We start from the raw sequence: 143,389 nt of genomic DNA on the forward strand, positions 1-143,389 counted from the left end.
ATATTTCAGAAGCGAACCAACATGGAAACTGAAGGCAGATCTTTTATCTGAAAATTAAAATTAAAGGGTGACTTATTCTATGTTATATGTGATCAATACCAATTAGAAATATAATCAGAAAGTGAGATTACTTATCAATTTTCATTTGCTTTTCCATTTTAAAAATGATAAAAATCATATGTACATTTTGTGAACTGACAAGGTAAAAGAGAAAAGAGGCCTATCCTAAATCTTTCTACAAAAGTAAGGTTGAAGTTGAACAAGCAAAGTAAGAAATAGTAGTAGTAAAATAGAAACTCAAAAGCTCACAACATATTTAGCTCAAAAGTAAGGGGGGTAAATGGGTGTGTGTAGTGGAAGTAGCAGTAATTAATTTTATTTTAAAAATCGGATGAATCAGTCAGCGTTTCAAAACTATATAAAATAAATTGACGGACTGGTTTTATATGTGAATCAGACTGGATCAAGTAGCGTTTCCTAACTAAATCGGTCTATCATATTCAATTTTTAAAACATTGCATAAAATCAATAATGGAACCCCGTTTATTTAAAGAAATAAATAAAATGGTTACAAACTCAATAATAGGAGTATATAAAATAAATTTGCACGTTTTATTACAAGGGTGATAGTTAAAGCAAGTGGGAAACCAAGCTAAGTAGGAAGAAGGAAGGAAGAAGAAAGTTTGAATAATAGAATTTTGATTGTTAATAAATGCTAGAACAATAGAATGAATGTCAAAAGTCATCTTATTCTTACATGTTATAGAAAGAAATGTAAGCTTAATACCAAGGCGGGGCCCATTAGGAATTACCCTGGCCTAATCCATGTTAAAATTTACAAGGGGAAATTCGATGAAAAATACTTATGGAGAAAAGATCAAAAGAGTACTCGATCTAAAAGACAGAACAATAAAATTTTATATATTCAGATCTGATATATGAGTACTTTATTATTTAAGAGTATTATATAAAATTTTGTGCTTCCTAACTTGTAATCACACATAATTGGGCCATCAATGGATTATATCAAAATTTGAGCTCTTTAAGCCTTTGTTCAATAATGGAACTTTATTGGGGCAAGTCCACTAAAAGATGCATAAAAACGTCTCATGTACTCCTTAATTTAGTTTTATAATAGAATATGTGTATAATGAGTCATTAAAAATGAAATCCACTAACTAAAAATGAAAAAAAAGGAAAAAAAAGAAAGAATGTAAAGTAGCCAATATTTTGTGGACGAACAGAAATGACAAATGTGAATGAAGGAGGAGTATTACCTCTTTGTAATAGCATTTACATCCTTCTTAATTACATTCTAAGAAGTTGAATGTTATGCTGGATTGATTTTGTGGTCCAATTGTGTTCAAATCTAAAATATTTGTCTTCATCCTTTTTAATTACATCCGTCTTAAATACATTCTTAGTATGTTGCAATGTGTATTGCACACGGTGTAATGTTCAATAAAAAAATAAAATTTGAAAAAGCAAAAGCATGGATAGCAACATGAACTATCAATTGATCTGAGAAGAAAATAAGAACATAACAAAAATTATGATGAGAAGGAAATGGAAATTGAATAATAGTGGTCCATGGAAGGGAACATGAACATGTTATTTCTATTGCTATCTGTACCTTTTCAGAGACCCATGTCCTTTCGATATATCAAAAAGGTTACTTCATTTTGGATATAATTGGGACTTCGCAAATTGGAACCTCCACATTCTTTGGTGCACATTTCTTCAGGCCCGGGCCCGGGCCAAGCTCATTTGGTATCCTAGACAAGATCCTTCGCATCAAAATGTATTGAACTAAAATAACACATTGTCTTTTTTTTTCAGTACTTCTTTCATTCACAAATAAGTATATTATGTATTGAACAAATTTAAGCCCTTAGTTATAACATCTGCATCCACGGACTCTTTTTACTAGTAATTCTTTCGTTCACAAAAGTTATATCTAAAAAATGTTTTAACGACATGTCCTCCTGCTTTATTAATGAGTTAAGGCCATAATTGAACCTAAACATATGATCATTTTACGATTTTGGTCATAAACTTTATCTTTTGAATTTTTTGGTCATGTACATTTCAAATCGGATCACATTTGGTCATGAACTAACAGTTCCGTTAAAAACTAACGGTCAACGGGTTTAATCCTGATTTTGACCATATTAGACTTTTAATTCTGATTTTTTACTCCCTAATTAATTCCCTAATTATTTTAGTAAATATTCATTTAAAATATTAGAAAAAAATTAATAGATTATGGCTCCCATAGCAAATCCACCAGCATTCCCTCCACAAAAATCGTCTGATTCCCCCTGAAATTCCACTGCACCTTCCTCACCTTCCTCACCGTCTTCTTATCCACGCACACCCACAAAATCGGATTCTGCTCCATCTCCCCTCCGCCGCACCGGATCGAGACATCTTGCCTGCCGCCACCCTCGCTGAATCTCGCCTTTGTCGAGTACACCGCGCTCCCGGAGAAATGCTCATGCTGCGATACCAGCGCGATTTTTTTGGCCAGAAACAAGTGTTGTTGAGAAATTAGGCTTTCCATGGCTTCAGAGTTGCGGGCATACGAGTCGGAGTTCCGATCAAGCGTATCGGGCAGTACACTGCTAGAGCAAAAGTATCGGGATGAGCAGAGGGGCAAATTCTGCCTCCGCCGCCGTGAAATTGATCGACTCGAAGCCGGTAACTGAATTCTTCTAGCTAAAGTGTCGTAGCATTTCTGATCTCTCTCTCAACACTTGTTTCTGATCTCCATAACTAGGGTTTGAGAGGAAGAGGAAGGAAGAAGATGAAAGATGAGAGGAAGGAAGAAGATGAAAGAAAAGGAGCGATGTGAGGAAGATGAAATAAGCCCTAATCTATTATTTATTTCTGATATTTTAAATGAATATTTACTAAAATAATTAGGGAATTAATTAGGGAGTAAAAAATAGAATTAAAAGTCTAATTTGGTCAAAATCGGGATTAAACCCGTTGACCGTTAGTTTTTAACGGAACTGTAAGTCCATGACCAAATGTGATCCGATTTGAAATGTATATGACCAAAAAATCAAAAAGATAAAGTATATGACCAAAATCGTAAAATGACCATATGTTCGGGACCAATTTTGGCCTTTAGAGTGTCCACTATAAGGCGGACACGCCCAATAGCCCCGCCCCAGTTTTTGTCCATAGCCTCAATTTTGTTGTCCATAGCCCCAAAATTCTATTTCCGCCACTATAGTGGACACCTCCAATAGCCCCCAAATTTTATAATCAATTTTCATTTTTAAATTTTTTTAGTTTCAATCAAGTGTAATTTAAATAATTGCAGTGTAAATAACTAGAATACGAGGTAATTAGGGCCGAGGGGTTTGATGGATTGCTGCCATATCCCGATTCCTGAGAGTCGGGTGATTCGTCGTCTCCTCGGTGCATTTTTTAGAGAGTGGTTGTGTAGATAGTGAGTGGAGGGATTTTGTGAAAATGGTGAAAAATAGGTGGTGGGGAGTGGTATTTATAGAGAAAAAAAACAAAAAAAAAAATTGAAATTGGCACCACATGCGCCGCGGCGGATGTCGTCACTATGGTCGCCGCGCCTATAGGCGCGGCTATGCCCCCCGCCGCGTCCTCGCCCCGGACCCGGCGATCGCCCGTCCGCCCCCATCGCCACGCCCGCCGCGTCCACCCCCGGGGCGGACAACCTTGCCACTATAGCCCGCCCGCCGCCTATAGCCGCGTCCACTCCATAGTGGATATCCTTACTCTATATTAATTTTCAAAAAACAAACTTTTTTTATGTGCTGCACGCCGCCCTTATTCAATTTGAACCACAACCTTCTCTGTCACGTAAGCTTTTTCATTGCAGTCACAACTCAATTTGACAATTTTACCATATTATAATAGAGAAACTACTTAATGCTATTACTTCAAAAAATTACAATAATATAAATCGAAATAATGCAATAATTCAAAACTTTAAAAAATTCCTAATTTTTTTCGACCACCTGGATTATATATTCACAAATATGGCGCTCAGAATTGGACGGGTGCCAAAACTCGCATGCATAGGAAAGTTTAGGCCAGATCAGGGGCGGAGCCAGAAATTTATAGGGACGAGGCAAATTATCTATGAAGAAAATTTAAAAACTTGAGGAAGGGCATTTACTGAAAAATTAAAATAAACAAATTATATGATAGGCAATATTTATATAAAGGAGAAAATATGAGGTGGGGCAAACGCCCCTCCTAAGGTATGAATAGATCCGCCCCTGGGCCGAATGACTCAATTTTTGGAAGGTTGATAGCCATGCAACCCCTAGCTAAATAATACTACCTCTGTCACATTAAAAATGAAACATTTTCCTTTTTGAGTTTCCCATTAAAAATGAAACGTTTCTTAAAATCGCAATAACATTATCTCTACTTTTCTCTCTTACTTTGCTCTATCTTCTTTAACTCACAAAACAAGACTACATATAAACACGTGCCGAAAAGCAAACGTTTCATAAAAACCCGTGACGAAAATTCATCCCACAAAGTTTGTCCTAATTAGAATCTTTCCAAAAATAGACATTAAATGCAGCCCTTAATCTCCTCAATGTGGAACCCTTATTCCACTATACTCCTCCATTTAATACAAAGTCAAACAATTTCTTAAAATTCGCACCGAGTCACAGTGGTACAAATTTTGTGGATGGATAGTAGTAGTATAATAAATATGGTGAAATTAGTCCAATAATGTTAGCTCACTTTCTTCAACAAATGATCAATTAATATCGGTCGAGCCTTACATTGTATGGATAATAGAAGGATCACATCGTGATTTCTCAATAGGAATACGATTCTACTAAAGAATTATTGGAGTTGAGAAAGAGCTAAGCCTTCAAGCCTTGTACTGTTCGGATTGCTGTCCATCAGTTTTATTTCAAGGGTGTGAATGTGATGTACATTAAACCTTATTTAGATACTATATTATTTCAAAAAATGATTTGAAGTTTTGCTTATTTTTTTTAAACTTCAATCATTGTACTCTGTTTCAATTTTTGCATGTGGCCTTAGATAAGAGTGTCCACAATGGGGGAGCCGCGGCCCGTGGCCTTCACGCGGCCCCCCATTGCAGAGAGCCGAGAGCCGGGGCCCTGAGGCGAGAGACGAGGCTGAGCCGCGGCCGCGGCCTTCACGCGGCTGAGCCGTGTGAGCCGCGGCCCTCCACTGCAGCGGGCCGCGAAACGCGGCTGGGCCGCCGAATTTTTTTTTTATTTTTTATTTTCGAAAATTATTTTATAAAAATACACTCCCTCTCATTTCCATTTTTCCACATCTTTGTACACTTCCATTTCCTTCATTTTCACTTTCAAACACTACAAAAAATGCAAGGTGGAGATGGTAATTCCCCGGGGTATGGAGACTCGGGATACGGCAACTTCCCCAATCAGACGTGGAGTCTGCAATCGCCCCAATTCCGGGTCCAGCCATCCCAGCAGAGGAACTTGGTTCGCCAACCATCGGGGTTCGGTGACTACCGACCGAATATGGACGCGATCAACAACCCGTCCCAGCACTTCCAATCCTCTCAATTCCAATCCTCCCAATTCCAATACTCTCAGTCTCATCTGTCTGAATCTGATAGATTCACATGGGAACAATTGATGGGTACACCGGAGACCCCGACATCCGGTAGTGTGGAGATGGAGGCCCCCACCGGGGGTCGCCGAACCGGCGGTGGTGGGGGGCGAGGCGGCGGCGGTGGGAGTGGGAGGCGAGGCGGCGGCGGTGGGAGTGGGAGGCGAGGCGGCGGCGGTGGGAGTGGGAGGCGAGGCGGCGGCGGTGGGAGTGGGAGGCGAGGCGGCGGCGGCGGTGGAAGGCGAGGCGGTGGCGGTGCGAGGCGAGGCGGCAGAGAGACGGCGACCGGCGGTGGGCGAGGCGGAGACGGAGACGGAGAGCCGGCGACCGGCGGTGGCCGAGGCGGTGGTGATCGGCGGGGCGAGAAGTACAACGACGACGAATCCCTCGCTGTTGCGCGGGCTTGGGAGGCGGTCACGACGAATCCGGTCATCGGCACGGATCAGACCGACATTTGCTTCTGGAGGCGCGTCCTGACGGTGTACAACAGCTTCAAACCAGAAGGCAGTGCCTCCCGTGATGAAGGCAAAATCCGGAAGAAGTTCGGCCGGATCAGTAGAGCTGTGAAGAGGTTCAGGAACATTTACGAGAGACAGCTCCAGAATGCCGAAAGCGGCCGCAGCGAAGCCGACGTACGGGCGTTATCGTATCAGTTGTTTAATACTGAAAACTGGCCCAAGTTCACCTACTGGAATGAATACATGCTTCTCCGAGACTCCCCTCAATTCAAGGCGATTTGCGACGATGAGACCGGTCATACTGGGAAGCGGACAAAAACCGGGGCCGACGGCACCTACAACAGTGGTACCGACTCACGTGCATTCGACCTGAATGACGATGTGAGAGATGAGCCCCCCTCGACAATGTCGAGGCGCCAGCGCCCGCAAGGCCAACAATCCGCCATCCGGGAAGCTAGATCCGCTTCCCAAGTCTCTCGGGCGAGCGCGACGACAGCGCACCCTTCAACACCGACCGCAGCGTTGACTCAAACACTGGAGGTGCAGATGATGAAGCAACTCCAGGATAACTTGTGCTTGTACGAGAAGTCGACGGACCCCATCACCAAGATGATGTACTACGACCTCATTCTTAGGTTGAGGTCGAAGTTGGGCTTCCTCGCTGGGTCGGCGACGGGCGAAGCAAGCGGCAGTGGGGCCGGTGTCGGCGGCGGTGGCGGTGAAGAAGGTGAAGAAGATGTGCCGGATTCCGATGACGCAACCGAGTAGGTAGCGGTGGCGTTTTTTTAATCTTTTTATGTTGTGTGTTTTAAAAATTTTCGTTGTAGAATTTTCCCCTATCAAAAATACGACGAAAATTTATCTATAATTCGTAACTTTATTAAATCATGTTTGATCCACAAATTATTAGTCTACAAAAAATTTAATATAGTTAAATTAAAAAATAGCATTAACCAAAAAGAAAATAAATTAAATTTTTTTTAGAGGGCCACATTTGGTGGCCCTTGTTATTTTTTACATTTGGTGGCCCTTGTTAGTTAATATTGACTTTTACCATTGTAAAGACCACAAGAGAGCCACGAATGGTGGCCGGGCCACATTTGGTGGCCTTTGAAGGCCACCATTGTGGACACTCTAAATTCAATGCCGAAATAAACCGAAATTTGATTTCAAGAATAGCACCACATGTTTTATAGTACTACTATATAATGAGTGCGTGGAAGATGTTTTAAAACATAGTATTGAATTTTTAAAAGATAAGATTTTCCCACATTGAAAAATAGAAGACAAAATATACTACTAGTAAACATCCTACTAAAAACAAATTATCAAATTAATTTTGAAATAAATTCTTATATCGATTTTAAAATAAATCATCAAATTAATTATTATTTAAAAATAATTCTTAAAATAAAAGTGTATTTGTTTATAAATAAAAATTATTTTTTTATAAAATAAAATTAATATTATTTATAAAAAAAAAATTAGCTTGGCTTTCAGCCGCCCCCGTTGCTGATTTTGCGGTCGTTTCCCCAAAATGGGCCGTGTAATGTTGGGCCTATAATAGAAGCACATGAGTCTTAATATGTATGGATTTTTAACTGTATTAATAGTAGGCCCAATTAAATCCCATTGTAATGAATAATTACTAGGATAATCAACCTAAATCAGGAAAATTTAAGTAAGCCCTCTCATGCATTGGTCAACTTTTATATTAAGTCACAAAGCTGATTTTCTAGGCAAAGTTCTTTGGACTCGTCCGTTTTAAAGGGTAGAAATTTCTTCAAATTTTTAGGGTTTGGGTTGGTGATGACTTGCGAGTGCGAGAGATCGCAGTGTGCTTCGACCTCTGAGAGTGATAGGGATTTCTATAGCTGCTTTGATTTATCTGAGTTTTGAAAATTTGGGATTTGATGAGTAGAAATAGTCAAGACAAAGGGACTAAGTGATGGATCAAGAAATGAGAGTTGGTATTTTTGCAGAGATTTTGGAGTTGGAGAAGAGGGTGTAAAGAGCGATTGCGACATTCTAAAACGCCGACGGAAAATCTCTGGCGGATAACGGGGGTTATCACCAAATCTGCCATAGCCACTAGTGAGCTCCGACATGGTCTCGTGGGATTATCCGCCGATTATGAATCGGACGAGGGACCGCCGCCGCCTCCCGCGCCGCGTCCTCGTGGGCTTCCCACTGCACCTCTTGAATCAGAGAATCTCACGTTTCATTCCATAAATCATCCATTTTTTGGAAGTGGAATACAGAAAAATTTAGAGTACTCAAAAAAAACTGAAAAAAAAATTGGCCGGCGCCGCGGCCGACGGGCCTCGCTTTAACCCGCCGCGGCTTATCCACCCCCGCCCCGTCCACGCCGACTACTCGGCGGAGGGCTGTCCGCCCCAGCGCACCTGTCCGCCACTATAGGGAGCCGCGGCGCCGCCGCGGAGTCGGCGGCAGGGGGCTCTCCTATTTTGGACACTCTAATACTACTACAGTACAGTACATTTTTTAAATCTTTTATGTACGATTAATTGTTGCTTGAATTTGTTACACAGAATAAATATGAGAATTTGAAATAGTAATTGAAGTTTAAGAAATTCATTTAAAACAATAGACCCTACAGGCGAATTTTTATTTTGTGTGTGTTCTATATTCATAATTAACTTCTAAACCCTAATGTTATAAAGATGACCATGTCCCAAGTAGTATCCAGATGAAAAACATTTAAAAATTTACTTTACTTTATAAATTGCACTATTAATTGATGTGTTACAAGAAAAAGAGGGATAAGCAGACTAATATGCATCCTTGTTAATAATACTCCATTATTTATATTTTAGCACGTAATAATCTCAAAGCCTCTTAGAAATAATTTATTCTTCAATACATAAAAAGGAATTGTTGCTCTTATTTTTCGCCATCTTGAACGTAATATTTTTAAATGTTTTTTTACTTCAATTCAAATTAACTAGTTAAAATTACTAGTCTAGTAACTGTTGTTGTTTGTCCAGACATGCACAAATCGAACCGGACCACCGGTTAACCGGCGGTTCGGAACTGCCGGTTCATGAACCGAAACCGGAACCGGCACCAGCGGTTCAAACCGGCTGGCGGTTCGGCTGTTCAAGCTGGCCGGTTCAGGTTCGGGAATATCGTGAACCGTAACCGGCGGTCCAACGGTTCCAACGGTGGGATTCCGTCTACGTGTGCAGAAAAACCGGCGGTTTTTGACGAAAATCGCCGGTTTTCGTCAGAAACCGCAGGTTTGAACCGTCGGTTTCTGACGGTTCAGGTGCTTTTTCAAGTGGCAGAGCATAGGTGGCAGTGTATAGGCCTGAAAACCGGTCAGAAACCGCCGGTTTCCGTCAGAAACAGTGGACTAAACCGCCGGTTCAGGCGGTAAACCGGCCGAATTTGAAATTTGAATTTTGTTTTTATTTCTTCCAATTTTACTCCTATAAATACCCTACTTCCCCCATCATTTTTACTCACCTCATTCTTGTGTTAACAAGGATTTCATTCTCTCAATCTCAATTTCTCTATCCTCTCCTCATTCTCTCTAATTACTCAAGTTGTTTACTAGTTACTACTTACTACTATATTTGTTGTTGTGTTCGTAATTTACCATTTATTCAATACTTCATATTCCATACTACTTTCATTTTGCACTATGTCTTCTTCTCGTGGTGGACCGGGACGTGGTTCCCAACAAGATGACGAGTACGACGTGTCTATATCATCAGACTCGGACAACAATGATGATAGATCTCATTCTCGTATTCCGTCTAGCACCGGCGGAAATGAGGACATGCCTCCTCCCCATCCAGCCACTAACACTACAAAAACTTTGAAATCTGATATTTTTGTTAAACACTATAAGAAGGTCCCGGTGGTGATTCCAAGTCCTCATGATCCGCACTCTCAAGAAGAAACATCGGCGTTTCATGCTTATTGTAACTATTGTAATAAAGTCTACAAATTTGCGAGTGGTGGGGGATATGGCACCCTCCGTCGTCATTTGGTGACGAAGCATCCGGTAGAATGTGGCACTACCTCTACCCAAACCCAACTAAACTTCCAACCCGGTGGCTCAGGTTCGTCAGGTACGCCTCTTTTTAAATATGATCAAAAACATTTTACTGACGTTATGACTAGATGAGCTGCAATGAAGCATTTTCCTTTCAATGTTTATGATGACAAAAAAATTGAGGTTACTATGCAAAGTGGTTTGAACGTAGCTATCAAAAGAGTAGGTCGAATGACCGTTCAACAATCTACGGTTAGACAATGTTTGGAGAAAAAAATTGAATTATCACGTTATTTACTAAACTTGGGACACAAAGTGAACATTTGCTCAGATGTATGGACTGATTGTTTTAACCGGCATTCATACATGGGCATTACGGTTGACTTTGTGGACAATAGTTGGACTTTGAACAAACGTTTAATTGGGTTTAGAGAATTTGAGACACCACACACTGCACCCGAAATTGCCTCTTTAATTATTCTAGTTTTGAATGAATTTCAATTATGCAATAAGATATTTTCTGCTGGTTTTGATAATGCAACTGCTAACACTGCAAGTATTAATGACTTGATTGCGGCTTGTGCTTCGGTTATTGGAGGTAAGTATTTTCATCAAAGATGCATATGTCATATTTTGAATTTATGTGTATAAGATGCACTTGAATTATGGCAAAAGCATGTTAGTCCTATTAAAACTGCAGTTAGATTAATCCATCAAAAGCCACATATTGACAAAGCTTGGAAGAAGTATTGCCATCAAAAGAATGTAAGATATACGAATTTTACCATGAATGTGTCTCATAGATGGAATTCGACATATGATTGTCTGAATTCTACTTTGACGCATAAAGATTCTTTGTGTGATTTTTTTAGAACCTATCCCGTTTTTTATTTATATTTTTCGCATAGTTGTTGGGATCATAGCGTGGCTTTATTTAAATTGTTCAAATATTTCAAAAATGCAACTGTTGAATTATCGGGTGTTTATTATTGCACTGTTGTTCGTGTTTTAGAGCATTGCATGTATATATCACTTGGTTTTAAAACTGCGATGAAAAATGTTTACTCTTCACATGAATTGATGTGTGTTTTATATTATATGATTGAGAAATGGCTTAAGTATTTCAGTGAGATTCCAACGGTGTTTTTGATAAGGTCTTGGATCCAAAATGGAAATTAGCCGGTACCTCCAAGATTTTAGATTTTTATTATAACAATTTGAGTTCTATTGATCTTGGTCCACTTAAAGTATTGCAATCGGATACCAGTGACGAATTCGGAGTATACCTCTCAGAAACATTTCAATTAAACCTCTCGAACCGGTCAATTATCCAACAAACCTTCGAGTTTAACTTGCGTGCTCTCTACACCAAATATGAAACTAAGTATAACAGTACCCACCAAGTCAGAAGACCTCCCCTTCCTCAATAACATCACTTTGGCTTCGCATTTCAAGCCGATTATGATGACCCCGGCGCGCAATCCCAATTAGCGAACCTATACAGCTACAGCACCGGCGGAAGGTCGACCTCAGGTATGGTAAGTGAGTTAGATTTATATTTCGATTCACTCTTTTCCTTTGGTGATGAAGGTCCTACTCCTCCCGCCCAAATCGACGTCCTCGATTGGTGGGGAACACACGAGAAAGATTTTTCCATACTTGCGTCAATGGCCAAGGAGATTTTTTCTGTTCCGGCTTCCACTGTCGCCGTTGAGTCCGCTTTTAGTGTTGGCTCACGTGTGTTGGATGAATCAAGAAGTAAGCTCTCCGCGAAAAATATGGAAGCCGTGATGTTACTTGATTATTGGGCCAAAGCTGACGTCAGAGAATAAGAAAATGATTGGGATGATCGTCAGGAGGGATCACAAGAAGAATTCACCGGGGATGAATCGTAGGCCAACCGTCAACCGCCGGGGGAGATAGGTTAACTGGTCAGGCCCATAATTGGAAAGATAGGTTAACTGGTCTGGACCCGTGACTGGAGGGAATGTAGGTGGACCCGTTGGTCCCCTCCAAGACAACGAAGCGCAGCTCGGTGGTAAGACGCTTCACCTCCGACCGTTAGGCCGGGGGTCCGAGTCACTTCGGGGGGTAGATGGGGAACCATCGTTGATCCTCCTTTGACAAAAAAAAACTTAAATTTTAAATTTAAGTTGAGCTCAAGTCTTTTTTCCTTTATTTCTTTTTTTCCAATTTGTTTCTAGTTTAAAAATATGCAAATACAATTAAATAATTGTATTTGTATATACTCTAGTCAATGAAGTAGATTTCTCTATAAGGCTAAATTCGGGAAACTTTTGACAATTCTACTATAATTGTTTATTGTTAGACTAAACTCAACATTTAAGGTTGAATTGCTAAAGGTGTCCTCAATTTAGTTATGTAGAAAGATCTCCTTTGCCGACTAAGAGTATATATACTTATAAATTTATTGTTCAGAACTTCAAGTCTTTTTTGTAATTTGTAATTAGCTTCGTTGTAGTTGTAGACTAGTAGTCTCGTTGTATTTAAATTTTTGTTTAAGACTTCAAGACTTCAAGTTTTTTGTGATTTGTAATTGTTGTAACTTGTAATCTCAATAAAAATTGCAACTTTCATCATATTTTTTTGAATTTTATTTACGCACATTTCATAGATAAAAAAATAAAAAATGCAAAAAAAAAATTTACGAACTGCCGGACCGGCCCAGAACCGGCGGTTCAAGCAAAAAACCGGCGGTTTTTTGAACCGAGACCCTTGGCGGGCCGGTTCCGGTTCATGGTAATGATGAACCGTGTGTGCATGCCTATGTTTGTATCTCCAACGATTGTTAGGATGTTTGCCATCTCATACCTTGTGCCATATATAAATTTTTGTTTGATAACTCAGTTATCACTACTAATAAATATACCAAGCAATATGGAGAATCACTATTTACTTCAACTTTTGGAAAAGTAGATTCACATATACATGACTTTATCCCAACAAATTGATTGCAATTTATGGAAACTTGACAACCCCATATTAATCCAACCAAAGCATCTGTTATGGAGTATTTAAATTTGTAACCTTACAGTTTTAATTGAGAGTAAAAATAGAATAGCAGTTGCCATCAAATGAATTATTGATTTTAGAGCCAAAGGAAATATCAATGATGCTGGTGAAGAAAAAAGTTGACAAATTCCACTTTATCTAATAGCATCCACAATAGCGCCTAGCGCACCGCCTAGTCGAGGGCCGGTGCTAGGCGGTGCCCTCGCGACAAAAAACCGCCTAGCGCTCGGCGGTTCCGGTGCGCTAGGCGGTGCGCTAGGCGATCCGCTAGGCGCTATTGCAGCGTCCGGATCGCCTAGCGCATCGACTAGCGCGAATTTTTAATTTTTTTTTGTTTCCGAAACACTATATATACGCGACTTGCCCGTCATTTTCATTCGCACCACTTGTATTAACGAGTACTCTCTCTATCTTAATTTCTGTACAAGATCAACACCTAGAAATGAGTAACGCTGGTGGGAGTGGTGGGGATGCACGGTAGTAGTTTTTTTTGTTAATTATGTAATTTTTTTTAATTAATGTACTTTTTAAATTTTAATAATATTATTGAATTTTCTCGTATATGTATCGTAAATTAAATTGCGTATTTTGTGTGATTGTTAATTATTTGTTTTATATAATTTTGAGTGATATGGCTATTGATGTGGCTGGGCTATTTATGATGTGGTTGGGCTATGACTGGGCTATTTATAATGTGGCAGGAGAATTTTTAGTGTTGATGATGTGGCAGGAGGAGTTTGTGGCTAGGTTATGACTGAGCTATTGCTGTGCTATTCCTATTGTGGATGGCCTAAGTTTTAATAAAATATTCAAAGTAGGCATGCAGCACCTTACCTTGGAAGATGCGGGTCTTGTCGAATTCGACTTCATCTTTAGTAGTTCAAGGATGATACATTCGAAATAGAATAGAAAATTGTGTCCTTTCATTAATTTGATCAATGGCTTGGTACAAACAATTATCATTTCCCTTGCTTTTTATTCTTTACTAGTACAGTACTCCTTAATTAATTACCCTTATAACATTAAACGAGCTTCAAGTTTATCCATATTTGATTTGGTCAACTGAAGCAATATCTCAATTCCACCCCCACTCTTTGTATCCATAAAATATGCCACATTCTTGACAGGCGACCCGCCATTTATGACCCGCTCGGGTCCGCCCCACCCGAAATCCGCTTCGTAAAAAGGAAACCTACACCAACTCGAGAAGAAGAATCTCTCCATAGCCCGCTGACTGTCTTGCGTATGAGCCGTTAACTCTTCCATTTGCACCTCCCTCTTCTTCAGCCGTCCCAAATAACCGCCGTCGATCTCCTTCAACGCATCCCGCAGCTTCCACGTCAGCTCTCCGCCGCTGTTCCCCGCCGCCACGTCCACCCTCAGTGTCACGATGACGTTACCGAACTGATATTCTGACAGAGGCGGCTCGGCCCGGCTCCTCAAGTTTGCCATTTTATACACTAACCCGACCCAACCCGGCTCGGATTTGATCTCTGTATACACGCTCCATATAAAAGCTGATAACGCCTCCACTCGGGTGGGCCGACGCCCATTCGAGCCAGCGTACCTTTCCTGGAGAGCGGCGATCTCAGTCGCCGAGAACGTCAAGATTCTGCCGGCCACCTCTTCCTCTTTAAGTCCTTCAGCTGCAGGTTGCTGGAGTTCGTTCAGGACGTCCAGCGGCGGCGCATAGGTGGCCGTGTCGAATTTGGGGAGCGCCACGCCGCCGCCACTGCCGTCTCTGGCGACGGCGGACCAGGTGTTGACGAACAAGACAAAAGATAACCCGTCGCCGATCTTGTGTGCGAAGCTGATCCCCACGGCGAGGCCGCCGCACCGGAAAAAGGTGGCCTGAATGGCCAGGCAAAGATCATCCGTTGTGAGAGGTAGAAATTTCTTCAAATATGTATGGTTTTGGTTGGTGGTGACTTGCGAGAGATCGATGTCGGCTTCGGCCTCGGAGAAGGGGATTCCGGCATCGTTGCAGTCGACGTAGAGGTTGCCGACGAGGCGGCCAGCGAGGGGGTAGTATATGGAGAGGGCCTCTGATAGGGATTTCTTTAGCTGCTTTGATTTTTCGGAATTGGAAATTTTGGGGTTTGGTGAGTAGAAGTAGACCAAGTGAATGAATGATGGAAGCATGGTTTGATCAAGATATGAAAGTTGGTGTTTTTGAAGAGATTTTGGGGTTGGATAAGAGGGTGTGATAGTCTCTATCGAGATTAGTTTAGTTTCGGTTTCCATTATTGTTCCTCTTAATCACTCTCTCCCTCTCCTCTGTGTGTGTATGAAACCCATAATTCCAACACTTATATAGGTAGATTAACAATCTGGTTATTTGAATAAAAAAAGTGAATCTTTGGTCTAAAGTTGCGCGCGTATAAATTAATTAACTATTGTATATGCGTGATTAATTTTTGACAACACTTTCAGATTTCGCAATGGATAATACTCCTTCCTTATTAATTTTATAATGGATTGCGTGACAATACTCCTTCCTTATTAATTTTATAATGGATTGCGCATGTATAGTGGATTATAAGATTCACATACCCAAAGTGAAAAAAAAAATAAATGGCTCTTTAAATAGTGGACAGAGAATAAATTGTATTCTCTCCGTCCCTTAAAATTTGGCACCATGTGACCCGGCACGGATATTAAGAAATGTAATAGAAATTGATTTGAAAAAGTTAGTGGTATGCGGGTCCTACTTTTATATATTAGTTTTAAAATAAAATGTGAGTGCAAATGAGTTAGTGGAATGTATGGTCCACTACCAAAAATGGTAAAAGTGAAAGATATCAAATTTTTAGGGACGGACGAAAAATGAAATAAGTGACAAATTTTCAGGGACGAATGGAGTAGTAAAAGATATCATGTGACAATATCTCGGATTTGGTGGAATGCGGTTCTGGGGATGTTGACGTCTCTTGTTGGCCTGGGCTCTAATCGACATTCAGGCTGCATGGGAGTGATTGGGCTGGCAGTTGTGAAGTGAGGTCCTGGTATTTCTGCATAGATTTTGGAGTTAAAGAAGATGGTGTGAGAGTCTCTATCGAGACTAACCTAGTTTCTATTTCCATTGTAGTTCCTCTCAATCTCCCACTCTCATCCATATTAAATATATGTATACAAAGACTATTATCTTGTGTGATGTTGATCTACTAATAAAATGGTTAATGCAAAGCTAATGGTTTCATATTAAATTTATGTTTATTTGCCAATAATAAAAAATTAATCATTCCAAAGGAGCTAGGTATATTGTAATCCAAAGTCAACAATATGCAACTTTGAATAAGATGATCATGTCATGTTGAAACTTGAATTAGTCGGGAGGATTAAAGTTTAATTGTTTATGCACCCATATAATTTGTATAGGACAGTATACTGAAGACTTTTTAGGCGACACGCAACAGAATGATATTTTTAAGGGTTGAGCGAAAATTTCTATTTGTGTGATATCATCAGAAGGAGAAATTTCGGAAAAAAGGATTAATTTCGCTGACCTTTCGTAATTTAGGCTTCAATTCACTGACCTTTCAGAATATGGGATCGAGGCATGCGAATTTTTCAAAATAAAGGATTTCTGATTTTTTTGTCATTTTTCTCTACTTTTTTCTTATTATTTATCTCCTACAATTTATCAAGTGACTAAACTACCCTCTCTAAATTTTCAGCGGTATATTTCCTCTCTCCGACGTCTGTGTTCTGTTCCACATTTTTATTTGTGTACCTTTCTCTCACACTTCTATTATCTATTTTAGCTCCATCTTTGTTCCACAACTTCATTTCTGCTCCACCATTTTTCAGTTCTCAAATTCACTTCTTACAACCTTATCATTTGTTCTTGTTGAATCAATATAGATCTCCTACCATCAATTAAACTTTCATCGCTTTTTAAAATTGAATTTTGCGCCCCTTCAATCCACCAATTATTCCAGCGCCATAAATGATTGAAGAAGTGTAATCAATAGTTTTGGATATCTTGATCAAGAAGAGTCTGTCATCCTACAGTCAAAAATTTATCTCAAAGTCATATCTGCAATTTGCAAAATCAGAGATAGTTCCAACTTCCAAATTAATGGTGTAAATGAACAATTAATGGTGTAAATGAACAACTAAATCCAACCTTGCAGATCGAATCCAAACTCAAAACACAGATTGGGATGATTCTTGGTTTGATTAATTATACCTAACCCATTTAGCAATTTTCTCCAAATAACCTAGAATTCAGATTGTTTCTGGTTCCTTGGGTGGGATAAGTATTTCATGAGTTTAATTTGAAATTTGGTCTCCGAATCAGTTGGAATAAAGAGACGGATAGCTTGGGAGTCCCCCCCACCTCTCACAGAAGCGGCTGATTTTTAGAATTTAGGTAAAAATTTGAAGGGGTAGTTTAGTCACTTGATAAATGGTGGAAGAGAAATAATAAGAAAAAATTAGAGAAAAATAATAAAAAATAAAAAATCTCTTATTTTGAAAAATTCGCATGCCTCGATCCCATATTCTGAATGGTCAGTGAATTGAAGCCTAAATTACGAAAGGTCAGCGTAATTAATCCATTTTTCCGAAATTTCTCCAGTAAGATGATATAGTAATTCGTCAACCTGATATATCAACATAAATTTCTTAGCCGTCAAACTGAATCACAATAGCCCATTATGCTTGACTAGTTAAGGGAATGAACAATTTCAGTGACAACACTATGGAATATGGATCATGACCTTATAAATGGCCGAGAATTTTGTTTCATTTATTTAAGTATATATGTAGGGGTGCGTTAAAATGACAATATCTCTTAAAGTGACACTCTGACACCACGTATCCTGTAATATTATAAACACTACACTGTAATAGTAAAAACGCTACACTGCAATCTATAGATTGCAGCCTAGCGTATTGGATATTGTTGACGGGCAAAAATTGCAGTCTAGCGTATTGGATATTGTAGGCCGAGAAAATTTACCCTTGAGCATTTTTTTTTATTGCCACATGGCTGCTGATTATTCGTCCATGTGTACAAATGATTGGCTAAGAATTGTGATATGGTGTCACTTTAAGAAGTGTTGTCATTTTAACACAAACCTATGTGTAAGATTAATTAGTTGCAAAAAGAATTCAGAGAAGGATGCATATATAACTAAGTACCTGAACCTTCAAGTATTTTATAATCGGAGTCCTCGGTCTTTCATTTGCTTTAATTTAGTCATTAAATTTGATTTATGTTATAGATTTGTCTTTAGAATATTGCTTGTTTGAATTTGGTTTTTAAATGAGTTAATGGTCGTATAATTGGGGTATATGTATGCGGGTGGTTGAACTGGTCGTATATTGTTGGGTTAAGCGAAGAGTGTATATTTTAAGATAGAGTTGAAATTGATGGGGGTAATGGCTAAATTATAGTTCTAGGATATTTAAACATATTGGATATCGAAATATATACTGTGTGAAATTTGAAATTAGGGTGAATATATTTGTAGGGCCCGAGAAGTTTACAGCCTAGACTAATCAAAATTTATGTTATTGATTATTATAAATGGACCACCCACCCCTTAAAATGCCTTATAAGGGGTAGTAAGGAGTAGGGTTATCCATACTTATATAGAGGAGCTAGGATCATCACCAAGTCGATTTGGGACAAGATTTTAAGACTTTTAACAAGCCCCTCACATGTGGGCCGGAATGACACATTGGATTTCCATCACGTGGGTAGGCAAGAGAAGAGATAAAGAGACATAATCCATCATCGACTTGGGTCCGTTCTGATACCATATTAGAAATGGGTCACTCACCCCTTAAAAGGCCTTATAAGGGGGAGGGTTATCCACACTTTTATAAGTGAGCTAGGATCGTTACCAAGTCGATGTAGGACAAGATATTAAGAATTTTAACACGCCCCCTCACGTGTGAGCCGGAATGACACATCGGACTTCCATCACGTGGGTAGGCAAGAGAAGAGATAAAGAGATAAACCATCGTCGACTTTGGCCCTGCTCTGATACCATATTAGAAATGGGCCATCACCCCTTAAAAGACCTTATAAGGGGGCGTGTTAAATTCTCCAAATCTTGTCCCACATCGGCTTGGATAACCCTCCCCACATCTGCTCTGAATATTCCTTTATATGAATATTCCTTTATGATCCTTTTTAATATTATGTGACTAATCAAGTCTGGTATCTACCCGGGATTTTCATTGTATACGACCCGTAGGTCCCTTATATTTATTTGACCTTTCCATGAAGGCCCCTCTTTGTTTTTTGTATTGACCTTTCCACGAAAGTCCCTCTTTGTTCTTTTGCTTTGACTCGTAGGTCTATTATCATTGTATATGACTCGTAGGTTTATCGTCATTGTATATCAGATCCAGAGCAAGATAGTCACATATCCTCTTTAATCCCATGATTCGAATAATTCCAATACCATACGTCAAACATATCCATTGCACCAAGTACATATCCATATATTCCATCAATAACTCCAACACTATAGATAAACATATTCATTGCACAAATCACATACCCACGTCATATTACAACATCAATATCAAATAACACATAACCATTTCAGGCTCACATCATATAATTCAAATATTCACTCCAATTTAACACATAGCAATCAATCACATAAAATATGTAAAATTAAAAGTGTCATTTATACACACATGAGTAAAACAGATAATCTGGTCGAGCACTTGTTACTGTTCTCAATCTATTAGCATTTGATCCAATAGAATACATAAACATTTAAATTAGTATTCTTATCGACACATATTTTCGGTTCATGACAGATCTAATTAGTTATTAGATGTCTAATGTTTAGAGTATAATTATAATAAGCTCTTAATTTATGATATCGAATACTAATTGTTTACTACAAATGCAAAATTAGGGACTTGATGATGAATTCAAGAGCAGACCCACCTATGACGCTCAACCACGTTTATATCACAGTTTAGAAACTTGAATAAGCATTTCTCCAAAATAAAAATCCATCTTTATATACTTAACGAAAGAAATTATAGTATGTCCATTATCTCATTGTGATGTATACACCCACTGACACAAAAGAGAATTCCTAATTTCACTTGATAACATGTTTTCTTAGTAAATCCTCCTATTAATATTCGAAAATCTGCTTTAGACCTAATAACAATAAAAATGATATGCTTGATAAATTTAAGCTCAAAGGTATCCCACACTTTACATAAATCTAATTAAGGTGCTGATGTACAAGATTGTAACCTAAAACATAATATTTGAATATGGAACTCCTATATTAGAAGCAAGATTCTACATATGAAGCAATTTAAAATTTGGAAATTAGAACCTTGTTTACTGGGTTTGAATATAATATGCCATAATTTATGTAAAAGACTTATTTAAGTTGAATGAGCACCTTAAGCTTACCTCTATACCCACCAAACAATTGTACAAGAGCTCTCTTCCCCATTCTCGTTCCCCATTCTCAGGGACTCTTCTTTCTCTTTATTTTCTTTTATTCTTCATTCTCATGACACACAAGTTATATACAGTATATTATTAATTTACTCTTTTTTTTAAATTTATTTATAAAATAACCGACTTAGTGTGAAAGGGATTAAACCCAAGCCTTATTTTAAAAAAATATATTCCTCTAGGTATATAAACATAGGACACGTTTCTATGACACCTCTCGCTACCATTTAAGGTCATCCACAACGCTATCTCTTATCTCTCTCTTTACCGTCTCCTTTCTTAATTATTCATGGGCCCCACTGTACTTTTCATCCCGTCTCTTAACTATTCATGACACACAAGTTATATATATAATAATTATTTATATTCTATTGTTTGCTAATGAATTATTGTGGGAGGGGGCGAGGTGAGAAGATGAAACTCTCAGACATGGTGCTGCTAAACGTCGGAACCGGAGAAGAAGAGGCAGGATTTGTACAGCAATGGCGACATGGGAGAAAGGAGATTTACAGGGGCGATTTTCCTCCATAACCAACCAGTAGGTTTTGGGCTTCGGACTGCTCTTACTAAATTGGGCCGCTTATTTTCTTTTTCCACGTACGCCACATTTATGTTGGATTAGGTTAGTGGGTCATTCTGTTTTTCCAAACTGGGCTGCTACATGTAATCAAAATACGACCATTCATTGTGGGATACAAAAACCAATTGCGGTGTACTAATTCAGTGCTACTACTTAAATTAGGTAATGAATATGATGTATTATTTTTATTTTAGAAATAATAATAGTAAACACACGTCCATTAATCTGGAATTAATATTGAATGCATGATCATATTAATTTAGTTAATATCGATCGAGGAGTAGATTCATTGATTAGATTACTGAATTGTATTACGTAGTTATCATTTTGGAAATAACAATACATACCTTTGATATTAATTTTGAATTAATCTTAAATATGCAATTGTATTCATTTAGAATTAGTACATATTGTAAGTCCACATTTAATTAGAAAATAAAATTTTATTTTATTTGTTGATCATTATTTGGTATCATAGGTAGTTGGTCAGTATGTTATTTAGAATAAGCATTATTTTATGATTATTTATTTAATTATAGTAGTTAGAGACCATTTTATTGACAGGTATGTGGCACCCAGTATGCATAGTCCGTGTTACATTATGTTTGGATAGGTGGTGCCCAGTATATGTACTCCGTGTTATACTATGTGTCGGTAGGCAGCCCCCAATATGTGTAGTCCGTGTTATACTATGTCTGGGTAGACGGCATCCATACTTGAATAAATCCAACTTAATAGTTGACGCCTATATGCATTTTTCAAAATAAAACTCAAAGTTCTCTAAATGGAAGGACTAGCATTTCGTGCAATCGACAACCTTATCTTATTCCAATAATAATCTTATTTGGTTCCTAACTTCAATAATTTAGTCCTACAATATATTTATTGTCAGCTAATATATATGGCAATTAGAAATTTTTAAATTAAAAATTGATTTTACTTATACTCCATTGAATACAGTTTAACTATTTAAATTATTGATTGATGGATATCAAGAAAAGAGGGATTCTTCTCATTGAAAAATGGATAATTAATTTAAGAATTTAAGATTATAAAAGGCAAGGATCCAACCCTTGACCATTTGATTATGGATAAACAAGTCTGATATATCACCCAACTATCCCTTCAGATTTATTATACAGGTTTGCTTTTTAATGAAGATGAATCTCAAAGCTATAACCAAGGAATCTTTGCCCTTATTTTCGCCATCCTGAACGTCCCATTTTAACTAGTATTTTTATTTAATTGAAGTTAATTAGTTAAAAATTACTCATTTTTGTTTCTCTAGCCGATTGTTGGGATGTTTGACGTCTCATACCTAGTGCTAGTATATATATATATATTTTTATAACTCAGTTGTCACAACTAAATATAATACGAGTACTAGTACCAACTAATATCGAGAATCACTTGGCTTCAACTTTGGGAAAAGTAGATTCAAATACATGACTTTATCTCTACAAATCGATTGCAAATTTAGGGAAACGTGTAGCTTACTTGACGACTCCATGATAGGAGTATACACGAGTAATATTTCTACAGAGTCCTGTTAGATTGAGATTTTTTAGCTTAATTGAGAATTGAGATGAATTTTCAGCCACTCATCCACAAAATTTTCGAAATGTCAACTGCAAGTAGATTATGTCAACTTGGGGGTATTATCGTCAATAACATGTATATCAAATGTCAATAGTATGCACATCAAATGTCAACAACTTGTAGTTGACATTATATGTGCGTAGTTAACATGAATTATATATGTAGTTGACATTATATGTGTAGTTGATATTTATTGTATACGTAGTTGACAGAAAAAATTAATTTTTTTTTAAATTTAAAAAAAATAAAAAAAATTTAAAAAATATATGCTGAATAAAATATATCATGAAATTACCATTCTGCCCTTTCATAATTAATTAATCTAAAAATATTTTCCATGTATATTTATTAGTATCTTTATTTTCTTGTTCATGAAGCTAGGGCTAGTCTTATAAATAGGAGTAATTGTATCCTTCACAATCAATCCAAAAATACAATTATCCTTATTTTATTTTCACGCTTTTATTTTAATTCTGCATTGTTCTTGGTTTGATCGACGAGCAAAGCTCCCGCGACTACCTTTTATACTTGTTGAGAAATCATCTTAACATGACTCCCATATTAATCCAACCAAATCATCTGCTATCTTGTATTTGTAACCTTACACTTAGGGCTGGCAAGTCGTGCGGATTGGGTCGTTATCGGGTCAACCTGATAATGACCCAACCCAATAAGGCCTAACCTGAACCCGACCTGTTAAGGAAACTGTAAATCCGAACACGAACCCGACCTGCTACCTTCAAATCCGAACACGACCCGCACCCGACACGAACCCGTTATCGACACGATATAATATGGGTTGACACGACACGATAACAACCCGAATCTGATATTACACGATTAAAATCTAATATTATACGATTAAACCTTAATTTTTAACCTAATTTACATAATTAAAATTCATTTTATACTATTTAAACCTAATTTATAAGAAATTAAAACATTAAAGTAATATATATTTTTTTAAATAATAATAAAAATAATAATATTATTTCTTAATGGGTTACCCGTATCCGACCCGCATCCGACCCGAACCCAACCCGAAAGTATCGGGTTCTTAATGGGTCAACCCGATAAGGACACGGATCCAATAAGACTTGACCCCAACCCAATAATTTCGTGCGGATTCGTATCGGATTATCGTGTCGTGTCGAAAATTGCCAGCCCTGCTTACACTTAGTCATTTAATTAACAGTTGAATCGAATAGCACTTTCCATCAAAGTATATTGTCAAGATAATGAATTATTGATATTAGAGACAAAGAAAATAGCAATGAGGGTGATGAAGAAAAATTAGAAGAAAAGAATTAGTCAATTGACTTATTAACGTTTGTTTTTGCATAAAAAATTCACAGCAGGCGGCACCTTGGCTTGGAAGATGCGGCTGTTGTCGAATTTCGAATAGCTCCAAGTGTGTGATAGATACATCCGAAATAGTAATACAATTGAAAAGTGGGTCCTTTTATTAATTTGACAACTGCTGAATAACGACTTTCTCTTCTACCAAGCACAATACACTGGAAATCGAGGGAGTTGGATGTTAACGCCAGAGGTGAAAGGTTTTGAATTCGAGTTCAATAAAAACACATGAATTTCGTAGTAGTTGTCATTGGTCAAAGCCATAATAAAAATCTGTCCATTTCAATACTAAACGCCTACTAATGTTAAATGTTTAATGTAGCACACGCTAGCTCTTAATTTCGACTATGAAACTCTAACAACATTCATTTTCATTTGTGGATTAGCATTTCCAGCTACTAATATATGTAGTACAAACGGAAAGTAAGAACAAAGTATTTTTCAGCTCAACCCTAAATGATAATTAAGCTCTCCAATCAATCAGGTATCGGCCAACTCCTCCCGAGCCCCGACCCCCCTAACCCGTGTCTGAAAACATATGATATCTATAGTTGCGTATAGCAATTACTCTGAGGATCATAATTAGAACCACGAAGAAAATAATTAATAGTAATTCTATGCAATTCATACTCCTTCCGTCTCTGAAAAGTATGAACATTCTATGAAAATAATTAATGTATAGATGCATCAGTGCATCTATACATACTAGTACTAGTATTAATAACTACGATATTCTTAGGCATGCTATGAATAAAAACAATGAAATCCAAAAAAAAATTCAATGCTTAATTGGTTGTAGTTTTAGGACAATATACAACTAAGAATAGATTTCGACGTGAATTGGCTTAATTGATAACCAAATCTTTTCTCAATCGTGAATTAAGGAGTAAAATGCTTAAAAAATACGTATATTGCCAAGAAAAGATGCATCTGTATTAAACTACCAAAGGCCTAACTAAGAACTTTGTTGGACTTGTTCAAACTGCGCATAACTACATACAGTATAAATAAATCAATAGTTTGAAAAAAGCGATTCCATGCATAAATGTCATAATACGTCGATCAATACTTACAACCAAAAGTCTCATCTCTCTACCTTTGAATTAATAAGATGGATAATAATTGATCCAAACACGGAAAGAATAACAAACTGCAAATTAAGGGTATAAACGAAAGCAACATCTCATCACCCGCCTATTCTACCCTTTTTCTGGATTCTTCTTCTACCCGAAACTCACATTAGTATGATATTGTTGTGTTGGCCCCCACTATTTTGTTCTCGTGGCATTGTAATGGAGTAGGAGGGTTGCACTTATACATCGTTTCCACATTTTCTAATTCGTGAATTGAGAATGGAGAAGAAGGTGGTTTCGCGTCTAACTCCATGGATCTTCTTGCTTGCAATTCCTCTGTTCTACTTGGAAATTATGTGGAGCAACAATATTCAACTTCAACAACCTAATCTTCTCAAAATTGATCGCAAATCCTTTCAATCTGCACACTCCAACAAAACTGTTCGACTGAACCTCAATTCTCTGGATTTTCTCCTCTCCAGATTAGTTCAAGGTCTCTCCCTAAATTAGCTATTCACCAGCTTTAAAAATTATAACTCACAGATTTGATTTGATTTAATTTGTTCTACTAAAACAGGGGAAGAACAGAGCAATTTCAGAGCCACCGGCTTCTCCTGCGATGCACAGATACACTCAAAGCACTGCGTCACAACCAGACCGTCCCAAATCGACACAGCAACCATGACCGTCTCAATCCCCTCCGACTGTCCCGCGCAGGAGACGTCGCTCCGTCCCTACGCGAGGCAGGAGGATGAAATTCTCCTGAGAAAAGTGACGCCGGTGAAGATCATCCACGGAGGAAACACTACGCTGCTGATTTGCGATCACAGGCACAGCGTCCCCGCCGTGGTGTTCTCCTCCAGCGGATTCGCCGGAAACGTCTTCCACGAGATCAACGAAATCATCATCCCTCTGTTTATCACCACAAATCTATTCAACTCGAGCGTGCTCTTCATCATGGAGGATTACAGACCTTCCTTCGTCGCCAAATACGGAAAAATCCTCAATCGCCTCTCGTCGCATCCGATCCTGAACCCCGCCGCCAATCGGAGCGTCCATTGCTTTCCGGCGGTGGTGGTCGGGCTTAAGTTTCACGGCCATTTATCAATTAATGCCAATGAGATTCCAAAGGGGCTAACCACGCCGATTTTCCGGCGCTTCCTCCGGGAATCGCTGGACCTCAAGTACAGCCACGTGTCGCAGATAGAGAGGCCGACAGTGATGCTTTTATCGCGGACGACGACGAGGAGGATCATCAACGAAGAGCAAGTTGTGGCTATGATGGAGGATTTAGGGTTTAGGGTAGTGGTGGTGGCGAGAGCGAAAACCGTGTCGAACATCGACGTGTTCTCGCGCATGATAAACTCGTGCAGCGTGTTTGTGGGGGCGCACGGGGCCGGCCTCACGAACGAGGTGTTCCTCCCCGATGGGGCAGTGATGGTGCAAGTGGACTTGATCGGGCTGGAATGGGCGGCGGCCAATTACTACGGTGAACCGGCTCGGGGGATGGGTGTGCATTATTTGAGATATAAGATCGAGCCGGAAGAGAGCTCGCTCTTGAAGATATTTGGGTCGCGAAGCCATAAGGCTATCACGGACCCAACGGGTGCATTTCCCCTCCATATAGGAAGGGAAGTGTACCTTAATGGACAGAATGTCAATATTAGTATTGACAAGTTTAGGCACACTATGGCTATGGCCATGAGCCTCGTTCAACATTAATTATATTTTAGGGAAGGATGAATTTTCTTTGTCAATTATACAAAGCTCACTTTATGGACCCAAAATCTGTAAGTCTTGTCAGATCTTCATAAGGGGATCGATTTTGGGTGTTTCGCATTAGTGTCATCTACATTGGGCTTAAAAAGTAGTATGAGTTAAGATAAATTATAAAAAGATTGTTTCCGTTAAAAGTAAGCGTCGGAAAAACCAACGACAACATTTTTTGTACAAGAAGGTATTTTTTTTATTAATACACAAACTTTCAATATTTTTAAATTTTTTCAAACCTAAATAATCTAGTTTCACCCCTTCTTTTTAGAAGCCTATTAAAAGTGGAGATGTTAATTGGATGAGTTCAACAAATTTCGGGTAAATCCTATTCGATTTGTAGGCTAATCTAGTTAAAAATTTACAATTCTAGCCATATAAATTTGAATTTCAAGTTGCCCCAACGGGATAAACAGACTTACCAAAATGTGTGCATCAACTTCCTTAATAAATACTCTCTCTGTCCATAATAGTTAAAGTATATTAATTGTAAAGTAAAACCGAGAATAATACAGACGAGAGTTTTATTTACATTATTCTCGTTTTTACTTTATTGTTTATCCATTTAAACTATTTATTACGCTTTTTTTAAAATGAGATTAAAAAGATGTGACTCAACTTTCTTGGAACAAGAAGAATATTAATATCAATAAATTGACATTTTTATAATACAAGTTGACATTCTTTGACAATGTATTGACATAATTTATTATTTCTTGATATTAGGTTTGAAAATCTAATGAATGGGATTTAGATTGCAGGTAAAAATGCAGTTTGCAAAAGAGGAGCAGGAGTTAATTGCAAAATTGCCATTCATGATTTCAAGATGCATAATATACCCCAAACTCCTCTGTTCAAGTTCAAAGAATGAGGATCTACTTACACCTCATCTTCTTCCCAACTGAACTTGATACTTTTGTACCACGACGCGCAGCCCACGTATATCACGAGATCAATCGCCGTCAGCCCGGCCAGCAAAAAGTAGAACCTGTCCAGATGCCCCCTGTTGAGGTTCCCCGGTATCCACCCGGGCACGTTGTCCTCCGTCGATATCTTCTGTCAACCCTACCTCCTTGCCCAAGACATACCAAATACGTGAGAAGATATTATAGGAAAACATTGTAATTGATAGAGTAAATAACCTCCTAGAAATAGAGTTATTCTCTACCTAATTTATATTGTAACAAACCCTATATTAAGGGTGAGGCATCAACTTATCAAAGAACACAATCGATTGAACTCAATTCTCTCTTCTTTACTTACAATATGGTATCAGAGCAGGTTCGGGCTCAGAAAAATTTCATCATCACCCATAACATACCTTTCCCGACCTTTTTTTCCAATCTGCAACACAGCAGCAACCATGTCAGAATCCTCCGATACAGAAACATCTCACAACACCACTGAATCCCCAAACCCATCACCCTTCCCCGCGGAACTCGCCGCGCAATTCGCGGAGTTCCTACGGCAGAGCATGAGTTCAGTCCCAAACAAAACACCATAAAAAAATCATCACCCCGAATCGTTGGGTGAAATCACGGTAAAAACAAAACTCGATGGGGACAATTACCCCCTTTGGGCCAACCTCATGGACAGGGCGATCGGGGGAAAGGGACTGACGTCTCACATCGATGGAGTTTCCGTCCCTCCACCCCGTACCGACCCCAACTACCAACAATGGCAGCAACGAGACCATTGCGTCTTTAGTTGGATCATCAACAACATGGCGTCGGACCTTGTGAACGAAGTTTCACAATATGCCACAGCCAAGGAGCTCTGGGATGGGCTGGCCGTAACATACGGCAGCGGAGCCGACCCTGTCCAAGTCTACGACCTGCACAGACAGACAAATACCATCAAGCAAGACGAGATGTCCTTAGAATCACTATGGAACAAACTCCAGAATCTCTGGATCTCCATTGACCGACGGGAAACAACGCCAATGACCAAAGAACGGCTACGCCTATACCAATTCGTCACTGCTCTAGACGATAAATATGAGGCAGTCAAGAAGGAGTTAATCAGGTCAGAACCGTTACCGTCGGCACGTGAGGCATACGCGCGAGTTCGCCGGGAGTTCGTCAACAACCAGATTCAGGGGATCGGCACAAGCGGCCCACCGAACCCATGCATCGGCTCTGGCCTCGCTCTCACCCATCACCACAGCACCGGAAGCCCTCAGACTCCGACGAATCACCCATGGCAGAAGCGGCTGGAGGACGACAAGAGTCGTCTGACTTGCACACATTGCAGTGGGAAGAAGCACACGAAGGAAGGATGTTTCCTCCTCATCGGATTTCCGGAATGGTGGGACGATATGAAGCGGAACAAAGCTGCAAAAATAGGGAATCGCGGCGGACATGTGGCCACCGCGGTGGGGGACAGCCGGACTGCTGACGCCGGCAGAACAGCGAGCAGTTCCGGGGCGGCGTACTTCACCCAGGCCGACGATCGCCCTGCCGGAGATGAAGGAGTCAGTTCCTTAGCTGCGGCAAGGGTCTTCTCCGTTGCAGGTATCAATTGGGGGAATTTAAGCCCTAATTGTAATAGTATTCAATTTAAACCCCTATTTTACACAATTGGCACCACCAAAGAAATTCCTCACACATTGGCCCCATCAGACTTAAGAAACTACACACCAGGCACCACCCAGAAAATTCCTTGCACTTCCGCCTCAGTATTTCACCAAATCTCCGAAGACCACCCCCCAGTCCTAATTTATCCCATAAAAAACTCCCCAGACTGGATAAATTGCCGAACAAGCCCCAAATATTCACAAAATCCAAAAGCTTTGGAAAAACCAACCCTCAGCCCACTACGCTTGAATTTTCGCCCAACATCACTTGCCAGAATTCCTTTGATGCCCTAGCTAATTCCTCCGTCACAACAAAATTGGACAAGGAGAACATTTGGATTTTTGACTGTGGCGCCACGAACACTATGTTTTTCGATGCGTCTAATTTTACTAACATCTCTACTTCTCGAAAGAGCTTTGTTCGCCCAGTGAATGGTCATATGATCCCAGTCGCCGGAGCAGGCACTATCAAACTATCTCCTACACTGCAATTGTCGAACTGTCTCTACGTTCCCTCTCTGGCGCTGAAACTTGTCTCTGTTAGTCATGTCACTAAAGAGCTAAATTGTAACCTACTAATGCAACCAAATTTTTGTGCATTACAGGATATCAAGACGGTGATGATGATTGGGCACTGAGCGTCAAGGGCTTTACTATGTGGACAGGATGGCTCAACACGGGACTGCGATGCTGACTCACGGACCGACTGACTCACAGGCCTAGATGTGGCATCGCCGGTTAGGACATCCCTCTATAGGATATTTACGATTATTGTTTCCTAAACTTACTAGCAAACTTCAAATTTTAAACTGTGATACTTGTTTTCTGGCCAAAATCCATAGACACTCTTTTAAATTCAGTAATACCTGAGAGAAATCTCCATTTTCCATTGTTCATTCTGATGTTTGGGGTCCTGCCCCTATTTTGGGTGGTAATGGGTTTAAGTATTTTTGTTCTTTTTATAGATGATTGCACACGTATGACTTGGGTGTATTTTTTAAAATCAAAATCTGAGGTTTGTGAAAGGTTCACTCGGTTTTATGCTCTTGTGCAAACTCAATATGGCCAAAATATTAAAATTCTTAGGTCAGATAATGGGGGTGAATTTGTTAATTCAAATATGCAAGCTTTTTTTTCTAAGAGAGGAATAGTTCACCAAACCACTTGTCCTCACACTCCGGAACAAAATGGAGTAGCAGAACGAAAAAATAGAACTCTCCTTGAAATGACTAGAGCCCTAGTAATTGAATCCCACGTACCCAACACCTTCTGGCCAGAAGCCTTAGCTACTTCCGTGTACCTCATAAACCGACTGCCGACCAAAACCCTTAACTCTGCTACCCCACTTGACGTGTTTAGTGCCCACCATCAAATACCACCACCTCTTAATCTCGAGCCCCGCATTTTTGGTTGTTCTGTTTTTGTCCATATTCCGAAACATAACCGATTCAAACTTGCTCCCCACTCTGTTAAGTGTGTTTTTGTGGGATATGGGCAAACCAAAAAGGGTATCGGTGTTATGATCCTAAAACCAAACACCTCTACACAACCATGAATTGTGATTTTGTTGAGAGTGAATACTACTACACCCAACTTCGTGGTCAGGGGGAGGGAAACAATAGTAGTGACCATCTCAGTTGCCTTCCAGTTAGCGACCCAGTTCACCAGAACCTGAATCCTTGTTTGTCAAATCCAGTCTCTGTGCCTGACGTTGGTCCAACAGACGATGCGCACAGTAGTCCCATCGAGCCGTCTACAGAGTCTCATAGTCAACCTGAAGAGCTCGGTGACAATTCTACACCATCTTCTCCGTCTATGATTCCTCTGGTAAGCAATAGTGATAATGTTGAACATAACAATCTGAGACAGGAACATGAAGAAGTCAGTGAACCCACGGAGACCAGTGGAAGAAACATGGGAGGTTTAACTTTACCTCCAAGGAGCACCAGAGGGGTACCACCCAAGAGGTACTCACCAGACTGGAAAGGAATGAAGACGCAGTATTCCATAGTCAATACTGCACAGGGACAGCTCACTGAAATGGCACGAGCGTTTGAAGCAGCCCTATATGAAGACGAGGAGATACCATGCTCATGGATTGAAGCAATAAAACACAAACACTGGAAGGAAGCAATGAAAAAGGAAATGGATGCCCTCATCAGAAACGAAACTTGGAAGGAATGTGACTTTCCAGAAGGAAAAAAACCAGTGAGGTGTCGATGGATATTCACCATCAAGAGAAGAGCTGACGGTTCGATTGAAAGGTACATGGCCCGACTAGTTGCAAAAGGATACACTCAGACGTACGGAGTTGACTAGGAAGAGACCTTCTCTCCAGTGGCCAAAATGAACACGGTCAGAACACTGCTGGCTGTAGCTACATGCAAGGATTGGCCCCTGCACCAGTTTGATGTAACCAACGCATTCCTACATGGAGAGCTAAAAGAAAATGAAGAAGTCTATATGGAGATGCCACCAGGATACACATGAGGTAAGAAAGTCTGCAGACTGAGGAAAACACTTTATGGGCTAAAACAGTCGCCTAGAGTGTGGTTTGGCAGGTTCTCACAGGCTATGTTGAAGTATGGGTGCACCCAAAGTCACTCAGACCACACCCTTTTTTTGAAGAAACGAGGTGGAAAAACGACATGTCTTCTCATCTATGTAGACGACATGATCATAACAGGAAATGATGTAGAGGAAATCAGCAACCTAAGGGCACACTTATTCCAAGAATTCGAGATGAAGGATCTAGGGCCCCTTAAGTACTTTCTGGGAATAGAAGTACTATGGTCAAAGAAAGGAATTTTTCTGCGACAGAAGAAATATATTCTCGACCTCCTAGCTGAAACAGGTTTGTTGGACTGTAAGCCTGCTGATACTCCAATGATGATGAACCATGGATTGAGGTTTGAATAAGGTGCCAAGTTGGCCGACCGTGAAGAATATCAACGGTTGGTGGGCAAGCTTATCTACTTAGCGTATACGAGACCGGACATCGCATATGCTGTTGGAATTGTGAGTCAGTTCATGCACCGTCCTCAAGTGAACCACTTGGATGCAGCCATGAGAATTGTCCGATACTTAAAGGGAACTACAGGTTATGGAGTACTATTGAGGAAGAGTGAAGATCTTGAGATAGATGGATACACTGACGCAGACTGGGCAAGTAATCCGATAGATAGGAAGTCGACTGGTGGATACTTCACATTTGTTGAAGGGAATCTAATCACTTGGAAAAGCAAGAAGCAGAAGGTTGTGGCGTTATCAAGTGCAGAAGCAGAATTCAGAGGAATAAAAAGTGGCCTAACTGAGATACTGTTAGAGATGCCCACCGGTTCCGGTTCCGAACCGGAACCGTGGCCATTTTCCCAAACCGGAACCGTCGGAATTCGGGTCGCGGTCCGGTTCAGGTTCAAAATATTTCAAACCGGAACCGTCACCGAATCGGCGGTTAACCGGCGGAACCGCCGGTTCGGGCGTGTATATCAAGGCATGGGGATGGGGCCGACGGCGGCAGCTTTTTAGCTGAAAAACCGGCAGTTTTTGGGACGTGAACCGGCGGTTAACCGCCGGTTCAGTAGTATCCGGTTGCGGCGCGAGACACGAGGAGACATTGCGCAGCTTTTGCAGACGGTTTCGTTGACCGAACCGGCAGTTTTGTCCCGGAAACCGGCGGTTTTGCCCGGAAACCGGCGGTTCCGGCGGTTTTCCGCCAAAAACCGCCGGTTTTCTGAAAATTCAAAAAAAAAAATTTCAAATTTCAAATTCGAATTCTTCCATTTTCCCCTCCATTTTTATCTATAAATACCCCCCTCTATCCTCATTTACATTCACCCCACTCTTGTGTTAATAAGAGTTTCTCTCTTCAATCTCCCAATTCTCTCTCTTTGTCTCCAATTTCTCATTTGTGCTATTGTGCTTCCATTTAATTACGCAAGTGCTACTCTTATTACGCATTGTTATACACTTATACTTGTTCCCGTAGTTCTATAAGTTGTCTTCCTTTCTCAATTGCTAAAACAAAAAAAAATATATTATTCCATATTTCTACATTTCTACATAGCAATATGTCTTCATCCCGAGAAGGTCGTGTTGATAAGGGAAAGGGAAAGGCCAAGAGGCCATCTCGGAGATCCGTTATTGATGAAATTTCTCAAATGAACATGGATGAGTGGCAGGTTAATATTTATTATCTACTAATTTAATTAATTTTAAATTACATTACATTATTGTTCATAATTTTATTTTGTATTTACAATACAAATATTATTTTGTAGGCTAGAGAAGAGCAAGATGTGGCACATGCTATTGCTCTCTCTCGCTCTCAATACCAAGGCGATGCTTATGTTGGTACCGGTAGTGGTGCTCCCGGTCGCGGTGCCTATTCACAACAAAGTCCAACCCCTGTGAATGTTGATGAAGACGATGCTGATGATGACGACGAGGAGGAGAGGGAGGAGGTAGAAGAGGTTCAAGAAATGCCACCCCCACCACCACCAAGGAGTCGGCGTGGTGACCGTGGTCGTAGTCGTGGTCGAGGACAACCTCCTCAACCTCTTAGACCAGCTGAAAGGTCTTTAACCTCAAACATCATGGTGAAACATTTCAAGAAGGTACAAGATAGTAACGATCCTAACACTTATAATGTGTATTGCAACTATTGCGAAAACGTATACACATTCCGAAGGGGTGGAGGATATGGTACATTTACCCGTCACATGGAGAAAGCGCATCCGGTCGAGTTTGGTATCGCTCCAACCCAAACGCAACTCAACTTTCAACATGGAGTCGGGACCGGGAGTGGGACGGGTTCATCCCAAACATCAGGTACGTGTAGCAATACTCTTTTGAAATATGATCACAAAAATGCTCTTAATGTGATGTCTAGATTTGCCGTTATGAAACATTTTCCATTCAATGCTTTTGATAACGATGCTTTTGAGTCGAGTATGCGGCAAGTTTATAATGCCGCTGCAAGAAAATTGAGTCGAACTTCAATGACTCGAGCCGTTGTTCGACAATGCATGGAAAAGAAGGCGCAATTAGGTACGTTTATTATTAACTTAGGGCATAAAGTTTCTATTTGTTCTGATGTGTGGACTGATTGTTTTTGTAAAAATTCGTATATGGGCATCACTGTGCATTTCGTTGATCACAGTTGGACTTTAAACAAACGTTTGATTGCATTTCGGGAATTTCCCGCACCACACACTGCACAAGCAATTGCTCAATTGATCATTCAAGTTTTGAATGAATTTCAATTGATCAATAAAATTTTTTCAATTGGTTTTGACAATGCTAGCGCTAACACTGCTAGCATAGATGAACTAATCAGTGCATGTTCTCCTGTTATTGATGGCAAATATTTTCATGTGCGATGTATTGCCCATATTTTGAATTTGTGTGTTCAAGATGCGATCGATTTGTGGCAAAAGTATGTTGATCCTATTAGAACTGTTGTGAAGTTGATTCATAACAAAGCTCCTATTGGTAGAGCTTGGAAGAGATATTGTCATAGTAAGCAATGCAGGTACACCAACTTTCGTTTGGATGTTTCAACTCGTTGGAACTCGACATATGATATGTTGGAGTCGACTTTGAACCACATTGAGTATTTATGTGATTTTTTTAGAAGTTGTCCTTATGTTCTTTCTGATTTGATTTTGATACCCGCTTGTTGGGACCACAGCATGGATTTATTTCGATTATTCCACGCTTTAAAAAATGCCACTGTTGAGTTATCCGGTGTTTATTATCCTACTTCTGTGCGCGTTTTGGAGCATTGCATGTATGTGGCAATTGGTTTTAAAACTTGTGTGAAAAATACTCAATTCATTGAGTTGAGGGCAATTTTATTTTATATGGTTGAAAAGTGGTTAAAATATTTTTCACGTATTCCAAATGTGTTTTTGATTGCAAAATGCTTGGATCCAAAGTGGAAGTTGCATGGTGTTTATAAAATTTTAGACATGTACTATGGTTGTTTGCACGATTTGGATTTTTCTCAACTCCGCGAAATGGGCTTGACAAGAGGAGAATGCTTCGAACTAAGTATTTCGGATGTTGATGAAATCAAACTAAGGTTAGATAGTGCACTTCGTGCTCTCTATGCGGAATATGAAATGCGCTACAACACCGCTCACCAGGTACGTGCTCCTCCTAGTCCTTCCACATTTGATTTTGGTGGCAGGGAGTTTAGCAATGTCATGATTGATCCAGACGTAGTATCACAATTGCAAGATCTATACGGTACTACAACCAATAGGACTAGAGCGACTAGTGAGTTAGATATATATTTGGAATCGCGCTCTATTTTTCAAGATGCAGGTCCTCCTACGCAACAAATTGACGTCCTTAATTGGTGGGGAACACATGACAAAGAGTTTCTGATACTATCCATCATGGCTAAGGAGATTTTCGCCGTTCCCGCTTCCACCGTCGCCGTTGAGCAAGCTTTTAGTGTCGGCGGTTGTGTCCTAGACGATAAAAGGAGCAATCTCTCCGCCAAGAACATGGAAGCCACTATGCTACTTGATGATTGGGCAAAGGCGGACATGAGAGCACAAGAGCCGGATTTCGACTTCCGTGTAGAGAGTGATGGTGAAGAATTTTCCTCCGATGGCGATGACGAGGTCAGAAGCGAGAGCACTCAACAATAGCAATGACGGGGGGCGGTGAACGGCGAGCACGGCCGACCAAATAGGTAAGCAAGGTAAAAGAACTACGTGGGCTTTGATTCCTCAATAAAATTGTGGATACGTAGGCACCTCAACTTAAATTTGAAAAGTTTAACTTCGAAAGTTTAAGTTGAGCTCAAGCCCTTTTCAATTATTTTTTTCCCCTCCATTTCATGTTTTTTTATTTACGTTCCGAGTCCGACGACACTTGTAAATTATATTACATTGTTGTATCACTGTATGTATTGTAATTGTAATGTATCGTTGTTGCGGCTAAGTTGTACTTGAAGATCATTAAAATATATTCCCCATTTGATAAGTATCTTATTGATGAAAAAGTGGGTATCTTTGGGGCAGATGGTACTGGAACACAAATTTATATATGAAATCTGGATGAATGGGGATCAGATTATAGTTTAAAATGGGAAGCTGGGTTAACTGGCCGCCAATGAACCCAGCTTCCCATTTTAAACTATAATCTGATCCTCATTCATCCAGATTCCATATATAAATTTGTGTTCCAGTACCATCTGCCCCAAAGATACCCACTTTTTCACCAATAAGATATTTATCAAATGGGGAATATATTTTAATGATCTTCAAGTACAACTTAGCCGCATCCTGAATGATCTATGAAAATTCTTCTCGGAATCAACCCTTTTTTCTTGCAAAATGTTGCCCATTTTCTAAGTAAACACATATCAGCACGCTATATACACATTGATGCATTTCTAATAGGGGCAATTTGATCTTCCAAAGCAATCAATGCATCTCGAACACACATAGTCAGAACATTATTCAAGCATCTAGCATGGAAAAAATCAGAACAAACTATCTATTAGTGCTAATTTTTTCCATGCTAGATGCTTGAATAATATTCTGACTATGTGTGTTCGAGATGCATTGGTTGCTTTGGAAGATCAAATTGCCCCTATTAGAAATGCAGCAATGTGTATATGGCGTGCTGATATGTGTTTGCTTAGAAAATGGGCAACATTTTGCAAGAAAAAAGGGTTGATCCCAAGGTAAGAGAACTACGTGGGCTTTGATTCGTCAATAAAATTGTGGATACGTAGGCAACTCAACTTAAATTTGAAAAGTTTAACTTTGAAAGTTTAAGTTGATCCCAAGCCCTTTTCAATTTTTCCTTTTTACCCCCCATTTCATGTTTTTTTTATTTACCTTCCGAGTCCGACGAGGCCACGACACTTGTAAATTATATTACATTGTTGTATTGTATACTTATGTATTGTAAATTGTAATGTATCGTTGTCCGTTACAACCCAAAATCAATAAAATTTATTTCATTTTCTCCTTATTCATCTTATTTGTGCTTGAATTATGCATTGTCTTGTTCCGATTTGTTGTATAAAGCCAAATTTCAAATTTAAAATAATAATAATAATAATTGAACCGCGAAACAGCCGGTTCGAAAACCGGAACCGCCAAAACCGCCGGAAAACCGGCGGTTCCGAACCGGAACCGGAACCGTGAAATAGCCTCACGGTCCGGTTCCGGTTCCGCCTCCGCCAAAACCGGAACCGGCAGTTCCAAACTGGAACCGCTGGTTTTCGAACCGTGGGCAACACTAGATACTGTGGCTGAGGAGGCTACTCACTGAAATTGGATTCCCACCTACACGAAAAAGCCAATTGTTCTGTGACAACAAAGCTGCCATCAGTATTTCCGAGAACCCAGTCCAACATGATAGGACAAAACATGTGGAAGTCGATCGCCATTTTATTAAGGAGAAAATTGAAGGGGGAATTGTGGAACTTCCATTTGTCCGATCAGAAGAACAACTGGCTGACATCCTCACCAAGGCAGTGAATCCGAAGTTCTTCAGTGAGGTTCTGGACAAGTTGAGTATCGGGGATGCCGTTGCTCAACTTGAGGGGGAGTGTCAACCCTATACCTCCTTGCCCAAGACTTACCAAATATGTGAGAAGATATTATAGGAAAACATTGTAATTGATAGAGTAAATAACCTCCTAGAAATAGAGTTATTCTCTACCTAATTTATATTGTAACAAACCCTATATTAAGGGTGAGGCATCAACTTATCAACGAACACAATCGATTGAACTCAATTATCTCTTCTTTACTTACAATATCTTCATCACTATCGACACCAGCAGGCTGCTCACGTAGTTCCCCAGCGATATCGACGTCATGCACAGCGCGCTCCCGAAGCTCTTCAGCCCCTCCGGCGCCTGCGCGTTGAAGAACTCCAGCTGCCCTACGTACATGAACACCTCAGACTCTCCGATCAGCCCGTATTGTGGCACCGACCACATTATGCACAGTGTGCTCGAACCCTGGCACTGCTTACAATCCCTCCTCGCGTATTTCAGCCTGTACCACTCCACTATCCCCGCAGACACCATTGCCATCACCGCGATCACCAGCCCGATCCCCATCCTCTGTAGCTCGGTCAGCCACTTGGAGTCATTCCTCACCCCGTGCACGGCCGGGTCCACCACCCTCCTATACAAAAATATGAAGACGGCCATGCTGAGGAGGTTGAAGCATGATATGCTGGAAGCTGGGATCCGGAAGGTGGAGATCTGCGTGTTCATGGTGTCGCCCTGCTCCACGAAGATGGAGGCCATCTGCATGAATACGACCGAGTAGATGATGGTGCAGAGCCAGATGGGGATGAGCCTTAGTATGCACTTCACCTCCTCCACTTGCGAGATGGGGCAGAGCCGCCAAAGGTTGTTCTTGTACTCGCTCTGCTTCAGCTCCTCCTCGTCCTGCGTCGTTACGAATGCTGCCATGTCCAAGAATCTGCAACGCAAATTCATGTCAGCAGCAGCATGTAAAGAGAGAACTGAAACCACTGTATAAGTCTGTATTTGACTTGAATTGAAGTGTAACGCACTTACTTGATCCCCTGCGTGTGAAGCATCTTCAGGGCTCCGTTCTTGGATCCCTCAGGTTCAAACAAGTTGGCGGAATCTTCGCCTGGTGGGAACCATACGCTGCACTTCTTGGTGGCGGCGACCAGGACTTGGGAAATGCGGGAGAGGGGGGTTGCCACTGGGCTTAAAGTGGCGGTAGCGATTGGTGCCTCCGAGGAAGAGGAGCAGGGCGAGGGTGGCAGAGGCAGAGGAGGCCCAGAACTCGGAGGGCCCACAGGCCTTCGTCTTCGAAGTATACCAATATAGTGTTGGAGAAGAGTTCGCCAATGTTCAGTGCAAGGTAGAAGTAGCTGAAAAAGGCCACTTTAGAATAGTCCTCTTTTGGATCCTCTTTGTCGAATTGATCAGCACCAAATGTGGCTGTGTTAGCCTGGTAGCCACCGTTGCCAAGAGCCACCATGTATATAGAGATGTAGAAGAGCCCCAGCTCCCAACTCGAATCTGTGTTGCATTTGGTCGTCTCGTCCCCACAGCCCCCGGGTTTGAGGAAGAACTGTTAGGGTTTGTATACTAGAAATCACCTTTCGAGTGATTGAATACTGTAAAACTCTAATAATTATTTTCCAATGAATGCAACAGATTATTTTTGTCATAATGTTGTTATGTTTTACATTTAATGGATGTTTATTGCATATTTAAATGTATAAACGAACATAACATAAGTCTAAATCTTTGTTCTAGTAGACCGGTTGTGGGCTGCGCTCAATTTAAGGTACACGGTCGGTTCTGAACAAAGAAAAATAAGAATTTCATAACCCAGATAGACCTAGACTACCTATCGTGAAAGGTTGCAATGTCAGTCCTATTATTTCTAAGCCTTATTGAAATATGATGACATTGGTGTGGTATAGCACCGAATGGATCTAACAGCAAGACGAGTCTTTATGCTATCTACTGAAAGACGAGGTCTTGATAATTAATTTCTTAATCAATGTACGTTAGCATTGAGCATACGATATTGAGTATCTACTACTTTGACTTACCAAAGGTGTGGGTTTTTCGTCACCCAACGATCCAGGTATATTGGGTAGTGGTGATCATTATCTAGTGGTGCTAGGATTGCTATTATGTTGAATCGTGCGCGAGGAGAGTCTCGTTTGATAACATCCACAAGAGGAGCTCGAAACAAGGTTTTATTATTCGGAACCTAGCTAGTTGGAGTTTAATTACTCTATGAATAATAAATAAGAGTTTCTTGCTAAGTCCACTCTTGGAGAATAAAATATGTTAATTAATTAAGTCCATAGCAGACATTAATTAATTAATGGATGTTTCTATCTTAAGCGCGGGAAATGAATTAAACAAATAAAAGGAAACCCGGAATACTTGTAATTTCGGATTTGGAAAGGCAGTGCAATATTACTTCTGTAGTGGTTGCTTGTAATATTCCAATATAAACTTATATTAAATTGTGGGTTCAATTTTATTAGTAAAAAGCTAATTGTGTGAGGCCATGTCCAAATTCTTCCTTAGATCCTTGACTGAGCCCAATATGTGACTTAATATAAATAGGAGAATAAAGGAGACAGAAAACACAATTATTATTGCTAGAATTTTCGCCCCCCTCTAGAAAGAGAGAGAATTCGAAAATTGCTCCCTCCGTGAGCTGAGTTCTGTCTTCATTATTCGAGTCCTAGTATTCTGGTGAGATTTGCCCACACAAATATCAGTATACAGTCCGGGACACCAATCAGAAGATCAGAGGTCGAGTACTGAAGATCTTCACGTGGAGACGGAGCAAGCCATCATCGATTCTTGATTGAATCAACGAGGTTAATTGGCTAATTCTGTAGTGAGCATGTTTTAGGGATTTTATATGCTAAAGCATGTTTTAATTCAAGTTATGAGCATGATACATGTGATAATTACGCGAATAGAATTTGTCTAAATAATCTGCTAAATAGATCAAATTTATGTGATCGGATCTCATGCACGCTTCCGCTGCCAACCCCTTCAAGAACACCTGTATGGATAGTGACAAGAGCACTAGACCCTGCTTGCAGAAAATGGTAGTAATACATAAGTTTATGATCATGTGATGCCTAGACATGAGAGAGGAAAATTAATAGGGAGAGTGAAACTTACAATAACAAAGATTGCTTGAAAGATGGCACAAGTTTTGTATCTTCCCCAATAAGAGTCACTAAGGAAAGCACCAAGGAGAGAGAAGATGTAGACTGTGCCGGTCCAATTGCTAACAGTGTTGGCTGCTTCGGCGATATCTTGCTGCAGCACTCTTGTTAAAAACAGCACCAGATTCACTTCCACCCCATAAAATGCTAGTGTTGCTAGACTTTGATTCACTGCATCAATTTCAATAACAAAATTTGTCACCAAAATGTCTCACAACAACTCATCAAATCAACTTACTCAAAAAGCAACATATCCATCCTTTGTTGATGACTTGGACTTAAACTCCATATTGATGTGAAAGTTGATCTGGGACTTACATAGTATGATGGTCCCAGCAGACCATTTTCCAGTTCGGTCACGAATAGCTAGCTGTCCATCAAAATCAACACTTCCGTCACATGTGTATTCTTATTTCTTCAATTTTTTAGCCGACAAAAATAAGATGAGAATAACGTATAGATGCATGCATTAGAATGTGATTCATAGTGTTCCAGTGGCATGACTAGATCAGAGGGAGAGGTACTGCCATCCTCTACCACTTTACTTTTTCTTATAAGAAATAAACAATAGAAGAAAACTGGAAGAGTTAAAGAGAGTTAACATGAGAGAGGGAGAGAGAGGTAATTAAGTGATATGTGGTGAATGAATGAAGCACCTTGTATAATTCTAAGGATCCCATTTGAAGGAGAAGATGAGAAATTGTTAAATGTAGTTATGATGTATTTGACGGAGCAGTTGTTTTCTATATAGGAATGTTGAATGAGTAGGCAAGTGATACGGACCCCGTCCAGGATCAACCGCCACCGCTGCCGGTGACGGAGCTGAACCGTGAGGAAGTGGAGTCGGCAGGCCCGGTGGGGGAGAAGCAGCCGTCGATCCCAACGGCGAGGCCGAAGAGAATCCGTCGCCCGCCAGACTTCTTGGGCGACTATGTTTCCAAGTAGTCATAGGAAGAGTCTTTTTATTATTATTTATTTCTTATTACTTATTTTTGGATATTAGTTATTTTTATTATTTACTTTCCATAAACGTTTCGGGTTTTCTTTGTTGGTTCTTTCCCGAGATGAACTAGGATAGGAGTCGAACCAACCCTAGGGTCCTTAGTCTATAAATAGGGCTATGTTCACAAACTTGAGGAATATGAATGAAAAATATTAATCTTTTGCCCAAACAACGTATTGAGAATTCTCTTAAAGATCTCGCGCTGCCCGACGGAGAGGAATTCCCGCGCACAGCCGGTTCTTTGTTACCGCCGATCCTTCGTTAGGACGCCGGAGAAATAGGATACGACGTAAGGTCGTATCATCTGGTGCTTTCATCCAGTACTCATGAAACGATACAACAATAACGGCAAGGCCGTGTGGGGCTCAAGCCGTCAGGAATCTTACCCACTGAACAGATTCGGGGGACGCGTTCAACAGCCGGGTGCCGGTCGCGACGCCACCACGTACCAGCGAACACAGTTTGACGATAGTGAATTCGAGAGTCGATTCGGGAACGATTCACGCCCCGAGGATGCGATAGGTCAGAAACTAGACCGCATGATGGAGAAGATCGATAATTTGGAAGCATGGAGAAGCGAGTCCGATCGCCGGCGCGATCACAGCGATCCTGCAATCGGCCGCGATCCGGAACCACCATTAGGGTTCGACGAGGGTGATGATTGGGGAGACGAGGTTTGTCGCCGTCGTAACCCGGGGGAGCGAGAATTTCCGCCGCGAAACCCTACCCGTTTTTCACGCGAGGGCCCATGGACGGACCGTGGTCGTCGGGATGACCGAGGGCGCGCGGGGGGCTGGAACCCGCCAGGTGGCCTAAACTACCGTGGCAGGGGAGGAGGGCTAGAGCAACAATTTGAGAGACCGACCTCGTGTTGGGACCCCCCCCCCAGCGATTCCAATCGACCGCGTCGGGGTTCGACAAAACGGACCGTGTGAAGATGCAGCCACCCCGTTTCGATGGTTCAGATGCAACGAATTGGGTGTCCAGGGTTCACTATTATTTTGACCACTTGATGTTGCCGGAGGCACAGCGTCTACATTATGCGGTGATGTTATTTGACCCCCCAGCTTCGGAGTGGGTGTTTAATTATTGTGCGAATACCGACTTCGTAACGTGGCAAGATTTTTTGGAGGACGTGCGACACCGGTTTGATAGGCAGAGTTTCAAGAATTATTACGGCCTGATCGCCAAACTCACACAAACAGGAACGGTGGAGGAGTACCATGACACCTTCGAGAAATATCTAAACAGGGTTAGGGGGGTATCCGAGTCGGACCTCTTTACCTTATTTGTGGCTGGTCTCAAACCGGATTTACAGGAGCGGCTGAGGCTCCATCGGCCGCCCTCCCTAGCCGCGGCAATGGCTCTCACGTTGGAGTTCGCGGACTCCCAAGCGGACAGGCCGCCGCGTCGGCCTTGGCAGAACCGCGACAACCGCACCATGCCGGTGTCCTCCAGCACCCACCCGCCGCCACGAGCTGCAACGGGTACGGGGCCATCGCAGGGGAATTCGGGTAGAGCACAGGAGCAGCAGCGCCCGGGGGTAATTCGGGTGTCTCAAACAGAAAAGGCAGAGCGCTCCCGCCTGGGCTTGTGTTGGCATTGCCCCGAAAAATGGGTCATGGGGCACGTGTGCAAACAGCGTCTCCTATGTTATGCGGACGAGGACGATGTGGGGGACGAGGGCGGTCCCGGGAATGATGTTGGGGAGGACTCGGAGCCGAAGGAGGTCGCTTATGTGAACGCCCTGCATGGAGGTCGGCGGTCTCGGCCGTTGCATGTCGAGGGAACGATTCAGGGACGCGAGGTGAGTGTGCTGATCGATACGGGAAGTGATCGGGACTTTCTACACCCCGATATAGCAAAGTCGTTGCATCTGCCCCTGTCCCCGATTCGACCTTTTCGGGTAATTGTGGGGAATGGCGAGGCTCTTCTATGCTCTCATGTGTCGCGCCAAACAAAGTTGGAGATGCAAGGTTCGACGTTTTTGGTGGATCTACACATTCTGCCAGTACACGGGCCGGACGTGATTCTCGGGATGGATTGGCTGGAATCCCTGGGAAAGGTGGCCGCAGACTTCGCAGGCAAGACCCTGGAATTCCAACACGGGGATGAGACGGTAGTCTTGAAGGGAATCGTGACGCCTCCCCGTCGCATCAATCGCCAATTTGTATCTATGCTATCGTCTTCGGGGGACGACGTGGACTTATTCGAGGTAGTGTTGCTACGCCTCGACGAGGAGAAAACGGAACCGGCACGTCGGGAAGAGTTTCCCGCGAACCTTTCGCCGGCTGTCTTAGCGGTTTTGGAGAAATTCAGAGGGGTCTTTGGCACACCAGTGGGAATGCCGCCAATTCGCCCCTTTGACCATCGCGTGCACCTTTTACCGGGGACCCAACCGGTGAACGTGCGCCCGTACCGATATCCTTACTTCCAGAAAAACGAGATCGAGCGACAGGTCAAGGACATGCTTGATCAAGGGATTATTCAGCGAAGCAACAGCCCGTTTTCGTCACCAGTGCTTCTTATCCGCAAGAAAGACGGCACCTTCCGTTTCTGCATAGACTATCGTGCACTGAATACCGCCACGGTCCCGGACCATTTTCCTATACCCACGGCGGACGAGATTTTTGATGAATTGGGCAAGGCACGTGTATTTACTAAGCTCGACTTGCGCTCGGGATATCACCAGATCAGGATGCATGATGGGGACGTCTTTAAGACTGCTTTTCGAACTCATGACGGTCACTTCGAATTTTTGGTGATGCCGTTTGGGTTAACAAACGCCCCGTCCACCTTTCAAGCGGCAATGAATTCTATTTTTCAGCCCATGCTGCGGAAGTTTGTAATTGTGTTTTTCGACGACATCCTGGTGTATAGCCCATCGTTGGAGGTTCATGGTGATCACTTGTCCGCTGTCCTCGATGTTTTACGGGAACACAACTTCTACGTTAAGTTGTCCAAGTGCTCTTTCTGCAGCTCCACCATTGAGTATTTGGGCCACTTGATCGGCGACGGGACCCTGAAGGCCGACCCCAACAAAATTAGTGCTATGACGGCATGGCCTAAACCGAAGAATGTGAAGCAACTACGTGGTTTTTTGGGCCTCACCGGGTACTACCGTCGCTTCATCGCCGGGTACGCCATGATAGCAGCGCCTTTAACGGAGTTATTAAAAAAAGAGGCTTTTGTGTGGACCCCGGCAGCAGATTCTAACTTCTTGGATCTGAAAGGTGCCATGACTACGGCGCCTGTTCTTCGTCTGCCCGACTTCGAGCGGCCTTTTTGCATAGAGACGGACGCCTCGGATACGGGGGTGGGTGCGGTTTTACTTCAAGAGGAGCACCCAATCGCGTTTTTCAGTAAGAAACTAGGCCCTCGACGCCGCGTCGCGTCTACATATCACAAGGAGTTATACGCTGTAGTGGAGGCAGTGCAGAAATGGCGTCAATACCTTCTAGGGAGGGAGTTCATTATTCGGAGCGACCAAAAGAGTTTGAAGGAATTGATCCAACAGATTGTGCAAACCCCGGATCAACAGCTTTATGTGCGCAAGCTCATGGGGTATAAGTTCGCTATTGAATACAAGAAAGGAAGTGCAAATCGAGCAGCTGATGCACTGTCGAGACGTGAGGCCGCCGACCAGTCCGACCCGCGGGAGGACACGGCAACGGAGGTTGGTGACGGCCTCAGTTCCGCCCAGGATGGCGTGCTTCTAGCAGCAGCGGCCCACCCCATTCCCCAATTATTGGATGTGCTTCGTCAGGAAACGGCGTCATCCCCAGAGATGCGAGAAATCACGTCCGAGATCAGGAAGGGACAGGCCCCGCCGCATTTATCTTGGGTAGACGGACTGGTATACTACAACCGCCGTATCTTTGTGAGCTCTCGGTCCTCGACCCGAATTTCTATTCTGACTGAATATCATAGCTCGCCATCGGCGGGACACCCGGGATTTGAGCGCACGCTGCGCCGCGTGGCGGCGGGCTTTTACTGGCCCAACATGAAGAAAGAAGTAAAGAAGTTCGTGGAGGCCTGTTTCGTATGTCAAACGACAAAGTATTCAACTCAGAAGCCTGCTGGATTGCTGCAACCTCTGCCAATTCCGTCCCAAGTTTGGGAGGACGTCTCTATGGATTTTATTACGGGCTTGCCTCAATCCCGGGGCTACACGGTAATCATGGTAGTCGTAGACCGTTTGTCTAAATATGCGCATTTCGCGCCATTACCGACGAGATTCGATGCTTTGAAAGTGGCTCATCTGTTTATCAACACGGTCGTCCGTCATCACGGTTTTCCGAAAACGTTGGTCTCCGACAGGGACTCGGTGTTCTTGAATAAATGTTGGGAGGAGTTGATGCGCCTTAGCGGCACAAAATTGAATTTCTCGACCGCCTACCATCCGCAGTCAGACGGTCAGACGGAGGTACGAAACAGGGGGCTGGAGCAATATTTACGCGCCTATACTGCCGATCGGCCGGCCAAATGGGCGAACTTCCTCCCGTGGGCCGAACTCGCTTTGAATTGTTTCCATCATGAGGGGTTGGGCATGTCTCCTTATAAGGCCCTTTATGGCCGGGAACCGCCCAGTTTGATCTTCGCGCCCCCCTCGGCGGCAACCCCGCCCTCGGCGGCGGAAATCATTCGTCAACGGGGGGAGCTTTTGGTGGAGCTACGCAAGAATTTGGAACGCGCCCAACAGCGTATGCGCGAAACCGCCAACAAGCACCGTCGGCACTTGGAATTTGAGGCAGGGGACTTGGTTCTTTTGAAGCTCCAGCCATATAGGCAGCACTCGGTGGCTCGCCCTCAATCGGCTAAGCTTGCACGACGTTACTATGGGCCGTTTGAAGTAGTGGAACGTATTGGGCAGGTCGCATATCGATTGCGTTTGCCGAAGGGGAGTAGAATTCACAATGTTTTCCATGTTAGCCTCCTCCGGAAGTTCGTAGCTGGGAGTGACGTGGAGAGGGCCATGGATCTGCCGTCGGAGTTCTTCGGGGACAGACCGGTAGTATATCCGGTGCGAGTGTTGGACAGGAGAATGTTATGGCATGACGGTAAGCCTGTGGAGCACGTCTTGGTGCGTTGGTCGGATGGTACGGAGTCGCCGACGTGGGAACCGCTAGGACTTGTGCAGCGTCGGTTTCCCAATGTACTCCTTGAGGACAATGAGGTCGCTATGGAGGGGGGGTTGATACGGACCCCGTCCAGGATCAACCGCCACCGCTGCCGGTGACGGAGCTGAACCGTGAGGAAGTGGAGTCGGCAGGCCCGGTGGGGGAGAAGCAGCCGTCGATCCCAACGGCGAGGCCGAAGAGAATCCGTCGCCCGCCAGACTTCTTGGGCGACTATGTTTCCAAGTAGTCATAGGAAGAGTCTTTTTATTATTATTTATTTCTTATTACTTATTTTTGGATATTAGTTATTTTTATTATTTACTTTCCATAAACGTTTCGGGTTTTCTTTGTTGGTTCTTTCCCGAGATGAACTAGGATAGGAGTCGAACCAACCCTAGAGTCCTTAGTCTATAAATAGGGCTATGTTCACAAACTTGAGGAATATGAATGAAAAATATTAATCTTTTGCCCAAACAACGTATTGAGAATTCTCTTAAAGATCTCGCGCTGCCCGACAGAGAGGAATTCCCGCGCACAGCCGGTTCTTTGTTACCGCCGATCCTTCGTTAGGACTCCGGAGAAATAGGATACGACGTAAGGTCGTATCAGCAAGCAAGAAATAGGGAGGGTACATATAGAGGTGGGAGAGAGGAATGGATGGCTGAGATTGAAGTAGGACAAAATCCAGTTGACTGATCAGCATTTTGGAACACCTCTCACATGCCAATTTACTTGTTATATCCAATGTTATTGTATTAAAGGATTCAGATATTCCACTAACTGGTTATGCTGGTAAATTTTTTGCCTAGACTATTTTCAATTGCTTGTTATGGATCCATGTATATATGTGATTCGATTTTGTTTCTTATTTATTTAACATGAAGGTGATTGTTGATTTTCTACGGTTGAATATTAGAAGTTAATATGTAGATTTATATAAAGATTCAAGAATGATAATCATTAAGATGAAAATCTAACATGTGGACCTTTGGAGGAAATTTTTTGCTTGGGAAGAGGGATGCAAACACGAGTTATGTGAGTGTGAGAAGGTTGGACAAAATATGCTCCTTTTTGATATCAAACTTTGTTTTGTAGGTTTCCCATCGACAAAATATACGTATAGCAGCATGCATGTATTTATATAAGTTGTTCACTTAATAAAAATTGTGGGCAAACTAAAGTTAAAAAATTATTGTTTGTAACTGATGGGGTACGTACTAAACAAGCCCAATAGCAGTGACGGCCCATCAGCCCAAAGCCCAAGGAAGAGTATCAGTTCGGCATTACCAAAGAGTTCGGCCCCAGCCTACAGCTCGGTAAAAGCCGACCAATCAAGCTCTACTCTCAGATCGGCAAAAGCTGCTCGGCAATAGTTCAGCAGTTCGGTCTCAGTTTTCAACCGAACTGGGAGATAGTGGACTCATGCAGAACCTCCACGACCTCCACTACACGATCTATTTAGTGGTGGACCCATGCAGGATCTCATGACCTCCACGACATCCACGATCTAATTAGTGATGATGTAAGCCACGACCTAATTAGTGATGATGTAAGCCACGACCTAGTCAGTGGTGATGCAAGCCACGATCTTAGTTCAATGTATAAATAGAACTTAGATCAGATAGACCGGGGGAGAAAAAAGAGAGAGCTCTCTAGACATCAAATATCATATAGCAAGTCTGTATTTGTAAGCTGTAAACCAGATCAAGCAATACAATCTTGCCCTCCTTTCTTCCCGTGGATGTAGATTTACCTCAGTAAATCGAACCACGTAATTCCTTGTGTCGTGATCTATATTTTCTTTTACCTGCATTTACTACCATCAAAAATTCGCCCAACCATCAGTAACTAAATCCGAATGTATGGCTGGAAGCTTATTTCGCAACACTTCCATTCTTTATAGTAATAGATACATGAGCTTCATTCACGTTCAATTTTCTAGTTGAAGTAGGAGTCTCAAGTACATATACCCCCAATCACTGAAGGGGAAATACAGCTTGAAGTTAGCATTTACTTTGGCATAGGCCAAGAGGAAGAAACTATCATTCTTAATTTCAAGTTAACTCCGAGTTTAATTTTGTGCATATTGATTCTTCAATCATAAGGTTGACAAATTGCTTTCTTATCAGTTGACGAATATATTATATATCACATAAGTTGTCGATCATATTGGGAATGGGAGGCAAAAATAGATATTGTACTAGTAATTTGTTTAGTTCACAAAGTTTGTTGTTTGAGTAAATAATAGAAAATAGGAAGAGAAAGTAATAGACACAATATCACCTGTGTTTTAAATAATTCCCAATTAAATGACAAAATTAAAAAAAATGTTTGCAAATGTATGTACCTATGTTTAAATGAGCTAATTCATACAATTCACAAATAATTTTAATTTGATCGCAATTATTCGCTAGGGGAAATCATAAAAACTAAGAGTTCATGTATTTTTAAATTCAAAAATTCAGAGTTCATATATTTTTACATTCAAAAATATTAAAAATAAATCATAAAATGTCGAATGTTTATATATTTCCAAATATATAATCTGTCATATTGTCTTGTCGTGTTTCATTATATAGATAGTAATATTGCCTATGTAATCAATGTCAGCCTTAAAAATAAAAGTTTGGAAATAACATATTTATGTATTTACATGCAAATAATTCTAAGTTTCACCCTTTTTTTTTGGACATTGAGCAGTCAAAAATAAGTACCCATGGGTCATTGAACTTTTTCCTTTTCCTAACTAATTTACTTTTACTTTAATCTTTTTTAGCTGAACTGATGAATTATTACAATAGTGGAAATGGAAATAAGCTTTGTGCGGCGCAGGAAAATTGACAATGAGTTTTGCTACAAATGGTTAGTTAGGTGTTTATGTTGTAGGAGTATAACTTATTTGATAATTACGTTATCTCCAACCATTTACATTAAACTCAAACCCATTTTTAAATATACGTTATCATAAAAAATATTTTACTTCAATTATTTACACCAAACATAAAATTATAAGAATATTTCATATTCACCTACTTTTTACCTCTTAAATTTTTGCAGTACAGTACACATCCATATTTGATATTGTTCCATAGAAAAACTCAAAAATGAATTCGGGTTTGCAATATGATTGAAGAAGTGTTCAACGCCAAAAATGAGATTTATTGCATGGTTAGAGATGGTCTCTCACTTAGTTCATGTTTAGTTTAATTTGTTTTATGTTATATATTTCGTTTTTTAATAACTTAAAAATTCTTATTAATATTATAAATTTTACTATAAATTACGTAAAATCAACGCTCGATTTGTTAAACAGAAAATGAACAAATCAAGCTTTCATTTGTAAATAATTTATAGAATTAATGTTGTCAGTGATATATTAGAATCATAATGCATATACAAAATAAACAAATTATAATAACATCAACTAAATCGAGTGATGTTCAAATGTGGGGATCACTGATCACATAAATTATCCTAATTCGAAAAATATAGTAGTATCATAAATAAAGCAACTATGGAGCTAAAGTAAGATATTCTTGCGTGCGAGCAAATGCACTTGAACTATATTCTAAAAGAAGAAAACGTAAAATAAAAAGTTGGGGCTTTCATCACTTGCTTGCTTTTGCATATAAAATTGCTACTACTATTAATACTTCTAATAATAATAGTAGTAATAATTAAATAATGTCTAGCTCTATTCCTCCAAGTATTGATTTGCCTTGATTCACACCACATAGTAGATCCGGTCTTCGACTAACGACTCAAACGCCATGTGCATTAATTCAGTACTAGGGGTGAAAACACACTGCTTGTGATAGGATAAACCTCCTATCGGGTTGATCGGCGTCCGTAGATCGGCGATCGATAAATGTTTGTCGCGGGCGAGTGCCCGTCGAGCACGACGGTTTCTCACTTTGAAGAAGAGAATGAACTATAATATTGATATTCTTGATTGATTTCTTAAATGATTACAATAACTCGTATTTATAATGCTAATAATAACTTAATGAACAAGAAAACAAAGATATGGAAAAGATATGCAAATCTTAATTTATCTAACTAATAATGCTCGTATCAGCTTCTTATAGTTTGGTTGCAACTTTTTTAGTTTCTTGAACATTTATTAAGGTTAATAATTCTCAAATTTCATATTCCACATTTCCCAGTTTTCCTAATACTCCTTTGTTCCATAAAAATATGTGCATTTGAAATGACATGAGAATTAATGCATTATTGGCAAAATAAGAGAAAGAATGAGATGGGTAGTTAAAGTAATGTTAACGGATATTGGAACTCACATTATTATTAGTGGATAGTGACATTTATTATGGGACGGAATAGTACTGGTAAAATATTTTAGGATGAGTTATTATACGCTAAAACCAACAAATAATACTAGTATTAATTAATAAGCTAAAAACTTAATCTCACCACTGTTTCATTTCAGTCTTCAGTTCATCATCTCTTACAGCTATGAAGCTGGAGAAAGATGAGAAGAAGCAGGTTTTTGGTGTCACTCCCTTCCTTTTACTACTTTCCTTGCCGTTTCTCTGTGTCGGTGCCGATTTCCTCTGGGGAAACAGAATTACCTTCCATCAATGTAACAATCTTCACCTTTTTATCATTTTCCTTTTCAATCACTCATCAAATTTCTCTCAAAATGGTAGGGATGCAGAACTTCACCGGCGTCGAAGCTGCGACGAAGAAGGTTGACGACAAGAAATTCATCAATTTCCATTTAGCAAGACTAGTTAGAGGTATGTGCATCTTCAACAATTATAAGAAGTTTTTTGCATTCTTCTTTATTTTTTAAGAAGAATTGCTCTGTTTTAAAACAGGGGAGGATCGGAGGGAGCTTGACGATACAGGCTTTGCCTGCCACAGAGCCTTCCACTCCGTCCACTGCGTATCGACTAAACCCGTAAGAATCGACACCAGAAACATGACGGTCTACGTTCCATCCGACAACGAGTGGGAAAACGAGACGGTGGTCCGTCCCTACCCGTGGCAGGGATACGCCGTGAACGAAATCTCCCATGTCCGGATAATCCAGTACAGCAACGCCACAGCTCCACCGCCGTGCGATTTCCGCCACCGCGTCCCAGCCGTGGTGTTCTCCTCCGGCTACATCGGAAACACGTACCACGAAATGAGCGAGATCATCATCCCCCTCTACATCACCACGCGCCACTTCCAGTCACGCGTGGCTTTCGTCGTTGAGGACTACAAGCCCTCCTTCTTCGCCAAATACAACGCCATCATAACTCGTCTCACGGCCCACGAGGTGATCAATCCGGCCGCAAACGCCGCCGCCGTCCACTGCTTCCCTGCCTCCGTAGTAGGGTTGAAATACCACGGCATACTAAAGGCAAGGACGGAGCCACATGGCTCTTAAGTGGGGCAAATGCCCCACTCATAAATTTCAATCTATTCTAATTTTTCTTCAAATTTGCACATTTATTTGAATTTCATCTTAAATGCCCCTTCCTAATTCTTCAAATTATTTGCTTATGACATTTTTGCCCCTCCTGAGTTTAATTCCTGGCTCCATCCCAGGTGAACTCCACAGACATCCCAGGAGGGTACGGAATGCCAGAATTCAAGCGTTTCCTCCGTGAAATCTTCAGTCTAACGTATTCCCACGTCTCGGAAATCCCTAGACCGAGGCTTCTTCTTCTCTCGCGCACGAAGTCAAGGAAATTTCTCAACGAAGACGAGATGATCGCCATGATGCAAGAGGTAGGGTTTGAGGTGGTGGTGGTGAGGGGGTCGAATCTGGCAACGATGGCGCGGCTAGTGAACTCGTGCAGCGTGATCGTGGGCGTGCACGGGGCCGGGCTAACAAATGACGTGTTCATGGCGAAGGGAGGCGTGGTCGTGCAAGTGGAGCCGCTCGGGACAGAGTGGATTTCGAAGGTGATGTTCGGAGACACGGCCCGGGCGATGGGGCTGCACCACCTGCTGTACAAGATTGAGGAGGAAGAGAGCTCGCTGGTTAAGCTATACGGCCGGAATAGCTCGGTGGTGATCGATCCGGCATCGGTGTACCGAGGCGGTGGTTACATGACTGCCAGAGCTGTTTTTATTGATCAACAAAATGTGAAGATCAATCTTGCTCGATTTAGGTCCTCCATTGTTGAAGCGCTTAGTATTGTTACGGATTAATCGAATTTGGCAGGTCAATTCACTACTTTTGATATTTATTAAATTCGATTTAGAAATATAATTCGAAACATACAATTCAATCAAAGAAAGCTAAAAAACAATAGAGAAAGCTACAAGATCTCTAATTAAACATAGTACTACTATCTTCTTAGTTTATCAATTAAAAAAAATTTCTTAGATTCTAGTAAATGTTTTGAACTCCAACGTCATAATCAAGTGCATATATTTTTAACTCTTTCTTTTAAAGAGATTAGCATTTGATTAACACAATAATTATTATATTATGAAATACTACCATACATGTAAAGGAGACTCTATTCAACTATTTTAATGCGGTGGCTAAGCTGTCACATTACGTTAATAATAATTGACGTAAGCTTTTTAAGGTTATTCTGCTAAATTGTTTTATGTGCTAATCGTTAGCTTTATGAAAGACTAATTTAATAAGGGGCCAAGAAAAGCAATCACTAATCTTTACATTACCATTAATGCACGCAAATGTGGTTGTGTAACAACATGCATTTTCCTTTTCAAGTTACTTTTCTTGAATATAATTTGTTTGATTAGTAATTCACATTTTTATCCAATGGTCATGAAGGTGGAATTTTGATACCATACAAAAATGCATATTATTCAATAATTAATTATATGTTTGCACTGAGTAATTAAAATCTAAGATGCAAACGTGTTCTAAGATGGAAGACTAGATCATGCGCTTAAAATCAATAATGATTTTCCGTTTACTTTAGCACTGACTCAAATCACTAGTCTATTGGATAAGAGGAAAATGTTTTATCAAACTAAATTGCATTTCATTTTTGAGATCATGTAAACTTTCAAGTTGCCATTAGTTACGACTTTACAGGTGTCTAACTTTTTATCCATGCGTAAGTGTAATATAGTGAGAGATAAATTCATCATGAAGAATCACATTTTTTTATTTTGAATGGTGATATATTTATTTCACTCTTTATAATATTTTATTGACTTTATATGAAATTAATGAATAAAATATGAAATGTCTAAAAGTTAACCTTATACAGTAATATTTTATTCTTTGGATTAACAATAATAATGTATTGAATTGGGGTACCAAAGTATTTTTACCATAAAAAAGGAAGATAATACTTCAAGTACTTAACCTGTATAATAAATGAAATTGATTAATTGTGTCAACAATCAAGAGTCAATTAACTCTTCTAAACAATCAAGACTAGGTGAATGTAAAAAATAAAATATCCTCATTGCCTTGTCAAATTCTTGAGAATAAAGTATTTCCATGGCTTTGTCAAATTCTTGATTCTAAAGAATTTGATAGTGCAACAACTATAATCCCTATCGTGGTGAGCTGTTTCACTAAATACACCTATCCTAGGTTTAGGACATAATCATACATAGTTTGAGTTTCTAAGACCGAAGAGCATTACTGAAGCTGCTGAGTTCTCTGCCTCTCTCACTCTTGGCTTCTCTTTCCCCTCCCTCACAAGTATACCTTTTGATATTTCAATTTCAACCGAGCATGTAAATATCTTCTGATGAGCAACGCCGCCTTCTTTAAGGATTCTGCACATGCTTGGCAGTGTCAAAGATCTATACATAACTTCTCACAATTTTTCAACATTGGAAAGTGAAAGACAGTTAAGAGAAAGATCTCTATCTTTAGGATATGATATGGGATTTGTTTTACAATGAACTGCCAAACAGCACTTCAGCAAATCGGTAAAAGCAATGGCGAGCGATGTGTCATTGAACTTTGAATGTGGTTAAAACCTAGAATTATCATGCATTTAATATATGTGGGGAACACCACAGTTTAAAAGCAAAAATTACTTCCTTTCACAGGAAAAGCAAGAAATGGGTATGATGGAGGAGGTAAAACTCATACGCAGACTCTGTAAATAGCATAGTAACAGTAACACAAAGTTCTTAATAATGGTAAAAATGCTTACTTGTAGTTTGGTTTCGGCCATTTCTTCTTGCCACACACCTCATACAGCTTCTGTTTTGCTTCTTCAATTTCACCATCCATATTGAGTTGGTTGAATATGGTATCCTTCAATGGGTTGCAAGATTTATGAGACAGCTTTTCAACAGCAGCCTTCGCAGCAAGGAGCTTTGCCATTTCTCTTTGCTCGGAAGAAGCAGAGGCAATACACTCCCCATTGACGGTAACAGTAGCAAATGTTCTCTCTCCTTTCCTCCTGTAACTTATATCAACCAGGTTTCCATCCTTTTGGCATAACTGAAAGAGCATAGTTACAGGTTGTGGTTGCTGCTCCAAATCATTTAGCATTACAATGGGTTCCAGAAGATGTCTAAAGATCTGAAACAACATGGAAGAAAACTTATAACCGAATCAAGCTAAGACATTTTTTTGGTTGAGAACATGTTGTAAACAGATTGCTTCTCATATTTAAAACGAAAAGACCTCCTACTTTGACATTAATTCTACTAATCATATTCAACAGAGTAGAAAAGGAAGAAACAAATTAACCTTCCATGTAGTATGTAAATCAAAATTGCAATCAACATACAAAGCAGCTGCCACTGACTCCACAATATCCGCAAGAATTTTCGGGGCTTTGACCAATCCCCCATATATCTCTAATTCCCCCTCCTCTTGTACTGCCTTTACAAAATCATTAACCTGAAACATAGGAATAAAACATTAAGGACTTGATAGAGTTGAAAGTGAACAAGTAGGCTCAGATTTTTTTCAAAAATTGATCAATAATGGCCAATGGTCATTGGTGACTTGAACCCCCGACCTATTGAGCACACATCTTGAGTGAACAGTAACGGAAATATTCATCAAAAGTGCATCATACACTCAGTGTTGTTAGGGGTGTGTTAAAGTGCTTATCAGATAACCGAGTTAGCTTCACCTTATCAACTCCAGCAAAGCCATGAAGCACAGTAGCACAAATTGAAATATGCATCAGTTACTTCATATTCCACTGGATATCTCTAATAATAAACCAGTGAAGTGCAGAAATTTGACAAAACCACTATATATCTCTATTTCTTCCTTCCCTTATAGTGCCACTACAAATTCTCTTACCTATAAAACATAGGCTTAAAAGAAACATGATCTTGACAAAGTTGAAAGTGTATGAGTTGGCTTAACTTCATATTCCACTGGTAAACCAGGCAACTGCAGAAATTTGACAACCCCTATATATATATATCTCTATTTCTTCCTTCCCTTGTAGTGCCACTACAATTTCTCTTACCTAAAACAGGAACATGATCTTAACAAAGTTGAAAGTGACGAGTTGGCTTGGCGTCCCAAGAAGCACTTGAGCAGGCGTCTTCAGTGGCGAATAACACCAAAATTCATCGAAAGCGCATTACACACTCAGATGAACATTTATCCATCAGTAAGCCCTGACACGGCCCAAAAGTGCTTATTAGATATCAAAAGCCAACTCCACCATCAACTCCAGTAAACCCATGTTCTGAAGTAGCAACATTTACATATCCATCAATTACTACTTTTTTCCACACCACACCTCTAGAGTCAAACTATGCCACTGTATAAATTCTCTTCAAATTTGGCAATTGGCATTAATTTCTCTTTATCAGATCAGCTACCCGTTATAAACATCAATTATTGGTAAAAAAAAATAAAGAGCAACCCGAAATTGGAATCAGAAAGAAAAAGCCTAAACGAAATCGACGCCGTAAACGGTAGAAATAAGGGCGAATTGAGCAGTTACAAAATATGAATTGAAGCAGATACCTTTTCTTCAAGGACAGCAACGTTGTAGCGTACGTATGTATAGAGGCGGTGGCGGACGGCGACGCGCGCAAGCTTCTCGGTGCTGAGGTTGGCGGCGCGCAGGAGCGAGAGCCTCCCGGGATCGAGGCCGGGATAGCGGAGGTAAACGAAATTGGAGACGGCCAAACCAAGAGCGGCGTCGCCGAGGAACTCGAGGCGCTGATAGGAGGCGGAGTCGGAACAGGAGGAGTGAGTCAAGGCCTCTTCCAGAAGCTTCTTCTGCTTGAAACAATAACCGAGGAGATTCTCCACCGCCCCTACCGATGCATCAATGTTCGATATTTCTTCAACCTCAACGTATCCGGTCGCCTCCATCTCGTATAAGCAAGAACTATGCTACACTGCCTTTAATTAGGTTTCAGAAAATCAAAATTTTCATAGGCTTTAAATAGGTATGGAAATTTCGTGAGAAGAAGCATAAAAATATTGTTTTTAGGAAAAAAGTCGAAGCAGATTACAACAGATTTCAAATTAGGAAATCCGATCTCCGATTCTCAATTGTCAGTTTGGAAAGTTACAGTGAGCAGAGAAGACTCGATTTGACTGTTTCAATTCTGTTTTGCTTTTTGCAACCTAGTTGAAGAAGGAGATGGAGACACTATTTAAATTTAAAATCTATGATTATTATTGGTTTATTTACCTTTTATGAGCATCTCCATCCGTTCTCTTGCCAACGAGGGTCCATGTTTTTCCACAAGAACAAGCTCAAGGGTCCCATCATTCTATTATTCAATTTAAATAAAAATATTTTCACAAAATTAAAATACATTAAAAATATCCGGAATACTATTACAAATTACAAAAAAATTAAAAATTAAACAATTAAAATCCTAAAAATTAAAAAGTACATAATTAAATTCATAAAATTAAAAAAAACCACTACTTGTGGACGAATTTCGCCCAAATGTGTTTGATTAGGTCTTCTTGTAGCTCAATGTGGGCTTGGGTATCGCGCATTGTGTTCCTTGTTTCGATCCTCTCGCCCACCGTCGTATGCACACCTCAGTGTGGGGGAGACCTCGCGGTTGAGCTTCCGGCTTCATCCTCGTCGTAAAAGCTAGCCGCCATTGGTCCTTCGTCAGCTATAATCATGTTGTGCAAGATAATACACGTGTACATGATGTCGGCAATATTTTTCACGTACCACAGCCGAGACGGGACCTTCACAATGTTGAATCGGGCTTGAAGGACCCCAAAAGCTCTTTCGACGTCTTTCCGAGCGGACACTTGACGGTGCGCAAAAAGAACTCGTCTCGGGTCTTGCGGGTTGCTGAGCGTCTTCACGAAAGTCGACCACCTTGGGTAGATACCATCGGCGAGATAGTAACACATGTGGTATGCATTTCCGTTGACGGTGAAGTTGATCGCCGGTGCTACACCATTCAAAACATCATTGAAGAGTGGTGAAGAATAGAGCACGTTCAAGTCGTTGTTGGATCCGGCAATACCAAAATATGCATGCCAAATCCATAGGCGGTAGTCGGCGACCGCTTCAAGGTTAAGTGTTGGGCCGCCGCCTTTGTGGCCGTTAAGTATTGCCCCCTCCAAGCAGTCGGACAATTCTTCCACCACCAATGCATGCAGAAAACCATGGACTGTTTCGTGAAGACGAAGCAACCGTTGGTAATCATCGGTGGTGGGTGCCCGAAGGAATTCCTCACCGAAAGCTGAAAGAACGCCGTCGCAAAATTTTTAAGGCAAAGGATTCCAGTTGACTCACCGACATCCAAATACTCGCCGAAGAGGTCAGCCGTTTGCTCAGTAGCAAGTTGTCGGATGGCACATGTACACTTCTGCTGTTCTGCAACGCCGAGAGACTTTGTCGACCGGTTGCGTCTGTACTTGTTTGAAAGTATTCAACACGGGAGGATAATGTGTTGACAATACGCATAAACAAGCGTTTTGACATGCGAAAACGGTGCCGAAAGTAATCTTCCGGAAACCGTGGTTGGTCAGAAAAATAGTCGGCAACGAGCCTTTCGTTGGCTCACTCCCGGTCACGATGGATGTAGCGGCGAGTTGATCTAGTTGGTCGAGGAGGAGGTGCGGGGGTATTCGCGGTGACATAGGCTTCATAGGCGGCACGATATTGTTCATAGTATTCTTGTTCTTCGCGCTCCGCTTCCGCATTGAGATTGGTGAAATCCATTTGAGAGGGTTTGAGTGAGAGAGGAAGATGTAGATAAGTTGTATGAAAAAATATGAATGAGAGATGAATGGGAGATGATTTGATGTGAAATATGAATGATAAATGTGTATTTATAGATGATTTTGGGAATAAAAAATTAAATTGAATTAAAAAAATCCAGAAAAATGGTAAAAAGACCATATTTTTGGGAATCTGAATTTTTTTAAAATTTTTGGTATTATGTTCGATTTAAAAAAAATAATTTCCAACGGAAATGTCGTTGGCCAATCAGAACGCGCTACGTCAGCTGCTCGCTGGCACGGACGTGCTCGATGCATTGAGCAGCGCCGCGCCAGCGGCGAGAGCGTAGCGGCGGACAGCGGGTGCCGTGCCGCTGGCACGGACGGACGGACGTCGTCCTTCAACTGCTGCGGATGCTCTAAGTTTTAACTGTATATGGTAAGATTTTGTTTAATTAAAAATAGATGAATCTGATTTTTTTTCCTGTAATTATGGAAATTAAGGTATGTCGATGTCGTGAATATTTGAATGATATTTATGTAATTTGATTTTGAAGTTATTTTCGAATTCAAGAGTATGATTTTATGGATTTGAGATTTATATATTTATATAAATAGAGATAAATTTATATTCAATTAATTTCTGATATAAGCAAAAATACATGTCAATTTAATTGAGTGATGACTGATGCATATCAACGTGAATATATTTAGGGCATATTTAAATACATTTATCCACGTAATGTGCATCAATTATATAGTTCAAGCTGTTAATAAAAATTGCATATAATATGCATAATACGTTAACTAAAAATAATTAGCATTTAAATAATGACTAATTATTACTTATTAGTCACCAGATTTGTCAATCTAATGGTTAAACAAAAATATTTAATTTAATTGAAAAGAGTAATAAAGTCAATCTTTTTACATGAAAGTTAAGCTATAGTTACTCAATATTTCCATAATAAATACAATATGATTTATCATTATTATTCTTTATATATATTTATAGTTTTTTTATATTAAATGGTTTACGATGATACCTCTTTAATAATTTTTTTATGGATTTCGAATGTGATATTCTTTACATAGTCATGGGCCATGGCTGGCTGAGCTAGTCTATACATATTGGGTCTTATTAATAAAATTTAAGGGAGTGAGGGAGTACATAAAATCAGATATAACTATATTATCTAGGTTGAATACATCCATTCCAACTCTACACCATTTCTAAATCAGAATAACCCAGGAATCATGAGCTTCATCCCATAACAAATTGCATTCACGGCTGGTCAAAATAATACTCCCTCCGTCCCGAATAAGAGTCACTAATTTCCATTTTGGGTCGTCCCCTATTAAGAGTCACTCTTCATTTTTACTATAAATGGTAGTAGACCTCACATTCCACTAACTCACTCTACTCGCATTTTATTATAAAACCAATATAAAAATATGAGTATCACATTTCACTAACTTTTTCAATCAATTTTTCTCTACATTTCTTAAAACTCGTGTCCGGTCAAAGAGCGACTCTTATTAGGGGACGGAGGGAGTATTAATCACCCGCGTGAGGTTGCTCTCGACTCTGTAGTTATCACACACTCATCGTGCATCCATCACATCACATCACATCGTGCATAGTTACATATTGTCCTTCGCACCCACTAAGGTCATCCACTACGCTGTCTCTATACCGTCCCTTAAACCGTCCCTTAACTACTATTTGACCACTATTTGAGGGCCCCACTGTACTTTATTCCTCCAACCCTTAACTAAGGGACGGAACCTGCAACGCTCCGTCCCTTAACCGTCCCTTATTCCGTCCCTTAATTACTATTCATTCAATTTCATTTTTTATTTTTTTTTCCAACCCAATTCAATTAAAACAAACACACTTAGACGTCTCCAAACCGAACCGGCCCGAAACCGTCGCCGGCGGTTCCGAACCGGAACCGGAACCGTCACCGGCGGTTCGAACCGGCGTGGGAACCGCCGGAACCGCCGGGCCGGTTCCGGTTCCTCATTTTATGCAAACCGTAACCGGCGGGTCGGAACCGCCGGTTCCGGCGAAACCGGCGGTTCGGCGGTTTCCTACACAATTTCAGGCCTACTCCCTAGCCTTTCACAATTTCAGGGTTAAACCGGCGGTTCCGGGTCTAAACCGGCGGTTCCGGGCCTAAACCGGCGGTTTCCCACCGCAATTTTCAAAATTTGAAAATTCAAACGGTCCGTAAACCGCCGGTTCCACCGAAAACCGGCGGTTTCGGCGGCGAACCGGCGGTTTCGGCGTTATTTTTCAAAATTTAAATTTTTTATCACAATTTTCCCCTATAAATACCCCCTCCTCTTCCATTTCTACTCACCCCATTCTTGTGTTAATAAGAATTTCTCTCTCAATCTCAATTTCTCTATTCTCCATCCTCATTCTCTCAAGTTGTGTACGTTGTTTGCGCTCATAATTTACTCACGTTGTTCTTGTTCACGTTATCATATAGTCATATTCACATAAACACTACTATCTATTCTCTACTTCCAATTTCCATAATATCATGTCTTCATCTCGTCGTGGTGGTGATCGGGGCAAGGGCATTGCTCAAGATCAAAGTGACTCTCGGCGTCGTCGTGCCCCTTCTAGAGCACAAGTTGCAGAGGGGGTGGGAAGGCGAGCCGCTCTTCGATTACAAGTAAGTTCTAAACTTCTAAATTAAATGTTTTACTATGTTAATATGTTATAATAAGTTTTAATATGTTAGTAGTTTTTTAATATGTTTTATTATGTTATATGATATAAGTTTTAATATGTTAGTAAGTTTTAATATGTTTTAATATGTTATATGATAAGTCTTTAATTTGAGAGCACCATTTGGTATACTTGCGATCAAGCCAAATAGGTAAGCAAGGTAAGAGAACTACGTGGACTTTGATTCCAAAATGCAATTGAGCATTGAGGATACGTAGGCATCTCAACTTATATTTCAACTTAAATTTTAAATTTAAGTTTAAATTTAAGTTGAGCTCAAGTCCTTTTCCTTTATTTCTTTTTTCTCCCCTTTATTTCGAATATGTAATTTTGTAAATTGTAATGAAGACTTTAAGTCTTTTGTAATTTATAATTTTGAAGTTGTAATTTCTAATTTTTATGTTGTAATTTGTAAATTTTAACTTGTAATTTGTAATTTTAAAGTTGTAATTTGTAATTTTGAAGTTGTAATTTGTATCAATAAAATTACATTTGTACATCGCTTCATTCTAATGTTATTTACGCAAGTTTTTTTACATTTTAAACTTGAATTACAATTTACAAAATGCAAAAAAAAAAAAAAATCGGATAAACCGCCGAACCGCCGAACCGGCCCGGAACCGGGTAACAACCGACGGTTAGGCCGGTTCAAGTGAACCGGCGGTTCACGGTTCATAAACCGGAACCGTGCGGTCTTCGACGGGCCGGTTCCAGTTCCAACAAATCTTGAACCGGAACCGCCGGTTCCGAACCGTGAACCGGCGGTTCACGAACCGTGGTGACGTCTAAACACACTTCATTAAAATTAAAATAACATTACAGCATAAAATAAAAATAAAATTAAAATTTAAAAAAAACATAATTAAAATCTTAAAAAAATAAAAATGACATAATTTAAAATACAATTTTATATGGACATCCTTGAATGTTTGATAAGGCTAATTTCATGCATAGGTCTAGGGGAAAAATTCGTGAATTTACAGGGTCTAACACTTGTTTTAAGCCAGGTGTGTAGAAGGAATCCGCCAGGTCCAGGAAGGGAAGGCGGTAATCACACGCCCGAGGAAACTGGCGGATAAGTGAACAATGTGCGAAAAATTGCTTGACGGAGGAAACCTCGGAGTTGAAGGGTAGAATAGAGATTTCTACGAAGATTCTAAAAGGTTATGTCCGCATCTATAAAAGGGAGAAGCATGCACGCTGGAGGGATCTTCTCGGTTGGAGGCCTCGCTAACAGCCTGTAGCTTAGTTCACTTTTCACACACTTGGGTTCTTTTCGTGGGGAGATTCAGGGTGACGCACTTTGGGTTCACATCTAGCTTTTTCACGTTTTCGATTGGGTTATAACACCGTCCTTCTGCGGGGCGAAGAAACAATTTAATTTCCGCTTTCATACTTTGCTGATTTCGCCGAGCTTCGCTGTTCGAAGCTCGGACCTCTGGTTGTTTTTACCATTTATTCCGTATTTTATGCGAGTTTTATTTTCAGTTATGTCGATGATGTTGATTTCTGGTTTTGCTGCTATGATCTTCTGAAATTTGAGTTAGTTTACTTGTTTTGGATGCGTTTCGCAATTGTTTTCTGAATTTATGCAGGTTGTGGTTGGATCTGGGTGATCGGAGTCTGTTTGTTGATGAATCGGAGAGTTGAGTTCGCTGGTGTTGTGGAGATGTTTGTGATTGTTTGAATTCGGAGTTGATCGGGACAGATCTGTGAAAACCGGAGTTATAGAGTCGATTTTGTCTGTTGTTGGGTTCGGATCGCTTGGATCCGGAGTGGATTAAGCATCTGACGTGAATCTGAGCAAGATTGATTAAATTTCATGCCTAGTTTACGTGTTTTCATTTCATTTCGCCTAGATTACGCAGATCTGATGTATTTCCGGTTCATGGTAAGTTTCCAGCATCCAAATCTTTATATTCTGTTCGAATCCAGATATATGCTCTTCTTTCTCCATTTGCGTGCTTGAATCGGTTAGGAAATTTCATGTCGTTGTTGGTTGGAGCATAAGTTTGTTATTTGCAGCTTTGGCCGTACTTACTATAGTTAGAGTCATGGTCCCCGCCGTTTTATTCTCTCTGTCTAGTCTTAATTAGTTAGACGTTTACTCAATCTAGGAAGTAAAATGTGTCTCTCAGTATTGAAGTCTGATTCTATTTTCCTTTCCGTGTCCTAGGTCTAGCATTTACATTTTGTGCCTAGGTCTAGAGGTAGTTAAAATTCTCAACCCTTTTGCGTGGCAGCAGCCGCTTGTTTCCAGAGTTTCTAAGCACTACTTCATGAATCCATCTTCGTGGGATCGACCCCGCTTCTCTATACTAATTTATAGTATTCGGGTTGAGAGATTTATTTTTGAAGGGGAGTCGAGTGTGTCCAACTACAAAAACACTGTTGTTCTCTTGAGTTCCTGGACCTGGTGATCCGGTGGATTTAAGGAGCGTGGTGTCTTGACTGAGCACTTGCTTTAGTTTTCTCTGTGCACACTTGACATACTTACTATCACTGCTTACAGAGTAACCACCTTCAATGTTTTATGTTTCACTTTCGATGTGGGACAAAATCATTCTTGGATGTCTCTATAAGAGAGAAACAACCAAGAATGATTTTGTCCCACATCGAAAGTGAAACATAAAACATTCAAGGATGTCTCTATAAAAGAAGAACAACCAAGAATGATTTTATCCCACATCGAAAGTGAAACATAAAACATTCAAGGTTGTCTCTATAAAAGAGAAACAACCAAAAATGACTTTGTCCACATCGAAAGTGGAACAGAAAACATTCAAGGTTGTCTCTATAAAAGAGAAGCAACCAAGAATGACTTTGTCCCATATCGAAAGTGAAACATAAAACATTCAAGGTTGTCTCTATAAAAGAGAAGCAACCAAGAATGACTTTGTCCCATATCGAAAGTGAAACATAAAACATTCAAGGTTGTCTCTATAAAAGAGAAGTAACCAAGAATGACTTTGTGTAACCAAGAATGACTTTGTCCCACATCGAAAGTGAAACGTAAATATTCAAGGTTGTCTCTATAAAAGAGAAGAAACCAAGAATGACATTGTCCCACATCGAAAGTGGAACATAAAACATTCAAGGTTGTCTCTATAAAAGAGAAGCAACCATGAATTATTTTGTCCCACGTCGAAAGTGGAACATAAAACATTCAGTTGTCTCTATAAAATAGAAGCAACCAATAATGACTTTGTCCCACATCGAAAGTGGAACATAAAACATTCAAGATTGTGTCTATAAAAAAGAAGCAACCAAGAATGACTTTGTCCCACATCGAAAGTGGAACATAAAACATTCAAGGTTGTCTCTATAAAAGAGAAGCAAACAAGAATGAGTTTCATAAATTCGCAAGCCCATCAAATATATGTGGGCTATTACGAATTTCTTATATTTATTTATTTGTAAAAATTGTTTTAAAATATAAAAACAATTTTTATAAATAAAAAGTATTTTTTTTTTAAATTCGATTTTTTTTAAAAAAAATTGATTTATTGCGTCAGCACGTGACGACGCCCACTCGCGGGCCGGCGAGTGGGCGTCACGCACGACGCCGGGTCGCGCCACGTCGCCTAGGCGCGTGGCGAGACGGCCCGTCGCTTGTCTCGGCGACACGGGACGCGGGACGGGGCGCGGGACGGGACGGCGAGCTGCAACGCGTCGCGCGACGGACCCGTCTCTCCGGGACGGGTCGCGGAACGCCGGCGCGACGCGTAGTGGATGCTCTTATCCTCGACCCATCTCTACGAAACTCCTGCACATATATTTGCTTTTAAATAAAAATATAGAATTATGATAGCAATATTCAATATTTTTATAATATACATATATACTCGTTATTCGTAAATTTTTTAAACAAAATCTGATAATTCGATAATCATTTTGATTTAAATACAAATCACATTTCCTATCCTATAGAGCTCCTACATACTTATAAATTAGTATTAAAAGATTTATTCAATTCGACATTCATTAATATTGAAATCGAATCTCGATTTGCTTATAAAAACTACTTAGTTGCATATATGCGCTCCCACACCCCAAATTCACGCAAATTGTCATCACATACGTCTCGTCTTCACAAGAGATTCGCAAAACTACCGAATGTCGGTCATCGTTATACCGGCCACATGTTATATATTTATAGTCCAAGAAAAAGAATTAGAATTCTATTCCACAACCTTTCACTTGCCTCATTTATGATAATATTAAAGAAACCCTTTAAGTTTAAAAAGTAAAAGTACTTTTACATTAACACTTAGTATTAGTGTTGGAAGTAATTTGTTTTTTTTAAGAAATAATTAATTATCTTTGCAATCTCTCAAAAAGGTTGCCATAATACATGCTAGCTACTTACATCACTGATTACTCTATCATAAGAAAAAATCACCTTGTAATTCGGATATCACCTTAAAAATAAATATTACTTTTTTTTTGTAATTTCCGTTTCAAATTCCCTAAATTTAAAACCTGAGTATATAATGATATAATCAACTTATGTATTGGAAAGTTAAGAGCGTGAACGTTTCTGAACCAAAATATGTGAACGTTTGGAATGATTATAACACATTTATTTAATGCACAATAACGATGGGAATCAATTTTCGTGTAATTAATACATAATTTTTTTAACTAATATACAATTATGCATCTATCTAAACCATCCCCATGATCATTCTCCCTTACACATGTCATTATTTCCACAAGAGATCTTTTTTAATTTGTTCTTAATTTCTTTGTACACATGTAACGCCCCGTTTCTCTAAACCTAATTTTTTTGTGAAGCACAAAGTACTGACATTTAATGCGATTAATTTTGCGAGGTTCCGTGAATTAATTGTTGAGTGAAATTTGTCGTTGGACTAGAAATTGTGAAATAAATTACTACGTGAAGTTAAAATAATTCCTTTTTGTGAGGAATAAATATATTGGACTCAATTCGCGAGCTGGATCGAATAGATGAGATAAATAATCCAGTCCGTGATAAATAAATTGTGGACTGCACAATTTAAAATAAAATACAATGGACTGTGAATTAAACTAATCTAATTAAATATTTTCCCTGTTGATTTGGTCCTCAATCAACATTAATTAAATTTTTAATTAAAGATTCTATAAAGATTATCCTCCTCCGTGATGAGATTATCCTACTCCGTAATCTGCAAATAAATACCAAACAAATCCAAATTAATCAAAAATATATATAAAAAAATATAAAGAATTTGAATCCTCCCCCTCAACCCAAGTTGAAAAAAAAACGTTCCCTCTCTCCCCTAAATCTCTCTCACATCAAACCACCCCTCCCTCTATATTATTTCCTTCCCAAAATCGTTCTCTCCTATCTATGCAATCAAGAAAAGAAGACAAGGCTTTTCCTCTCAACTTTAATTCAAGGTAATTCTGCAGAAATTTCCCTCGATTTTGCACGTTTCTTTTGGAAATCAACTCATTCAATATTTTTCCGGCAGAAATCGAGAACCAAATTCGAAAGAGGAAGCTATCGGTTGTTTTCTCAAAACCTATTCAAGGTATACTCTCTTTCAATCGAACATTTCTTAACATCATAATACAATCATTCATCCAGGACTATCTTATTAAATACATTCGGAGAATTTACAACGTCTACCAAAGTTCCTCTCTTTTGCATTCTGGATTCCATTCCTAGTCCTCTATTTTGTCCCTAAGATTTCATTCCAAGTTTATTCCTTCAGTGTATATCTCATACGTCAACCTCGCACACTAAACACAAGCAATATTCAACGATGAACCGAACTGAACCACTGAATGCCACGTCAATTAATCAGAAAGTGAGAATTAACAAAAAAGTTGAGTAAAGAACTTATCTTTTGGGGTTGTGCGGGGGCTGTTCGGGTTGGTTTCGGGACGAATCGGGGGGCTGCGGTGATGTTTCGGGGCTGCACGATCACCGACGGAGCAGCGGCGAACAGCAGCCCGGCTCTGTGCAGCGGCGACAGCAGCAGCTTTTCCGGCGGATTGGCGGCGGTGGATGGACGCTGAAGACGACCGTCGATTCTGTGGAGAACCGGGCGACGGTGACGGAACGGCGGAGGTGGAAGGCGACGAGATTGAGAGCTCCGATTTTTGTCGACGAGAGAGAGAGAGGAAGAGAGTGAGATAGGCGTGGGGTATGGTGGAGTTTTGGGCCTTTGTTTTCTTTAAAGGGATTTGGGCCTCAATAATTAAAATTTGGATGTTTTGGGGCTTTTTAATTAAATTGGTGATGTAAGGTGGGGAAATAATTAAGCTTTGGGGCTTTTAATTTAAATCCTTGGGTCGATGAGTAAATTTAATGGTGAGGAATATTTAATTAATTTTTGGAATAATTCAAAGAGTGAATAACTTTATCTTAAGTCAGAAATAATTAATTCGAAGAGAAATAGTTTGCGGGAATTTAATTATACGTGCTTAATTAAATCTTAGGGTTTAATTCGATATCTTCAAAAAAAATACGAGGAGCAAACGGAGGAATTTTAGGCGGCCGCCGAATAATCGAAAATCGAGAAAAAAACGAGATAAATAACTTTAATTAGGGGGCATGCATTTTTTATTTATTTATTTGAAAAGTGTGTTGACATTTAAATATTATCTAAATGTTAAAGGTGAATCATCGCAAGTGAATCGTAATACCAAGGGGAAGAGAGTACTTGATAAATAAGCAGTCGAGGTGGGCTTTCTTTTACTAAACTCTTTTACGCTTTCAAAAGTATGATTATGGTGGAATAAGGGTGGTTTAAATTGTTATGTCATGCCATGTTTGTTTTGATGATGAGATTGTCGCCTGATGCCTAGTTTGTGAGTTCGCTCCATTAGGCTATAGAGCTATGTTGAGATGGTTGCCTGATGCCTAGTTTGTGAGTTCGCTCCATTAGGCTATAGAGCTATGTTAAACGAATTCGGGTCTGAGTAGGGCCGCAAACCCTATCAGGCTAGTGTACACAGGTGGGATCGTGAGCTGTCCTTGCTAGTCGGCCGGTCTCGTGGGCGAATAGTGTGGTCACACTTTCGTCGCACTATGGAAATGTAGTGATTGATAGTTTGTTGAGAAAGTGGGGAGATTGTTTTAACTGGTCAGTCTATGATAATGTTTTTGTGAACTCGATTATTTTCTCAAGTTAAAACTCGAGTTCACTGTGGTATGGATGACATAACTTTTATCAACTGTTTTTGGCATGAGCCCACTGAGTATTTTTATAGTACTCAGCCCTGCATGTGTTTTCCCTATGTGCAGGTTAAGCGGCGACGAGGATAGGGTGGTGTTGAGCACGTAAAAAGGAGAATTTATTGTTTATCTTGGACTATGAGTGTCATTGTGTCTTCATACATGACTTCACTCTTTCTCTTGATCGTTTCCGCTGAGACATTGTTTTTGCTCATCATTCTTTTAGCTTTAAACCTAAGTATTTGGATAATGTTAACCTCTTGGCCCCTTTTTATTAAATATTAATTATTGGTCAAACTCTTTATTGAAACCCTAGTTTCATTCGGCTGGTTATTAAGTTCTTTTAATCACGATCGCCCGTACTTATTAATCCTAGAGGGCGGTCGTGACACTTTAATAGACGTAATTTAATTTGTGGATACTTATATAAGTTAAATCTTTTCATTTTTCTAGTTATCACGCAAATAAATAAAATATTTTCGTTTTTCTAATTTTATTAAAAATTATAATGGCTTCGGATATCACCTTAAAAATAAATATTTTTATTTATATTTTTTTTTGTAATTACCATTTCAAATTCCCTAAAATTAAAATTTATATAATGAAATAATCATTATTAACATCTGTTTTGGAATGTTAAGAGTGTGATCATTTGTGAACCAATATATATGAACTGGGATGATTATAAGACAATTATTTAATGCACAATAACGATGATTTTTGTGTAATTAATACTTTTTTGTGTTAGAAAAATGTTTTGGAGACATAATGTCTAAGACATAATGAGGTTAAAGTAGTAATTTTGTATTACATTGTGTTTATTATTAAATTAATGCTTTACATGTATACTATTTTACCCTTAATGGTATAAAAACGTATGTATGACTTCAATTAAGAAAGGCGGGTGTCTTAATGAGATTTGTGCCGGGCAATTAATTAAATTTCAAAGATTTTTAATTCATTTTTTATTAAGTATTCTCTCCTCTTCTCTAATTATAAGTCTATCAATAAATTCTCTCCTTTTTCTCACGTTATAATTCTCCATCAATAAATTCTCATATTCTTTTTCTCCAAGTATAGTTTTACATCAACAACTTATCTCTTTTCCAATTTGCTCATTTCTAATTTTCTATAACAATAAAAAATATTATTTATACCATTTTATCACATGTAGATTAAAATACGCATTTGATTAATTCCCTTTGCTTTGTCTCTTCACAAAATTAATACTACTAACTTTTTATTCATTAGAACAAAATTATTTATTTATGAGAATAGTAACTTTATTTCCAAAATAGTAACTTTTATTTGCAATAACAGTAACTTTTATTCCCAAAACATTAACTTTTATTTACAAGGATAATAAATGTTATTCATAAGAATAATAAATTTAATTTATTGGAACAATAATTTCATTTAACTAGAGAGAAATGACTTTCCAAAATTAGAAAGTGCATATTATTGCGGGACGGACTAAAAAGAAAATAGTGTATATTCTTGTGGGACGGAGGTAGTATTTGTTACAATAATGCTTTTATTGATTATATTAATAATATTTTATTAATTAAAATGATTATATTTTTAACAATTATAATCTCTTGTCAAATAGCAAACATAAATAACTTTTTTCTGCAATAAATAACTTTTATTTGCAACAAACTATATTAGTAAATTTATATATTAAACACTAATTTTTCATAGTAAATGTAAATTTTATTCCCAATAACAATACTCTTTATTCTATGATGAAGTATAGTAAATAACAAGCTCTCTATCTATCCAATAGACCAAAGGATTTGAGTTATCACATGCTAAATAGAAACCTATTATTGATCCTTTTAAAATAATAAATTTTATTCAAAAATAATAACTTTTCTTGAAAATATCAACACAATGACATTAAAATATCAACACAGTATATTGAAATATCAACAAAATTATTTGTTGTCATTTTAATGTCACTGTATTGACATTTTTAATTCACTACATTGATAAGTTATCAGAGTTTGCAACTTAAGAAAGCCTCTCCTGTAACAAAAGCTATAGAAAATAACACAAAAAATAAGATAACGCAAAAATTCTTCATCATAATAACTATATTATTTTATTATAAAATTCAAATTTGAAGAAGAAAAATGTTTTAATTTTTATTTTTTTCATATATTAAAATAAATGATTTCATTGTTGTATATTTAGAATATTTAAAAAAAAGAACAAGATAAAAAAGAATAGTAGTACTATATTAAGTTATCAAATTATTTTATAATTAAATATAACATTTTAGTTATATAGTGTGTTAATTAATACTACTATAATGATAAATTTATAATCTGAATTAATATTTTTTAAATAAGTATTAAATTAACATGACATAAGTATATATATACATATGATTTTGTTGAAATCCATTTATAACTTTAATGCATGATTCACGTTTATCTCTAATAAATGAGCATGCATTTAGATAAATGTATTTAATTTGATATAATTTTCCTAGATATATATCCATTTAATATGATATTAGGGTAGATTAGTTACAATATAAAATATAGTTATGGCAAAGTGACATAGGGGCATTATGTCATAGAGACATTATGTCTCTAAATCACTACTCTGTGTTATTATTATACAGTGAGTATGCATAAAATGTATGGATAAGTAGTAAGAACGTACCACATTCATTTCAACTTTATTGCATGTTTGTGTGCATTTAATTAAAATGAAACTGCCATTAACTACATTTACAGCTGATGATTATTGTTTAATGATTTGATCAGTTCAGCTGAATTATCCGATAAAAATGACACTTTGATTTCAATATAAAAATTACTCCTGTCCCATTCATAATTACTATACCATTTTCATAAATACCATGAGATTTTAGAGAGAAAATAATTGGATATTAAAATAAGGAGAGAGAATGTTGACAAATACTATATTTATCATGAAAAATCACATTTTTATATTTTATTTACTATGTTGATATAATAATATATTTATTTCACTATTTATATTATATTTGTATTTTATTGTCTTTATATGAATTTAATGAAGACTAGAATATATAATGTCTAATTTACCCTTTTAATATTTTATTCTTTAGATTAATCGTACTAATAATGTGTTGAATTGGGTTACAAAAGTATTTTTTTACCAAATAAAAAAAGGAAGATAAAACTTCAAGAATTTAAGCTGCACAATAAATGAACTTCATTAATTATTTCACTCTTTATAGTATTATATTTCTATTTTTTAACTATATGAATTTCATGAATAAAATAAGAAATGTAAAAAAGGAAGATAATACTTCAAAAACTTAACCTGTATAATAAATGTATTAATTGTTGTCTAATCAAAAGTCGATTACTTCTCAACAATCAAAACTAGGTGCACGTACAAAATAAAGTATCCTTCAAATACTTGATTCTCAAGAATTTGATAGTACAACTCTAATTCCTATTGTGGTTAGCTGTTTCACTATCTTAGGTTTAGGACATGATAATCATATAAAGTCTTGAGTTTTTAAGACCGAAGAGCATTGCTGAAGCTGCTGAGCTCTCTGCCTCTCTCACTCTTGGCTTCTCTTTCCCCTCCATCAAAAGTGAAGCCATTGATAAATCAATTTCAACAGAGCATGTAAATCTCTTCTGATTAGCTACACATGCTTCTTTAATGATTCTGCACATGCTTGGCAGGGTCAAACATCTATGCATAACTTGGTCACAATTTTTCAACATTATGAAAAATAGCTCTATCTTTAGGATATGATAAGGGATTTGTTTTACAATGAATTGCAAAACAGCACTTTGGCGAATCAGTAAAGCAACGATGAGCGAGATGTGTCGTTGAACTTTGAATGTGGTTCAGGCCTAGAGTTATATATGTACATTTTAAAAGTAGAAACTACTTCCTTTCACAGACAAAAATTGGAAAAGCAAGAAATGGGTATGATAGCATAGTTAGAGTAACACAAAGTTGTTAATAATGGGAAAAATGCTTACTTGTAGTTTGGGTTTGAATGTGGTTCATGCAGCTTCTGTTTTGCTTCTTCAATTTCACCATCCATATTGATATGATCGAATATGGTATCCTTCAATTGGTTGTAAGATCTCTGAGACAGCTTTTCAAGAGCAGCCTTTGCAGGCAATCGAGCTTATGGGAAAAGGGAAAAGACACAAATGCTATATCAAACATATGCAGCAGAATGGAAAAGGGAAAACACACAACAACACAACATAAGAAAACGCATATGCAAATTAAGTAATTAACCTTCCATGTAATATGTAAATCAAAATTGCAATCAATATACAAAGCAGCTACCACTGACTCCACAATATCCGCAAGAAATTTCGGTGCTTTCACCAAATTGAAACTTGCATCAGTTACTTCATATTCCATTGGACGACTCAAATAATAAACCAGGCAACAGCAGAAATTTGACAAAGCCCCAGTAATCTCTATTTCTTCCTTCCCTTATATTGCCACTACAAATTATCTTGCCTAAAACATATGCATAAAAGAAACATGATCTTGACAAGTTGAAACTGTACGAGTTTGCTTAGCTTCATATTCCAATGGACAACTCTAATATAAGAGCATCCACAACTGTGCTCTTGCCAGCGGCACGGTTGTGGGCCCGGGCGGTACTATTCATGCCTGCTCTCTGGCAAGAGCACAACACCCACAACTGTGCTCTTCCGCAAGGACGAGCACAATTAATTTAAAATTCAATTAAACAATAACATTTCCATAATATTAAAATTCATTTAAAACCCACAATAAATATTACAGATGACAAATAAAATTAAACATTACATAATTAAAATCCTAAAAATGAAAAATTACATAATTAAAATCCTAAAAATTAAAAATTACATAATTAAAATCCTAAAAATTAAAAAAACCACTAATCGTTGCCGAATTTTGCCCACATGTGGTTGATTAGGTCTTCTTGTAGTTGATTGTGGATTCGAGTATCGCGCATTATGTGTCTTGTCTCGATCCTCTGGCCAACCGTCGTATGCTCGCCTCGGCGTGGGGGAGACCTCGCTGTTGAGCTTCCGGCTTCGTCCTCGTCGTAGAAGCTAGCCGCCCTCGGCCCTTCGTCGGCTATAATCATGTTGTGTAATATAATACACGTGAACATGATGTCGGCGATATTATTCACGTACCACAGCCGAGTCGGGGCCTTCACAATGTTGAATCGAGCTTGAAGGACCTCGAAGGCTCTTTCGACGTCCTTCCGCGCTGACTCTTGACGCTGCGCAAAAAGAACCCGTCTCGGGTCGTGCGGGTTGTGGAGCGTCTTCACGAACGTCGACCACCTTGGGTAGATACCATCGGCGAGATAGTAACTCATGCGGTATGTATTTCCGTTGATGGTGAAGTCGATCGCCGGTGCTACACCATTCATCACATCATTGAAGAGTGGTGAAGAATAGAGCACGTTCAAGTCGTTGTTGGATCCGGCAACGCCGAAATATGCATGCCAAATCCATAGGCGATAGTCGGCGACCGCCTCAAGGATAAGTGTTGGGCCGCCGCCTTTGTGACCGCTTAAGTGTTGCCCCCTCCAAGTAGTCGGACAATTCTTCCACCTCCAATGCATGCAGTCAATGCTGCCAAGCATTCCGGGAAAGCCATGGACTGATTCGTGAAGACGAAGCAATCGTTGGCAATCATCGGTGGTGGGTGCCCGAAGGAATTCATCCCCAAAAGCAGAACGAACGCCCTCGCAAAAATTATTTAAACAAAGGATTCCAGTGGACTCACCGATATGCAAATACTCGTCGAAGATGTCGGCCGTTTGCCCAGTAGCGAGTTGTCGGATGGCACACGTACACTTCTGCAACGCCGTGATACTTTGCCGGCCGGCTGCATCTACACCTGTTTGAAAGTATTCAATACGTGCGGACAATGTGTTGACAATTCGCATGAACAAGCGCTTTGACATGCGAAAACGGCACCTGAAGTAATCTGCCGGAAACCGCAGATGGTCGGCAAAGTAGTCGGCAACGAGCCTTTCGTGGGCTCCCTCCCGGTCACGATGGATGTAGCGGCGATTTGATCTAGTGCGTTGAGGAGGATGAGCGGGGGTATTCGCCGCGACATATGCTTCGTAAGCGGCACGATGTTGTTCGTAGTATTCTTGTTCTTCGCGCTCCGCTTCCGCCATGAGATGAGTGAAATCCATTTGATGTTTTGAGTGAAGGTTGAATGTGTTGATAGTTTGTATAAGAATTATGAATGAGAGATGAATGAGAGATGAATTGATGTGATAAATGAGTGATGAATGTGTGTATTTATATATGATTTTGGGATAAAAAAATAAAAAAAATCAAAAAATTCAGAAAAACGGGAAAAAAACGGCCATATTTTTGGGATTTGGAAAATATATTTTTTTAGCATTATTTATAATTAAATACCGATTTTTAAAAAAAATAAAATAAAAAATATTTAAACACAACGGCTATGCCGTTGACGAATGGGAGCGCGCCACGTGTGCGTCCGCTGGCACGGACGTGCTCGATACATCGAGCAGCACCGTGCCAGCGGCGCGAGCGCAGCGGCAGCGGATGGCGTCCGTGCGAGCGGCGCGGACGGCGGTGGCGACGGACGCCACCTCTGCGCATGCTCTAAAACCAGGCAACTGCATAAATTTGACAACCCCTATGTATCTCTATTTCTTCCTTGCCTTGTAGTGCCACTACGAATTTTCTTACATAAAACATAGGCACAAATTGAACATGATCTTCACAGAGTTGAAAGTGAACGAGTTGTCTCAGCTTCCTAAGAAGCACTTGATCAGGCATCTTCAGTGATGAATAACAGTAAAATTCATCAAAAGTGAATTTATACACTTGATGAACAATTAGCCATCACTAAGCCCTGACCCGACCCAAAAGTGCTTACTTAGAGCATCCACAATAGCGGACTAGCCAGCGCCCTAGCCACCGGCGAGTGGCTAAGCGCTCGGTTAGTCCGCTATTGCGGTAGGCGAGCCGAACAGAGGGGAAAAAAAGCCCGGGAGGTCAGGCGTGGACTAACCTGCTAGCCGATTTTATTTTATTTTAATTTTTTATTTATACTTTATATTTACAACTCATTGCACTTCATTTTTTTAATCCTCCCTCCATCGCCAAAGAGTATGAACAATTGGTCGGGTTTTAATGCATAATCGGCAAAGCGAGAGAGAAATAGAAGGAAAATGTTTTTAAAGTATTGTTAGTGGAGAATGGATCCCACCTTATTAGAGAAGAAAAGGAGTTTCTAAAATTAGAAAGACGGACTAAAAAAGAAATAGTTCACACTTTTCAGAGACGGATGGAGTATTTGATAAACACTAACAATTAAAATTATTTAAATTGAATGCTAGGGCATTGGCTAGGCTGTAGGAAGGCTAGGGCATTGACTAGGATGTGGGAAGGGCATGATGACATGGCAAAGGGAGTCTTTCGGCTGGGCTATTGCTAGGTGGTGGCTGGGGCATTCCTATTGTGGATGCTCTTAGATAACGAAAGCCAACTTCACCATCAACTGCAGCAAAGCCATCCTTGCCCTGTTCTGAAATAGCACACATTGACATATCCATCAATTACTGCACACCTCTAGAGTCGGTCTAACTATGCCACTGAATAAATTCTCTCCAAACTTGGCAGTAATTTCTCTTTATCAGATCAGCTACCGGTTATAAACATCAATTATTGGTAAAAAAAATGTACAAACCGAAATTGGAATCAGAAAGTAAACGGGAGAAATAGGGGCGAATTGATTAGTAAGAAAAAAATGAATTGAAGCAGATACCCTTTCATCAAGGACAGCGGCGTTGTGGCGTACGTACTTATAGAGGCGGTGGCGGACGGCCACGCGCGCAAGCTTCTCAGTGCTGGTGTTGGCGGAGCGTAGGAGCGAGAGTTTCCCGGGATCGAGGCCGGGATAGTAAAGGTAAACGAAGTTGGCGACGGCCAAGCCAAGAGCGGCGACGCCGACGAACTCGAGGCGCTGGTAGGAGGCGGAGGGGGAGTCAGCACAGGAGGAGTGAGTCAAGGCCTCTTCCAGAAGCTTCTTCTGCTTGAAACAATAACCGAGGAGATTCTCCACTGCCCCTACCGATGCTTCAATGTCCGATATTTCTTCAACCTCGTCCATGTCCATCGCCTCCATCTCGTAGGAGCAAAACTTATGCTATACTGCCTTAGGTTTCAGAAAATCAAAATGTTCATAGCCTTCAGTACGTATGGAAATTTCGTGAGAAGAAGCATAAAATTTTACGCTTTTGAATTGATTACATCTCTTATAATAAGCAACCTGGACGAAATCAATCTCCGACTCTATTGTCAGGTTGGAAGTGACGGTCAACAGAGAACTGTTTCCAATTTTTGTTGAAGAAGATGAAGTGACTAATTAATTTTAAAATTTATGATATTTTTGTAGGAAAACCATACATGGAGAACAAAAAATTTCACAAATATTTCACTCTAATACAAAAATATTTCAAGTTAACATAAATCATATATAAGTGTTATTAGGATTTCAGTTTAATACATTTTGCTAACAATGTTAATTTTTTATTTATAATCAGCTAGCTTACTACATATTTTTATCATAAAATCATACTCCAATTAAGGAAAAATTAGCATACAAACAATTCACAAGGCAGGCATTTTCGGTGACTTGTGAAAAAGAAATTATGGCGGAAACCATAAGAATGGGCAGAGTAGCCACAAGGCCGCCATATTAGTGAGTGCCAGCCACCACTGCAGAAACAAGGATGCCCACAGTTTCTCCAATGGATGAAGGAAATGAGAGAAGTGATGAATAGCTTCTACGAGCTTCAGCCAGACTACACTAATCATTATACGAATATTTTAGGGAGATGAGCTTGGAACATAGGCTCTCTTTTGCTCTGCACTACCAAACATAGAATTGGAAAAATATGATTCCACAACTCCAATTCTATGATGCCAAATGGAGCTTTCTATTATATCGACGACGATTTCAAGAAAACAAGACAACATTCCCTATATATCTGGTACAATATTTGTCTTCAAGATATATATATCATTACAAACAATATCAAAAGACGACAATATCTCCAAAGATTAAACCCGAACTTCCTAGTCAAAGCGACACTTCTCCAGTATTATTATAGCAAAAATCGGTTGTACTGTAGTATGAGGCAAAGCAAGAGCTGCCTGCAAATCTTCAAAAACTGTCTGCAACTCTTTAGCTAAGCACATGAGCGATGAGTAAACTAGATCTAGCCATGATTGACGATATCAAATCCACCTCCTGCTTGAATGGCTACCCGATGCCCTAGCACATTATGAAGCAATTGTTGTAACCACCTTCTCGTAGTTACATCTTCCTGGAGAATACAACATTATGATCATTCATCAATCAATCAAAATAAAGATATTTGACCTCAAATGAGGATAGTTACACCCACAAGAAGGCAGCTGCTAAATGTTCCATCTTTGAGCATTTCAGGCATACAATTCTTGAGTGCTTCACAAGCTCTGCAGAAATTATGGTAATCATTGGTATAGGTGTGCACAAATCTGAGTGAAGAGAGTTGAGTAACCAAACCACACTGTTGACCAACCTTAGATTTTCAGACAAACGAAGAAAGCACCTGATAATGTGCTTTAACAGTCGAGCAGAAGGCTGTTCAGCAAGTGCAATAATCATGTTTGACAGAATCCCAGCTACAGCAAAGAATCGCTCTGCTGTAGCGCATATGTATTCCAATCCCACGTCATCAAGCAAAATTTTCTGCACAATAAATGTTGCTACCTGCAAATAAAACCCTCATATTCAAATAGGATCCACTGACCAATAAAAGAAATCTCCAAGAGGGCATTTATTTTTCATGATTGATAAGGCACATGGTTGATTATTTTTAACCTTGTTACTGGAATTTATCCCATTATACACTTTCAATAGGTTATGGATCAAGAAAAATTAGCTGCAATGAAAGAAATGATCAAGGTTCGGGTATCTTAAAGTTCCAATCCATCTTAGTAAACAGGGATTACCCTATACTTTTTTTTATCTATCTAGGCTAATCTCCAAAAGCAAACGGCAACCAACAGTGTTGAAACAGAAAATCTAATGATTTCATGGTCCACAAAACAAGCCATGAGAGCATGTAAAACAAAAGATGCCTACATATTGTGTTACCAAAAGCTTCGAGGAACTCAACTGTTTTTGATAGTTCACTTCCCATTTCCATTGTCCGCAAGCACAAGGGAATTATTTCAGTATAGAGAAGGAAACTGATAACGTCAGTGTTGTCAACCTGGTAAAAGATTAGCAACAGATCACTCATGTGTTAGGATGTGAAGAAGACAGTAGAGGATATTAAAAAGGCAACATGTAATGAGTAGTACCCTATTTCCTATCAACATGAAATTGTTTTTTTTTAACTAATATACTACTACAATTAATTCTATTATTGTGCAAAGCGAAAAATCAGAACACACTGAAATACAACTATAAGAGGACAAAAGTCCATAGACTATTATTTCCATTATGGAAATTGTCACTCTTTTTAGTGGCTATGCAACTAAAAAATGAATAGAAATAGAGCGATCTTATTTTATGGGCACATAGGAGTGATATTAGCATGGAGCAGAATTAAGCAACCAAGGCAAGAAAACATAATTTAGGAAATTACATCGCTGAATAAGAATTAGAAATACCTTCACCAGAGCACCAATGACTCCTAGACTAGTAAGCCTCAAGTACTCAAATGGGCGAGTTTTGCTGGTGGTATTAAGAAAAGGATACAGGTACAGAGGAATGTGAGCTGCAACAGAAAAGGCATCAAGGAAAGATCCATTTAGATGTACTGCGCAGCCATCCATATGTAAATTTAGAATAGTAAGAGTTACATATACCTTGATTATACAAGGTAAATAATAAGAATAAGTGAATAAGAAAGAATTAAAGACTAAGGACTTAAGTACATAGCAAAATATGATAGTCATTCACCAGAAGCAATCTGCTGCAGAGAACACCAAAAAGTGATGGGCATAACCATTGCCTAACAAAATAATCAGTTCACATGCAATGCTCTTTACCTCTTCCTTACTCATTCACCCTAATGTAGAACCAGAAACATTACATATTAATCCACACATAGTATAGGTTCAGATCCTAGCCCATGCGTATACCCAAACAACGAAGGGGGATTGTAAAAATAAGTGGCATCACTTATACTGAATTGGGATTTGGAAAAATTGTCGAGGAGGATTATGTTTAACAAAATGTGAAATGTGGATATTACCTTTGAGGAACACCATTCTTGTATCTGGATGTGAGGCCACACACTGCAACAAGTAAAATACACACATTAAGCACTAGACATAAAAGGAGTGACATTCTTCTTTTGTATTCACAAATTCATCAGAACTTTCCACGGACATAATTATATATTTCTGCAACCATTTGGCAGGGGCTAGAATAATGGTTAGTTGAGTATAGCCAGAAAAATATTTAGAATATAGAGAAAATATCACCTGAAGAAGGGCGAGTGCATTGCAAACCCTGTTTGACTGCCCAGGAGTTAGATTTGGTGGAGATAACACTGGGTAAATAGAAACTATTTCCTGTGGGAGGTCCCAAAAACACATTGAAAAGGACAGCCGCAATAATGAAAGATGTCGGACTAGAATGCCTAAAGCAAAGGTGATGGATATGAAAAACGAAACGAGATACATCATGAGAAAAAAAATGGGGGAAATGAACAGGTTATATTACCAAAGAAAAGAAAACAAACATTACTAAATTATAAACTCAACAACATACTGAAATTTTCAAATTTCCTTATCCAAATATGAAGCTAAGTCATAAACATTCCACCCCAGATGAAACATACATTCAGAGGAAATATCCCCATATTCAAACATAATGAAAATTGGGAACAAATTAGTATTGGGACCTAATACTGATTGGTTCTATTGCATATAGCAGGTACCACAAATGCAATGAATCAGTGATTTTCACAAAGGAGATCTTCACTTCAGATTCGTAGCATTTTTTATTGCTCGGAAACCCGAGTGTTTTACAGTTTTTTCCAGAACAAATCAGTTAAACTTGTAAAACATAATATAGTAAATACACAACATGACTGGAAAAGGCAGGCATTATAAACGTTTACAACCACTTTGAGACATAAGATGATTGACTAAATTTACTTAAATTACATACAGAAGACGCCGTAGAAAATTGGCTGGTGTTAGAGACACACCTGTAGAAGAGCAGCAAGTGTACCAAAGGAGTTCCATAGCAATGGAGCCAAATCCTGAAACAGCTCCCTCTTCTACTAGAATAGTTGCCAGAAAAATCGATTACACATAAAATAACCCACAAAAATCAAAACAATGAAAGGCTGATAACTAACTCCCGGTGAATACAACTTTGTGGATCATGAACAATAACACAAAGGATAGCCGGCTGTATTCAGAGAAATAAGTGATTAAATAGTTCGAAAAGAAAGCACCACATGTTCGAGATGGTGAGTTTACATTATTTTCGTGATTAGAGCGTCGATTTTCCTATTTCTCATAGTTTTCAATTGAACTAACTCGTGTGATTCTTAATCATTTCTCAACATCAATATCGATTTCCCTCTGTCAGAAACTTCAAAACCTAAACAATTAAACAGTAAGCAAAACAGAAATACTCGGAGGCAATAAAGTAGAGGAAGAATGAGAAGACCTTGGAGAGTTCGAGAAGAGCGTTTTCGCGGAGATCGGGGTTGCATAGGTCAAGAACAAGCTGTTCGACTGATGGAACATTCCGGTCATTGTTAGCAGCGGCGGAAGAGGTGGCTGGAACCTCAAACGGAGCGGCTTTCATGTAATTGATCGACGGATGTAAGCTCGACATATACTTTGTTCCGGCTTCCTTCTGAGAGAAAGAGAGGAGAGAGAGACGGTGATGGAAATTGGAAGGCTTAAACGGCGGTGGTTTGGCGCTTGTAGTTGTAATAGTCTGGCACGCTAGAAATGGAGGGTCAAATCCTCAATAAATAGTCTTTGTCACAAATTTAATTGGTTCGAAAATCGGGGATGGATCATCTGCTGCTGCTGTTCAAACGCACAGCAATGCTCACGAAACGCAGCCAATTAGGTATCCACTATGGAGTGGACGCGGCTATGCGGGCGGCGGGTGGGCTATAGTGGGAAGGTTGTCCGCCCCGGGGGTGGACGCGGCGGGCGTGGCGATGGGGGCGGACGGGCAATCGCCGGGTGCGGGGCGAGGACGCGGCGGGGGCATAGCCGCGCCTATAGGCGCGGCGACCATAGTGGCGGAAACCGCCGCGGCGCATGCGGCGCCAATTTCAATTTTTTTCCCTCTATAAATACCACTCCCCACCACCTATTTTTCACCATTTTCACAAAATCCCTCCACTCACTATCTACACAACCACTCTCTAAAAAATGCACCGAGGAGACGACGAATCACCCGACTCTCAGGAATCGGGATATGGCAGCAATCCATCAAACCCCTCGGGCTATCCTTCGCAGCCATCGGGTTTTGGCGGATATGCTTCTCAGCCGTCGGGCTTTGGCGGATATGTGCCTCCGTCCCAGCCTTGGACTCGGAATCAATCTCCCCCACCGTGGGCATCGAGTCCACCCCTTCCTCCATCTCAGTCGTGGAGGTCTTCTCCAACTCCGCCACGGAATCTGAGTCGTTCCGCATTTGGAGATTACAAACTCAACCTAGACACGCTTCACCAGCCGCGTCCGGGTTCCCCTTTCCAAGCCAGCCAATCTCCGTTCACCGAGGCAGATCAAGATGCGTTTGATACTATGATGGGTCTGCTCAGTTCTGGCATCCCAGATACGCCTGCAGTACAGGTGGAAACGCCCGTTCCGACCCGAGGAGGTAGCGGCAGTCAGGGCGGAGGCGGTAGGGGCGGAGGCGGCAGTCGTGGCACCGGCCACGTCGGTGAGCGCACGGGCAGTGGAGCCGGCATTCCGAGTGGCAAGGGCAGTGGCACTGGCGGTAGCGGTGGCTCTGGTTCTGGGTCCAACCGGGGCAAGCCATACACCAAAGACGAGAGCATTGCCGTGGCGAAGGCTTGGGATGCTATCACTTCAGATCCCGTGGTGGGGACAGATCAGGCCGAGGGGAGCTTTTGGAGGCGCGTCATGTTTGCATACAAGGAGTTCAAACCCGACGGCGCCAAGAGGCGCGACCCAGAACAGCTCCGGAAAAAGTGGGGTAGGATTCTCCATGCGACCAAGCGGTTCGCGTCCATATACGAGAACAACCTTCGCCATGCTGAGAGTGGCCGCAGCGCAGCAAATGTGAAGAACCTGTCTGAGGGCCAATACCACACGGAGGGCTGGCCGAAGTTCACCTTGTGGGAAGAGTATCTTGTCCTCGTGGACTGTCCGAAATTCAGGTCGATCGTGGCGAACGAGGTGGGAACAGCTCCTGGGCCAAAGCGCACAAGGCACAACCTTGCCGGCGACTACAGCAGTGGATCGCACGAGTTCGAGCAGTACGATGAGCAAGTCGAAGAGCCAGCCGATACTCACACTAGGCGACGACGGCCCATGGGACAACAGGCCTCTATCCGCAGCGCCAGAGGGGGTAGATGTGGCTCCCGCCTATCGGCGGGCACGTCCGGATCGCGCATCCACCAATCCGCCCCAATCCCACAGCCCACGGTGCAACCCCACGAGGTTTTGTTCAATACCATAAACGTGCAGTTGATGCAACAACTGCAAGACGTATGCAGCAAATACGCAGGGGAAACTGACCCGTACGTCAGGAACGTCTACAAGAGGCTCATCACTCGGATTGAGAGTCGACTGGGGTTGGTTGATAATGCGCCTGGGGATACCGCGGCCGGCAGCAGCGAGAGAGAAGGAGAAGAAGAAGAAGAAGAAGAAGAAGAAGAAGAAGAAGCCGACTCCGACACCGAGTAGACGGTGGCGGAGTTTTGTAGTTGTATTTTATTTTAATTATTCGTTGTTTTACTGGTTTGCAATACAACGAATATTCGGCCCTAATTACCTCGTATTCTAGTTATTTACACTGCGATTATTAAATTACACTTGATTGAAACTAAAAAATATTTAAAAATAAAAATTGATTATAAAATTTGGGGGCTATTGGAGGTGACCACTATAGTGGCGGAAATAGAATTTTGAGGCTATGGACAACAAAATTGGGGCTATGGACAAAAACTGGGGTGGGGCTATTGGGCGTGTCCGCCTTATAGTGGACACCCTTACAATCTCAATTCTTTTTTTAATTTGCTGTGGGCGGTGGCCCATATACATTAGTAAAATAGATATACGTGTACACTTACTTCCATGATATATACTTTCCTCTTTTTCTAGTTATAATGCAAAATATTATTTTTATTTTGCATATTTTCTTTTTAAATACTAAAATATTATGAAATCAAATATTATATATGTAAATTAAAATACTTATAAATTGTAACTATGATGGAATAAATATCAGTATATTTCATTTTTTAAATAGGAGTATGAAATATCTTACTCTCTCCTTCCACGATTAATTGAGCATGTTTGATTTGACACGGGTATATATTAAAAAGTGGATTGAAAAAGTTAATAATATATGGATCCTACTTTATATATTAGTTTTATAATAAAATATGAGTGTGATAAGTTAGTGGAATGTAAGGTCCATTACAAAAAGTAATAAAAAGTAGAAGTGTCAATTAATTGTGGACGGACGAAGAAATAAATTGATGTCGATTAATCGTGGACGGGGAGTATCAAATAGGAACATCTCCAAATAAAATTAAAAATTTTATTTGAAACATGAAAGAATAAAATATTTATAAAATGAAATATACAAATATTTAATTTCATTATATTTTTAGAAAGTATTTAATATATAAAAATGAAATATACATATATTTATTCCATCATAGTTACAATTTATTAAGCATTTTAATATGCATATATAATATTTGATTTCATAATATTTTAGTATTTAAATAAAAGAAATATGTAAAATAAAAATAATATTTTACTTTATAACTACAAAGAGAGGAAAGTATATAGCATGGAGTACGTGTACATGTATATCTATTTTACTAAAGGTTGTATATGGGCCCACCGCCCACAGCAAATTAAAAAAAGAATTGAGATTGTAAGATTGGCTGCGTTTCATGAGCATTGTTGTGCGTTTGAACCACAACAACCTGTGTTTTTTAACGCAACAGAGGATCCATCCCCTCGAAAATCCTAGCCATAATAGATTTAATAATTAAAGTTATATATTTCTAACTGTACTAGGTTAAATACTTAAATACTCATATTTCTCTATTTTATATATTTTTTTAATCATCAATTTTTACTATAACATTCGTCCTCAAAAAATAATTTGATTAATAGAGAACACAAATGTTAAAGCAAAATTAATAAAGTGGAAAAGATAGAAAGAAAGTGGTTAAAATATTATAAATGAAAAATGAGACTCACATTATAAATACATAGAAACTAATTTTAGTAATCGGACCAAAATGAAAAAAACATAATTATCTTTTGTAGATAATTGAAATCCAATTTTAAATACTTAATTATGCGGAGTACATTTGTATGCGAAGAGTGAAAGATGAGTAGGATCATTGAAAATATTAGCCCACTATCCCATACATTTATTTTGAAAGTTTTCTAGTAATTTCTATTAGGTCACGTTAAATTCACAGCTATCTCACTATGGCACTGTATTCATCGAATGAAACAAAGGTAGTGGCAAGCCACTTCTCCAATGTTTTAATAGTTAGAGCATCAATAACCCAGGCACGGTTTTGTTGATTTCTGGGGATTACAAGAGATACAACCGGGCGTAATACAACCCAAAAGAAAGAATACAAAAGGAGAAACTGAACTTAAAATTACAACGGAAAAACGAAACAACTAAACCGTGAATTAGCCGAGTCGAGGGGGCCTCTTCCCGCAAGACGAGATACGCCCCGGTAGTGCTCTCGGTTTGGCGTGTCGTCCCCAAAGGTAAAACGACTACGTCTCTGGTGAAGCAACCCCGCTATCAGCAGAGCTCCGGCGAACTGGATGGAGGAGAGGGCAGAGCTTCGACAGAAAGACAATGCAGAGAGAGGAAGAGAGCTTATGAATGCAGAGAATGCTTGTTTTTGTGTGTAGCTAATGCAGTGGTATGGCTAGCCTATTTATAGGCCAAGCCACCATGCAGGGTCAACCAAGCCATTGAAGGCTCATCATGGCAAATTCGTAACCGTCGTCGGTTACAGGCGTGTGGCAGGAGTGTGCCTTTTGCGTGTGGAGCATATGGATTTCTTATGTGGCAGCCGTGACTGTGCCTCGCTTGACGATGTGTCAAGCCACTTAGATTGCTGACTCGGTGGTGGTCTAAAAAGATTAGTTTGGGCCAAGCACCAAGCCCCGAGTCCGAGTCCGAGTCCGAGATCGGGATCGGGATCGGGATCGGGCCGCGGCCCGCGACCGCGACCGCGAGCACAGGCACGGGCTCGGGCTCGGGCGGGCGGGCGGCGGCGGCGCGCGCGTGTGAGTTCTTTCACCCATCTTGGTCCACTATAATTATTAAGTAACATAAAGTCACTTAATTTAAACACATTAAAATATGTGTTAATCCTCTAATGTGGGATAATTAACACTAGTTAATTATTCCCTGAGCTCCAACTTCAAGCTTTAATTAAAAGCTAATTATGTCCAACTTTAATCCACTATTTCTCACTCACCGGAAATCGGATTTGAGAAAGTGAATATACTACATTTATCTACGTAAAATGTAGATCGACGCTATGTCATTTAATTTCACAAAATTAAATGTCTCGTCACATTTATTATTTGGTCAAAATCCATTGACCGGGCATATTTAATCCATGATTTTTTACAGGTTTCAGGTCCCAAGTCCCCTCCACGTCATCATTCCTCTACAGTTGCGGCCCAGGCCCCAACTGTTCTAACCCTGCAGGCCACAACCCGGGCCGCAACTAATAAATGACACTATTCACAATTTCAACCTATTTTAAATGTAAAATAAAAAACGCCGAAAATTTATAACACGGAAAATTTCATTTATAACACGAGAATTTCATTTTTAATACAAAAATAATAAATTATAACCTTAAAAATATAAAAAATTTAGAATTTAAAAAAAATTGGCTTGTCTGCAGCCACGTCGCCCCTCTCCATCTCTTCCTCCTTCTTCTTCCTCTCCCCCTCCCTATTCTTCCACTTCCAAAATGTAAAAATTCAGAACTTGCGGCCCAAACCCCCTCGCCCCGGAAGCTCCAACGCCGGCCAGGCTGGACCGCGGGAGCGTCACCGGGCAGCAACTGCGGCCCCGGGACCGGCCTGGGCCGGAACCTCCACCCCTCCAAGGCGTAGGACGGGCCGGGACTCGCGATTTGCGGCCCGACCCTCCGCGTTAACGATGCCCTTATACTAAATTATTGGAAGTGTTGTGTGTTATGGTATGACGGATTATGTAATTCACGGAAAAAAAAACATCAACTATGATTGTGATATTAAAAGAGAAATGCATGTGGTTTTGTGTGTCAAGAATATTTTAATAATTTATTAACGACAAACATAACACTAAATGTATTTTAAATCATTTCGTACTGCCCAAAATTAATGTAAAAATCATGGATTAAATATGCCCGGTCAATGGATTTTGACCAAATAATAAAAGTGACGAGACATTTAATTTTGTGAAATTAAATGATATATCGTCGATCTACATTTTACATAGATAAATGTAGTATATTCACATTCTCAAATCCGATTTCCGGTGAGTGAGAAATTGTGGATTAAAGTTGGGCATAATTAGCTTTTAATTAAAGCTTGGAGTTGGAGCTTAGGGAATAATTAACTAGTGTTAATTATCCCACATAGGAGAAGTAACACATATTTTAATGTGTTTAAATTAAGTGACTTTATGTTACTTAATAATTATAGTGGACCAAGATGGGTGAAAGAGCCCACACGCGGGCACACACGCGCGCCGCCGCCGCCGCCGCCCGCTCGTGCACGTGCTCGTGGTCGCGGGCCGCAGGCCCGGTCCCGAGTCTGATCTTGGACTTGGACTTGGACTTGGACTTGGATCTTGGTATTTGGGATTGGTGCTTAGGCTTGTCCCTAGCCCAAACTTAATCTTTTTATAACACCGCAGAGTCAGCAATCCAAGTGGCTTGACACGTCGTCAAGCGTGGCACAGTCAGAGCTGCCACGTGAGAAAAGCACACGCTCCGCACGCGAAAGGCACACTCCTGCCACACGCTCGTAACCGTCGGCGGTTACGAATCTGCCATGATGAGCCTTCATGGTTTGGTTGACCCTGCATGGTGGATTGGTGCTTGGACTTGTCCCTAGCCCAAACTTAATCTTTTTATAACACAGCAGAGTCAGCAATCCAAGTGGCTTGACACGTCGTCAAGCGTGGCACAGTCAGAGCTGCCACGTGAGAAAAGCACACGCTCCGTACGCGAAAGGCACACTCCTGCCACACGCTCGTAACCGTCGGCGGTTACGAATCTGCATGGTGGCTTGGCCTATAAATATGCTAGCCATTCCACTGCATTAGACACACATTACACAAGCATAAGCTCTCTCCCTCTCTCTGCATTATCTTTCTGTCGAAGCTCTGCCCTCTCCTCCATCCAGTTCGCCGGAGCTCTGTTGATTGCGGTGCTGCATCGCCAGAGACGTAGTCGTTTTACCTTTGGGGACGACATGCCAAACCGAGAGCACTACCAGGGCGTATCTCGTCTTGCGGGAATAGGCCTCCTCGACTCGGCTAAACTTATTCACGGTTACTGTTTCAATTTCAGTTGTAATTTTTAGTTCAGTTTCTCCTTTTGTATTCCTTCTTTGGGTTTGTATTACGCCCAGCTTTTATCTCTTGTAATCCCAGAAACCAACAATTAAAACAAGGGATCAGTGCATATAGATTTCATTGATGAGGCGCACATAGATTTGGTTGCTTTTTAAAAACGGATGGTAGACGTCACCACGGTTCGGGAACCGGCGGTTCACGGTTCGGAACCGCCGGTTCCGGTTCGAAAAAAAATGGAACCGGAACCGAACCGGCCAAGGATCGGTGGTTCCGGTTCCGGAACCGTGAACCGCCGGTTCACGTGAACCGCGGAACCGCCTAGGTTTGCCCGGTTCCGGGCCGATTCATCCGGTTCGGCGTTTTTTTTTTTTTGCATTTTAAATTTGTAATTCAAGTAAAATATGTAGATATATTTGCATAAATAAAATTAGAATAAAGCGATGTTCAAATGCAATTTTATTGATACAAATTACAACTTTAAAATGATAAATTACAACTTTAAAATTACAAATTACAACTTAAAATTTACAAATTACAACTTTAAAATTACAAATTACAACTTTAAAATTGCAAACTACAAACAACTTTAAAATTACAAATTACAACTTAAAATTTACAAATTACAACTTAAAATTACAAATTACAACTTATTACTTAACATTACAAATTACAACTTTAAAATTACAAATTACAACAATTACAAATCGAAAAATTTAAATACAAGTTACTTACAACAATTACAAGATACAACAATTACAAATCGAAAAATTTAAATACAAGTTACAACAATTACAAGTTACAACAATTACAAATCGAAAAATTTAAACACATGTTACAACAATTACAAGTTACAACAATTACAAATTTACAACTTACAAGTGTTGACAAAAAAGACTTAGAAGATCATTAAAATATATTCCTCATTTGATAAGTATCTTATTGGTGAAAAAGTGGGTATCTTTGGGGCAGATGGTACTGAAACACAAATTTATATATGGAATCTGGATGAATGAGGATCAGATTATAGTTTAAAATGGGAAGCTGGGTTCACTGGCGGGAGTTCGTTTCATCGTCGGACTCAGATGAATATACCACCCTGATGGCCTGATGAAACGAACTCCCGCCAGTGAACCCAGCTTCCCATTTTAAACTATAATCTGATCCCCATTCATCCAGATTCCATATATAAATTTGTGTTCCAGTACCATCTGCCCCAAAGATACCCACTTTTTTCACCAATAAGATACTTATCAAATGGAGAATAGAGAAATTGAGATTGAGAGAGAAATTTTTATTAACACAGTTACACAAGAATGGGGTGAGTAGAAATGAAGAGGATTGGGGGGTATTTATAGGGGAAAATTGTGATTTTTTTAAAAAAATTAAAATTTGAAAAACACGGCGGAAACCGACGGTTTACCGCCGGAACCGCCGGTTTTCGGCGGAAACCGGCGGTTTAGGCGTCCGTTTGAATTTTCAAAATTTGGAAAAAAACGGCGGGAACCGCCCGTTTGCCGCCGGAACCGGCGGTTTTGTCGGTGGAAACCGGCGGTTTCCGCCCATGGTTTCGGTCAAATCCGGCGGCCGCGGGCCCGGTTTCTGAAAAGGCTAGGAGTAGGCCTGAAATTGTACCGGGAACCGCCGGTTTCGAACCGCCGGTTACGGTTAGCGAAAAATTGGAACCGGAACCGGCCCGGCCGAACCGGCGGTTCCGGTGCCGGTTCGAACCGCCGCCGACGGTTCCGGTTCCAGTTCGGAACCGCCGGTGACGGTTCCGGGCCGGTTCGTCCGGTTCGGTTCGGATTGGGGACCTCTAACGGATGGCTATCAGTGGAATACAAACGAACCCATTTGCATTGATGGACCCAGGTCATGCTGATAAGATCAAATACCTACATTTTTTGTGAGCAACCTAAAATGACAAATCAAAAAATGGCATGACACCGAGAACGTATGATGTGACACCAAAATAGGTGACTTAATAAACGACATCCAAATATGGGCATGGCGTGGTTGGTACCTAAAATGAACGGTGTAACATCAAAATAAATGACCTGATGAGTTAAGAATCAAAATGAAATCATTTAAATCATCATTAATCAAAATTTTAAATTTCAATTAGTAAATTGAGATCGTAAAATTTTTTAGACCACACTATAATTAGCATTCATATATATTTAGACATCAATTTTGAAGATTATGAAAAAAAAAATCCGAAATTCACTTGTAACTGATGAGTTTACAACTCATAAACAAGAAATAAGTCCATAAGGGCATCAATAAAGTGATATGAGAGGGACACCATTGGAATTGTGGGGAGCGGTTGGGGGCGACGCCAGGCGGGGTAACGGGAAGGGGGATGGGGGTATAGCACGGAGAGGGACTCATGTTGTGGCACCTCATTCCACGTTGCAAGGATTATTTAAATTTAAATTCAAAATTTTGTTATAAATAATTTATTTAAATCTCATTTTAATTAAAAAAATTAGAAATATAAGTTGTGTAGTTTTATTGTATACTCAATGTAATTTTTAGAAATTTTAATTTTTTTTATCTGTAATTTTTAAAATCTATAAATACCATCACTATAAATAATTTTATTATTTATGATTTTATTTAGTTTGTAAAGTGGATGATAGTATAAAAATGAGAAATTAATTAAAATTATTGGAGTAAATGTATGAGGAGAGGTATGATTGGGTTGTAGGAGTTGTGATCGGCGCAAAACTTGAGAGGGATAATGATGTGGTAGAGGCTAGAGGTATGACGAGAGGTAGATATTGTGGATATCCTAAGAATATGCAAAAGAAATGGTACTTTATGAAAAATTACATGTTTTTCAAACCTAAAATAAAATTTATATATTTGTAGTGTTAAGATTCATAAGTAAACGATGACATAAATAATATTCTCCATTTATTACAAATTCTATTCTTCATACAAAATTTGATGGAGCCGTTTAATTTTGACCGTGAGCCGTGTCGACCATGAAGAGCAGCGAAACCTTAGGTTAGGAATGTCTCACATGTCCAACCATGACTGAGAATTTTGGTGGTGTAACCTGAATTCATGCATGCAATGATGTTTCTCCTCAGAATTAATGAAATATTATAATCTAAAAAATCAATAAAATTATAAACATTTTTTAAAATAATATTTAAGTATTTAGTTGAAGTGTAATGAATTTTGAAAAGAAATGTCATCATATGCGCGAATTCACGCACCAGATTCACGACCAACTTGTGATTTAATGGTCGTACGAATTTTGAAGATTAGGCAATGGGCTTTAAAAACCCCAAGGTTTTGCCAGCCTTCGCCGGCAACATCAGTCGAAATTTGTGTTGGAGTCATCACATTGTCATAAAACCCTAACAATGTTAAACTTAAACGGCTCAGTCAATTTTTGGCAATGAAGTAGATCAAAGTATTTAGGGCTTAAAGCTAGCAATAATAACTTTTTAAAAACTCATAAATGGTCATATATTTAGGACAAAAATATTTTGACCAAGGTTTAATTAAAAGAGCTTAAGTTACCGATTCAACTAAAATCACCGTTAAATTTAAATGACTCCATCAAATTTTAGTAAAAATGAACAAATTCATAATGTTTAGAAGTTAGAAACAATCAAGACTAAAGTCTCATTTTGGTCCTTAACATATCGCGATTTTTTTATTTTGGTCCAAAACATTATCTTTTGAATTATTCGGTCCCTCACATTTGAAATCGGATCAGATTTAGTCTGAAATGGGCAGAACAATTAAAATGTAACGGTCAACAAATTTTAAATTGATTTTGACCGGATTAAGAGTTATAATTATATTTTATTAATGTCTAATATCTAATTAACCTAAAACTAAAAAATTTAAAATATAAAATAATTTAACAAGGGATTTTCCACTGGTTGGTGGGGATTTTTGATTAAAACTTACACGCAAATTAAAGATAGCAAGAAACAACTACATAAACAGATGAAGATGCTCAAAAAGAAGGAAAAAAAGAGGTTACTCCATGAAGATAAAAGAAACATTCATTCAAAACAAAAATATACAAACCACAAACCAAAATCTGCCAAACACCATCCATATCTTTGAATCCCAACAAATATCTACAAAACCTAATTCACAAACTACCCCTAATCCATTCACAGAGCAGCAGCCCTCCTCGCCCTCTTAGCAGCAGGGGATTTTATGCTCTTAGGCTGCTTCGCCTTCACCGGACTCGCCGCCTTCTTCACATGCTTCTTCGCCGCCACCTTCCTCACCACCTCCGCCTTCCTCTTAGTTCCCACAGCAGCAGCCGCCTTCGATTTTTAGTGGCAGGTGCACCAGCTTTCTTCGCAGCAGGCTTCGTCGCCGCCGCCTTCTTTCCGGCATCGGATAACTTGTACGAGGCCTTGATTTTGTTTAATTTCCCCTTCGCAGCAGAATTTTTGAGTTGGAGCCCTAGAATCTTCCTGAAATTGGCCGACAGAACAGATTTGTGTGTGTTCTCCATGTACTTCGCAATCGCGTAAGGGCTCGAACTACATTGGAATCGCCGACGAGAACTTGGGTTGAATCGCCGGCGAAATCTAGGGTTCCAAGCGTTCAAAGTGAGAGATTGGGGAGATGGACGTGATTGAAGAAAGAAGCCGATTTGTTTTAATTTTGTGAAGAAAGAGGCGTCGATTGGAATTTAAGTGAAGAAATAACCCTAATCGATTGGAATTTTGTGAAGAAAGAGGTTCGAAGTGTTATGGACGATTGGAATTCAAGGCTAAAGGAATTATAGTTTGGATTTTTTTTATTTTAATTTTATGTTTTAATTTATGTTTTAATTTCATGTTTTATTTTGATTTTATGTTTTAATTTTGATTGGAATGATGTTTTATTTTGATTTTATGTTTTAATTTTGATTTTTGTTAGATTATTTTATATTTTAAATTTTTTTAGTTTTAGGTTAATTAGATATTAGACATTAATAAAACATAATTATAACTCTTAATCCGGTCAAAATCTATTTAAAATTCGTTGACCGTTACATTTTAACAGTTCCGTCCATTTCAGACTAAATGTGATCCGATTTCAAATGTGAGGGACCGAATAATTCAAAAGATAATGTTTTGGACCAAAATAAAAAATCACAATATGTTAAGGATCAAAATGAGACTTTAGTCAACAATCAAATACTATAATATTCTAACTAAAATAATAAAGTGACCATGTGTTTAGACAAAAATGGGGAAAATATAGAATTATGGGGTCAATGTTCCATAAAAGCAACAAATACACAGAGCCATCTATCTGAAAAAGAATGGTTTCTTCGTCTAATTCTTTAAGCAAAACCTTTATCGATTGAAATGGAGCCAAGAATCAAATATTCTCTTCTACAAATGAATACACCAGTGATATATATATGGCATTATCTACAATAAGTTGTTCATCCATAAATAGATATGATTAGGAACATGAGTATCTGGGTGGGAAGACATCAATATCAATACGAGTGAATCAAGTAAGAGAGCAACTTTTTGCTTGCATTGTACCAAGAAACAAGGGGATTACTTCTTTGAGTAATCCCTTGGCCCAAATATGGTTGTTCCTATTCTCACGCTAGTACTACCCATTTCAATCTGCAAGCAGACAAAGATAGTTAATAGACCAATGCAGCAGTAATCCACATAACATTTGTCTTATAATAACCTGCTCTATCTAGAAGACTAGAACTATGTTTAGTTTCAACATGCAGCATGATTAGCAGTGTCTCCAAGAAGAATTGTAAAACTAGACTATTTAGTTTAGCATGGATGTCAATCGAGTGAATCACGTCAGCTTGTTGATCTATATAGTTTGGCCAATTCGAGCTCGATTTTCTTTGAGCCAGAAATTATTGATCCTAAGCCCTAACCCTGTTGCAAGCTGGATTGCCAAATCAGCAAGTCTACGATATACTTTAACGTGTGAATTGCCTATCGGTAGCCCCTTAAATGACCCACCTCTAATATACAGAAAGGCGATAAAAACGAACATATATACAATAATGGAGCTCTCCTCTTAACTCTTGATGCTTCAGTTTTACCGTGTTATTGATTTCATATTATTCCTGGTCTATTAGGAAAAATGATAGTATTATAGTTTACTATGATAAAATAATTAAAATGTGTCAATGAGGGGTGAATAGCAAGTATCAACACATTGCCCTGTTTAAGATGTAGAAGCTGGCATGCAAGTTTATCCTAAACTACATAACAAATTTATCTTATATGATATCAATATAGCCACTTGATCTCTAAACAAAATGTAGTTCCACAAACATTATGAAAAATAGTCATTATAAAACTAATAAGTATGCAACTCATCAAAAGTGGAATGCAGAACTTACCGCTTGCTCAAAGTCACCAGACATGCCCATTGATAACTCACACTGGGATTCCGAGATTTCAAGGGCTTTGCATACCTCAGCTCTACAGTTCAATAAAGTGTGATGCATTGCGAAGGTACTCATCCATTAGAATTCTAGATGAGTACTCACAAAAAGAGAAAAAAAATGTTAAAGTGCTTATCAAGACGTATGTATATTTGTGAAAAAAAATGTATATTCTCAATAACAATAATTGAACTTATGCATAGCTATTTGCCATACTGAGCAGCGCTTTCGCTTTGTTGCTCTGCAAATGGCCGACGAAATGCCACTCAATGTCTTCAGGCAGCTATCATACTAAAACACGCCTTAATTATCATCAAACGTCAATCTATATGTTTGTTCATTGTGTTGGAATAAAGAAATTAATTAATTGGAGAACAATAAGGCAAGTGATGAAGATATGGCAAGAATAAAGAAGGAAATCAATGAAGATTATGGAAAATCAAATAAAAAGGATATTAGTATAATTAGAATATATTTTCCATATTTAGCTAGAATTAGAGTCTATATATAGTTGTGTAACCATGGAGAGAATAGAATTCAAGTCATTCACAATGTAGTCTTTGAAGTTCTCCCCGTCTTTTACTTTCTGCAATAGTCTTTTATTTTCCGCATTGTATTTTCTAACAAGGTATCAGAGCAGCTAACGATCCTTCGTTAGTTCGTTCAAACCAAAAAAAAAAAATCATCTCAAGAACAAATAAAAGCACAACAAAAAAAAGAAGCTTGAAAAAACCGCCTTCTCCTCACGGAAACACTGTAAGCTATTTAAGCAAGAACCTTCCCCCTTACTTGCCGACCTCTACTCCGTTCCACCTCTCTCAAGCTTCTTAAGCATGGGCTCACATGGGGAGGATATGATGGAAGAGGAAGATGATTACGTTGAGTATGTTCCTGTGGCGAAGAGGCGCGCGCTTGAGGCTTAGAAGATTTTGCAGCGCAGGGGAACGTCTTCGCAGTCGACGAAGAGATGGAGAAACAGAATCTCGTTGAGGCCTTTTAAGGGGTGAGTGGCCCATTTCTAATATGGTAACAGAGTGGGCCAAGTTGATGATGGATTATATCTCTTTATCTCTTCTCTTGCCTACCCACGTGATGGAAGTCCGATGTGTCATTCCGGCCCACACGTGAGATGGCGTGTTAAAATTCATAATTCTTGTCCCACATCGACTTGGTAACGATCCTAGCTCACCTATATAAGTGTGGATAACCTTCCCCCTTATATGATTGGGATTGCTTTCACGGGCCTCCCGGTTATTTTGTCTGGGAGAGATATGATTGGGATTGCTTTCACGGGGTCTGGAAAGACCCTTGTTTTTGTGTTGCCACTCATTATGATTGCATTCCAGAGAAGAGATGATGGCTCCAAAGATGGAGATAATGAATCATCCAACCGAGGGGAGAGAAAGCAAACAGTTGAACAATTCTTCTTCGAACAAAGAAAAGAACCGATGTTGTCAAAAAGGTCGCAGAGTAGCAGCCCAACCAAGCCATCTTTCACAATCTTACAAACATAAAAAATAGAAGAAGAGAATTCGATGAATCGTCCGGCGAGGGGGAGATGACAAATACTGCCAAACGATTCATCGCGCCTAGAAGAATGCCGAGAAGAGAGCATGACAGTATGTACCACCGAAAGAAGAGTCGAGGCTATCGAGAAGGTAGCAGCCCAACCAAGAGATCAAGAGTCTCCGAGATGGAGATGCCAAAAGGGAAAGAGTTTGTCGGTCGTCACCGATAGAGCGCCACAGCCCAGCCGATGTCAAGAGAAGAAAACAGCGGATGAGTCCTCCGGCCGAGGGGGAGAATAAGTATCCGACCGACCAATCTCTCTCCAAATCTATGTAGGCTGAGAAAACGCAGCACAAAAGAGAGTCCGTCCGTCAATGAAGAAGGAACAAGGAAGAAGAAAGGTCGAGAGTCGCATTGTGGCAGAATTGAATGGGGAGCTATTGAACCTACATCCATAGCCAATTAAGTAAGCAGCAAAGAATCTTGAGGTGTAATCAAGAAAGAATATTAGCCGGAGAAAAAGGACCTATGGAGCAGAGAGGCTCCACAGAGTTCGACGATTACTCGTCGGAATTGGCGTCGTTGAACAGGTTGTCGCCAAGAAGACAAAATTCAGGAAAGGAGGCCAAGCAGTCGAATAATTATCCGGTAGAGGGGGTGAGAAAGTAATCTACCGGAAGATTCATCTCCAATTGAATGGCGCGAGAGAAGCTCGCAAGGCAAAGAAGTTGACGAATTTCCCGGCCAAGGAGAGTGTGTCTGACCGAACAATTCCTCACCAAATTGAGTTGAGAATCTCTGAGATAGGAAAAGAAGCAAATCGAAAAAGGAAACTCAAATCTCTTTTGAGAGACCAAACTACTTGCATGTGTCGGCTTCAAGTAGAATCCGTCACAGGAGGAGAGACTGTCACCGGAAAGTTGGGGACCGACCATGGTGGATATAGTACATTATAACCGAGAAGGAGTCGAGAATAGGGATTGGGCCCAATGGTTATTAGGCTCAAGAAGAAAAAAAATTGAAAATATGGGCTCATAGTTTGAGCTGGAATGGGCTGGGAATGGTCCTCCAAAATTAAGTTTTGGGCTGCAAATTAAATTTAGTCCAAAGGTGAATGAGCTCCTCGGCACGAGTAAAAACTGTTAGTCAGAAAGGTGAATGAGCTCCTCGACATGAGTAAAAACTGCCAGTCAGAAAAAAAAATGAAGTGGCTCCTAGATACGAGCAAAAACTGTCTAGATTAGCTCCTTGACAAGAGTCAAAACTATCTGAATTAGCTCCCCGACAAGAGTCAAAACTGTCTAAGATGGCTCCTAGATACGAGCTAAAACTATCTAAGTTGACTCCTTGATATGAGTTAAAACTATCTAAGATGACTCCTAGATACGAGCAAAAACTATCTAAGATAGCTCCTAAATATGAGTAAAAACTGTTTAGACAAGCTCCTTGACACGAGTTAAAACTGCCAACAGAAAATTGAAGAGCTCATTGACACGAGTTAAAACCGTCAACAGAAAATTGAAGAACTCATTGAAACGAGTCTAAACTTTCAATGATGAATGAAGAGCTCATTGAAACGAGTCTAAACTTTCAATAACTCTTTGATACGAGCCTAAACAATCAATGATGAATTGAAGAAGCTCTATGATACGAGCATAAACTATCAATGGAAATTGAAGAACTCTTAAATACGAGTATAAACTATTTATCAAATTAAAGATCGTGCAAGTTAAGTGTCGAAAAACTCGATACTTAACTTGAGGGGGAGTGTTGGAATAAGGAAATTAATTAATTGGAGAACAATAAGGCAAGTGATGAAGATATGACAATAATAAAGAAGGAAATCAATGAAGATTATGGAAAATCAAATAAAAAGGATATTAGTATAATTAGAATATATTTTCCATGTTTAGCTAGAATTAGAGTCTATATATAGTTGTGTAACCATGGAGAGAATAGAATTCAAGTCATTCACAACGTAGTCTTTGAAGTTCTCCCCGTCTTTTACTTTCTGCAATAGTCTTTTATTTTCCGCATTGTATTTTCTAACACATTGGGGCTTTTTCGATAATTTCCTGGACATAGTTATCGCCGAAACATCTATGGCCGACGGCGTAAAGTTGGTCAATGAGGGCCAGAGGTTTGGTCTTGCTCACTGCAACCACCCTTACATCATCGGCGCGGCGGCCGGACCAACTACGCCTTCCACGGCCGGAGTCGCCATCGTATGGGGATGATAAAGCAAAGGCTGAAAATTAAAATGGCAACATATTTCTGGCAGTGGAGATTTCTCAATTTATCCGTAATTAAGCAATTTTTAGTGATTTGTAGCTCAAGGGGAAAAAAGATCTTTCCTAATTCGCTGCCAGGATTTACCGATCACTGCAAACGTAATAAGCATGGTAAATTTCATAATCAGACAGAAATTGAACGTGTAAACTGTAAAGAGACTTCGAGTAAATTTTAAATTAATTCGTAATATCTATTTAATTTATTAATTATCAATTTAACCAGGTATTGTCTAATAAATTGAAAATCCAAAAGTTTAATTTTTTAATTAATGGAGCACATATCAGGTTACAAATATTTAAACAAATATTATTCATGTAAAATATTTCTATTACATATTTTATTTGTTCACGGAAAATAATTTTGTTTTCCTGTATTGGTACATTCACTAAAAGTAGTTCTATTACTTACTTATGGAAATTTTTTACCATGCTTTATCCATTTTTGTCTTATACTACCAATTACCGATTAAAACTTTTGTCATTTAGTCGATAAATGTGTATTTAAATATAATAGTAGTAATATTTTTATAAATTTATACAGATTAAATATTTTCATACGTTTTGATTTTTCGATTTAAAAAAAAACAAATGAAACCGAAATTTTGGCATTTGAACAAAAAAAAATCCAAATCGAAATTTTTTAAAATCTAAACTAAATTTGAAATATTTCGATTCAGTTCGTCAATTACTATATCTTACGGACCTTGATTATACCACTTTGGATTGAGAAGAGAATAAATTACATGGATGATTTAAAAAGTTAAGAGACGTGGCTTAGTTCATGATTTTAGGTAAACTATGTCGTAATAATCTGTTAATCATAATGACTGTGCGAATGTGACAGAAATGCATAAATAGTGAAATAGAAAAGGTCACGATTCCACGTTTTGGTATGTTATACGTTTTCATCAAAATTTTAATGATATTGGAGTATTGGTTATTGGACAATCGCAAACTACTCCCTCCGTCCCCCAATTTGGGTCACTCTTTTCCATTTTGGGCCGTCCCCCAATAAGAGTCACTCTTCCCACTTACCATTTTTGGACATCAAAATTACCCTTCATTACACCAAAAGTCAAAGGGGCCCCACATTTCACTACCTAACTCCATTTATTACACCACACATTCAAACTTTTCCTTAAAACTCGTGCCGAGTCAAAGAGTGACTCAAATTGGGGGACGGAGGGAGTAAATTATAATCTACTTCACTACAGTTATACTCCGGCTGAAGCCGAATTAACCAAAATGAGTCTTATGATTGTCCCATCCAACACACAGATTCTCAACTGAAGCCGAATTCCCACTTGCACTAACAGCAACACCGGCTGAACATCGAGTCACTGCAAATCCCTTTTCTGCGTGCGCTTGATTTTACATTGACATGGACGACCCGTTCCTCTCCGGTAGAGCTCTCCCTCCGCCGGAAAACAATGAAATCTGCAGTTCTCCGCCGCCCATCACCTCATCATCCATACCTTTACAGACCCATGACCCAGAAAGCCCACAGTCATGGCTGATTGACCCCAATTACACACCCTCAACGACCAACCTTCACCGCTCCAAAACAGCACCAGCTATGTCCACAATCAATGAAATTCACCATTGCTCGCATCCGAAGCCTCCGCCGCAGTTTGCCACACCCTCCATCATAAAGCAGGGAGTGATTTTCTTGATCATTTACTTGAGCTTTGGTGTGGTTATATGCGCTTTGAATATGGACTCCTTCACGACCCACCCCGTTGTAGATGCTTTGTATTTCTGCATTTTGACTATGTGTACAATTGGTTATAGTGATATTACTCCTGATAGCGCTGTGACCAAGCTGTTTTCCTTCGCTTTTGTGCTTGTGGGATTCGGTTTCATCAATATTTTGCTAAGTGGGATGGTTAGTTACATGCTTGATAAGACTATCAGGAGTGGGGGTGTTCATGATCCTACCTCTTACATCATCGATGTGAGGATACAGATGAAAGTGGCGTTGGCATTAGGCGTTGTGGCTCTTTGCATTGGAGTAGGGGTTGTTGTGATGCATTTTGTAGAAAGGCTTGATTTGTTGGATTCATTCTATCTGTCTGCTACCACCGTTGGAGTCGGAGATGAGGCGTTTAAGTCTTTGCCCGGGAGGCTTTTTGCTTCAGTTTGGTTGCTCGTGTCGACTCTTGCTGTTGCTAGAGTCTTCCTCTACTTGACTGAGCTGAGGGTTGAGAGGCAGCACATGAGGAGGATGGCTCAGTGGGTGCTCAGGCAGGATATGACTTTCGCGCAGTTTATTGATGCAGATATTGATAACAAAGGCTATGTGTCGTGAGTGCTTCTCTTGCTTGTGCTAATGAAGCTATATTATACTAGCTAAATGTTTATCTTTGGCGTTTGAATTACTTATGATTGATGCCTTGATGATTGTAGCTTTATAGTATTTATAGTTTTGTGGATAATGCTTTAGCCTTCCTCTAATTGACTGATATAGGTTTTTCTTTAGAATATCAATTTCCTAGAGAAGATATATAGGTAATAGGTTTCTTCTTTTGAAATATTTGTTTAGTGTGTAAGCAAGTGTGTGAGAAAATATTCAGATACTTTAAGCAATAGTTATGTTTTTTTTTATCACACATTCTGTCAAAATCACAGTACAATGTTTTTTAAAGTATCAAGTTGAAGCTAGTTCTCAAGTCTCAACTGCGTAAGTTTGATTGTTGAAGCGACTTCATTGCGTAAGTTTGATTGTTGAAGCGACTTCATGTTATTGTTTATTCGCGAAAACTTCATGCTTGTAGCCATTGAAAGTTCAGTCAAGCATTTGTAGATGGCTATAAACCAATGGTGCATGACTGTATTCACCTTCCTAGAACTGAATGAGTTTGCTTACCCTTAATACGCACGTGCACGTACACTCGTTAATTATAACACGACGTATTCTTGTAGTCACGTACAATCTGCTTGATCAAGCTTGCATTTCACCTTCCTAGAACTGAATAAATTTGGAAGGTAACTAACTAAGTTGTCTTCCTTGCTTCATTTCACATGTTTTCTTGCAGTAAATCCAAATTTGTAGTTTACAAGCTCAAGGAGATGGGAGAGGTATAAGAGACAGACATTTTGCAGATATGCAAACAGTTTGAACGCCTAGATGCAAGAAACTGCGGAAAGATAACCCCTGCAGATCTTATGGAAATCCATCATTGATTCATAATTACACAAGATGAACTTCTCTCCTTCATTCATCTTTGATACAACTTTCTTCCAACTCTAGACAATTCAGTCGCGGGGCAATGATTATGCAGCTTCCCGCGCAGATGAGACGAGCAACGGTTAGATGCTCGGATCCTACAACTTGCTCATCGTTGTGATAAAAATCATGGATTAAATATGCCCGGTCAATGGATTTTGACCAAATAATAAAAGTGACGAGACATTTAATTTTGTGAAATTAAATGATATATCGTCGATCTACATTTTACATAGATAAATGTAGTATATTCACATTCTCAAATCCGATTTCCGGTGAGTGAGAAATTGTGGATTAAAGTTGGGCATAATTAGCTTTTAATTAAAGCTTGGAGTTGGAGCTTAGGGAATAATTAACTAGTGTTAATTATCCCACATAGGAGAAGTAACACATATTTTAATGTGTTTAAATTAAGTGACTTTATGTTACTTAATAATTATAGTGGACCAAGATGGGTGAAAGAGCCCACACGCGGGCACACACGCGCGCCGCCGCCGCCGCCGCCCGCTCGTGCACGTGCTCGTGGTCGCGGGCCGCAGGCCCGGTCCCGAGTCTGATCTTGGACTTGGACTTGGACTTGGACTTGGATCTTGGTATTTGGGATTGGTGCTTAGGCTTGTCCCTAGCCCAAACTTAATCTTTTTATAACACCGCAGAGTCAGCAATCCAAGTGGCTTGACACGTCGTCAAGCGTGGCACAGTCAGAGCTGCCACGTGAGAAAAGCACACGCTCCGCACGCGAAAGGCACACTCCTGCCACACGCTCGTAACCGTCGGCGGTTACGAATCTGCCATGATGAGCCTTCATGGTTTGGTTGACCCTGCATGGTGGATTGGTGCTTGGACTTGTCCCTAGCCCAAACTTAATCTTTTTATAACACAGCAGAGTCAGCAATCCAAGTGGCTTGACACGTCGTCAAGCGTGGCACAGTCAGAGCTGCCACGTGAGAAAAGCACACGCTCCGTACGCGAAAGGCACACTCCTGCCACACGCTCGTAACCGTCGGCGGTTACGAATCTGCATGGTGGCTTGGCCTATAAATATGCTAGCCATTCCACTGCATTAGACACACATTACACAAGCATAAGCTCTCTCCCTCTCTCTGCATTATCTTTCTGTCGAAGCTCTGCCCTCTCCTCCATCCAGTTCGCCGGAGCTCTGTTGATTGCGGTGCTGCATCGCCAGAGACGTAGTCGTTTTACCTTTGGGGACGACACGCCAAACCGAGAGCACTACCAGGGCGTATCTCGTCTTGCGGGAATAGGCCTCCTCGACTCGGCTAAACTTATTCACGGTTACTGTTTCAATTTCAGTTGTAATTTTTAGTTCAGTTTCTCCTTTTGTATTCCTTCTTTGGGTTTGTATTACGCCCAGCTTTTATCTCTTGTAATCCCAGAAACCAACAATTAAAACAAGGGATCAGTGCATATAGATTTCATTGATGAGGCGCACATAGATTTGGTTGCTTTTTAAAAACGGATGGTAGACGTCACCACGGTTCGGGAACCGGCGGTTCACGGTTCGGAACCGCCGGTTCCGGTTTGAAAAAAAATGGAACCGGAACCGAACCGGCCAAGGATCGGTGGTTCCGGTTCTGGAACCGTGAACCGCCGGTTCACGTGAACCGCGGAACCGCCTAGGTTTGCCCGGTTCCGGGCCGATTCATCCGGTTCGGCGTTTTTTTTTTTTGCATTTTAAATTTGTAATTCAAGTAAAATATGTAGATATATTTGCATAAATAAAATTAGAATAAAGCGATGTTCAAATGCAATTTTATTGATACAAATTACAACTTTAAAATGATAAATTACAACTTTAAAATTACAAATTACAACTTAAAATTTACAAATTACAACTTTAAAATTACAAATTACAACTTTAAAATTGCAAACTACAAACAACTTTAAAATTACAAATTACAACTTAAAATTTACAAATTACAACTTAAAATTACAAATTACAACTTATTACTTAACATTACAAATTACAACTTTAAAATTACAAATTACAACAATTACAATCGAAAAATTTAAATACAAGTTACTTACAACAATTACAAGATACAACAATTACAAATCGAAAAATTTAAATACAAGTTACAACAATTACAAGTTACAACAATTACAAATCGAAAAATTTAAACACATGTTACAACAATTACAAGTTACAACAATTACAAATTTACAACTTACAAGTGTTGACAAAAAAGACTTAGAAGATCATTAAAATATATTCCTCATTTGATAAGTATCTTATTGGTGAAAAAGTGGGTATCTTTGGGGCAGATGGTACTGAAACACAAATTTATATATGGAATCTGGATGAATGAGGATCAGATTATAGTTTAAAATGGGAAGCTGGGTTCACTGGCGGGAGTTCGTTTCATCGTCGGACTCAGATGAATATACCACCCTGATGGCCTGATGAAACGAACTCCCGCCAGTGAACCCAGCTTCCCATTTTAAACTATAATCTGATCCCCATTCATCCAGATTCCATATATAAATTTGTGTTCCAGTACCATCTGCCCCAAAGATACCCACTTTTTTCACCAATAAGATACTTATCAAATGGAGAATAGAGAAATTGAGATTGAGAGAGAAATTTTTATTAACACAGTTACACAAGAATGGGGTGAGTAGAAATGAAGAGGATTGGGGGGTATTTATAGGGGAAAATTGTGATTTTTTTAAAAAAATTAAAATTTGAAAAACACGGCGGAAACCGACGGTTTACCGCCGGAACCGCCGGTTTTCGGCGGAAACCGGCGGTTTAGGCGTCCGTTTGAATTTTCAAAATTTGGAAAAAACGGCGGGAACCGCCCGTTTGCCGCCGGAACCGGCGGTTTTGCCGGTGGAAACCGGCGGTTTCCGCCCATGGTTTCGGTCAAATCCGGCGGCCGCGGGCCCGGTTTCTGAAAAGGCTAGGAGTAGGCCTGAAATTGTACCGGGAACCGCCGGTTTCGAACCGCCGGTTACGGTTAGCGAAAAATTGGAACCGGAACCGGCCCGGCCGAACCGGCGGTTCCGGTGCCGGTTCGAACCGCCGCCGACGGTTCCGGTTCCAGTTCGGAACCGCCGGGTGACGGTTCCGGGCCGGTTCGTCCGGTTCGGTTCGGATTGGGGACCTCTAACGGATGGCTATCAGTGGAATACAAACGAACCCATTTGCATTGATGGACCCAGGTCATGCTGATAAGATCAAATACCTACATTTTTTGTGAGCAACCTAAAATGACAAATCAAAAAATGGCATGACACCGAGAACGTATGATGTGACACCAAAATAGGTGACTTAATAAACGACATCCAAATATGGGCATGGCGTGGTTGGTACCTAAAATGAACGGTGTAACATCAAAATAAATGACCTGATGAGTTAAGAATCAAAATGAAATCATTTAAATCATCATTAATCAAAATTTTAAATTTCAATTAGTAAATTGAGATCGTAAAATTTTTTAGACCACACTATAATTAGCATTCATATATATTTAGACATCAATTTTGAAGATTATGAAAAAAAAAATCCGAAATTCACTTGTAACTGATGAGTTTACAACTCATAAACAAGAAATAAGTCCATAAGGGCATCAATAAAGTGATATGAGAGGGACACCATTGGAATTGTGGGGAGCGGTTGGGGGCGACGCCAGGCGGGGGTAACGGGAAGGGGGATGGGGGTATAGCACGGAGAGGGACTCATGTTTGTGGCACCTCATTCCACGTTGCAAGGATTATTTAAATTTAAATTCAAAATTTTGTTATAAATAATTTATTTAAATCTCATTTTAATTAAAAAAATTAGAAATATAAGTTGTGTAGTTTTATTGTATACTCAATGTAATTTTTAGAAATTTTAATTTTTTTTATCTGTAATTTTTAAAATCTATAATACCATCACTATAAATAATTTTATTATTTATGATTTTATTTAGTTTGTAAAGTGGATGATAGTATAAAAATGAGAAATTAATTAAAATTATTGGAGTAAATGTATGAGGAGAGGTATGATTGGGTTGTAGGAGTTGTGATCGGCGCAAAACTTGAGAGGGATAATGATGTGGTAGAGGCTAGAGGTATGACGAGAGGTAGATATTGTGGATATCCTAAGAATATGCAAAAGAAATGGTACTTTATGAAAAATTACATGTTTTTCAAACCTAAAATAAAATTTATATATTTGTAGTGTTAAGATTCATAAGTAAACGATGACATAAATAATATTCTCCATTTATTACAAATTCTATTCTTCATACAAAATTTGATGGAGCCGTTTAATTTTGACCGTGAGCCGTGTCGACCATGAAGAGCAGCGAAACCTTAGGTTAGGAATGTCTCACATGTCCAACCATGACTGAGAATTTTGGTGGTGTAACCTGAATTCATGCATGCAATGATGTTTCTCCTCAGAATTAATGAAATATTATAATCTAAAAAATCAATAAAATTATAAACATTTTTTAAAATAATATTTAAGTATTTAGTTGAAGTGTAATGAATTTTGAAAAGAAATGTCATCATATGCGCGAATTCACGCACCAGATTCACGACCAACTTGTGATTTAATGGTCGTACGAATTTTGAAGATTAGGCAATGGGCTTTAAAAACCCCAAGGTTTTGCCAGCCTTCGCCGGCAACATCAGTCGAAATTTGTGTTGGAGTCATCACATTGTCATAAAACCCTAACAATGTTAAACTTAAACGGCTCAGTCAATTTTTGGCAATGAAGTAGATCAAAGTATTTAGGGCTTAAAGCTAGCAATAATAACTTTTTAAAAACTCATAAATGGTCATATATTTAGGACAAAAATATTTTGACCAAGGTTTAATTAAAAGAGCTTAAGTTACCGATTCAACTAAAATCACCGTTAAATTTAAATGACTCCATCAAATTTTAGTAAAAATGAACAAATTCATAATGTTTAGAAGTTAGAAACAATCAAGACTAAAGTCTCATTTTGGTCCTTAACATATCGCGATTTTTTTATTTTGGTCCAAAACATTATCTTTTGAATTATTCGGTCCCTCACATTTGAAATCGGATCAGATTTAGTCTGAAATGGGCAGAACAATTAAAATGTAACGGTCAACAAATTTTAAATTGATTTTGACCGGATTAAGAGTTATAATTATATTTTATTAATGTCTAATATCTAATTAACCTAAAACTAAAAAATTTAAAATATAAAATAATTTAACAAGGGATTTTCCACTGGTTGGTGGGGATTTTTGATTAAAACTTACACGCAAATTAAAGATAGCAAGAAACAACTACATAAACAGATGAAGATGCTCAAAAAGAAGGAAAAAAAGAGGTTACTCCATGAAGATAAAAGAAACATTCATTCAAAACAAAAATATACAAACCACAAACCAAAATCTGCCAAACACCATCCATATCTTTGAATCCCAACAAATATCTACAAAACCTAATTCACAAACTACCCCTAATCCATTCACAGAGCAGCAGCCCTCCTCGCCCTCTTAGCAGCAGGGGATTTTATGCTCTTAGGCTGCTTCGCCTTCACCGGACTCGCCGCCTTCTTCACATGCTTCTTCGCCGCCACCTTCCTCACCACCTCCGCCTTCCTCTTAGTTCCCACAGCAGCAGCCGCCTTCGATTTTTAGTGGCAGGTGCACCAGCTTTCTTCGCAGCAGGCTTCGTCGCCGCCGCCTTCTTTCCGGCATCGGATAACTTGTACGAGGCCTTGATTTTGTTTAATTTCCCCTTCGCAGCAGAATTTTTGAGTTGGAGCCCTAGAATCTTCCTGAAATTGGCCGGCAGAACAGATTTGTGTGTGTTCTCCATGTACTTCGCAATCGCGTAAGGGCTCGAACTACATTGGAATCGCCGACGAGAACTTGGGTTGAATCGCCGGCGAAATCTAGGGTTCCAAGCGTTCAAAGTGAGAGATTGGGGAGATGGACGTGATTGAAGAAAGAAGCCGATTTGTTTTAATTTTGTGAAGAAAGAGGCGTCGATTGGAATTTAAGTGAAGAAATAACCCTAATCGATTGGAATTTTGTGAAGAAAGAGGTTCGAAGTGTTATGGACGATTGGAATTCAAGGCTAAAGGAATTATAGTTTGGATTTTTTTTATTTTAATTTTATGTTTTAATTTTATGTTTTAATTTCATGTTTTATTTTGATTTTATGTTTTAATTTTGATTGGAATGATGTTTTATTTTGATTTTATGTTTTAATTTTGATTTTTGTTAGATTATTTTATATTTTAATTTTTTTTTAGTTTTAGGTTAATTAGATATTAGACATTAATAAAACATAATTATAACTCTTAATCCGGTCAAAATCTATTTAAAATTCGTTGACCGTTACATTTTAACAGTTCCGTCCATTTCAGACTAAATGTGATCCGATTTCAAATGTGAGGGACCGAATAATTCAAAAGATAATGTTTTGGACCAAAATAAAAATCACAATATGTTAAGGATCAAAATGAGACTTTAGTCAACAATCAAATACTATAATATTCTAACTAAAATAATAAAGTGACCATGTGTTTAGACAAAAATGGGGAAAATATAGAATTATGGGGTCAATGTTCCATAAAGCAACAAATACACAGAGCCATCTATCTGAAAAAGAATGGTTTCTTCGTCTAATTCTTTAAGCAAAACCTTTATCGATTGAAATGGAGCCAAGAATCAAATATTCTCTTCTACAAATGAATACACCAGTGATATATATATGGCATTATCTACAATAAGTTGTTCATCCATAAATAGATATGATTAGGAACATGAGTATCTGGGTGGGAAGACATCAATATCAATACGAGTGAATCAAGTAAGAGAGCAACTTTTTGCTTGCATTGTACCAAGAAACAAGGGGATTACTTCTTTGAGTAATCCCTTGGCCCAAATATGGTTGTTCCTATTCTCACGCTAGTACTACCCATTTCAATCTGCAAGCAGACAAAGATAGTTAATAGACCAATGCAGCAGTAATCCACATAACATTTGTCTTATAATAACCTGCTCTATCTAGAAGACTAGAACTATGTTTAGTTTCAACATGCAGCATGATTAGCAGTGTCTCCAAGAAGAATTGTAAAACTAGACTATTTAGTTTAGCATGGATGTCAATCGAGTGAATCACGTCAGCTTGTTGATCTATATAGTTTGGCCAATTCGAGCTCGATTTTCTTTGAGCCAGAAATTATTGATCCTAAGCCCTAACCCTGTTGCAAGCTGGATTGCCAAATCAGCAAGTCTACGATATACTTTAACGTGTGAATTGCCTATCGGTAGCCCCTTAAATGACCCACCTCTAATATACAGAAAGGCGATAAAAACGAACATATATACAATAATGGAGCTCTCCTCTTAACTCTTGATGCTTCAGTTTTACCGTGTTATTGATTTCATATTATTCCTGGTCTATTAGGAAAAATGATAGTATTATAGTTTACTATGATAAAATAATTAAAATGTGTCAATGAGGGGTGAATAGCAAGTATCAACACATTGCCCTGTTTAAGATGTAGAAGCTGGCATGCAAGTTTATCCTAAACTACATAACAAATTTATCTTATATGATATCAATATAGCCACTTGATCTCTAAACAAAATGTAGTTCCACAAACATTATGAAAAATAGTCATTATAAAACTAATAAGTATGCAACTCATCAAAAGTGGAATGCAGAACTTACCGCTTGCTCAAAGTCACCAGACATGCCCATTGATAACTCACACTGGGATTCCGAGATTTCAAGGGCTTTGCATACCTCAGCTCTACAGTTCAATAAAGTGTGATGCATTGCGAAGGTACTCATCCATTAGAATTCTAGATGAGTACTCACAAAAAGAGAAAAAAAATGTTAAAGTGCTTATCAAGACGTATGTATATTTGTGAAAAAAAATGTATATTCTCAATAACAATAATTGAACTTATGCATAGCTATTTGCCATACTGAGCAGCGCTTTCGCTTTGTTGCTCTGCAAATGGCCGACGAAATGCCACTCAATGTCTTCAGGCAGCTATCATACTAAAACACGCCTTAATTATCATCAAACGTCAATCTATATGTTTGTTCATTGTGTTGGAATAAAGAAATTAATTAATTGGAGAACAATAAGGCAAGTGATGAAGATATGGCAAGAATAAAGAAGGAAATCAATGAAGATTATGGAAAATCAAATAAAAAAGATATTAGTATAATTAGAATATATTTTCCATATTTAGCTAGAATTAGAGTCTATATATAGTTGTGTAACCATGGAGAGAATAGAATTCAAGTCATTCACAATGTAGTCTTTGAAGTTCTCCCCGTCTTTTACTTTCTGCAATAGTCTTTTATTTTTCGCATTGTATTTTCTAACATGGTATCAGAGCAGCTAACGATCCTTCGTTAGTTTGTTCAAACCAAAAAAAAAATCATCTCAAGAACAAATAAAAGCACAACAAAAAAAAGAAGCTTGAAAAAACCGCCTTCTCCTCACGGAAACACTGTAAGCTAGTTAAGCAAGAACCTTCCCCCTTACTTGCCGACCTCTACTCCGTTCCACCTCTCTCAAGCTTCTTAAGCATGGGCTCACATGGGGAGGATATGATGGAAGAGGAAGATGATTACGTTGAGTATGTTCCTGTGGCAAAGAGGCGCGCGCTTGAGGCGTAGAAGATTTTGCAGCGCAGGGGACCATCTTCGCAGTCGACGAAGAGATGGAGAAACAGAATCTCGTTGAGGCCTTTTAAGGGGTGAGTGGCCCATTTCTAATATGGTAACAGAGTGGGCCAAGTTGATGATGGATTATATCTCTTTATCTCTTCTCTTGCCTACCCACGTGATGGAAGTCCGATGTGTCATTCCGGCCCACACGTGAGATGGCGTGTTAAAATTCATAATTCTTGTCCCACATCGACTTGGTAACGATCCTAGCTCACCTATATAAGTGTGGATAACCTTCCCCCTTATATGATTGGGATTGCTTTCACGGGCCTCCCGGTTATTTTGTTTGGGAGAGATATGATTGGGATTGCTTTCACGGGGTCTGGAAAGACCCTTGTTTTTGTGTTGCCACTCATTATGATTGCATTCCAGAGAAGAGATGATGGCTCCAAAGATAGAGATAATGAATCATCCAGCCGAGGGGAGAGAAAGCAAACAGCTGAACAATTCTTCTTCGAACAAAGAAAAGAACCGATGTTGTCAAAAAGGTCGCAGAGTAGCAGCCCAACCAAGCCATCTTTCACAATCTTACAAACATAAAAAATAGAAGAAGAGAATTCGATGAATCGTCCGGCGAGGGGGAGATGACAAATACTGCCAAACGATTCATCGCGCCTAGAAGAATGCCGAGAAGAGAGCATGACAGTATGTACCACCGAAAGAAGAGTCGAGGCTATCGAGAAGGTAGCAGCCCAACCAAGAGATCAAGAGTCTCCGAGATGGAGATGCCAAAAGGGAAAGAGTTTGTCGGTCGTCGCCGATAGAGCGCCGCAGCCCAGCCGATGTCAAGAGAAGAAAACAGCGGATGAGTCCTCCGGCCGAGGGGGAGAATAAGTATCCGACCGACCAATCTCTCTCCAAATCTATGTAGGCTGAGAAAAAAAAGCACAAAAGAGAGTCCGTCCGTCAATGACGAAGGAACAAGGAAGAAGAAAGGTCGAGAGTCGCATTGTGGCTGATGTAGAATTGAATGGGGAGCTATTGAACCTACATCCATAGCCAATTAAGTAAGCAGCAAAGAATCTTGAGGTGTAATCAAGAAAGAATATTAGCCGGAGAAAAAGGACCTATGGAGCAGAGAGGCTCCACAGAGTTCGACGATTACTCGTCGGAATTGGCGTCGCTGAACAGGTTGTCGCCAAGAAGACAAAATTCAGGAAAGGAGGCCAAGCAGTCGAATAATTATCCGGTAGAGGGGGTGAGGAAGTAACCTACCGGAAGATTCATCTCCAATTGAATGGCGCGAGAGAAGCTCGCAAGGCAAAGAAGTTGACGAATTTCCCGGCCAAGGAGAGTGTGTCTGACCGAACAATTCCTCACCAAATTGAGTTGAGAATCTCTGAGATAGGAAAAGAAGCAAATCGAAAAAGGAAACTCAAATCTCTTTTGAGAGACCAAACTACTTGCATGTGTCGGCTTCAAGTAGAATCCGTCACAGGAGGAGAGACTGTCACCGGAAAGTTGGGGACCGACCAGGGTGGATATAGTACATTATAACCGAGAAGGAGTCGAGAATAGGGATTGGGCCCAATGGTTATTAGGCTCAAGAAGAAAAAAAATTGAAAATATGGGCTCATAGTTTGAGCTGGAATGAGCAGGGAATGGTCCTCCAAAATTAAGTTTTGGGCTGCAAATTAAATTTAGTCCAAAGGTGAATGAGCTCCTCGACACGAGTAAAAACTGTTAGTTAGAAAAGTGAATGAGCTCCTCGACACGAGTAAAAACTGCCAGTCAGAAAAAAAAATGAAGTGGCTCCTAGATACGAGCAAAAACTGTCTAGATTAGCTCCTTGACAAGAGTCAAAACTATCTGAATTAGCTCCCCGACAAGAGTCAAAACTGTCTAAGATGGCTCCTAGATACGAGCTAAAACTATCTAAGTTGACTCCTTGATATGAGTTAAAACTATCTAAGATGACTCCTAGATACGAGCAAAAACTATCTAAGATAGCTCTTAAATATGAGTAAAAACTGTTTAGACAAGCTCCTTGACACGAGTTAAAACTGCCAACAGAAAATTGAAGAGCTCATTGACACGAGTTAAAACCGTCAACAGAAAATTGAAGAACTCATTGAAACGAGTCTAAACTTTCAATGATGAATGAAGAGCTCCTTGAAACGAGTCTAAACTTTCAATAACTCTTTGATACGAGCCTAAACAATCAATGATGAATTGAAGAAGCTCTATGATACGAGCATAAACTATCAATGGAAATTGAAGAACTCTTAAATACGAGTATAAACTATTTATCAAATTAAAGATCGTGCAAGTTAAGTGTCAAAAAACTCGATACTTAACTTGAGGGGGAGTGTTGGAATAAGGAAATTAATTAATTGGAGAACAATAAGGCAAGTGATGAAGATATGGCAATAATAAAGAAGGAAATCAATGAAGATTATGGAAAATCAAATAAAAAGGATATTAGTATAATTAGAATATATTTTCCATGTTTAGCTAGAATTAGAGTCTATATATAGTTGTGTAACCATGGAGAGAATAGAATTCAAGTCATTCACAATGTAGTCTTTGAAGTTCTCCTCGTCTTTTACTTTCTGCAATAGTCTTTTATTTTCCGCATTGTATTTTCTAACACATTGGGGCTTTTTCGATAATTTCCTGGACATAGTTTTCGCCGAAACATCTATGGCCGACGGCGTGAAGTTGGTCAATGAGGGCCAGAGGTTTGGTCTTGCTCACTGCAACCACCCTTACATCATCGGCGCGGCGGCCGGACCAACTACGCCTTCCACGGCCGGAGTCGCCATCGTATGGGGATGATAAAGCAAAGGCTGAAAATTAAAATGGCAACATATTTCTGGCAGTGGAGATTTCTCAATTTATCCGTAATTAAGCAATTTTTAGTGATTTGTAGCTCAAGGGGAAAAAAGATCTTTCCTAATTCGCTGCCAGGATTTACCGATCACTGCAAACGTAATAAGCATGGTAAATTTCATAATCAGACAGAAATTGAACGTGTAAACTGTAAAGAGACTTCGAGTAAATTTTTAAATTAATTCGTAATATCTATTTAATTTATTAATTATCAATTTAACCAGGTATTGTCTAATAAATTGAAAATCCAAAAGTTTAATTTTTAATTAATGGAGCACATATCAGGTTACAAATATTTAAACAAAATATTATTCATGTAAAATATTTCTATTACATATTTTATTTGTTCACGGAAAATAATTTTGTTTTTCTGAATTGGTACATTCACTAAAATTAGTTCTATTACTTATGGAAATTTTTTACCATGATTTATCCATTTTTGTCTTATACTACCAATTACCGATTAAAACTTTCGTCATTTAGTCGATAAATGTGTATTTAAATATAATAGTAGTAATATTTTTATAAATTTATAAAGATTAAATATTTTCATACGTTTTGATTTTTCGATTTAAAAAAAACAAATGAAACCAAATTTGGCATTTGAACAAAAAGAAATCCAAATCGAAAATTTTTAAAATCTAAACTAAATTTGAAATATTTCGATTCAGTTCGTCAATTACTATATCTTACGGACCTTGATTATACCACTGAGAAGAGAATAAATTACATGGATGATTAAAAAAGTTAAGAGACGTGGCTTAGTTCATGATTTTAGGTAAACTATGTCGTAATAATCTGTTAATCATAATGACTGTGCGAATGTGACAGAAATGCATAAATAGTGAAATAGAAAAGGTCACGATTCCACGTTTTGGTATGTTATACGTTTTCATCAAAATTTTAATGATATTGGAGTATTGGTTATTGGACAATCGCAAACTACTCCCTCCGTCCCCCAATTTGGGTCACTCTTTTCCATTTTGGGCCGTCCTCCAATAAGAGTCACTCTTCCCACTTACCATTTTTGGACATCAAAATTACCCTTCATTACACCAAAAGTCAAAGGGGCCCCACATTTCACTACCTAACTCCATTTATTACACCACACATTCAAACTTTTCCTTAAAACTCGTGCCGAGTCAAAGAGTGACTCAAATTGGGGGACGGAGGGAGTAAATTATAATCTACTTCACTACAGTTATACTCCGGCTGAAGCCGAATTAACCAAAATGAGTCTTATGATTGTCCCATCCAACACACAGATTCTCAACTGAAGCCGAATTCCCACTTGCACTAACAGCAACACCGGCTGAACATCGAGTCACTGCAAATCCCTTTTCTGCGTGCGCTTGATTTTACATTGACATGGACGACCCGTTCCTCTCCGGTAGAGCTCTCCCTCCGCCGGAAAACAATGAAATCTGCAGTTCTCCGCCGCCCATCACCTCATCATCCATACCTTCACCCACCCATGACCCAGAAAGCCCACAGTCATGGCTGACTGACCCCAATTACACACCCTCAACGACCAACCTTCACCGCTCCAAAACAGCACCGCAGTTTGCCACACCCTCCATCATAGAGCAGGGAGTGATTTTCTTGGTCATTTACTTGAGCTTTGGTGTGGTTATATGCGCTTTGAATATGGACTCCTTCACGACCCACCCCGTTGTAGATGCTTTGTATTTCTGCATTTTGACTATGTGTACAATTGGTTATAGTGATATTACTCCTGATAGCGCTGTGACCAAGCTGTTTTCCGTCGCTTTTGTGCTTGTGGGATTCGGTTTCATCAATATTTTGCTAAGTGGGATGGTTAGTTACATGCTTGATAAGACTATCAGGAGTGGGGGTGTTCATGATCCTACCTCTTACATCATCGATGTGAGGATACAGATGAAAGTGGCGTTGGCATTAGGCGTTGTGGCTCTTTGCATTGGAGTAGGGGTTGTTGTGATGCATTTTGTAGAAAGGCTTGATTTGTTGGATTCATTCTATCAGTCTGTTACCACCGTTGGAGTCGGAGATGAGGCGTTTAAGTCTTTGCCCGGGAGGCTTTTTGCTTCAGTTTGGTTGCTCGTGTCGACTCTTGCTGTTGCTAGAGTCTTCCTTTGCTTGACTGAGCTGAGGGTTGAGAGGCAGCACATGAGGAGGATGGCTCAGTGGGTGCTAGGGACGGGCAGGATATGACTCTCGCGCAGTTTCTTGATGCAGATATTGATAACAAAGGCTGTGTGTCGTGAGTGCTTCTCTTGCTTGTGCTAATGAAGCTATATTATACTAGCTAAATGTTTATCTTTGGCGTTTGAATTACTTATGATTGATGCCTTGATGATTGTAGCTTTATAGTATTTATAGTTTTGTGGATAATGCTTTAGCCTTCCTCTAATTGACTGATATTGGTTTTTCTTTAGAATATCAATTTCCTAGAGAAGATATATAGTAGGTAATAGGTTTCTTCTTTTGAAATATTTGTTTAGTGTGTAAGCAAGTGTGTGTGAAAATATTCAGATACTTTAAGCTATAGTTATGTTTTTTTTTATCACACATTCTGTCAAAATCACAGTACAATGTTTTTTAAAGTATCAAGTTGAAGCTAGTTCTCAAGTCTCAACTGCGTAAGTTTGATTGTTGAAGCGACTTGATTGTTTGAGTTCGGCACGAGTTTTAAGAAATGTAAAGGAAAGTTGGTGAAAAGATAGTGAAATGTGGGTCCTACTTTTATATATTAGTTTTATAATAAAATGTGAGTGGAATGTGGGGCCTATTACCAATTATGGAATATTCCAACCGGGACTCCTAAAGTGGGACACCCAAAAATGGTAAACCGGGACTCCTAAAGTGGGATAGAGGGAGTACTATGTACCCATATGCATGTGTCCCAAGCATTTTTCTTAATTTTTTTAGCTAATCTGGTTTTTTGTAGATTTCTGACATTTTGAGATACTCGATTCCTTCATTGGCTTCGTTTTCATGTGGGTTTATTAGTGCCCGAATTCATAAAATCTCCCTTAAACGGACCCATTTTTGCAGGGCAAGCTCCTAAATGTAATACTGGATGGAATATTGGAGCGTGTGAGGGATGGGAGGATTGGTGAAAACGATTTGGTTATACTGCAATCAGTTTTCTTGAAAATTCTTACTCATTTTGGTGACATAGAGAAAATATTGGCATTGGTATACTTCAAACTATTTTTTCTTCTATGTGAAATTACTTCACTACTGTCACTTAGCTTGCTTTCTGTTCTTCAATCTCCATATTATTGACATAGTTTAATCCCAAATTTCATTAGAGCACAGGGTCATGTATACATTGGCTTCTAATTAACTACTTTGACTGAATGCGATTACATCCGATGCTTTGCAGAACCATTTTATTGACATCTTAGATATGATGCATGGGAGCGTGAGAAACTCTATCAATATGCACATTCTTAATATGGCAACTAGGTACTATCTAGTCCCTTTACTTGAAATTTGGCTTTTTTTTTCATGTCAATTTAGGGGGGCATTTGTTTTTCAAGATTGCTAATTTACACGATTGAGTATTTTTTTTTCTCATTACTATGTTTTCTCCAATCCTACCCTTTTAATGGGATATGTATTAAGAAAATTAGCTCACCTGATTGAAATTATCAGGTCTTTTAGATATCCTAAGTTCCAATCCATTTTTGTAAACAATGGATTAGCGTATACTATATATATCTAGGCTAATTCTATAAAGTAAATGCCCCCTTGGTGTTACTGACTGAAACCCATAGTGCTTGATGCCAAGCTCTTTGGTTTGAAGGTAGCATTGACTGGTTTTTCTTTCAATGAAGTTTATTGTCAATCATTTCAGATTGAATTTTTGCATGTCATGTGCTGCATACAGCATTGAATTGGTCTGGTAACTAAAAGAAATATTGTTTGTCTAAGTCCAAAAAAGAAATGGGTGATTATGATTCAGTGAAAAATGATAGCTTAGTAAAATCTTAGATGTAAAATTAAGGCCCTCAGCATGCACAATATTGTTATTGTGGTCAAATTATTCTGTTACATTTTATTGAAATTCTATATTCTTGTTGACCTTCTTCCATTAGTTTTCTTTATCCTAAGTTTTTTTTTTCGTTCATGTTTTAAATCAGTCTTGGTGTGCTGATGATTGTGGAGAACCATTTATGATAAATATTTTATCATAAACATTTTGTGGTGCACTTATTATACATTTTGTGGTACACTTAATATGCAATTTATGATAAATTTGCCTCCATGTAACCCGGGGATGAAGAAATTGCTTGTTAATTTTATCAAGATGATTGGATGTAAGATTTTAGCGAGAAACATCTGTTGTAGGGCATCGTGGTCCATGTACTGAGGGGCAGACTACTGGATCCTAGAATTGTTTATTAGTTATTTTTGCTAAAAGACAATATTTGAATAGATATTAATCTTGACAACTTTACATTCCTCCCTCTACTATTGTTTATTTTGCTTATTTTTCTTGTATATCCGTCGGAGGTTAATAAGCTCCTCCCCAGGAATGGTCAAATTCAAGACCCGATCATCATTGAGGTGCTACTTGAAGTTGCTCAGGCATTATACAATGGCTTAGACTTCTCAAATATGAGAAAGGATGAGTATCAACATCCATCTCGTCTGATTTCCCGTTTTGTTTATATGGTAACCTGATATTCGTAAAGTGGTTTTATTTGTTAGTATCGTTATCAAGAATTTACTACCAGATGTCTGCGCCTCTTAACTGTTAGGTTGACCATGGGATAGAAGTGGAGAGCCATTTGAGGTTTCTTGCCCAATGTCGTGGAGCATTTTCTAGCATTAATGAACTCCAGGTTTCTAACCCCCTTTAATTTGATTTATTTGATTTGATTTGTTTTGTTTTGTTTTGTTTTGTTTTGTTGTATCTCTTTGTGTAGTGTGTCACACCATTGAATATTTTTTCACTGATTTGGTTGTCTGGCTGAAGGGCTATTTACTTTTGTAAGTTTGTTTTGCCATGGCAATGTGCTATCAAAAGAACATCAATGTTTTCTGGAATCTTATCATTTTCACCTGTGGCTGAACTCATTCTTTGACTAAATGATGATACTTCAGTACTTCCCACAGTACTTCACACACTACATCGTCTATTCCTCTTCCTGCATGAACTCAGCTGAAACTTATAAAGGATTAACAAAAGGGTTTTTCTACTGAACCATTCATGAACCAATTGACCCCATTCCTCCTATTTATTCTATACCTCCTGATCAGGAGATATCTTGAAGAGTCTTGTATATTTTTTGCATCATAGAGTTAGATATTAATTGTATGATTCAACGCTAATTGTTCCAATATTAGTTTTCTCTTACTGTTGCATGTTGCTGATTGGTTTCATTTGCTACCTTCTTTCTTTCTTGTTTTGTTTTCCACTTGAGGGTGGGGATCATCATTGATAACTAGATATCAATTTGAGTTTATTCCTGTGTGAATTTTCTAACATTCTTTCTGACATTGTTTTGTTGCATATGTAACATGCTGATAAACATGAAAATCTCAGTGTGATGAATTAATGTTAAATTTGCAGGAGAATCTTGTTCATTCCTGCAACAACTTAGCCATTAGAGCAATGAGAAATGGAAACAGTAGCATAAGTTTTGTCAAATCATGCCTGGCATTCAATGAAGTAACAATACCTGCTATTCCAGCTAACTTAAGGCAGTTGAACTTATGTATTGAAACAGCAGAGGTACAATTTCTGCTTTGTATATTCAGCAGTCTTGTTATTGCAACCAAATGCTTGCACTTCCTAGTCTTCCTGCTTATCAGGTAGCGTTGCTGGGTGGATTTGTTTCTCATCTGGATGGGCTTCTAAATGCAGCAGTCAATTGCTTGGAAATGATTGATCCAGTCAATGGTTAGACATAAAAAAATCATTCAGAGTAACATTAATCAGAAAATAGTACTAGTAGACTAGAAAATTAGAAAATTTTAAATTCTAGTAGGTCATATTTCAGTGGTAGCAAAAACAAACCTCGATGGTATTTCATGTAGTGAAGGTGAAAGTCAATGCAAGTACTCCCTCCGTCCGCCATTAGGAGTCTCATTTCTTGGCGGCACGGGTTTTAAGAAATGTTAAGAAAAGTGGGTGGAAAAAAGTTAGTGGAATAAGGGTCCCACTTGTATAGATTAGTTTTAAATAAAATGTGAGTAGAATGAGTTAGTGGAATGTGAGACCCTATTACCATTTATGATAAAAGTGAACCGGGACTCCTATTCGCGGAAGGACTAAAATGGGGAAACGGGACTCCTATACGCGGACGGAGGAAGTATTGGAATATGTATGATCTGATAATCTAAACCCCAAATCGAAATATGTAAATTTATCTTACCTGGTCATTTATGCTCTAGCCTCTTTTCACCTTTTCATCATTAGTAACCATCATAGCTTATGTTATGGCAGCTATTCTAAGTATTTACTTGTTTTATGGATTTTTGCTACAAACTTAGATACTGAATCAGTCTGTTGCATGTAGTTATGCAGATGGCAGAAGATGGCGATGAAGCCATTTCATTAATATGTAAGTTATGCGGCATGTTGGTGATGGTCCCAGGTAATTTTGCACCATTTTTCAGATTTTCTGGATTGATGACTGCTTATGGATTAGTGATGTACAGTAAGTTTTACTTGAATGAGCTCGACGTAGCTCTAAAATTTTTACCTTGAAATTCCGCTGATGTGCTACTTTGTCACTGAAGGTGGTGTAGAACCAGAAGTAGCCTACATTCCCAAGCGTTTTCTGTCTTTCCTTAACTCCCAAGCATGGTGATTCTTCTGCTCACCTAGTTGTTGAACTTTCTTACTCCATAATTTTCCCTTGGTAGTAACATGGTCACTAACTTTAGGATATTGCCGAGAATGAAGGCCAAGATATTCTCTGCAATTGTTTTCTTGTCTGCAGCACAATCCCAGAATCAACTGCCGTACCATGCTGTGAGTGGAAAGGTAAGTCTGTTAGGTTATTACTCCAATTACAGCTCCGGCTCTCTATGCACATGATTTACCTTGAAAGTGCAGACACCGCAGATTACACCAATATAACATTTGTTGTTCCTGGGTCTCAGCTACATGATTTAGTTTTAGGCTTTCCCAAAAGAGCTCTTTTATATTATTGAAAGTTGTGGGGCTTTGGTTGTATACATGGAAGTCCTCTCAAACAAAGTCCCACTTTGTGTTAAGGGAATCATATCATGATTAAGTTTGCGGCATGGCTATGATATCAATGTTGGGGTCCCGGCCTAAAGTGCGGGCACCTCTCATCTCAACACAAGTAAGATATTTTCCGCATAAGCTCTTAACGGGCATGGTTCACCATGAGGTGGTATTGATTATAATCCACCATGTATTAATAGGAATCAGCTGTGCTAAGTTATTCTCTGTTTTTCTTAAGAATAATTCTGTAAATTGTTGTTTATTTAAGTGTTTTTGGGGTGCATTTTTTGGTCTGTCAGGTGTGTCCTGGACTGTCTTTAAGCCCGAGAGAATTTGTAATTAATTAGTTCCCTTGACTTCATTAATATAATATCTTGGACGTGGTTCTCGCATGCATACTGTATCTTCATTTTGTCTCTCCAGGTTGTTTGTAACTACCAACTATTTGTTGGATTCCCGTCTGATCATCAAGAACTACTGTCTTTGTCACGTATTGCTCTTCAGGGCATTGTAAATTGTGTGATGCAAGAGTCTTCTAAGGTAACAGAGTCTCTATGGATACCTTTTTTCATCTATTTCATTCTGATTCATGTCAGTTCCTCCTTTAGTTGCTGCATTTCTGTTCTGTTTTTTGAGCACGTTCATTTGGTACTGTATCATGAACTTGAATACCGACTTGCAGGAGCGAGGAAAATTGGCTCTCGAAAGTTGCAACTGTGTAGCTTCATCCTTTAGGGTTAGTAAAAGGATACAATCTGATTGTATTTTATTCAACCATATAAGAAATTACGTCTTACGTTCTTGGTTTTCCAAAAAATTGGAAACAAATTATGTTCGTGTCCCATGTGTTTCTGTCTAGTGTGGATTTCCACCATAATCCGGCTGCTCCATTTTCTTTTCAAGTCGTAGATTAATAGTATATTGCTTATATTATTTTGTCTGATGCATGTTTAGGTGCCTGACGAAACGTTAGAAGCATGCTCCAAGTTGGTGGAAATAGCCAAGTCCTGCTACAGTGCAGACGACAAGTTTCTACAATCTACATTCAAGTTTTTAAATTCTTCCCAGTTTCACTTGTAGTGTAGTTCTGGTTTAAGAGTTCAGTGTATGATTTTCATCGCTCGAAGTCTTTGTATATTTGTTGTATGATTTACTATCATTCAAAATCCAGAGAAAAAAATAATGTGTTTGTTGCTGGTAAATATTTTTGTTTTTCTGTTCAAGTCCTTGCCCGGCTTCCTTGCGTCTTTTGTGTTTATGCATTTTATTATGTTTTTATGCAGATTTTGTAAATTGCCAAACTCGTATTAGACCATGATTGGATTGGATTGGATTATAAGGATGCATGTGAATTTGTCTTTAGAAGGAAAAACATTTGTTCTCTAGTTCTAAAAACTAAAAGTCTAAAAAGCTACATATTTCAAGCAAATCTCAACATGTTGGCAAAAATTGTTTCACCTTTCAGTCTCTCTTGTACGTGGTAATGATAAGCAACACTATCTGTAGTCCATAGTAATGAATTACGCTGTCTAAAAGAAAACATGTACAAAACTAATTTACATGCAAGCATAGCTTGACAGAGCCAATTAATACTACATTTTATTTCCTTGTTTATCACTATGATTAACACAAAAGGGTGTCGTCCTACGTCAGTCCTGTGTTCCCAAATAGAATATACATGACGATATGCAGAAGAGTTTTCACAATCCAGTCCTCAACAGAATCTGACACCAATTTCTTTATCATCTTTATAATCAGCATCATCACAAACATTACCAAACTCCTGTAACCACAAAACTCCAATCTGATTAGAACTTCGACTTATAATGATTGAACGGGCAGCGAGCCATCTATCCAGAATGTTAGGAACCAACAAATTTGACAGAGACAATAGAGGTGCAATTTTGTATATTATAGACAAGGAAAAAAAGTGCTTGTCGGTGGATGATGATGAACAGTACTGTTTCAGAACTAAGAAAATAGGCTTGACATTCGGGGAGATTACTTAGACTCGTAGACTAAACAACAACCAAGCAAATATCCTCAGTGAAAGGCCACGCTCCATATTAATATGGGGCGAGTGAGTTACTGATTTGGGCTAATAAAAGAGCAACTGAATGCCACAATGTTCTTAATCATGATATCAACTCACATTGCAGGTAAATCTTTCAACTAACAGAGGGCCTAATCAAAAGTGTGATTTAACGAATAAAAACAACAGTCCTAGTTATAGATGCATATTAAACATAGAACAGAGTTATTTACCAGATCCATGATATTGTTTGTTTCATGAGGTATAAGGAGACTACAATCAGCAAGCTACTGATAATGTCCCTTAGAATTGATTCACCGGTACAATTGCTGATAAAGCTCCTTAGAATTGATTCACCACTACGAGTGATATCCTTTTCCTGTGAGAAACAATTAACATAGTGTTGCAGAAGGATCAGATGACTCTTAGTAAGAATAATTATGTCAATTTTAATAGGCAATGTGATTTAATATTCATCTCAAGTTAAAACAGATGATGAATCATTGCATCTTTTTCTTAAACCTCATAACACTTCAAAAGCAATGGAACAACAACAGGACATAACAAGCCAGGAAGTAATCCCCACACTTATTATTCTAGTCAATTTAAGAGAAGGTGTGACTATATTATGAGAAAGGTCGAAAACGAAACATTCGAAATGAACCAATGAAAGGGGTACAAGAAGATATATTTTTACCTGCGAGTCGTTGCCACGAGGTTCGTTAACACTGTTGGTGACCTGCATTATGCATAAATCCAAAAGAAAGATGTGGTTATTATCCTTGCTTTGAGAAATGATGTCTGTAGGTGGAGAAAACAAATCTACAAGAGTAAAACAGGTTTTCACCAGTAAATCATTGTCATTAGAATCAGTGACAGAGCTAGCAACCTGCAATAACCGACCAAAAACAGTCACTATCCCAGATTGCCATACCACGCCCATGGAGTGGAAAACAAATTGGCACGAGAGAAACAGATTATTTACCTGTAAACTGTTCTCATGAGGTTCTGCAAAAGTATCATTGACCTGGAGTAACCAAAAAATGCAGTCATTATGCTTTGAAGATCATGTGATTCTCTAAATCTTAAGAAGCCAACCTCAGGAGAAGGTACATCTGTATTTTCAATGACAGATGTTCCAGGCGAAGATTCTGCCGGCCTACTGTAATTGGCTCGTAGTATGAACTCTTGAAGGGGATTTCCAGACTCCTTATCAAACTACATAAGCCATATGAACTAACAAAGTTACTAAAATAATGAACCAGAACATTCACTAACATACGAACTCCTTACTTTTTCTGAAGCAATATAGCCCAAATTGTTAAGATGCTGATGTTAATCAGGAAATCAATTATACGAAGTGGTTTTTTTTTCAAAACATGAAATAGGTGTTTCATTTAGTTACAATATTATACCAAATAGTTTCAAAGCATCAAAGTAGGAGTACAAATTTATGGAACTACTGGTCCATATACATGAAAACGATAATGTTCCATAAACCAAGATATTTGGAAGCTATCATTAAAATCAGGCCAACCATGTATCATTAAACTACAAGCAACAGAAAGGCGAACATCAAATTAACCATAATGGAAATAATTCAGTAGCGGTTTACCAGTTTTCGAGCATCTTCCAGAGTTGTATCAGGAGATGCAGCTACACTTTCAATCATGAACTTGTCCTTGCACCTTATATTGTGGTGAGATTCCCTCTGGGCTCGCATTTTCACTACAAAATGCGCCAAGCTGAGTTCTTTAAAAACCAAAAAAAAGAACAAAAAAAGACTGCCTTACACCCCCTCCAGACTATAATGTATGAAAAAAAGAAACAATCTCAAACTAATGGCTCCTTGATGTTATTATCCATTATTCTCTATCTTGGGAAGAGAGTGTAAAAAAATGAAATAAGAACCTTTGATTTCACAAGATGATCGAGGCAGCAGAACTCCAATTCTTGGTTGAACCACATAATTTCTGGGATTAGTGGACTTGAGCTGAAAACATAGAGGTTACAGTTTTTATCAAATCGAATTATCACATAGCCTGAGCAGTAGTCGGAAAAACAAATAAACTCACCTTGAAAGCAACACAATCGTCGGTTTTATTTAACAATCGGACAGAAGACGAGAGCTGCTTGTTGTGATCAACTGAGCAAATACAACCATTCGATAAAACCAACAAAGAGGCAAAGAAGAAAAGGGAAAAAAAGTCAAACTGTGACGAAGATGAAACGCTTACATTGGAAATTCAGCTCCGGAGGCTCGTAATTGAGCAACGGCTCTGAGCTCATTTCTCTCCACAAACGAATTCGCGAGAATTATGAATGGAATTGGGGTTGGGGTTTTACATACAGAAACGTTGCTTTCATATTGGGGAATAAGAATTGGAATTTGGAGGCAGAAGCAGTGGCGCTTGTTGCAATCGTGTTGACGATCACCGGAAAATGACGGCTCATTTTTTTAAATTAATTCATACGTTGTAAATGTCATTGCATATTCTTGTCGTATATATACACTAGAATATGTGAAAGTCATATAGTAATTTAATAAGTCATTATTTGAATTAGTGAAAGTCTTATTTATGAATAAGAAGTATTGTTTAATTGTACGACCTTTTTTTATTTTTAATAAAAAAATTTGAGTTGAATCCAAGCAAAGTTTCATTTACGAAAAAATAAAAGTTTTTGAGGAAAAAAATTGTTATTTTCTCTAGAAATAATCTTATTTGATGTTATAAAAAATGATTTGAATCCAAGTAAAATTTCATTTACAAATTAATCTTATTGAGAAATGAGAATCGAGCCTAAGATCACAAGCTTCTACTACTACCAAACTCAAATTATCCAATTAACTATAAACCATGCATTGACTTTTAAAACATAATTTGGTTTGGTTTGGTTTATGAATAGAGATTGTATGCGGTTGACAGCACTAAGGTTTTTGCGTTTTTTAATATGAAATCTTTAATTGACTAAATCATTAGTAGTATATCATTTTACTGTAGTGAATGAATTTAATTTTGACCAAGTCGCATTGTGCAGTGCATGGTAGATAACAACTTCCAATCGCGAAAATCGGTTACAGACACACGTGTGTTTGATCAAATTGTGTGTGTGATTTTAATCATACGATTTTGAGCCTTGTGCTTTTTATTAATCATATATTATAAGGCAATTGATTATAACTACTTACACTGATCCCACTGAATTACATTCACAAACATAAGGAGTAGTGGTGCAACAAGTCTAATATGTAAAGTACGTTTTTGGTATGAATACTTGTATCTATTTATAGTCAATACTAACAATCTTGGTATTGAAAGACATATTTTATTTGATTTTTCATAGTTCAATTGTCCCACCATAAGCAAGCCGTTTGCACTTAGTTTTGAAAATGATATTTAATGAGTAATAATTAAAGTTGAGAGATTAAATATTTTCAATATTACTCTTCTTATTGTCTTAGAGCATTCCCAACGGTGTTCTTGGGCAAGAGCACCGTCCTTGCCGTCGGTACGGACGTGCTCTTGCCGCCGAGCAGGGCGACGTGGCAGCGTTCCATTGGGCGGTGATGCCCACTCGCCCCATGCGCGATTGAGCGAGTTTTTATTCCGTTAAATTTAATTTTTTTAATTCATAAAAAATCAAAAATAATTCAAAAAATAAAAAAAATATTTTTGAATTTCCAAAATTATAGCCGTTTTTCGACCGTTTTTTTTTTAAATTTCGGATTTTTTTACATCAAATAGTAGTGATATCACTCGATCTTTCTCATCAAATGTCAACTTTTACTTAAGATAGATAGGTTTATATTTATGGTTGCAATTCCCAATTTTGTAGCCTATATATATAAGCATGTTCTTGTGTCTTCAATTTAAAAGCAACAAGATTCATCAATTATGTAATTTTTAATTTTTTAGTAATTTGTAATATTATTTTGGGTATTTTGAATGCAATTTGATATTGTGGAAATGTTTTTAGTAATTGAAGTATTTAAATTGAATAATAGAATGGTGGGACCCTTGAATAGTGTAAGAGTATGCTCTTATGGAAGAGCATGCATGTGGGTGTTGTGCTCTTGCGGAAGAGTATGGAATTAAAAATGAATAAATGTGGGTTAGGGGCCCATGATCCATGCTCTTTGGCAAGACCATGGATGGAGATCTCTTACTTTTTCGCTTCCTTATTGAATATCATTTGTTTTAAAACAGGTGCTTAAAAGAAGCGTCTCATTTAGGCCTGTCAAATCGGGTATCCGCGGATACCCGATCCGAAATTTTCAAATACCCGATCCCGAAATTCCAAAATCAAATACTCGATCTCGAACCGAATTTGATTTCGGATACCTTGACTCGGGTATCCAGTCCCGATTGTGATTTTGATTTTTTTTTTGGAAAATTAACTATAAACTTTTAGAATTTATTTAATATTATAAAGTTCGAATTTAATACAAAGTTGAAGTAGTATTCAAGAGAAAATAACTACAAACTTTTAGAAATACAAAATTCTTGTAGTAGTTCGAATTTAAGGGAAAGTAACTACAAACTTTGAAAAATACTACCTCCATCCCACATTAAGTGTTACATTTAGTGTGAGCACGGATTTTAAGAAATGTAAAAAAAAATGAGTTGAATAAGTTAGTGGATTATTAGTCTCACTTATACATATTAGTTTTAGGGAAAAGCTATGCAGCCATATTATGGACAACCATAAACTGGTTAGGTAGGAAAAAAACCGGTTAAGTTATTGTAATAATGGAGTGCTCATTTCAGTTGGAAGAAGAAGAGAAGAAGAAGGAAGCTCGGCTTTGAGCTCGGCTTTGAGTTCGGCTTTGAGCCGAGAAGACAGTTGGTCTTGAGCCGAGAAGCAAAGGAGTTCGGTTTGTGTACCGAGAAAGGAGTTCGGTTTGTGAACCGAGAAGGGAGCTCGGTTGTGAGCCGAAGAGAGTGCTCGGTTGTGAGCCGAAAAGAAAGTTCGGTCTTGAGTCAAGAATAGAGTTCGTCTTGAGCCGAAAAAGAAGAAGCAACAGTTCGGTCTTGAACCGAGAAGGAAGTTCGGCCTAGAGAAACTAGCCGTTGGTGCAGCAGTTAGTTAGCCGAGATGTAGCAGTTATTCTTCTTGCTTTCTTGATTCTTCTTGTAGTTAGTTAGTAGCAAGTTGCTACTTGATTGTAGAGCTTTAAATAGCTCAAAACCATGTACGTAGTTAGTAGTGAAAAATCAATAAAGAGTTTTCAAGTTTTCTCTCCAAGATTACCATCTTCGATACTCTAAGTGTGAGTGTGTGTTCTTCTGCATTGTGAGTTATCATACAACTGTGAGTGTGTGTGTGATTCACCTGAGTGTGTGAAAGTCTTGTGCGTATTGAATCCCAACAAGTGGCGCCGTCTGTGGGAAGGGGATATTGAAGCTGATTTGCAGAGGATCAAACGGTTTCAGAGATGGCAGCAAGGCTTGATGCAGAAAAGTTCACAGGCAAGAATGATTATAGCCTGTGGAAGATGAAGATGAAGGCGGTCTTGATTCAACAAGGCTTGGCCGCAGTTCTTGCAAATACAGAAGAGAAAGGAAAGGCTCCAATGCTTGATGATAAAGCTCAGGCAAGGATGGAGGAGATGCAGCTCAAGGCACATTCTGCAGTGATTCTGTGCCTTGGAGATAAGGTCTTGAGGGAAGTTCAAGAAGCCAAGACTGCGGTGGAGATCTTGAACAGGTTAGATGAAGTTTACCTGGCAAAATCTTTGGCTAACCGGCTGTATCTCAAGAAGAGGCTCTATGCCTATAGTTTTTCTGGTGAAAAATCTATCATAGAGCAGTTGGAGGAGTTCAATAAGATCATTGATGATCTGGGCTCTGTGGATGTTAAAATTTCAGATGAAGACAAGGCCATTCTTACATTGAATGCCTTGCCTAGCTCGTATGACCAGTTGAGTGATGCAATTATCTATGGCAGAGATAAGCCTATCACCTATGCAGAAGTCTACTCGGCCTTGATGGCTAAGGAACTCCAGAAGACTACCAGCAGAAGCTCTGCAAGCTCCAATGTTCAAGCTGCAGAGGCCTTGAATGTGAAGAAGTTCAAAAAGCAGAACTTCAAGAAAAAGTTTGAGGGCTCTAAACCCTCAAGTTCTGATGCTCAGAAGGAAACCAGAGCATGTTTTTGGTGCAAGAAACCAGGGCACTTGAAGAAGGACTGCCATGCCTGGAAGAGAAAACTAGCCTCTGAGGGCCACAACACTTCTGATTGTGTAGAGAGTACTGATCCCCCTGCTCAACTCATGAATGTAAGTGATAATGGGATCAGTCACAGGTGGATAATGGACTCAGGGTGCAGCTTCCATATGTGCCCCAACAAATCTTGGTTTCATGATCTTCAGGAAGCATCAGGGACTGTAGTTCTTGGAAATAACCATGTGTGTCAGATCAAAGGGATAGGGAAAGTGAAGCTAAGTTTGCAAGATGGTTCTATAAAGATCCTAACTGGGGTGAGGTACATTCCGGAAGTGAAAAGAAATCTCATCTCATTGGGAATGCTGGAGGAGAAAGGGTTCACCATATTGATGAGTCAGGGAAAGATGCTTGTGAAATCTGGGAATGCAGTGATGATGGAGGCTGACAGAGAGCACATTCTCTATTATCTGAAGGCTAAGGCTGTTGATGGAGAAAGCAATGCAGTGTCAGATGATTCCATAATGCTATGGCACAAGAGATTGGGCCATCCAGCAGAAGGAAGCTTGAAAGAACTCATCAAGAAGGGCCTGATCTCTGGAGATTTCAACAAGATGGACCCCTGTGAGCAGTGTATACTTGGAAAAGCAAAGAAGGCACCCTATCCTACAGGTATTCACTCTTCTACAGCCCCATTAGACTACATACATAGTGATCTCTGGGGCCCTTCACCTGTAAGCTCAATTGGTGGTGGGAAATACTACCTTGCTATTATTGATGACTACACTAGGAAACTGTGGGTGTATATACTGAAAGAAAAATCAGAGACATTCACAAAATTCAAGATATGGTGTAAAGAGGTGGAGCTAGAGAAGGGAAGGAGTGTTAAATGCCTAAGAACTGACAATGGCTTGGAATTCTTGTCTACTGAGTTTGATCTGTTTTGCAAAGAGAAGGGTATGAAGAGGCACCGCACTGTTCCTGGTAACCCCCAGCAAAATGGTGTTGTGGAGAGGATGAATAGGACTATCCTAGAGAGAGTAAGGTGCTTGTTACTCAGTTCTGGTCTGAGCAACAGATTTTGGGGAGAGGCTGTGTATACAGCAGCCTATCTCATAAATAAGTGTCCATCTACTGCCCTTAAGTCTGAGACTCCTGATTACATGTGGTATGGAGCCCATAGTGACTACTCAAAATACAAGGTGTTTGGGTGTGCAGCCTATGCTCATGCTAGGCAAAGTAAGCTTGAGGCTAGGGCTCTAAAATGCATATTGCTGGGGTATCAGAGGGGTGTTAAGGGGTATAGGCTCTGGTGCATTGAGCCTGGTAGGCAGAAGGTGGTGGTGAGTAGGGATGTTGTGTTCTTGGAGGATCAGATGCCATACTTAAAAAGGAAGCTGGACTCCAATGAAGTCGAGAGTGATTTCCTCAAGGTGGAGCCAGTGGGACTTTGCCAAGGAGCAGGTGGAGCCTCTGACTCAGAAAGTGAGTCTGAACCAGAGGATGATGGTGCTCTAGCTCGAGGTAGAAAAATTGATGAGCCTACAGCAGATTCTGCCAGAGAATACCAGATAGCAAGAGATAGAGGCAGAAGAAATACAAGACCACCTGAAAGGTTTTCTGATGTGGTCTACTATGCACTTTGTGCTGCTGAGGGCATTGATATTGCAGATCCTCTCACATATAAAGAAGCCATGAAGAGTAAAGACAGAGAAAGGTGGATTGAAGCCATGAATGAGGAAATGGAATCTTTACTCAAGAACAAAACATGGATTTTGGTGGATAAATCCAGACTGACTACAGATGGAAAAGAAAGGAGGCTGATCAGTTGTAAGTGGTTGTTTAAGAAAAAGATTGAGACCACTGATAAAGATAGAATCAGATACAAGGCAAGGCTGGTGGCTAGGGGCTTCACACAGCAAGAAGGAATTGATTTCAATGAAGTATTTGCTCCAGTTGTTAAGCACACTTCGATTAGGATCTTGTTGGCAGTTGTGAACCAGCTAGACTGGGAGCTACAACAGCTTGATGTGAAGACAGCCTTCCTCAATGGGGATCTAGAGGAGACTATCTTTATGGAACAGCCAGAGGGCTATGTGAAGACTGGAGAAGAAGGCAAGGTGTGCCTGCTACAGAAAAGTCTTTATGGACTTAAGCAAAGTCCTAGACAGTGGAATAAGAAGTTTGATGCACAGATGAAGAAGATTGGCTTCTCCAAGTCAGAATATGATGATTGTATTTACATCAAGAAGGCAGGCAGGACTCCCATTGCCTACCTATTACTCTATGTGGATGATATGCTACTTGCAGGCCCTTCTATGACAGAAATTCAGAAAGTTAAACAAGATCTGAAGTCGAGCTTTGAAATGAAGGATCTAGGAGAGTCAAGGAAGATCCTAGGCATACATATTCAGAGAGATAGAGGCTGCAAGAAGCTGTGGATGCTGCAAACTGATTATATTGACAAAGTTATGCAGAGATTCAGAATGGAGAATGCTAAACCTGCCTCAACACCCTTGTCCCAGAGTTTCAGATTATCAAAGGAACAAGCTCCTAAAACTAAGCAAGAGGCTGATGAGATGGAGGCTATCCCTTATGCTAGGGTTGTTGGGAGTATCATGTACACTATGATTTGTACAAGACCAGATCTTGCTCATGCTATCTCAGTGACTAGCAGATACATGGCAGACCCGGGGAAGGAGCATTGGAATGCTCTTAAATGGATATTGAGGTACATGAAGTCAACTAAGGACTGGGGGATTGTGTTCAATGGCTGGGAAGGTGGATCTGAGGAGGTTGTGCAGGGGTATTGTGATGCAGACTATGCTGCAAATCTGGACACCAGAAAGTCTCAAACAGGTTATTTGTTCACCATGTTTGGAACTGTGATCAGTTGGAAATCAGGTCTGCAGAGTGTAGTTGCTCTCTCAACTACAGAATCAGAGTATATAGCTCTCACTGCAGCTGTACAGGAGAGCTTTTGGATCCAGGGAGTAATTTCTGATTTTGGTTTTGACCAAGAAACAATGGTGATTCATTGTGACAGCAGCTCAGCTATATGCTTGGCTAAACATCCGGGTTTCCATGAAAGGAGCAAGCATATAGACATAAAGTTGCGCTTTATTAGAGATGAGATTGAAAGGGGAAGGGTGAAGGTGGTTAAGATTAACACCTTGCACAATCCGGCAGATATGCTAACTAAATCTCTAAGTAGAGACAAGTTTGATCATTGCAAGAAGTTGATCAATGTTTGTGCGAGAACTGAGATGAGCCCTCAGGTGGAGAATTGTAATAATGGAGTGCTCATTTCAGTTGGAAGAAGAAGAGAAGAAGAAGGAAGCTCGGCTTTGAGCTCGGCTTTGAGTTCGGCTTTGAGCCGAGAAGACAGTTGGTCTTGAGCCGAGAAGCAAAGGAGTTCGGTTTGTGTACCGAGAAAGGAGTTCGGTTTGTGAACCGAGAAGGGAGCTCGGTTGTGAGCCGAAGAGAGTGCTCGGTTGTGAGCCGAAAAGAAAGTTCGGTCTTGAGTCAAGAATAGAGTTCGTCTTGAGCCGAAAAAGAAGAAGCAACAGTTCGGTCTTGAACCGAGAAGGAAGTTCGGCCTAGAGAAACTAGCCGTTGGTGCAGCAGTTAGTTAGCCGAGATGTAGCAGTTATTCTTCTTGCTTTCTTGATTCTTCTTGTAGTTAGTTAGTAGCAAGTTGCTACTTGATTGTAGAGCTTTAAATAGCTCAAAACCATGTACGTAGTTAGTAGTGAAAAATCAATAAAGAGTTTTCAAGTTTTCTCTCCAAGATTACCATCTTCGATACTCTAAGTGTGAGTGTGTGTTCTTCTGCATTGTGAGTTATCATACAACTGTGAGTGTGTGTGTGATTCACCTGAGTGTGTGAAAGTCTTGTGCGTATTGAATCCCAACAGTTATAATACCCGGTTCACTAAGGAATAAATTTACTTTTATATCCTTTAAATAAATTTGCCGCCTTCTATTTTCCTTCCCCACAAGTGGCGCCTGGTTTTTTAATTTTTCCCTCTCTCCCATTTGTTTTTCCTTGATTCATGATGATTTAGCGAATTTTTGATGGGAATAAATGCAAGTAATAAATGAAGATCACAACACGGAAAATTACGTGGTTCGATTTACTGAGGTAAATCTACGTCCACGGGAAGAATAGAGGGCAAATTTGTATTGCTTGATCGAGCTTACAGATTACAATACTGATTTGCTATATGAGATTCTGGATCTAGAGAGCTTAACCTTCGTCTATCTGATCTAAGTTCTATTTATACATTCGAACTAAGATCGTGGTTTGCAGCCCTGGTAGGGGGGTTGATAACTGCTTAATACCACTAAATAGATCGTGGGTGTAATGGAGGTCGTGGAGATCCTGCATGGGTCCACTATCTCCTTGTTCGGTCGAATACTGAGACCGAACTGCTGAACTTTGCCGATCAGCTTTTGCCGATCTGAGAGTTGAGCTCGATTGGTCGGCTTTTACCGAGCTATAGGCTGTGACCGAACTCCTTGGTTGTGCCGAACTGATACTACCGAGCTATAGGCTGTGACCGAACTCTTTGGTTGTGCCGAACTGATACTCTTTCTTGGGTTTTGGGCTGATGGGCCGTCACTGCTATTGGGCTCGCAATTATTGTTTAGTTGTTTAGTTCGTATCCCATCACCACCCCCCCCGAAAAGCGAAGTAAATCACTTCGGCATTTTGTAAGGGGGTCAGGAGGCGTGCTCTGCACGTGTCTGCATTAAATGTGACAGCAAATCCGGCCAGAGAATCCAGAAAAAGTGGGATTTGAAACGGTGCGACGAATTTGAAATGCCTTTGCGAATCTGATAAATATTTCCTCTCTTCATCATTGGAATACTTTTGCGATTATTTCTTCTGTATTCTCTCTCTTTTTCGTAAAATTTTCTTCCGCTTCTTCAAGAATTTCTTCAGAGACTTTCGACCATCAAAGAGTAAGAATCATGTCTTCTTCTTCTGAATCTGTTTCTGAATCAGGTAGTGGTAGGAAGGGGGGTGAGGGGTCTTCTGGCCGGAAAAGGTCCGAGGAGAAGACGGTAGAATATTTTCACAGCATTTTGAGTAAGGATACTGTGATATCCTTACACGGAAAATATTTTCTTCCTGGGGGTTAGTGGTGATTCCCGACGACATTCATAGGGCTAACTCGCCGCCGGAGGGTTATGCCACCGTTTACGAAGCCTGCTTAGAATGCGGGCTTCGTTTCCCTCTTCCCCCTGCCTTTGTAGAGCTTCTTGATTTTTTTCAACTTCCTTTAGGTCAGGTGACTCCAAATTCTTGGAGGCACTTATCGGCCTTTGCTGCCGAGCTGCGTAGACTAGAAAAGGATCTGTCTCTGAGGGCAATCCTTAATTTCTTTCAGTTTAAGAGAAAGGGATCCTGGTTTTACTTGATCCCTTTACAGCCCTTCAGAGCATTCTGTAAAACCAAATGGCCGAAGTGGCAAAATCGTTTCTTTTTTTACAATAGGACAGCGGCTCCGGACTTTTCCTGGAGAGGGCCGAAGTCCGTAATTCCTCATCCTCGGGTAGAACCGTTGGACGAGCTCGAGGGCGAGCTCAATAAGATTCCCATGATTAGGAAACAGTATTCGGAATCTGAGCTCGTCAAGGGTGACTTCGTGTTCGATTCCTCGTCTTCGGACGAAGAGACTGAGGGTGAGGATTTCTTTTTTATGCTTTACTGCTTTAGCGGCGAAAACTAACTTTGTTTTCTCGCTTTTTGGCAGTGAACATGCTAAGCAGGCTAGGTCGCAAATCCTCCGAATCCAAGGAGCCGGAGAAACAGAGAGCCACCAGCTCGGCGTCTGATGCCGAGAAGAATCCGAAGAGGCAGAAGACCTCTTCGAGTCAGTCTTCGGATCCAAAAAAGCCGGGATCGACTTCGGCAAAGGGGAAGGCGAAGACTCAGAAACCTCCAAAGGCGCCACAGAGAGACATTGTCCTGGGGGGTTGTGGATCCGGAGCGGTTGCGGCCACTTCGGAACATATCTCTGAGCCCTTTTTATGGCCAAAGGACTTTGTGGAGGTGAATTTCCTTCTTGATTTTCTGGTTTTGCTTCTTTCCTATATTTTTTGTGGCCCCTCTGTTGATTTTTTTTCCTTTTTCCATTTTCAGAGGAACAATATGCTCTGCAAGCTCGTCACAGTTGAACTCTCTAAAGCGTCCAGCGATTATGATGAGATGCAGAGGAATTTGAATGCTGCTCGTCACCAGGCCGAACAGGCTCGGGCAGACTTTGAGGAGGCAAGGGCCGCTAGGATCTCGGCTCAGGATGAAGCCCAGCGTGCCAAAAACCAGCTCATCATCCAGAGAGAGCAGTCGAAACAGAGGGAGGCTGCTGCCGTGGTTGCTCAGGGGGAGGCTCTCCGTGTTTACACGGAGAAACTCTTTTTGAGCAATCAATTTTCGGCCCTTATCGGCGATCTGCTGAAATTGATGACCGATAACGCTGAGCAGGAACCCGAAGTCGTTTTGCCGCTGTATGGCCGAGAGATTGCAGCGCGCCTCCAGAGTCTGCCGCTCCTTGAGGAGCTTGCGTCTTCATCGGTCCTGCTTTCTGCTGAACGAGTCCGTAATTGCCGTGCTGACCGTGACGAGAACATGGAGGCCATCTTTGCCTCCTTGGGGCCTGTTTCACCCGCTTCAATTTTCAAAGAGGGTGAGCAGGAAAATGAGGCCGGCAAGGAGACCGAGCAGAAGGATCAGCAGACCGGCGACGGGCACGCCGAGCAAGAGGTGCAGCAGATCGGCGATGGGGGCGCCAAGCAGGAGGGAGGGAGGAGGGAGGCCGAGGCTGAGACCGAGGTCGACAAGGAGAAAGAAGCTGAAACCCACAGGGAAGCCGGAGACGAAACTGGCGAAGTATGATTTCGTCTCCCTTCTCTTAGTTTAGTTTCTTTCTGTCTATTTGTAAAATGGCCTTGAAGCCCTCCTTGTGTAAATTTTTTCTTGTGAATGAAAAAAAATTCTTCTTTCTACACTCGTGTCTTCCTTATAGCTCTTCTTAATCTCTTTTACTCCTATTGTGGTTTACTGCCTGCTCGGTAAACTGAAATGCCGAACTGACATAGCTGCTTCGTATTCTTAACTCTAAGGAGCTGGAGGTACTTCACTGGAAGCGGCTATACTCTTTGGCTTTAAATGAAGCTGAGAAAAAAGCTATAGATGACCAGATGAAGTATGATGAACTCTTGGCTCGTTTAGTGGAGCTGGAGTCCAACAATAAGGACTTAGAGTGCATAAAGAAAGATCTGGAGGCCGAGCTGAATACTGTCATCGCTGAGAGGACTGCATATGAAGATTTCATCTGCGGGCGCGGGGGAATGACTATATCTGAAGTTCAGAATCAAGTTGATGAACTGTGGGAGGAGCTTCATGTACTCCGGAGGAACAATGTGCTGGAGAGCTCGGCTTGCCAACAAGTTGTGAAATCATTGCGGCGCTTGGCTTCTCTGTACGACATCATTCTTTCCCGGCGTCCCTCAATCGAGAGATTCCTTAGCCGTTTCCCGCTAACAGATGCTCACACTCCAACTCAAACCTCTAATCCACTTACTCAAAATTCTACTCCAAATCAGCAACGGACTCAGGAGCAACCGGAAACGTCAAGACAAGAACGCCCTGAAGTTCGTAGAGGAGTTGTGAATATGAGTGAGCAAGATCAGCAAATGCTTCGTGAAGAGACTCTTCGCCGCCGAGGTGCTAGAACTTCCCGGACTCAGGGAAGAGGCGGTAGGTCGATCAGAGCATCTCGTCCACCTACTTATTCTTCAATTGCTCGGAACGCCCGAACTCAGCATCATGAGGATTTTTCGGATAGGTGGCTCAACTTTAGCAATCGTAGACAGTAGAATAGTCCTTTGTAATGGTGTAACGCATTCTCGTAGGGCAGCGGAATTGTATGCCCAACAAGACTTAGTAAATGAAATTTTTTCATTTCGCTTCTATCACTGCGTATTTACAGTTCAGCGATTTTTTATTTCATTTATTGTACTCGTCCTCGGTCTTATGAAGTAAACTCTTCTTTGACCGGACTGAGTTAGTGTCCTTATTTGGTGAGTTTTATCGCTTGGATTGGACTTTCCCTGTACTCGTCCTCGGTCTTATGAAGTAAACTCTTCTTTGACCGGACTGAGTTAGTGTCCTTATTTGGCGAGTTTTATCGCTTGGATTGGACTTTCCCTAGTTAACCGGAGTGGTTTTCGGCTTATTGCAGTTCGTTTCAGACGAATTGCTTGTTTCTTAAGCTGAATTGTGGAATCTTGTATCTTCCTTAGAAGCTTGGACTCACAATTGTCTTTAATACATGATCTAAAAAAAAAGGGGATCAGCCTTTAAGGAACAATATACCTCAGTAACATTTATAAGAGACAAAACGCACATAACCCTAGGACCGAACTAGACACAAGAACAATAAAAATAAGAAAGCACATAACCCTAGGACCGAACTAGACACAAGAACAATAAAAATAAGAAAGCACATAACCCTAGGACCGAACTAGACACAAGACTGACCGGACCTTGTCTCTTACAAATAGAACTTCTTGAGGTTGGAAATATGCCATGTTCGGGGTACTTGTTCTCCTGACATGTGGGTTAATTTATAAGACCCTTTTCCCAGGACTTCTGACACCCGATACGGACCTTCCCATGTGGGTTCAAGTTTGCCCAGCTTTTCTGCTCGGCTTACTTCATTGTTTCTCAATACGAGATCTCCCACTTGAAACTGCAGCTTTTTCACCCTTTGGTTATAATACCGGGTTACTTGCTCCTTGTACTTGGCTTCTTTTATGAAGGCCAATTCTCTTCTTTCTTCGGCAAGATCTAGTTCGGCTCTCAGCCCGTCGTCATTCAGTTCTGTTGAGAAATGAAGGGTTCGGGGGCTGGGTATGCCGATCTCAACCGGAATTACGGCTTCAGTGCCGTACACTAGACTGTACGGAGTTTCACCGTTGGAGGTTTTTGGTGTAGTTCGGTAAGACCATAGGACTTGAGGAAGATTTTCTACCCATTGTCCTTTGGCTTGTTCTAACCGAGCTTTTAATCCTTTCACCAAAGTACGGTTTGTTACTTCCGTTTGTCCGTTTGCTTGTGGGTGAGAGACTGAAGTGAACCGCTGTTGAATATTCAACTCTTGGCACCAATTCTTGAATGTTTTGTCAGTAAACTGAGTCCCATTATCTGAAATGAGGATATGGGGTATGCCAAATCGGCAAACTATGTTCTTCCAGACAAAATCTAATGCCTTTGAGCTTGTTATCGTAGCTAATGGTTCAGCCTCCACCCACTTTGTGAAGTAATCCACGGCAACGATCAAGAATTTCATTTGCCGGGGAGCTTGTGGTAGTGGTCCTACTATGTCTATGCCCCATTGCATAAAAGGCCAAGGGCTTTGCATAGCACATAGATCAGTCTGCGGCGTCCTTGGGATATTTGCATGGATTTGGCATTTCGTACATTTCTTAACTAGCTGTACTGCTTCTTGTACCAAAGTTGGCCAATAATATCCCCATCTCAGAACTTTTTTAGCTAATGCTCTAGCTCCGATGTGGCTACCGCAAGATCCTTCATGAACTTCTCTAAGGATGTAATCCGTCTCTTCTGGTCCTACACATCGCAATAACGGTTGAAGGTAGGACTTTCTATATAGGACTCCTTCATGAAGTTCATACCGACGTGCTCGGCATGTGATTTTCCTTGCTTCTCTCTTATCCTCGGGCAGTTGTCCTTGATCTAGATACTTTAATATTGGCGTCATCCAGTTTGGTGAACTGGTTACTGAGTGTACTTCAGCTTCATCAATGCTTCTGTGCGGTAATTCCTCCACCTTTGAGCTCGGATATGAGGCCAACTTACTTAAAGTATCTGCTCGGCTATTTCCCGCTCTGGGAATGTGGATTATCCGAAAATAAGAGAAATTTCGGCTAATACTTTGCGACAAGTAGATGTTGCGCTAACTGAAGTCCGGCAAGAAGGGCTTCGTATTCGGCTTCGTTATTAGTGGTTGGGAATAAGAACCGAAGTGAATAAGTTACTTCGTGTCCGTCAGGAGCGATAAGTAGAATACCAGCTCCACTTCCTGTCTTATTCGAAGCTCCATCTACGAATCCAATCCAACAGTCCGGCGGCTCTACTTCGGGTTTCTGGGGCTGTGTTAGTTCATCATTGGTAGGATTTTTCTGTTCGGCAATAATAGGGATTGCCTGATCGAACTTTGCCTCTACAAGAAAATCTGCCAAGGCTTGTCCCTTGATGGCTTTCCGAGGTAGATATTCTATTGAATGTTCTCCCAACTCTATGGCCCACTTGGCAATTCTGCCTGATGCTTCGGGCTTAGTCAAAACTTGCCGAAGTGGAAGATCGGTTAAGACGCATACTTTATGAGCATAGAAATATGGCCGCAGTCTCCTTGCTGCATTTACTAATGCCAGAGCAATTTTTTCCAGAGGTTGATACCTTGTTTCGGGACCTCTTAATGCTCGGCTTGTAAAGTAGATAGGACGCTGTTTTAGGCCTTCTTCTCGTACAAGCACCGCGCTAATGGTTTGATCTGATGCTGCTAAATATAAGAATATCACTTCGGCATCTGTTGGAGCAGAGAGAATAGGAAGTTCGGTTAAATAACTTTTGAGTTCGTCAAAAGCCTTTTTCTGTTCGGCTCCCCACTCAAACTTTGGTGCCTTCTTCAAAACATTGAAGAACGGCATTTGCTTTTCGGCTGCTTGGGAAAGGAATCTATTCAGTGCGGCTAGACATCCAGTTAGCCTTTGCACATCATGTATGGACTTCGGCATTGCCATGTTCTGAACAACTTGAACCTTTAGGGGATTTGCCTTGAGTCCTTCCTTTGAAACCCAACAACCCAGAAATTTTCCCGAATCTACCAAAAAGGTACATTTTTGGGGATTGAGCTTGAGGTTGGCTTTTTTGAGCACGTCGAGAGTGGATTTGAGATTGTTTTCGTACTCCGAAGTGCTTCTGCTTTTAACAACTATGTCGTCAACATATACTTCAACCTCTTTTCCGATCAGGTGCCGAAATAGCTTATCTACCATCCTTTGATATGTGGCTCTGGCATTCTTTAAACCAAATGACATCTTTTTATAAGCAAAAATACCGAAGTCAGTAATGAAAGCCGTTTTTGAAGCATCATTCTCATCCATTAAAACTTGGTGGTATCCTTTATACAAATCAAGAAAACAGAAAATTTCGAAGCCTATCAAAGCTTCTACTTTTTTATCTATGTTGGGAAGGGGGTAGCAATCTTTAGGACAATGCTTATTTAGATCTGTAAAATCTATGCACATCCGCCATCCTCCTTCTTTTTTCTTGATCATCACAGGATTGGCCACCCAAGAAGGATATTTTACTTCAAATAATACATCCGCTTTCAGTAATTGGCGGACTTCGTCATGGATGACTTGATTTCTTTCTGCCGCAAAGAGTCTTTGCTTCTGTTTTATAGGCCGGACTGAAGGATCAATATTTAACCGATGTGTAATTACCTCGGGAGACACTCCAGTCATGTCCAACGGAGACCACGCAAAGACATCTTTGTACTCTTTGAGGAGCTGGATGGTCTTTTCCCGGAGTAGAGGTGTTCCCGCGAAACCGATCTTGACCGTTCTGGATGGATCATCTTCGTATAACTGAACTTTCATCGAGTTCGGCTCCGGTGTGACTTCGTTCATTTCGCCTGCCTCTGACTCCGGCTGCTGTGATTGCTATGCTTGATGGTGCCGATCTGATTGTTCGGCACTTTTAAGCGCAATCTGCAAACATTCTTTTGCTCTCTTTTGATCACCTCGGATGACTGCTATCCCTCCTTTGGTGGGGATCTTGATTGTGAGGTGATAAGTAGAGCAAATGGCCCGAACTGTGTTGAGCCAGTCTCTTCCCAGTATAATGTTATACGGGGATCGAGCTTTTACCACAAAAAACTCGATCATCGTACTGGAGCTAGTAGGCGCTCTTCCTACCGTAATCGGAAGGCAGATAATACCTTCAGGGCAGGTGTCGTCCTGGGCGAAACTTTTCAGAGGAAGTGGGGCCGGACTGAGCCGAGCTGGATCCACTTCCAGTTTATCAAAACATTCTTTAAAAAGAATGCTAACCGACGCTCCTGTATCCACAAACACTCTGTGGATCAGTTTGTTTGCCACTCCAGCTTGAATGACAATAGCGTCTTGATGAGGAGAAATGGCCGGGACGGGATCTGCATCTGAAAATGTAATTACTTCCTCCTTCTTCAGCCTTTTATGTGTTGGCTCCTCTCGATTGAAGCCTCTGCGCTCTGATTTTAGAGACGATTTAGTCTTCCCGGCTGGGAGAGCGTCAATAGTCTGGATCACTCCATCATATTGCGGCTCGTCATCGTCTTCGGGATCCTGTTGCCTTTTAGGATCCTGAGGAGCGCAGTTCGCACTTCTCTGTTTCTTATTCTTTTTCGGCGGCTTGCTTTGGTATTTTTTTAACGTCCCTGCTTTCACAAGAACATCAACATCTGCTGCCAAATTTCGGCACTCCTCGGTATCGTGACCGTGGTCTTGATGGAAGGAGCAATATTTATCCTGACTTCGGCGCGTGGCCGATTTCGTCATCTGCTTTGGTTTTTCGAACATATCAGAATGCAGTTCGAAAATTTCCGCTCTCGACTTGTTCAATGGTACGAACTGAGCGGGTGGTTTCTCAGGATTGAGACGTGGTCCCAATCTGTCTTGTACCGGTGCCCTTTGAATTCTTTCAAAAGGAGTTCGGCGAGGATGTCCCTGATCGCTATGATCGGGCTTCCTCTTGTCTCCTCTGGAAGAGCTGTCTAAAGACCGTTTTCGACGGTCTGCCTCATCAGCACGAGAAAACTGGTCCGCAATGTCCCACATCTCTTGAGCTGTTTGCGGACTGCATTCAACGAGCTTTCTGTAGAGAGCTCCTGGCAGAATTCCATTTTGGAATGCCGAAATGACAAGTAGATCATTGAGATCATCTACTTGTAGGCATTCCTTGTGGAATCTTGTCATGAAGTCGCTAATCTTTTCATCGCGACCTTGACGTATAGAAAGCAGCTGAGCCGAAGTGATTCGGGTTTCAGCTTTCTGGAAGAACCTCCTATGAAAAGCATCCATTAGATCTATGTAAGATCTAATGCTGCCTTGAGGGAGGCTATCAAACCACCTTCTTGCATTCCCGATGAGCAGCTCGGGAAACAGCTTACACATATGAACCTCATTGAGACCTTGGTTCGCCATATTATACTGATAGCGTCCCAGGAAATCATGAGGATCCACTAACCCGTCATAAGTCACTGACGGAGTTCGGTAATTCTGTGGCAACGGAGTTCTGGTGATATCATCCGAAAATGGAGTCTTCAGCGCTCCATACATAGCGAATCCGACATCTCTACGGTATGGTGGAGATGGAGTTCTCCTGTGATTTCGGTAACAAGGAGGAGAAGGAACATATCGGTGGTGAGGATTCTTTCTCCTGGAAGATACGGCACTACTGCGGTAGTGACTTTCATGTCTGGAGGGGGAGGGAGAATCCGCCGTTTTCTTCTCCGGCTTCTGGCTCTTTTGCAGGAATGTTAAGAACTCATCCTGCTTCTCAGCCAAGAACAACTTGACAGCCTCATTCAAAGCGAGCTGCTGGGGAGGCTCGGTGCGATGACTTTTTGAGTGGTTTGTTCTTTCACCGTGAGAACTGGAGGCAGATTTCTCCCGAGGCTGT

At 39.7% G+C, this 143,389-nt stretch overlaps 10 protein-coding genes and 4 pseudogenes across 14 annotated transcripts; 5 read left to right on the forward strand and 9 right to left on the reverse strand.

Moving 5' to 3' along the window:
* Positions 1 to 14,038: 14,038 nt before the first annotated feature.
* On the reverse strand, positions 14,039 to 15,402 carry LOC121758194 (vinorine synthase-like). Its single transcript, XM_042153618.1, has one exon. The coding sequence runs from the start codon at positions 15,379 to 15,381 to the stop codon at positions 14,152 to 14,154; it is 1,230 nt and encodes a 409-aa protein (XP_042009552.1). The 5' UTR covers positions 15,382 to 15,402; the 3' UTR covers positions 14,039 to 14,151.
* Positions 15,403 to 25,326: 9,924 nt separating this feature from the next.
* On the forward strand, positions 25,327 to 27,113 carry LOC121757998 (xylan glycosyltransferase MUCI21-like). The gene is made up of 2 exons (XM_042153442.1): positions 25,327 to 25,697; positions 25,782 to 27,113. Exons 1-2 carry the CDS (start codon positions 25,484 to 25,486, stop codon positions 26,924 to 26,926), a joined length of 1,359 nt encoding a protein of 452 aa, XP_042009376.1. The 5' UTR covers positions 25,327 to 25,483; the 3' UTR covers positions 26,927 to 27,113.
* A 709-nt stretch (positions 27,114 to 27,822) lies between these two features.
* On the reverse strand, positions 27,823 to 42,927 carry LOC121757447 (annotated as a pseudogene).
* An 8,925-nt stretch (positions 42,928 to 51,852) lies between these two features.
* On the forward strand, positions 51,853 to 53,631 carry LOC121757962 (alpha-1,3-arabinosyltransferase XAT3-like). 2 transcript variants are annotated; one of them, XM_042153409.1, is made up of 4 exons: positions 51,853 to 52,008; positions 52,076 to 52,165; positions 52,247 to 52,776; positions 52,965 to 53,631. In XM_042153409.1, exons 1-4 carry the CDS (start codon positions 51,882 to 51,884, stop codon positions 53,571 to 53,573), a joined length of 1,356 nt encoding a protein of 451 aa, XP_042009343.1. In that variant the 5' UTR covers positions 51,853 to 51,881; the 3' UTR covers positions 53,574 to 53,631. The 2 variants fall into 2 exon arrangements, with proteins under 2 accessions (XP_042009343.1, XP_042009342.1); XM_042153408.1 differs by having other exon boundaries at positions 51,873 to 52,165.
* A 1,166-nt stretch (positions 53,632 to 54,797) lies between these two features.
* LOC121759693 (ribonuclease 3-like protein 2) lies at positions 54,798 to 57,943 on the reverse strand. Its single transcript, XM_042155365.1, has 4 exons — positions 57,316 to 57,943; positions 56,068 to 56,220; positions 55,523 to 55,896; positions 54,798 to 55,136 (listed from the first exon to the last, which is right to left on the reverse strand). Exons 1-4 carry the CDS (start codon positions 57,667 to 57,669, stop codon positions 54,962 to 54,964), a joined length of 1,056 nt encoding a protein of 351 aa, XP_042011299.1. The 5' UTR covers positions 57,670 to 57,943; the 3' UTR covers positions 54,798 to 54,961.
* A 14,836-nt stretch (positions 57,944 to 72,779) lies between these two features.
* LOC121757347 (ribonuclease 3-like protein 2) lies at positions 72,780 to 77,953 on the reverse strand. 3 transcript variants are annotated; one of them, XM_042152896.1, is made up of 4 exons: positions 77,745 to 77,953; positions 77,241 to 77,630; positions 73,439 to 73,527; positions 72,780 to 73,115 (listed from the first exon to the last, which is right to left on the reverse strand). In XM_042152896.1, the coding sequence occupies exons 2-4, from the start codon at positions 77,598 to 77,600 to the stop codon at positions 72,926 to 72,928; spliced, it is 639 nt and encodes a 212-aa protein (XP_042008830.1). In that variant the 5' UTR covers positions 77,601 to 77,630; positions 77,745 to 77,953; the 3' UTR covers positions 72,780 to 72,925. The 3 variants fall into 3 exon arrangements, with proteins under 3 accessions (XP_042008830.1, XP_042008829.1, XP_042008831.1); XM_042152895.1 differs by having other exon boundaries at positions 77,241 to 77,953; XM_042152897.1 differs by lacking the exons at positions 72,780 to 73,115; positions 73,439 to 73,527 and adding an exon at positions 76,727 to 77,000 and having other exon boundaries at positions 77,241 to 77,949.
* Positions 77,954 to 78,395: 442 nt separating this feature from the next.
* On the reverse strand, positions 78,396 to 82,492 carry LOC121757395 (CCR4-NOT transcription complex subunit 9-like). 2 transcript variants are annotated; one of them, XM_042152949.1, is made up of 9 exons: positions 82,161 to 82,492; positions 81,691 to 81,762; positions 80,960 to 81,117; positions 80,728 to 80,770; positions 80,141 to 80,247; positions 79,642 to 79,737; positions 79,042 to 79,232; positions 78,886 to 78,955; positions 78,396 to 78,804 (listed from the first exon to the last, which is right to left on the reverse strand). In XM_042152949.1, exons 1-9 carry the CDS (start codon positions 82,204 to 82,206, stop codon positions 78,697 to 78,699), a joined length of 891 nt encoding a protein of 296 aa, XP_042008883.1. In that variant the 5' UTR covers positions 82,207 to 82,492; the 3' UTR covers positions 78,396 to 78,696. The 2 variants fall into 2 exon arrangements, with proteins under 2 accessions (XP_042008883.1, XP_042008881.1); XM_042152947.1 differs by having other exon boundaries at positions 80,960 to 81,049; positions 82,161 to 82,483.
* A 10,774-nt stretch (positions 82,493 to 93,266) lies between these two features.
* Positions 93,267 to 93,951, reverse strand: LOC121757448 (annotated as a pseudogene).
* An 871-nt stretch (positions 93,952 to 94,822) lies between these two features.
* On the reverse strand, positions 94,823 to 99,598 carry LOC121757449 (pyridoxal phosphate homeostasis protein-like). The gene is given in 6 exon segments (XM_042152994.1): positions 94,823 to 94,894; positions 95,644 to 95,761; positions 95,831 to 95,861; positions 95,905 to 95,979; positions 99,248 to 99,445; positions 99,574 to 99,598. Coding segments are annotated over 6 exon segments (519 nt in total).
* An 893-nt stretch (positions 99,599 to 100,491) lies between these two features.
* LOC121758218 (two-pore potassium channel 3-like) lies at positions 100,492 to 102,923 on the forward strand. Its single transcript, XM_042153637.1, has 2 exons — positions 100,492 to 101,792; positions 102,524 to 102,923. The coding sequence occupies exons 1-2, from the start codon at positions 100,870 to 100,872 to the stop codon at positions 102,570 to 102,572; spliced, it is 972 nt and encodes a 323-aa protein (XP_042009571.1). The 5' UTR covers positions 100,492 to 100,869; the 3' UTR covers positions 102,573 to 102,923.
* Positions 102,924 to 108,016: 5,093 nt separating this feature from the next.
* On the reverse strand, positions 108,017 to 108,701 carry LOC121757450 (annotated as a pseudogene).
* A 6,550-nt stretch (positions 108,702 to 115,251) lies between these two features.
* LOC121758219 lies at positions 115,252 to 116,488 on the forward strand (annotated as a pseudogene).
* Positions 116,489 to 117,218: 730 nt separating this feature from the next.
* On the forward strand, positions 117,219 to 122,636 carry LOC121757451 (VPS35 endosomal protein sorting factor-like). Its single transcript, XM_042152995.1, has 13 exons — positions 117,219 to 117,224; positions 117,279 to 117,422; positions 117,613 to 117,695; positions 118,766 to 118,907; positions 118,994 to 119,077; positions 119,809 to 119,970; positions 120,051 to 120,138; positions 120,758 to 120,835; positions 120,981 to 121,047; positions 121,128 to 121,227; positions 121,858 to 121,974; positions 122,117 to 122,170; positions 122,389 to 122,636. The coding sequence occupies exons 1-13, from the start codon at positions 117,219 to 117,221 to the stop codon at positions 122,512 to 122,514; spliced, it is 1,251 nt and encodes a 416-aa protein (XP_042008929.1). The 3' UTR covers positions 122,515 to 122,636.
* A 229-nt stretch (positions 122,637 to 122,865) lies between these two features.
* Positions 122,866 to 125,920, reverse strand: LOC121758220 (vesicle-associated protein 1-3-like). Its single transcript, XM_042153638.1, has 10 exons — positions 125,704 to 125,920; positions 125,542 to 125,612; positions 125,378 to 125,459; positions 125,082 to 125,194; positions 124,565 to 124,684; positions 124,452 to 124,493; positions 124,314 to 124,355; positions 124,164 to 124,205; positions 123,700 to 123,845; positions 122,866 to 123,217 (listed from the first exon to the last, which is right to left on the reverse strand). The coding sequence occupies exons 1-10, from the start codon at positions 125,753 to 125,755 to the stop codon at positions 123,079 to 123,081; spliced, it is 849 nt and encodes a 282-aa protein (XP_042009572.1). The 5' UTR covers positions 125,756 to 125,920; the 3' UTR covers positions 122,866 to 123,078.
* Positions 125,921 to 143,389: the final 17,469 nt, after the last annotated feature.

Source organism: Salvia splendens, chromosome 12 (genome assembly GCF_004379255.2).
Source record: "Salvia splendens isolate huo1 chromosome 12, SspV2, whole genome shotgun sequence".
Lineage (NCBI taxonomy): Eukaryota > Viridiplantae > Streptophyta > Magnoliopsida > Lamiales > Lamiaceae > Salvia > Salvia splendens.

Excerpts from the sequence above, each read along its gene's own strand:
- LOC121757962 (XM_042153408.1), top strand. The coding sequence starts at position 51,898 with ATGAGAAGAAGCAGGTTTTTGGTGTCACTCCCTTCCTTTTACTACTTT. Across the intron at positions 52,166-52,246 it reads TTTAGCAAGACTAGTTAGAG|GGGAGGATCGGAGGGAGCTT; the intron begins GTATGTGCATCT and ends GTTTTAAAACAG. Across the intron at positions 52,777-52,964 it reads AATACCACGGCATACTAAAG|GTGAACTCCACAGACATCCC; the intron begins GCAAGGACGGAG and ends GCTCCATCCCAG.
- LOC121758194 (XM_042153618.1), bottom strand. The coding sequence starts at position 15,381 with ATGGAAACCGAAACTAAACTAATCTCGATAGAGACTATCACACCCTCT.
- LOC121757998 (XM_042153442.1), top strand. The coding sequence starts at position 25,484 with ATGGAGAAGAAGGTGGTTTCGCGTCTAACTCCATGGATCTTCTTGCTT. Across the intron at positions 25,698-25,781 it reads CCTCTCCAGATTAGTTCAAG|GGGAAGAACAGAGCAATTTC; the intron begins GTCTCTCCCTAA and ends CTACTAAAACAG.
- LOC121758220 (XM_042153638.1), bottom strand. The coding sequence starts at position 125,755 with ATGAGCTCAGAGCCGTTGCTCAATTACGAGCCTCCGGAGCTGAATTTC. Across the intron at positions 125,613-125,703 it reads TCCGGAGCTGAATTTCCAAT|TTGATCACAACAAGCAGCTC; the intron begins GTAAGCGTTTCA and ends GTATTTGCTCAG. Across the intron at positions 124,494-124,564 it reads CAGATGTACCTTCTCCTGAG|GTCAATGATACTTTTGCAGA; the intron begins GTTGGCTTCTTA and ends TGGTTACTCCAG.
- LOC121757347 (XM_042152896.1), bottom strand. The coding sequence starts at position 77,600 with ATGGAGGCGATGGACATGGACGAGGTTGAAGAAATATCGGACATTGAA. Across the intron at positions 73,528-77,240 it reads CCGCTGTCCTTGATGAAAGG|GATACCATATTCGATCATAT; the intron begins GTATCTGCTTCA and ends AACCAATTGAAG. Across the intron at positions 73,116-73,438 it reads CATTCAAACCCAAACTACAA|AATCATTAAAGAAGCATGTG; the intron begins GTAAGCATTTTT and ends AAGCATGTGCAG.
- LOC121757451 (XM_042152995.1), top strand. Across the intron at positions 118,908-118,993 it reads TTTCCCGTTTTGTTTATATG|GTTGACCATGGGATAGAAGT; the intron begins GTAACCTGATAT and ends CTTAACTGTTAG. Across the intron at positions 119,078-119,808 it reads CTAGCATTAATGAACTCCAG|GAGAATCTTGTTCATTCCTG; the intron begins GTTTCTAACCCC and ends TTAAATTTGCAG.
- LOC121759693 (XM_042155365.1), bottom strand. The coding sequence starts at position 57,669 with ATGGAGGCGACCGGATACGTTGAGGTTGAAGAAATATCGAACATTGAT. Across the intron at positions 56,221-57,315 it reads TTGCTGTCCTTGAAGAAAAG|GTTAATGATTTTGTAAAGGC; the intron begins GTATCTGCTTCA and ends CCTATGTTTCAG. Across the intron at positions 55,137-55,522 it reads TGGCCGAAACCAAACTACAA|AATCCTTAAAGAAGGCGGCG; the intron begins GTAAGCATTTTT and ends AAGCATGTGCAG.
- LOC121757395 (XM_042152947.1), bottom strand. The coding sequence starts at position 82,331 with ATGTCGAGCTTACATCCGTCGATCAATTACATGAAAGCCGCTCCGTTT. Across the intron at positions 81,763-82,160 it reads CTCTTCTCGAACTCTCCAAG|AAGAGGGAGCTGTTTCAGGA; the intron begins GTCTTCTCATTC and ends CTATTCTAGTAG. Across the intron at positions 78,956-79,041 it reads CGTTTGTCTGAAAATCTAAG|AGCTTGTGAAGCACTCAAGA; the intron begins GTTGGTCAACAG and ends TAATTTCTGCAG.
- LOC121758218 (XM_042153637.1), top strand. The coding sequence starts at position 100,870 with ATGGACGACCCGTTCCTCTCCGGTAGAGCTCTCCCTCCGCCGGAAAAC. Across the intron at positions 101,793-102,523 it reads GATAACAAAGGCTATGTGTC|TAAATCCAAATTTGTAGTTT; the intron begins GTGAGTGCTTCT and ends GTTTTCTTGCAG.